This window comes from Oncorhynchus kisutch, linkage group LG6 (genome assembly GCF_002021735.2).
Source record: "Oncorhynchus kisutch isolate 150728-3 linkage group LG6, Okis_V2, whole genome shotgun sequence".
Classification (NCBI taxonomy): Eukaryota; Metazoa; Chordata; class Actinopteri; order Salmoniformes; family Salmonidae; genus Oncorhynchus; species Oncorhynchus kisutch.
Window position 1 is genome coordinate 23,144,877 of NC_034179.2, and position 144,179 is coordinate 23,289,055.

General features: G+C 42.3%; 4 protein-coding genes and 1 pseudogene across 6 annotated transcripts; 2 read left to right on the plus strand and 3 right to left on the minus strand.

Moving 5' to 3' along the window:
* The first annotated feature begins 12,323 nt into the window (after positions 1–12,323).
* On the plus strand, positions 12,324–62,659 carry LOC109892542 (bone morphogenetic protein 1). Of its 2 annotated transcripts, none has more exons than XM_020485144.2 (20): positions 12,324–12,562; positions 19,693–19,806; positions 20,018–20,173; positions 20,449–20,566; positions 23,003–23,181; positions 23,294–23,399; positions 27,033–27,157; positions 27,868–27,983; positions 40,527–40,629; positions 41,132–41,248; positions 43,549–43,694; positions 44,034–44,229; positions 44,600–44,725; positions 57,954–58,117; positions 58,364–58,544; positions 58,679–58,804; positions 59,012–59,139; positions 59,521–59,734; positions 61,375–61,625; positions 61,776–62,659. In XM_020485144.2, the coding sequence occupies exons 1-20, from the start codon at positions 12,424–12,426 to the stop codon at positions 61,908–61,910; spliced, it is 2,940 nt and encodes a 979-aa protein (XP_020340733.1). In that variant the 5' UTR covers positions 12,324–12,423; the 3' UTR covers positions 61,911–62,659. The 2 variants fall into 2 exon arrangements, with proteins under 2 accessions (XP_020340733.1, XP_020340734.1); XM_020485145.2 differs by having other exon boundaries at positions 57,957–58,117.
* A 3,585-nt stretch (positions 62,660–66,244) lies between these two features.
* LOC109892543 (zinc-binding protein A33-like) lies at positions 66,245–72,783 on the minus strand. 2 transcript variants are annotated; one of them, XM_031826424.1, is made up of 6 exons: positions 72,021–72,783; positions 71,442–71,537; positions 71,061–71,294; positions 70,392–70,414; positions 70,174–70,289; positions 66,245–67,288 (listed from the first exon to the last, which is right to left on the minus strand). In XM_031826424.1, the coding sequence occupies exons 1-6, from the start codon at positions 72,651–72,653 to the stop codon at positions 66,744–66,746; spliced, it is 1,647 nt and encodes a 548-aa protein (XP_031682284.1). In that variant the 5' UTR covers positions 72,654–72,783; the 3' UTR covers positions 66,245–66,743. The 2 variants fall into 2 exon arrangements, with proteins under 2 accessions (XP_031682284.1, XP_031682285.1); XM_031826425.1 differs by lacking the exon at positions 71,442–71,537 and having other exon boundaries at positions 72,021–72,762.
* A 2,319-nt stretch (positions 72,784–75,102) lies between these two features.
* On the minus strand, positions 75,103–75,531 carry LOC109891746 (profilin-2 pseudogene; annotated as a pseudogene).
* A 38,815-nt stretch (positions 75,532–114,346) lies between these two features.
* Positions 114,347–121,205, minus strand: LOC116374364 (mucin-17). Its single transcript, XM_031826426.1, has 4 exons — positions 120,387–121,205; positions 115,737–118,939; positions 115,494–115,568; positions 114,347–115,394 (listed from the first exon to the last, which is right to left on the minus strand). Exons 2-4 carry the CDS (start codon positions 118,871–118,873, stop codon positions 115,142–115,144), a joined length of 3,465 nt encoding a protein of 1,154 aa, XP_031682286.1. The 5' UTR covers positions 118,874–118,939; positions 120,387–121,205; the 3' UTR covers positions 114,347–115,141.
* A 12,901-nt stretch (positions 121,206–134,106) lies between these two features.
* On the plus strand, positions 134,107–135,796 carry cbln17 (cerebellin 17). The gene is made up of 5 exons (XM_020484505.2): positions 134,107–134,405; positions 134,506–134,568; positions 134,767–134,829; positions 134,977–135,105; positions 135,368–135,796. Exons 1-5 carry the CDS (start codon positions 134,156–134,158, stop codon positions 135,649–135,651), a joined length of 789 nt encoding a protein of 262 aa, XP_020340094.1. The 5' UTR covers positions 134,107–134,155; the 3' UTR covers positions 135,652–135,796.
* The last annotated feature ends 8,383 nt before the right edge of the window (positions 135,797–144,179 follow it).

Sequence of the window (144,179 nt, forward strand, 5' to 3'; positions counted from 1 at the left end):
CTGCTAGGCGACCTAAACTGGAACATGCTTAACACCCCAGCCATCCTACAATCTAAACTTGATGCCCTCAATCTCACACAAATAATCAATGAACCTACCAGGTACCTCCCCAAAACCTTAAACACGGGCACCCTCATAGATATCATCCTAACCAACTTCCCCTCTAAATACACCTCTGCTGTCTTCAACCAAGATCTCAGCGATCACTGCCTCATTGCCTGCATCCGTAATGGGTCAGCGGTCAAACGACCTCCACTCATCACTGTAAAACGCTCCCTGAAACACTTCTGCGAGCAGGCCTTTCTAATCGACCTGGCCGGGGTATCCTGGAAGGATATTGATCTCATCCCGTCAGTAGAGGATGCCTGGATATTTTTTTTAAATGCCTTCCTAACCATCTTAAATAAACATGCCCCATTTAAGAAATTTAGATCCAGGAACAGATATAGCCCTTAGTTCTCCCCAGACCTGACTGCCCTTAACCAACACAAAAACATCCTATGGCGTTCTGCATTAGCATCGAACAGCCCCCGTGATATGCAGCTGTTGAGGGAAGCTAGAAATCATTATACACAGGCAGTTAGAAAAGCCAAGGCTAGCTTTTTCAAGCAGAAATTTGCTTCCTGCAACACTAACTCAAAAAAGTTCTGGGACACTGTAAAGTCCATGGAGAATAAGAACACCTCCTCCCAGCTGCCCACTGCACTGAAGATAGGAAACACTGTCACCACTGATAAATCCACCATAATTGAGAATTTCAATAAGCATTTTTCTACGGCTGGCCATGCTTTCCACCTGGCTACTCCTACCCCGGACAACAGCACTGCACCCCCAACAGCAACTCGCCCAAGCCTTCCCCATTTCTCCTTCTCCCAAATCCATTCAGCTGATGTTCTGAAAGAGCTGCAAAATCTGGACCCCTACAAATCAGCCGGGCTAGACAATCTGGACCCTTTCTTTCTAAAATTATCTGCCGAAATTGTTGCCACCCCTATTACTAGCCTGTTCAACCTCTCTTTCGTGTCGTCTGAGATTCCAAAAGATTGGAAAGCAGCTGCGGTCATCCCCCTCTTCAAAGGGGGGGACACTCTTGACCCAAACTGCTACAGACCTATATCTATCCTACCGTGCCTTTCTAAGGTCTTCGAAAGCCAAGTCAACAAACAGATTACCGACCATTTCGAATCTCACCATACCTTCTCTGCTATGCAATCCGGTTTCAGAGCTGGTCATGGGTGCACCTCAGCCACGCTCAAGGTCCTAAACGATATCTTAACCGCCATCGATAAGAAACATTACTGTGCAGCCGTATTCATTGATCTGGCCAAGGCTTTCGACTCTGTCAATCACCATATCCTCATCGGCAGACTCGACAGCCTTGGTTTCTCAAATGATTGCCTCGCCTGGTTCACCAACTACTTCTCTGATAGAGTTCAGTGTGTCAAATCGGAGGGTCTGCTGTCCGGACCTCTGGCAGTCTCTATGGGGGTGCCACAGGGTTCAATTCTTGGACCGACTCTCTTCTCTGTATACATCAATGAGGTCGCTCTTGCTGCTGGTGAGTCCCTGATCCACCTCTACGCAGACGACACCATTCTGTATACTTCCGGCCCTTCTTTGGACACTGTGTTAACAACCCTCCAGGCAAGCTTCAATGCCATACAACTATCCTTCAGTGGCCTCCAATTGCTCTTAAATACAAGTAAAACTAAATGTATGCTCTTCAACCGATCGCTACCTGCACCTACCCGCCTGTCCAACATCACTACTCTGGACGGCTCTGACTTAGAATACGTGGACAACTACAAATACTTAGGTGTCTGGTTAGACTGTAAACTCTCCTTCCAGACCCATATCAAACATCTCCAATCCAAAGTTAAATCTAGAATTGGCTTCCTATTTCGCAACAAAGCATCCTTCACTCATGCTGCCAAACATACCCTTGTAAAACTGACCATCCTACCAATCCTCGACTTTGGCGATGTCATTTACAAAATAGCCTCCAATACCCTACTCAACAAATTGGATGCAGTCTATCACAGTGCAATCCGTTTTATCACCAAAGCCCCATATACTACCCACCATTGCGACCTGTACGCTCTCGTTGGCTGGCCCTCGCTTCATACTCGTCGCCAAACCCACTGGCTCCATGTCATCTACAAGACCCTGCTAGGTAAAGTCCCCCCTTATCTCAGCTCGCTGGTCACCATAGCATCTCCCACCTGTAGCACACGCTCCAGCAGGTATATCTCTCTAGTCACCCCCAAAACCAATTCCTTCTTTGGCCGCCTCTCCTTCCAGTTCTCTGCTGCCAATGACTGGAACGAACTACAAAAATCTCTGAAACTGGAAACACTTATCTCCCTCACTAGCTTTAAGCACCAACTGTCAGAGCAGCTCACAGATTACTGCACCTGTACATAGCCCACCTATAATTTAGCCCAAACAACTACCTCTTTCCCAACTGTATTTAATTTTAATTTATTTATTTATTTTGCTCCTTTGCACCCCATTATTTTTTTATTTCTACTTTGCACATTCTTCCATTGCAAACTACCATTCCAGTATTTTACTTGCTATATTGTATTTACTTTGCCATCATGGCCTTTTTTGCCTTTACCTCCCTTCTCACCTCATTTGCTCACATTGTATATAGACTTGTTTATACTGCATTATTGACTGTATGTTTGTTTTTACTCCATGTGTAACTCTGTGTCGTTTTATCTGTCGAACTGCTTTGCTTTATCTTGGCCAGGTCGCAATTGTAAATGAGAACTTGTTCTCAACTTGCCTACCTGGTTAAATAAAGGTAAAATAAAAAAATAAATAAAATCTCTGGCTGCTCCATGCAGACTGACAGCTCTGGCTGCTCCATGCAGGCTGGCAGCTCTGGCTGCGCTAAACAGGCAGGAGACTCCGGCAACGCTGTAGAGGCGGAAGGCTCTGGTAGCGCTAAACAGGCGGGAGACTGCGGCAGCGCAGGAGAGGAGGAAGGCTCTGGTAGCGCTGAACAGGCGGGAGACTCCAGCGCTGGAGAGGCGAGGCGCACTGTAGGCCTGATGCGGGGTGCTGGCACTGGTGGTACTGGACCGAGAACACGCACAGGAAGCCTGGTGCGGGGAGCTACTACCGGAGGGCTGGGGTGTGGAGGTGGTACTGGATAGACCGGACCGTGCAGGCGCACTGGAGCTCTTGAGCACCGAGCCTGCCCAACCTTACCTGGTTGAATGCTCTCAGTCACCCTGCCAGTGCGGCGAGGTGGAATAGCCCGCACTGGGCTATGCAGGCGAACCGGAGACACCGAGCGCAAGGCTGGTGCCATGTAAGCCGGCCCAAGGAGACGCACTGGGGACCAGATGCGTAGAGCCGGCTTCATGGCATTTGGCTCAACGCTCAATCCACCTGTGTGTAATCAAGTCTCCGTATAAATGTACCTGCACTGTGATAGTCTCAGAGGTCCGTTAAAAGCGCAGAGAGCATCATGAAGAACAAGGAACACACCAGGCAGGTCCGAGATACTGTTGTGAAGAAGTTTAAAGCCGGATTTGGATACAAAAAGATTTCACAAGCTTTAAACATCCCAAGGAGCACTGTGCAAGCGATAATATTGAAATGGAAGGAGTATCAGACCACTGCAAATCTACCAAGACCTGGCCATCCCTCTAAACTTTCAGCTCATACAAGGAGAAGACTGATCAGAGAAGCAGCCAAGAGGCCCATGATCACTCTGGATGAACTGCAGAGATCTACAGCTGAGGTGGGAGACTCTGTCCATAGGACAACAATCAGTCGTATATTGCACAAATCTGGCCTTTATGGAAGAGTGGCAAGAAGAAAGCCATTTCTTAAAGATATCCATAAAAAGTGTTGTTTAAAGTTTGCCACAAGCCACCTGGGAGACACACCAAACATGTGGAAGAAGGTGCTCTGGTCAGATGAAACTAAAATTGAACTTTTTGGCAACAATACAAAACGTTATGTTTGGCGTAAAAGCAACACAGCTCATCACCCTGAACACACCATCCCCACTGTCAAACATGGTGGTGGCAGCATCATGGTTTGGGCCTGATTTTCTTCAGCAGGGACAGGGAAGATGGTTAAAATTGATGGGAAGATGGATGGAGCCAAATACAGGACCATTCTGGAAGAAAACCTGATGGAGTCTGCAAAAGACCTGAGACTGGGACGGAGATTTGTCTTCCAACAAGACAATGATCCAAAACATAAAGCAAAATCTACAATGGAATGGTTCAAAAATAAACATATCCAGGTGTTAGAATGGCCAAGTCAAAGTCCAGACCTGAATCCAATCGAGAATATGTGGAAAGAACTGAAAACTGCTGTTCACAAATGCTCTCCATCCAACCTCACTGAGCTCGAGCTGTTTTGCAAGGAGGAATGGGAAAAAATGTCGGTCTCTCGATGTGCAAAACTGATAGAGACATACCCCAAGCGACTTACAGCTGTAATCGCAGCAAAAGGTGGCGCTACAAAGTATTAACTTAAGGGGGATGAATAATTTTGCACGCCCAATTTTTCAGTTTTTGATTTGTTAAAAAAGTTTGAAATATCCAATAAATGTCGTTCCACTTCATGATTGTGTCCCACTTGTTGTTGATTCTTCACAAAAAAATACAGTTTTAATATCTTTATGTTTGAAGCCTGAAATGTGGCAAAAGGTCGCAAAGTTCAAGGGGGCCGAATACTTTCGCAAGGCACTGTATATATTATAAGTCAGTTAAGAACAAATTCTTATTTTCAGTGATGGCCTAGGAACAGTGGGTTAACTGCCTTGTTCAGGGGCAGAACAACAGATTTTTACCTTGTCAGCTTGGGGATTCGATCTTGCAACCTTTCGGTTGTCCAACGCTCTAACCACTAGGCCACCTGCCGCCACGTTAGATGGTTTGGGATGAGTTAGACTGCAGAATGAAGGGAAAATAGCCAACAAGTGCTCAACATATGTGGGAAGTCCTTCAAGACAGTTGGAAAAGCATTCCAGGTGAAGCTGGTTGAGAGAATGCAAAGAGTGTGCAAAGCTGTCATCAAGGCTTGCTACTTTGAAGAATCTAAAAACTAAAATATATTTATTATGGTTACTTCATGATTCCATATGTGTTATTTCATAGTTGTTATGTCTTTGATGCCATGTAGTCCAATATAGAATTGTGATCAGGCATACAGTTTATCTGGGGAAGGGTATGAAGCCATTTCTAGAGTGTTGAATGGAACCAAGAGCATAGTGGTCTCCATCAGTGGGAAATTGAAAAAATATGGAGCTACCCAGACTCTGCCTAGATCTGGCCGTCCGACGAAACTGAGCAACCGGGTAAGAAGGACCTTGGTCAGGGAGGTGACCAAGAACCCAATGACCACTCTGACAGAACTACAGAGTTCCTTGTCTGAGATGGGAGAACCTTCAAGAAGGACAACAGTCTCTAAAGCACTTCAAAAATCTGAGCTTTATCACTGAAAAGCATCCCCATAGCATCCCCATAGCATGATGGGAAAAAGGCACATGGTAGCACACCTGAGAGCTTAAGGTATGAGACAAAAATTGGTACTCTTTCGCTTGAATGCAAAGCACCTGTCTAACACTATCCCTACCGTGAAGCATGTGATGGCAGCATCATGCTATGGGGATGCTTTTCAGTGATAAGGAGACTGGTAAGGATAGAGGGAACAATGAATGGAGCCAAATACAGGCAAATCCTTGATGAAAACCTGCTTCAGAGAGCAAATTACCTTTGACTGGGGCGAAGATTTATGTTACAACAGGACAATGACCCCAAGCATACAACCAAAGCAACGCTGGAATGGCTTCAGAACAAGAATGTGAAAGTCCTTGAGCGACCCAGCCAAAGCCCAGACTTGAATCCCATTGAAAATCTGTGGAATGACTTAAAGACTGCTGTTCACCACCGCTCCCCATCTAACGTAACAGAGCTTGTGAAAATCTGCAAAAAAGAATGGGAGAAAATCCCAATGTGCAAAGCTGATACAGAAATAACCAATACTACAAAGTATGGACTCGGGGGTGTGAATACTTATGTAAATTAGATATTTCTGTATTTTATTCTCAATAAATTTTGCCAACTTTTTCCCCCTTTTTTTAAAAAGTCAAGGGGTATGAATACTTTCTGAAGGCACTGTATGTGGGTATTATTGACTGTGGCTTCTGATAGCGGCTAATATTTAATATAATAGAAATGGTCAAAACATATATAATAGTCTGGGCACATAATTAAAACATTCTAGAGTGCATAAATCAACTCGATATGTTCGGCGCTACTGTCAGTGCGCATCGATTTCCATATAGCCTCGGCTTGTGTTTCCAAATTTCACCCCTGCAAATGATGAAGCCATAGGCATATAATAAAATTGTGGAATAAAGACAGCTATTTATACTTCACGGTGGAAAAGGGTCCTGTACAACACCCCTCCCACTCCCTTGCTGCCTGGAGGTGAGCCCTCCCCTCATTTGTCGCCACACACCTCCATCAAAGCTCATTAAGAACAATCACATGCACCTGAAAGAGGTGGGCCTACCCCTTTAAATGCCCCCCCCCACCTGCAGTTATTAGCCCCCTTTCAACCAAACTAGCATGTGACAGATGCGGTCATTGACAGTGAGTATCATACGAATGTGGTGTGTGGCGGCCAAGTTGGAGTTATTCCTTTTGTTAGGTTACTGTAAATACATATTATATTTCTCCCTACAGCATGGGTGCTAATTTGATTGTGCTTGTTTGTTGCCCATAGAGCACTAATATTGTACATCGATGCTAATGTGTATCTTTGAGCCTTCCAGTTTGGTGACATGAGTATAAGTGTTTGCCCTTTATTGCCCAAGTTTATGGCATAATGTAAAAACAATGTCTTGTTTCTATTCACCCTAGTGAAAAAATCTTCATCCCTTACCTACATCACCATCTATCACATCTGTTAACTGTAACACCGTCTGAAGCCTACAAAGACCAATGATACAAATCTATTCAATAAAAGATCCATTGGCTACCCTCTCTTTGTGTTCGTGCAGACCTACCTACTGCGTTACCTCCCACCCATCCTACCCAGTTTCTTTGAGCTATTTTACAGGGCTGAAATAGCTGTCATATTGAAATGCTTTTCAGTTTGCTGAAAGATTTAATCTGATTACAAAAAAAGGTAACTGTAATCAGTTATGTTACTAGCATAGTTGTAATCGGATTGCATTAGAAAAACTAGTTTAACTACTTGGATTACTTTTAAATGTCTTCTCAATTACATTTGAAGAAAGGCACAACTTTTACGTTTTTTCCACCTGAGTGAATCTGGGACCACTATAATAATGTTTTTGATGGCTCCTTTCGGTCTTCCAATGTCTGTTAAGGGGAAGTAATAAAACATGTAATTAGAAGTAATCTGATTACATTACAGAGTTCGGTTAATCCCAAAGTTACGCTACTGATTACTATTTTGGACTGGTAACTGATTACATTTAGTAAGTAACCTACCCAACCCTGGTCTTATCGATAGCGCTAATCAATTTATAAATTAGTTCATAGAGATTGGTGTTTTTCTACTCGGAACCAATGGGTTGCTCCACCATATTCAGAGTTTCCTCGCATGTAAAGGTAATGGAATTATGAGTGCATTAAGTCAAGGTCGGAATAAGGCGTTTCTGTAAACACACCTCTGCCACACCTCCATTTCTATGATCTCCACCCCAAACGAATAGCTGGCTGGCACATGCTTTACCTCATGCTTAAATTCAAGGTCAGAATAAAGTAAAATTTACACGTGGGTAACTCGGGTCTGATTCCTCCCCCCATCAGATTCCATCAGACTCGTTTTGCATTGATATCATGATCTATTCCTTGTTAGAGGTTCCCCTTTGAAGTAAAATCTTTTGTTGATTAATTTTAGGCTGATAAGATACAATCCCGTCACCACCAATATCAATACAAGAACATGCACGTGTGCATATACACACATCAAACAGCCCCGAAGCCATTATATGCAAATGCGTTTGGGTGTATGGGTCCTCTGGGCCTGTGAAATGACATTTAAACATGGGTATTTCTGGAAGACAGGAATACACATGCTGAGACATCAGTCATTGAATATTTATTCTTTGGGTGCAGTTAGAAGTACGAGATAGCCATCCCTGTGAGTGGTTATGGTAACACTTAAAGTTCATTCGGTCTGTACAGATTCATGTAAAACGGCTTTTAGTTTCTTTGCACTTCCCTTAGGGGTTGATTCAAATCTATGCCTTTTTTATGTGTGTTTTGATTTAAGCAATTGTCAGTAGTTAGTATTCAGACCTACCTTGTTCCTTTGTGTAACTGGCTTTGCAGGTGTGACTCCATTGCACGCGTTGAATACATTTAATTAAACTGCTGAAAACCCTCCCACTTGATGGCCAACACAATTTATTGTGGAGTATTCATTTAATATGGTTTTCAGTACATTTATCTAAAGCCATACATTTAAAAAAAAGATACATCTACCATAATCCTCACTAATCATGGAACGATAATGACAGCTGTCCAGTTGTGTGAACCGTGCGCCATGCTCCAGGCCAGGCTCCAGGTTTAAACAGCTATGTGGAGACTGCATTCCAAATTGATTAAAAAAGGCTACATATCCCAAATTATTACACAATATTAGCCAAATATCATCCACTATTGCTAGCAACCCACAGAAACAACCACAAAGACATTGTAGCAGTCCTATAGTGTAAGGAGTCAGGCGCAGGACAGCAGATATGAGTACTTAAAGTACTTTACTCAAAAATTCCAAATATACAAAGTAACAATGATAGCCCACAAACACAGACCAAATACAATAAACATTCACTCACAAACACAACATGGGGAACAGAGGGTTAAATAATAAACAAGTAATTGGTTGAGTGAACCTAGGTGTGATAAGACAAAGACAGAACAAATGGAAAATGAAAAGTGGATCGGCGGTGGCTAGAAAGCTGGTGACGTCGACTGCCGAATGTCGCCTGAACAAGGAGAGGGACCGACTTCGGCGGAAGTCGTGACAGCCATGACCTGAAAGAAAGGTAAATGGAATGGAATTATCCAAAATGTAGGCTACAAATTGAAGGAAATTAAACGAGTTTCCATGGCCGAGCAGCCGCACACAATCCTAAGATCACCATGCGCAATGCCAAGAGTCAGCTGGAGTGGTGTAAAGCTCGCCACCATTGGACTCTGGAGCAGTGGAAACATGTTCTCTTCATTATCTGACAGTCTGATGGACAATTCAAGGTTTGGCGGATGCCAGGAGAACGCTGCCTGCCCGAATGCATAGTGCCAACTGTAAAGTTTGGTGGAGGAGGAATAATGGTTTGGGGCTGTTTTTCATGGTTCAGGCTAGGCTCCTTACTTCCAGTGAAGGGAAATCTTCATGCTACAGCAAACAATGACATTATATACGATTCTATGCTTCCAAATTTGTGGAAACAGTTTGGGGAACGTCCTTTCCTGTTTCAGCATGACAATGCCCCCATGCACAGAGCTAGGTCCATACAGAAATTGTTTGTCGAGATCGGTGTGGAAGAACTTGACTGGCCTGCACAGAGCCCTCACCTCAACCCATTTGGAACGAATTGGAACGCCGACTGCAAGCCAGGCCTAATCGCCAGCTGTAGGCACCATCTAAATTATTGCCTCCTGTAACCTATCAAAACGAATTTCCCGTTAGAAACTATCACTTATTTGAAGAATATAAAATCCTCTGGCAGCAGGATTATTTTATTCCTGCAACAAAACTGGTCAAATTAAGGTCCCACACCTCTACTGTGGCTGTAATAGTATTTGCACATTGCAATAAAGAGATCATCCATGTTGTTAATATAATACATGTCATGTCAGCGTCATGAATCGTTAAAATGTCGACAAAGGTTTTTAATGACTGTCACGCCCTGACCTTAGTTATCTTTGTTTTCTTTATTATTTGTTTAGGTCAGGATGTGACGAGGGTGGTTTGTTTAGTTTTGTATTGTCTAGGGTTTTTTGTATGTCTCGGGGTTTCGCTAGTCTAGGTGTTTATATGTCTTTGGTTGCCTAGATTGGTTCTCAATCAGAGGCAACTGTTTATTCGTTGTCTCTGATTGGGAACCATATTTAGGTAGCCATATTCCATGGTTATTTTGTGGGTTGTTATTATATGTTTAGTTGCCTGTTCTGCACTAGCCATGTTGCTTCACATTTTGTTTAGTTCTGTTCAGTGTTCTCTCTTTATTAAAGAGTTATGTTTTCTCACCACGCTGCGCCTTGGTCTCCTCTTTATGACGACCATGACAATGATGTATAATATTAACATGAATTATATCTTTCTTGGATTGAGGAAGGAAATAGGTACACTGCTGTTCAAAAGTTTGGGATCACTTAGAATTGTCCTTGTTTTTGAAAGAAAAGCTAATTTTTTGTCCATTAAAATAACATCAAATTGATCAGAAATACAGTGTAGACATTGTTAATGTTGTAAATGACCATTGTAGCTGGAAACGGCTGATTTTTATGGAATATCTACATAGGCATACAGAGGCCCATTATCAGCAACCAGAACTCTTGTGTTCCACGTTTTGTTAACTAATCCAAGTTTATCATTTAAAAAAGTCTAATTGATCATTAGAAAACCATTTTGCAATTATGTTAGCACAGCTGAAAACTGTTGTGCTGATTAAAGAAGCAATAAAACTGGCCTTCTTTAGACTATTTGAGTATCTGGAGCGTCAGCATTTGTGGGTTCGATTACAGGCTCCAAATGACCAGAAACAAAGCACTTTCTTCTGAAACTCGTCAGTCTATTCTTGTTCTGCGAAATTCAGGCTATTCCATGTGAGAAATTGCCAAGAAACTGAAGATATGCTGGCTTTCTAAGCAGAGTTGGAAAAAAAAGCCATATCTCAGACTGGCCAATAAAAATAAATGATTAAGATGGGCAAAAGAACACTGACACTGGACAGAGGAAGATTGGAAAAAAGTGTTATGGACAGATAAATCTTAGTTTCAGTTGTTCGGATCACAAAGAAGAACATTCGGGAGACGCAGAAAAAATGAAAAGATGCTGGAGGAGTGCTTGACGCCATCTGTCAAGCATGGTGGAGGCAATGTGATGGGGTGCTTTGGTGGTGGAAAAGTGGGAGTACAGGGTAAAAAGGATCTTGAAGAATGAAGGCTATCACTCTATTTTGCAACGACATACCATACCCTGTGGACGGTGCTTAATTTGAGCTAATTTCCTCCTACAACAGGACCATGACCTAGAGCACAGCTCCAAACTATGCAATAACTATTTAGGGAAGAAGCAGTCAGCTGGTATTCTGTCTATAACGGAGTGGCCAGCACAGTCACCAGATTTCAACCCTATTGAGCTGTTGTGGGAAAAGCTTGACCGTGGTGCTTCAGGAAGCATGGGGTGAAATCTCTTCATATTACCTCAAGAAATTGACAACTAGAATGCCAAAGGTCTGCAAGGCTGTAATTGCTGCAAATGGAAGATTATTTGACGAAAGCAAAGTTTGAAGGACAAACTGATTATTCAAATGAAAAATCCTTATTTATAACCTTGCCAACGTCTTGACTATATTTCCTATTCATTTCGCAACTCAATTCATGTATGTTTTCATGGAAAACAAGGACATTTCTAGGTGTCCCCAAACTTTTCAACAGTATTGTATATGATGCTGTTAGGTGTGTCAACAGCAGTTTTGTTGGGGTTGGTTGTCCTATTAACTCTGGGGTTGAGGAGATCACAATGTCCAATATGTTGAACACACATTTAATCAACAAGGGCTCAGGCTATAGACATTGAATGAAAGTAATATAGGGCCCGCTGTCACCCAGGTCTAGGCTAACTGGGATAAACCAGTAAACCAACCATTCAGCTGGAAATGTTAGTGAAATGGGTCAGTTTACTCATTCAGTTCACCCAGAGCATTGGATAGTTTTTAAACCCTAAACTCCAATTTACCCCTAACACCCCATCTAAATCCTAACCCCATACATCCGGCCCCTAGGCTATAAACCCCTATGACGAAAATAACATCCTGTATGGGTTCATACATTAAAAAATGGGCATTTTACAAGTCTAGTTTAGAACAAGATTGCACTACAAAATTGTGTTGATTAAAAAAAAAACTGAATTGGCCTGTGTTGGTGACCAGGGTGCAGCTTTGTGTCACGACCTCCAGTGTGCTAAGTTTGTAAGCTTTTCTATGGGATGTTGGCCTGGCGCCCGGGTATGTTAGCGAATCACTGATCTAGAATAAAGACATTGTGGAGAGGCAGCACCGTGTGTATAAACCCGCCCTCAAAAAAAAAAAGATTGCGTTTCCCCAAACCCTCTCTGTCTACCCGCTTTTCCTTTCTTTTCTTTCCTTTTAATTTTCCAAAACTCTGCTTTTATTAACTTCAAAATATGACTTTTATGCCGAGCTATTTGTTACTGCTATCAGGTCTCCGCGTTTTACTTACGGTTGATTTGGATGTGGAAACAAGTAACTTCATTGACCTAAGCGCCCCAGAAGTAATCGACTACAAAGATCCCTGCAAAGCTGGTAATGTTACTATGTTTCATATTATATGGGATATTTAATTATAGTTAGCTTTATCTGGATTCCCTTTATAGATAAGACTGCACATTGGGCAAGACCGAAGTGATGGTTGATTTAAAGGGACAGGCAATGAGTTGAACTTGTTTTCACAAGCGCGCCGCTCGAAGGTGAAGCACATCACTTACGTAGTATAGCAACAGCGTGTAAAGTTACCGAAATCAATTATGGTATAAATGATAATAAACTCGAGGCCAAGGCCAACCATATCGTGTATGGTGCGCCGGGCATTGTTCCACAGTGGTGTGTTAGGGGTATTGTATGGAACACACAGACAGCTGTCAAATCCAGACTGGGCTGAAAAGCCTTTGTCCATTAATCAATCAAGCATCACTTTGAGCTTGCTTCAATACAATTCAATGTTCTCTGTTATGTGAAGATCATTTATCCTGTTTTACCTTCTGTAGTGTATGTAGGAGGCTGGAATAGAGCTATGGAAGACTTGAATAGAATGGCCATGGAACATGTCAAGTGGGGGCATGATGAAAAAGATTCAAAACAGAGGATATGGCCTTTTGATGAATCTAGGCGTGCTAAATAACATTGGGCACAAAATGTGGTCCTAAAACCTGTGTGTGTGTGTGTGTGTGTGTATATATATAAGACATAACATTGTACTTAAGCTACTGTAAATTGGAGGCTGGAATAGCTATGAAACAGATTTAATGAACAGACATGGAACATGTCAATTGGGTGCAAGAGATGATAGAGTCAAAACAAGGGACAAAGCCTTAAGGGATATTTCACCTATGACTCTGGGTTCGTTTTGATCGTGTCCAAGGCACCTCTAGGTCAGTGAGATCTGTTTCACACATATTGACCACCAAGAAGTCATGTCTGGGTTTCGCGCACCGGATTATACATCCGATGACCTCATGTGGATGAGATCTGAACATTAACGTAGTCCCGCTTTGTGGCATTTCACAAAGCCTCTATGTTATGACTATCGTTCTATACATCTGTGTTCGTGTATACTTTATATGGTTGTCCTTGTTCGATAGAGCCATTGGACATTTCCAGCGATGTTCCTATCGTACATCTAACAATGAATATGCCAAGGTGCCACATTTTCTCTCAGCCTCTGAAAGACTACAGCTCAGCGTGGGCCGGTGCTTCCTGCTCTGGCCCTGTCAGGCATCGTGCATTTGCTATGAATGCAGGACCTTGTGGTACACTATAAGCAGACTAATACATAGGAAGTCGAAACTTCCTGATCCTACCGGTGAAATTAAAATGTGCTCATTCTAGCTTGTGGTGAGCACTTTTTAAAAATGTTTATGACAAAGTCTTGATGTTTTTAATATAGAGCTAAGGTGAAATGTCCATTTAATTGAATCCATCAATTTAAACACACAGGACTCTAGGGTATGTAACAAGGTACTTCATTTTGTAAAAGGGTCTGCTCAGCCAGGAGACTGTTATCCACAATGCTATATGTATCTGTGACCACCTGGGTTTGAATTAGGGCTGAATATTTTCCCGGTATTTTACAAATGTTCCATCCCGAAAATAAATCACTAACACGGTATTTCCCGCCAAAACCGGAAGTGTCATTCAAAAGCATTTAAAGGATATAAATAACCCTGTGTCTGGATTTGAATAGAGTTTTAATCAAAAATTCAAGCACGAAAATAAAATAGAAAAAGCACAATGATGTGCTCTCTTGGGTAAATAAATTAAACAAGCTCCAGTAGGCTAATCTTTTTGAGTGTGAACTGTACTACTGTACTGTATTGTATTATACTGTATTATATGGGCTGGAATTAGGCCCCTCGTTCAAACCATGATAAAGCAGAGAGAACATTCTGGTGCAGCACCATGTGTCCTACAAAGTATAGCGAATTTGGTTATCATTTTTAAGAATATTTCCCCTAATGCTATTAGCCTGCCTACCTCTTTCTGTAAGAACCGATGCTGATGATGAGAAGCAGGAACGGAGAGTGAACATTTATTCAAGCACAGACAAGGAACAGGACAGGAACAGCGTCAGAACAGGGGGAACAAAACAACATGATGACAATAATGCTGAAGCGGGGGACAACCTCGGGAACAGACAGATATAGGGGAGGAAATAAACACAGGTGAGTGAGTCCAGGTAAGTGTAATGGATTGCTGATGCGTGTGACGAGGGGAGCAGGTGTACGTAATGATGGTGGCAGAAGTGCGTTAAGCAGGGCAGCCTGGCACCCTCGAGCACCAAGGAGGGAGAGCGGAAGCAGGCGTGACAGTACAGTACCCCCCCCCCCCCCCCCCCCCACTAGGGGCGCCACCCGGTGTCCCGTCCGGACGAGCCTGGCGGGCCGGCCGAGGCATGGGCACTGAAACAGCCAGTCGGGGGGAGACAGCTTGATGAGCCCGCTGGGACGTGGTAGCCTGATGAGCCGACTGAGGCATAAAAACCTGGCGATCCGGCTGAGGCCTGACGTGGGATGGGCGACTGCCGAGCCACAAATCTATGAGCCGGCTAGGGCATGGAGAGAAAAAGGCACAAAACACCAACATCAAAATCTCGTCCCCACTGTAAAGTATGGTGGAGAGAGCATCATGGTTTGGGGCTGCTTTGCTGCCTCAGGGCCTGGACAGCTTGCTATCATCAACGAAAAATGAATTCCCAAGTTTATCAAGACATTTTGCAGGATAATGTAAGACTATCTGTCCGCCAATTGAAGCTCAACAGAAGTTGGGTGATGCAACAGGGCAACGACCCAAGACACAAAGTAAATCAACAACAGAATGGCTTGAACAGAAGAAAGTACGACTTCCGGAGTGGCCCAATCAGAGTTCTGACCTTAACCCGATTTAAAATGCTGTAGCATGACCTTGAGAGCGGTTCACTCCAGACATCCTAAGAATATTGCTGAACTGAAACAGTTTTGTAAATATGAATGGTCCAAAATTCCTCCTGACCGTTGTGCAGGTCTGATCCGCAACTACAGAAAATGTTTGGTTGAGTTTATTGCTGCCAAAGGAAGGTCAACCAGTTATTAAATCCAAGAGTTCACATACTTTTCTCACCCTACACTGTGAATGTTTACATAGTGTGTTCAATAAAGACATGAAAACATATAATTGTTTGTGTGTCATTAGTTTAAGCAGACTGTGTTTGTCTATTGTTGTGACTTAGATGAAGATCAGATCAAATTGTATGACCAATTTATGCAGAAATCCAGGTATTTCCAAAGGGGTCACATACTTTTTCTTGCCACTGTATATATAGGGCTATAAATCAATCTTGAACAGGATGATCTATTTTGGAAGCAATTTGAATGGAATTGATGGAGAGAGAGAGACTGCAAGAGTATGCTCGCTCTTGCACTCTATGCAGCTGCAATAAACATTTAAAAAATTAGGTGACCCTGAAAGCCAGATAGAGATATGTAAATTAGACTTACATTCGGTCATTATACTACTGTAGCATAGGCTATGCTGCAGCAAATGTAGGTCCACCTGCCACAATAAAAAGTTACCATGATGAGATGATACTGATACATACTGAGATTGGCTGTCGGTCCCCACCCTGAGCATTGAACATGCAGTGACTAGAGAGAAGGCCGTAGAGAATCCAGATTTAGACATTGCATATAATTTAAAAGTTCCATTTCACGTCATGTTCATATAAATAATTTATAATATTTTATTACAATTTATCGGTTTCTCACAGTTATTTATCCTGGGAAAAGGGAGTGGTTTTAGGTGGTACATTTAGGTAAATCTCAGTAACCGCTAGCCTAGTTTGAACTCAGATCATCTGAGGTTGTATTAATCCACGGAGCTTCCTCAGAAAATGTACACTCAGACACGTGAGCGTGGTTCACTGAACCCCCTCCATCATACTTCAATGCCATTTGGCCTCTTCCTCCTCTTCACAATGACCCCATTAGCTAACAGACTAGACATCAATAGATCAAACTCGGGTCACAGCACCATTGTGATCCACTCCAATGCTTTTTATTTGTATTTAATAATACATTGACGGTGCACTGAATAGGCTCCCTCTTCTTGGAGACCCAGTTTACAATTGTGTTCAACTATCTGGTTCCCCACATCTCTCAACTCCCCTCTTTTCTTCCCTTTCCTCTACCTCTTTTATATCACGTTACTCTCATCTTCTCTCCACCCTCCCAACCTTCCCCATATTTACTTTTCCCTCTCCATTCTTTATTTCCTCCTTTGTCCTGTTCCCTTCTTCCCTCTCCCCCCTAATATCATCTCTGTCCTCTTCCTTCTATCCGTCTCTCCGTTGCCTGGAGACCCGAGGTCATTGAGGCCATGACAGAGTAGTCCTCGGTTGGAAGCCGGTGAAATCCCACTGGCTGCAAGGCATGTGCTGAGCACTGTAGGCCTAGGTCTGCAGTCATTTACAGTCACTCTTTGCATGAATGACTTTGCTTCAAAGGCAGGGACAACCAGGGCTTATTGCCAAAGTACTTAGTTAGGGTTACTTAGACCCAGGATTTGGTGGTTCCCTTCTCCATCATTTACTTTCCCTTGCCCCATGAAGTGGTGCATCATCACCCATGTACAGATGTAGGGTCTTAATTTGAGCCAGATTGTTACAGCAGGAAAATAATCCTGCAGCAACAGGAAATGTGAATTATTATGTGGATTATAATTAATGGACATTTTTGTAGGGGTTTATACACTTATACAAACCCTTAAAAATTGAAATCGCAAACTTCAAAAACCTTTTCAAACCTCAAATACACTGCACGTTTTACATTTCCAGCAACTCCCGTGTAGATTTGGCCTTGTATTTTAGGTTATTGTCCTGCTGAAAGGTGCATTTTCCCTCCCAGTTTTGTTGGAAAGCAGACTAAACCAGGTCTTACTCTAGGATTTTGCCTGTACTTATAGCTGTATTTTGTTTCTTTTTATTAATAAAACATCTCTCTAGTCGTTGCCCATGACAAGCATACCCATAACATGATGCAGCCACCACCATGCTTGAAAATATGAAGAGTGGTACTCAGTGATCTTTTTTTTCCGACAAACATAATGCTTTGTATTCAGGACAAAAGTTTATTTTTATCACATTTTTTGGCAGTATAATTTAAGTGCCTTGTTGCATGTTTTAGAATATTTTGATTCTGTACAGGCTTCCTTCTCTTCACTCTGTCATTTAGGTTAGTATTGTGGAGTGCTAATTTTCCATGGACCTTATTTGAACATGTCACAGTGTGAGGGTAGCCACAAGGGAAAAGGGGAAAAAAAGGCAGAGTGTAGATCAATCCCACTAGTAGACTCATTCCCTCTGGACAGAAGTCAGCAAATTCCCAAGAGGCATCTACTTTAACATATTGCTTTGACTACTTAATTATAAATTCTGAGTATCATATCTGAAATTTGCCAATCTTTACGTCATGCATCTCACACTTTGTGGCTCTAAAGGTTCGATTTGTCATGGCAGGTTGAATTGAACCTGTTTTCTGATCAATTTCTCTCAACTCACTGTGCTAATTAAGCCTTCCGATTGTTATGCTTTGACAGGTTACTCTAACTGACAAGTAGCAGCCTGTCTGGGTATTCAAAGAGTATGGCCTCTCAGCTCTACATCTGCACACTGCTGCACACCATCATGCCGATCTATGTGGTTGTATGGGTATTGGAACATGACCATAAGGTTTGTGTGGGGTTGATTAGATTACTGTATGTAATGGGGGAAAAGGGTCCAGATTCAGAAAGCACGTCTATTTCAACCTCTTTCTGTACACTGAACAAAAATATAAACACACTATGTAAAGTGTTTCATGAGCTGAAATGAAAAATCCCAGAAATGTTCCATACACACAAACAGCTTATTTCTCTCAGGTTTTGTACACAAATTTGTTCACATCCCCGTTAGTGAGCATTTCTCCTTTGCCAAGATAACCCATCCACCTGACAGGTGTGGCATATCAAGAAGCTGATTGAACAGCATGATTACAGGTGCACCTTGTGCTGGGGACAATAAAAGGCCGCTTTAAAATGTGCAGTTTGGTCACACAACACAATGCCACAGATGTCTCAAGTTTTGAGGGAGTGCAATTGACATTCTGACTGCAGGAATGTCAACCAGAGCTGTTGCCAGATAATTAAAATTGTATTTCTCTACCAATGCCATTTCAGAGAATTTGGCAGTACGTCCAATCTGCCTCATATTCGCAGGCCACGTGTAACCACGCAAGGACCACCACATTTGGCTTCTTCACCTGCGGGATCGCTGCTGAGCAGTATTTCTGTCTGTAATAAAGCAATTTTTTGGGTAAAACTCATTCTGATTGTCTCATTCTCCCCAGTGGGTGGGCCTCGCTGCCAAGTGGGTGGGCCTATGCCCTCCAAGGCCGCACCGCTGCTCCGAAGGCTGTACCGCTGGCTTTACCGCTGCCCAGTCATGTGAAATCCATAGATTAGGGTAACTTAATAAAATTGTTGAAATTGTTTCATGTTGCGTTTATATTTTTGTTCAGTATAATTGTGTTCTGTTGGGCATCTCTGTTTAAGTATGAATGCACTGTATGTGCTCATACACGTGACAGTTAGTGGGTATGTGAGGGTTATTTTGCAGTGCATACTGTATGCAGGAGCTGTGTGCGCTTGTCAAACAGTAGTCTAACAGAGCCCTGAGGGCCTCCCATTGGGGGAGAGGGAAGCACCAATCACACATCAGCTCACACACCATAGCCAGCAGGCAGGGTGTGGGCCTTACTGCATAGCTTCACACATGTCAAAAATGAGGGACCTAAGCATAACATACCCCAAAGCACTGCTTTACATGCTGTAGGTGATATACTGTCAGCTGAATTCAAATGCGTACCATGCCGAGTGGCTGTAGATACATTTATGTTTTAAATATACCAGATTCCCACCTTTATTTCCAGTTTCTTCCAACTACTGTGTAGCTATATATTCGGGTACAAATAAAGGTTTACCAAAAACAGTAGTTGTCTCCCTTTCACTTTTTCCATCTCTGTCTTCCTGCCTGTCTAAATAAGTATCTCTCTAGTTTTGCAAACTTTTTTTTTCCAACTGTGAATCGCATTCAAACAATGTTTCAGCTGCATGATGAATTCTTGGTTGTGTCTGTGTGTCTGCTCTAGCTGCCTTCCTGGGAGACATTGCTTTGGATGAGGAAGACCTGCGTATGTTTAAGGTGGACCGCATTCTGGATGTTATTCAGAGGTCCATCCAGACCTTCAACGACACAGATGCAGGTACATTACAGGAGCCATGCTGGACATGGAGGATTCACAATTGGGGTCAATTTAGGGTGTGTTCACATATGACTGCCATCTGAGTTGCTAAACCATGTATGAATTTTAAACGAGGGGTTACATTTGTTTTCCGAAGGGACTGAGTTCAAATTGACTGAATGACCTCAACCCTGTAATGGGTTACATATCTGTTTGCATGTGTTTGTTTCAGTGAATGGTTCGTTGTCCAGTGAGAGCAGTAGGAATGACATGTCTCCAGACAGCCATGGGCAGGGCTTTCGTCGCAGGAGGAGGGCTGCCACCTCCAGACCAGAGCGGGTGTGGCCAGATGGGGTCATTCCATATGTAATCAGTGGGAATTTCAGTGGTGAGTTCTGACTAGGAGATAGAGAAAGACCTTAAATTGACTTGATTTTCAGATGCTTCATTGATTGTTAACGTCTCTCCATCTGTCTGTACATATCTACAGTATAGCTACATACCATAACTTTGTAGCATTATAGAGAATAAATCATTATTTGTTTGCTTTTGATGTTCAATCATATAAGTTGTCTACTAATGTATGACATCAGTAATTCAATCCACTGAGACTCTCAGTGCAGTCCTTGATTAGGGCACTTGAAGGACCACCCTCCCTTTTAGGCAGCCAGCGAGCGATATTCCGTCAGGCCATGCGTCATTGGGAGAAGCACACGTGCGTGACCTTCATTGAGAGGACAACGGAGGAGAGCTACATAGTCTTCACCTACCGGCCGTGCGGGTGAGTGACAGGCCATTGTTGCAATAGGCTATAGATGGGTTAGCTGAGAAAGTCATCAATATGAAGCTCATTCTTCAATGCGGCAGAAGGTTGTGATTCTAGATGGTCAGATAGATAGCACCAATGACAAGAAACTGCGATGTGGGGAATTTTAAGTGACTCGTTTCAGATAGTTTTATCTTGTTATTTTCACTGATCTAACATCGATGCTAATATGGCCTAAATTCGCTAGCTAACTAACCAACAACTGTAGCGATGTATTGAGAACCAGTTGAGAACAAGTTCTCATTTACAACTGCGACCTGGCCAAGATAAAGCAAAGCAGTTTGACACATACAACAACACAGAGTTACACATGGAATAAACAAACATACAGTCAATAATACGTTAGAAAAAAAGGATATATACATTGTGTGCAAATGAGGTAAGATAAGGGAGGTGAGACAAGAAATAGGCCATGGTGGCGAAGTAATTACAATATAGCAATTAAACACTGGAATGGTAGATATACTGGGGTGCAAAGGAGCAAGAGAAATGAATAAATACAGTATGGGGATGAGGTAGTTGGATGGGCTATTTACAGATGAGCGATGTACAAGTGCAGTGATCTGTGAGCTGCTCTGACAGCTGGTGCTTATTAAAGCTAGTGAGGGAGATATATGTCTCCAGCTTCAGGGATTTTTGCAGTTCATTCCAGTCATTGGCAGCAGAGAACTGGAAGGAAAGGTGGCCTAAGGAGGAATTGGCTTTGGGGGTGACCAGTGAGATATAACTTCTGGAGCGCGTGCTACGGGTGGGTGCTGCTATGGTGACCAGTGAGCTGAGATAAGGCGGGGCTTTACCTAGCAAAGACTTGTAGATGACCTGTAGCCAGTGGGTTTGGCAACGAGTATGAAGCGAGGGCCAGCCAACGAGAGTGTACAGGTCACAGTGGTGGGTAGTATATGGGGCTTTGGTGACAAAACTGATGGCACTGTGGTAGACTGCATCCAAATATAGTGTACATGTTGTCAACAACCTATGCCAACTCTGTCTGTTTTGTCTCATAGTTGCGCCCCCGTCGGTTTTGTTGCTAAACAGCCAACCCGTCTATTAGGATACCAAATCTTCTCTTGTCTCTCCAGGAAAGCTCAATGCACGCACCTACTACTTAGAAGTCCTTTATGCCCACCTGCTGGTAAATTACAGCTCTCTCCTGATTTTCATCAGTACAGCTCCATCCCACAGAACATTGCCAGATGCTTCTGGGTTGTGGCCTTCTAAGCTGTCCTTGACACAAAATATATGTTTTCCTATGCAAAAGAATGCACTTCAGGCAGGAATGCTTCACTGTCATTTTAGCCTATACCTTCAGCTCCTGTGGTTTCAAACCTGGTGATTATCTCCATGAGCAGCAACTACATGCCTCCACATTGACCTTAAACCTTTTCACAATGTCTGCCATTCAGACAAGGTTCATACTTCACACTGCAGGACTAATTGCTCTTTCTTCTCTCATATTTTTTTGCTTAAGACCGATTAGGACTGGCTCCAAATGCATAGTCTAGCAGTAACACTCTCATCCTCGGAACCACATACAGATGCTGGTTCAAACCCTTCATCAGCCCTATGAATTTCTCATTCCGCTGCTCTTTCTCCCTGCTTCTCTGCTCCTGTCATTTCACAAATAAATACAAATATGTAAGGAGTTAGAAATTCTGTTCTCCTTTGAAAAAGAAAGAAAAGACTGGGAGCGAGGCTCTAAGATAGTTGTTCTACACAGGAGATTTGATTCTAGACCATGTGTAAGTACACCGTTTTTTTGGCCAGGGCTGACTTGTAAAAGAGTTGTAAATCTCAATGTGCCCGCTCGTCAAATAAAGGATAAAAAAAATTTAAAACAATGTGTGTGTTGCCTGCATGTGCTGTGCAATTATTTTCAACCTGTTACTGTATGTGTGTTTCAACCTGTTACTGTATGTGTGTTTTTTAGTGTTTTTGCGCCTCCTATAGCCACGTTTCCCCCCCTTGCTCCAAAACTAGCAGAGATCGTCACAAATTGCATGTGACAAAAAAAGAAAACCTGGAACATTGCCTCAGAGCAAAATCTTTGGTCAGTTTCTAAATCTGGGCTTGGTTTTCATGTGTGACTGACCATAGAGCTAGAGCTGTATTATATTTCTCCAGTTGCAGAGTTTGAACATACTGGGTTATTGAAGTGTGCGGGGTAAACGATCAAATCCATTTTCATTCAGGGGTCAAATTAGAGTCAAATAATGAACTGAAAGAAAATCAATGAGTACAAATCAATGGGTAGTTTTTCAATTCAATAAATGTAATAAGGTATTATATGTGCTGAATTGACTGAAGTAAATGTTAATCAAGCACAATCTGTGGGAAAAGGCCCACTGTCTCCCAAGCACATATCCCCCTGAAAGACTGTGTCTCCCTCTGCAGGTGTTGCTCCTACGTGGGCAGGAGGGGCGGGGGTCCCCAGGCCATCTCCATAGGAAAGAACTGTGACAAGTTTGGGATCGTTGTGCATGAACTGGGCCACGTGATCGGCTTCTGGCACGAGCATACACGGCCCGACCGCGATGAGCATGTCAGTATTATCAGAGATAACATCCAGGCAGGTAAGTCTCTCTCTTTCTCTCTGTCTGTCTGCCTGCCTGTTTAGTCAAATGATTGAATAATACCTGATTTTAGTCTGACAGGTCAAATCTTGATTCTTCCCATTTGTCCCAGGTCAAGAGTATAACTTCCTGAAGATGGAGCCAGGGGAGGTGGACTCTCTTGGGGAAGTGTACGACTTTGACAGCATCATGCATTACGCACGGAATACCTTTTCAAGGTTGGTACAAAGCAACTGATTAATTATAGGCTCTGTTTGGTTCATTAGATACTGTCTGGTTGGACATTCTACTCCTTAGGATCAATATGTAATGTATTCTGACCTTCAGTTGAGTATTATTCACACAAGTACTTTGCTTTTCCCCTGATATATTCTAGTCAGGTCAAATATACATTTTATGCAGTAAAGCATCTCCAAAGTATCTGCATATTAGTGGTCTGGTATACAATAAATTAATAGTGCCATTTAAATAAAAAAATCCCCCATATCCCCCCCCCCGTGCATGATAAATCCTCTTATTAGTATACGTGTTAGAATAACAATGTCACTGTCAGGAACTGGTTGTCTTCCAGCAAAACTAACACTTTGCACATAGTTCTCCTGCAAATAACCACTGGAAGCCATGGCGATTGGGTCCTGATTGGAATGATTTCACAGAAGACAGACGTCTTTTCATTTCAGTCTCGTGCATGTTGTTACCCTGTTGCTTTTTCTGTGTTTTACTTTTTTACCTCCACCAACACTTTGCAGGCCAGGGTCGTGGAGGCGGGCCAGGGTAAATATAGGGCTGCCAGTTGGGTCTTTGTATGTGACAATCTGGGCTGGAGTGGCCTTGTTCTCTTGCATTCAGGGCTGGGCTCCACAGAGCCCTTTGGCACAGCCTAAAGCCCTCATTCAGAACACTCTGTTTGCACATGCCTGCCATTCAAGGGTGCATCGCCATGGGAACCTGGTGATGGTGAGCTCCCTAACTGGCTACTGAGGGACAGAAAGGGAGTTCAATAAAGTAGTAAAGTGTCAAACAGGAACCCGTTGTGAAAATATCTTACTATGGCTTGCACCACAGCTGTCCCAACTCATGACTGCTTTTCCAGTGGAAATTTAGTTTATGAAAGTTCATTCAGGAAGGCTGGTCTGAATGATCATTTAACTTCATCCAGTAAGCACAACATAATTAACTTTGTTTCCTATTCTACGGGCGTAGTGGGAATGAATACAAACGTATCATCATCAGCATAGCGTCTTGTTTCTTCTCCTCTTTCCTAATAGCCATGTTCGGAATGTGATTCACCTATTTACCTTAGCCTACAGATGTAGGATATTAATTTAAGCCAGTTTGCTACAGCAGGAAATCCTGCAGCAACAGGAAATGTGAATTATTATGTGGATGTTAATCCACAGCATTGTTGAAAACTTGTTTCTGATTGGCTAGAAGGGCATTCTAGAATGGACATTAAAACCAAATAATGGGACAAGTTGGAAAATATATTGGGACAGTCGGAAAAGATATCGGGACTCCTCGTAATCATGATGTAATATGCGCTTACACATGCAGACTGTACTTACAGAATTCTAAATCAACAACCACAGAAACTGAAATAAGATACATTGTAAATGCAGGTCCAACGAGGATTTCTTTTTGCTAGGTAGCATTGATTTGCTTTTGCAGAGATATATTCTTTTTTGGAACATCTGATGACCTAACGAGGTGAGTGATGAACCTGCTGTCGCTATGCTGTCAAATCCTCACACGTTTCTAGTTTGCAATGCTGTCTCCTCGTTATTAACAGTCATTGTTGACAAGTATCCTGATGACAAGGCAAACTTTTCTAGCTAATCGGGCATCATCAGCTAATCGTTATGGATGTATCAAAATTAATGTTGATAGAAAACGGTTTAAACAAACACAAATGCAGCTACTTTGCTGTTACACTGGGTGAAGAGGTTGTGACCGTGTTAGCCATAGTTAGTTGGCTAGCTAGCAAGCAAGGGATAAGAACGTTGCCACCAGCATGGCAATGGAACATAATGAATGAACAACTGGGTCGCGTCAATTAATATCGAACTAATCGAATGAAAGATGAGAAAGCTTATAAAAATTAAAATATCAACAACAAAAAATTATGCCGGTAAATGTGTGCTTTAGTATTATTTTCTCTGGTATAAGCATGATAAATGCCTCCATTCTGTACATTACTTTGGAAAAGTGAACTCCACAAAGGATGCTGCATCGTTTATTATTTCCAAGGTATGTATAGAATGGAGGCGTTTATCCCGCGTATACCACAGTTGTCAGCAGATGTTACAAAGTGCTTATACAGAAACCCAGCCTGCAAGCAATGCAGATGTACTATAGAAGCACGGTGGCTAAGAAAAACTCCATAGAAAGGCAGGAACCTAGGAACAAACCAGGCTCTGAGGGGTGGATAGTCCTCATATAGCTGTGCCCAGTGGAGATTATGAGAGTACATGGCCACACGTTCATAGATGACAAGCAGGGTCAGATAATAAGTTATTTTAGAGGGTGCAACAGGTCACGTCAGGATTAATGGGCGAGCGGGCGGGAGAGAGGGAGAGAGAGGTGTGTGTGTGTGTGTGTGTCCGGGACAATGTAGCACGTCAGTGTACCATAGCCAAGTGGACTGAGGACGGCCAGGAAGTCCTGAGGCCTGGTCCTAGGACTCAGGTCCTCCGAGAGCGCAATGGGAGAATCAAAGAGAGTATACTTAAGATCACACAGGACACCAGATAAGACAGGAGAATTACACCAGATAGGACAGACTGACCGTAGCCCCCTGGCACATAGACTATTGCAGCATAGATACTGGAGACTGGGTCAGGGGACACTGTCCAACGATACCCTCGGATGGGGCCAACCAGGCGGGATATAACCCCGCCCACTGTCAAAGCACGTACAAATATAGATCAATAGGAGAAAGCCCTGCCTCCAGCTGTTTGCTTAGAAATTCTAGGCCTTATCCGGGTAGCTGGAGAGTAGAGCATTGCAGTAGTCTAATACTGAAGTTTAAAAAGCATGCCTTAGCTTTTCTGCATAATTTTTGGACAAAAAGGTTCAGATTTTTGCAATGTTACAAAGATGGAGAAAAGCTGCTCTTCAAATATTTTTTTCTTTGAGACGACTGTACAACCATCCAGATTAATTGTCAGATCAAACAGCAGATATCTTTGTTTATTTGGACGTAGAACTAGCATCTCTGTTTTGGCCGAGTTTAAAAGTAAAACATTTGCAGCCATTTTGGCAATTTTGGGCCTTCACCATGTTTTATCGAAAATATAAAGCTTGACCAGAGTGAAGTGTTTTTAAAACCTCAAGTTTGCATTCCCTGCTGTGCAGGAAATTATGTGAGCAACAAAGGAGTGATCAAATTAAGATCCTACATCTGTAGCACGGCACAATAATGCACATTCCTCACGCTTGTTGTTTAACCCATTGGTTCACTCTGGCAATGATCACCTTCCTCTCTCTCAACCAACCAAATCTTGGGATGTATTTGTATGTAAACTTACCCTCATTCTCGTACTTACTGTTTTTCAGCAACTGTTTTGGGGTTTGATGCCATCACATCATCTGGCGCTGAGGATTCCCCAAACTATTTAATAAAATATCATATTGCATTCCGTCTTTGCTGTTCATTCAGTTAAGCCTGTACTCGATTAAACTGTTGTTAATGGTGGTAATATCTAAGATGAATGGTTTTGAATTTTCGCAGTAAAACCAAAGTTTCCTCTTGTCCATTAATACAAATGAAAACTTCAGTTCTGCAACGAGAGAATAGGTGTTGGTCTCTCTTATTGACCCTGTTTGTGTTTGTGTTTGTGTCTGAACCACAGAGGCATTTTCTTAGACACCATTCTACCTCGCTATGATGTAAATGGAGTCAGGCCACCCATTGGCCAGAGGACAAGGCTGAGCAAAGGGGACATCACACAAGCCCGCAAACTCTACAAATGTACAAGTAAGACAAATCCGACTTGGCAGGCCTCCTGACTGCTGGTTCTTTGGCTGACCCCATAACAGTACCCTTTTTGGTTTCAGGTAGAACCCTTTTGGGTTCCATGTAGAACCCTTCAATTTTACCTGGAACCCAAAGGGGTTCTTCAAAGGTTTCAGCTATGGCTACAGCCAAAGAACCCTTTTAGGTTATAGATAGCTCTTTGTTTCTAAGAGTGTAGTATTCTCACCATGTGAAATGTCAGAGAGAACATGCTGATAAACCCTGCACAAGGTCTGACTACGACCACCCCTGCCTATTCAAAAGATGACGACTGATGATTACCGTGTTAATTTTTCTGAGTCTAAGACAAGACAGTGACGACAAATCTGTGACATTAGTAGATGAATGGACTTGCGTTGTCATCGTCGAAAGGAGGTTGATTGTTTTTTTGTTTCTTTGTTTCCAAAAATTGGAATTCAGTTTATTGTTGTAATCTGGAGAACTCAAGCCTCAGGAATAGCCAACGTTGTTAAAATTCAACAACCAATAAATCAGCAACCATTCAAGTGCTAGTAATTATTCCTCCTTTTTGAGGCTAAAGGAAATCTACAGCATGTTGAGACAGTATGTTGAGACAACTGCCTTCTTTCTCTATTGTAGCTTATGCCATTCCTGTGGTGTGTTTAGAGTCTGTTTCTTTGTTTTATTACCATGTGCTGTTTTGTGGGCAGGGTGTGGGGACAGCCTACAGGACAGTAGTGGAAACTTCTCCTCTCCTGGTTATCCCAATGGATATGCAGCCTATGTCCACTGTATCTGGAGGATCTCTGTCACACCTGGAGAGAAGGTGGGTTGAAAACATCCAAGGGCTAGCCGTCAAACTCTGTCTTGTGGAAATAGTTCACAACTGTGCAGCGAGTTTCTCCTTGAGTTAAATCAGTTCTAGGGTTGCAAACCTACCGGTAATTTACTAAAGTTACCAGAATCTTCAGTAATTTTGGTAATTGACAGAAAATCTATGGCAATTGATTGTAAGGTTGGTCATTTATATTTGAATAACTTAAAAAAAAAAAATAATAATATACAGTATTCATCTATTATGAACTCAGCAAAAAAAGAAACTTCACAGATCTTCACTGTAAAGGGTTTAAACACTGTTTCCCTTGCTTGTTCAATGAACCATAAACAATTCATGAACATGCACCTGTGAAACGGTCGTTAAGACACTAACAGCTTGCAGGCGGTAGGCAATTAAGGTCACAATTATGAAAACGTATGAAAAATTCTGAAAAACACCAAAAGAAAGATGCCCCGGGTCCCTACTCATCTGTGTGAATGTGCCTTAGGCATGCTGCAAAGAGGCATGAGGACTGCATATGTGGCCAGGGCAATAAATTGCAATGTCCGTACTGTGAGATGCCTAACACAGCGCTACAGGGAGACAGGATGGACAGCTGATCGTCCTCGCAGTGGCAGACCACGTGTAACAACACCTGCACAGGATCGGTACATCCGAACATCACACCTGCGGGACAGGTACAGGATGTCAACAACAACTGCCCGAGTTACACCAGGAACACACAATCCCTCCATCAGTGCTCAGACTGTCCGTAATAGGCTGAGAGAGGCTGGACTGAGGGCTTGTAGGCCTGTTGTAAGGCAGCTCCTCACCAGACATCACCGGCAACAATGTCGCCTATGGGCACAAACCCACCGTCGCTGAACCAGACAGGACTGGCAAAAAGTGCTTTTTTCTGACAAGTCACGGTTTTGTCTCACCAGGGGTGATGGTCGGATTCACTTTTATTGTCGAAGGAATGAGCGTTACACCGAGGCCTGTGCTCTGGAGCGATATCGATTTGGAGGTGGAGGGTCCATCATAGTCTGGGGCGGTGTGTCACAGCATAATCGGACTGAGCTTGTTGTCATTGCAGGTAATCTCAACGCTGTGAGTTACAGGGAAGACATCCTCCTCCCTCATGTGGTACCCTTCCTGCAGGCTCATCCTGACATGACCCTCCAGCATGACAATGCCACATACTGCTCGTTCTGTGTGTGATTTCCTGCAAGACAGGAATGTCAGTGTTCTGCCATGGCCAGCAAAGAGCCCGGATCCCATTGAGCACATCTGGGACCTGTTGGATCGGAGGGTGAAGGCTAGGGCCATTCCCCCCGGAAATGTCTGGGAACTTGCAGGTGCCTTGGTGTAAGAGTGGGGTAACATCTCACAGCAAGAACTGGCAAATCTGGTGCAGTCCATGAAGAGGAGATGCACTGCAGTACTTATTGCAGCTGGTGGCCACACCAGACACTGGCTGTTACTTTTGATTTTGACCCCCCCCCCCTTTGTTCAGGGACACATTATTCCATTTCTGTTAGTCACATGTCTGTGGAACTTGTCCAGTTGTTGAATCTTGTTTTGTTCATACAAATATTTACACATGTTAAGTTTGCTGAAAATAAATGCAGTTGACTGTGAGAGGACATTTATTCTTTTGCTGATTTTTTCTGTGTCCATATAATGCATTCGGAAAGTATTCAGACCCCTTGACTTTTTCCACATTTTGTTTACGTTACAGCCTTACTCGAAAATGTATTAAATTGTTCTATTTCCTCATCAATCTACACACAATACCCCATGATGACAAAGCAAAAACAGTTTTTTGGAAATGCTTTCATAATTTATTTGAAATAAAAAACATAGATATCACATTAACTTAAGTATTCAGACCCTTTACTCAGTACTTTGTTGAAGCACCTTTGGCAGCGATTACAGCCTCAAGTTTTCTTGGGTATGACGCTACAAGCTTGGTACACCTGTATTCTGGGAATTTCTCCCATTCTTCTCTGCAGATCCTCTCAAGCTCTGTCAGGTTGGATGGGGAGCGTCACTGCACAGCTATTTTCAGGTCTCTACAAAGATGTTCGATTGGGTTCTGGCTGGGTCACTCAAGGACAGTTAGAGTCTTGTCCTGAAACCACCCCTGCGTTGTCTTGGCTGTGTGCTTAGCGTTGTTGTTGTGTTGAAAGGCAAACCTTTGTCCCAGTCTGAGGTCCTGAGAGCTCGGGAGCAGGTTTTCATCAAGGATCTCGCTGTACTTTGCTCAGTTCATCTTTCCCTCAATACTGACTAATACTTTCCAGTCCCTGCCGCTGAAAAACATCTCCACAGCATGATGCTGCCACCACCATGCTTCACCATAGGGATGATGCCAGTTTTCCTCCAGATGTGACGCTTGGCGTTCAGGCCGAAGAGTTCATTCTTGGTTTCATCAGACAAGTGAATCTTGTTTCTCATGATCTGAGAGTATTTAGGTGCGTTTCGGCAAACTCTGAGCGAGCTGTCATGTGCCTTTTACTGAGGTGTGGCTTCCATCTGGCCACTCTACCATAAAGGCCTGATTGGTGGTGTGCTGCAGAGATGGTTGTCCTAGAAGTTAATCTCGTCTCCACAGAGGAACTCTGGAGCTCTTTTAGAGTGACCATCGGGTTCTTGGTCACCTCCCTGACTAAGGCCCTTCTCCCCCAATTGCTCTGGGAAGCCAGCTCTAGGAAGAGTCTTGGTGGTTCCATGCTGCATAAATATTTTGGTACCCTTCCCCAGATCTGTGCCTCAACACAATCCTGTCTCGGAGCTCTAAGGACAATTTCAACTGTGGGACCTCATATTGATTTTTTTAACTTGTATTTATTTTATTGACCTTTTAATTAACTAGGCAAGTCCATGAAGTACACATTTTTTTACAATGACGGCCTTCCAAAAGGCAAAAGGCCTCCTGCGGGGACGGGGGCCTGGGATTAAAAATAAATAATAAATACAATATACCTATAGGACAAATCATACATCACAACAAGAGAGACAACACAACAATACATAAAACGAGGCCTAGACATCAACATAGCCAGGCAGCAACACATGACAACACAGCATGGTATCAACACAACACAACAACAACATGGTAGCAACACAACATGGTAGCAGCACAAAACATGGTACAAACATTATTGGGCACCGTCAACAGCACACAAAGCAGCCACAACTGTCAGTAAGAGTGTCCATGATTGAGTCTTTGAATGAAGAGTTTGAGTGTTTGTTGCAGCTCGTTCCAGTCGCTAGCTGCAGCGAACTGAAAAGAGGAGCGTCCCAGGGATGTGTATGCTTTGGGGACCTTTAACAGAATGTGACTGTCAGAACGGGTGTTGTATGTGGAGGATGAGGGCTGCAGTAGATATCTCAGATAGGGCGGAGTAAGGCCTAAGAGGGTTTTTATAAATAATCATCAACCAGTGGGTCTTGTGACGGGTATACAGAGATGACCAGTTTACAGAGGAGTATAGAGTGCAGTGATGTGTCCTATAAGGAGTATTGGTGGCAAATCTGATGGCCGAATGGTAAAGAACATCTAGCCGCTCGGGAGCACCCTTACCTGCCGATCTATAAATTGTGTCGCCGTAGGATGGTCATCTGAATCAGGGTTAGTTTTTGTCAGCTGGGGTGAAAGAGGAGTGATTACGATAGAGGAAACCAAGTCTAGATTTAACTTCAGCTTTGATATGTGCTGAGAGAGGGACAGTGCACCGTCTAGCCATACTCCTAAGTACTTGTATGACGTAACTACCTCAAGCTCTAAACCCTCAGGAGGTAGTAATCGCACCTGTGGGGAGAAGAGCATTCTCCTTACCAAACCACATGACCTTGGTTAAGGGTAGGTTAAGGGTAGATAAACCTTTGTTGTAGAGCATTTAACATAAAATCCAGGGAGGGGCCAGCTGAGTATAAGACTGTATCATCTCCATATAAATGGATGAGAGAGATTCCTACTGCCTGAGGTATGTTGTTGATGTAAATTGAGAAGAGCGTGGGGACTAGGATCGAGCCTTGGGGTACTCCCTTGGTGACAGACAGTGGCTGAGACAGCAGCTATTCTGACTTTATACACTGCACTCTTTGAAAGAGGTAGTTAGCAAACCAGACCAAAGGCCCCTCAGAGACACCAATACTCCTTAGCCGGCCCACAAGAATGGAATGGTCTACCGTATCAAAAGCTTTGGCCAAGTCCCTAAAAATAGCAGCACAATATTGCTTAGAATCAAGGACATGGTGACATCATTGAGGACCTTTTAAGGTTGCAGTGACACATTCATCACCTGAGCAGAAACCAGACTGCATACATGAGAGAATACTATAGACATCAAGAAAGCCAGTCAGTTGATTATTGACAAGTTTTTCCAACACTTTTGATAAACAGGGCAAAAGAGAAATAGGCCCATCTGACCCAGATGTTTTTTGTGGTCAAGTTTAAGGAGCTCCTTTAGCACCTCGGACTCAGTCACTACCCACAGAGAGAAAGTTTGTAGCGGGGCAGGGGAGAAAGAGGGAGAAGCATCGGGGATAGTCACATTAGAAGGGGTGGGAGATTAGGAAATGTTGGACAGGCAAGGAGGCATCCTGACTTAATGAAGTGGTGATTAAAGAGCTCAGCCATGTGCTTCTTGTCAGTAACAACCCCACATCAACATTTAAGGGATATGGGCAGCCGTGAGGAGGATTTATTCTCCAGGTCTTTAACCGTTTTCTAGAACTTCTTGGGGTCAGACCCAGAGAGAGAGAACTGCTCCTTAAAGTAACTAACTTTGACCTTCCGGATAGCTTGAGTGCACTTACTTCTCATTTGCCTGAATGATAGCTAGTCAGACTGAGTATTCGTGTGCCGAGCCTTTCGTCAAATGCTATTCTTGAGGTGGAGTAACTCTGCAAGATCACGGTTGAACCAGGGGCTGAACCTGTTTTTAATTCTCATTTTCTTTATGTCGGCGTGTTTGTTAACAATACCACTGAAAATATTTAAAAAGAAGGTCCAAGCATCTTCAACAGATCAAGCTCATTCTGTACCAATTTACAGAGGCCAGGTCATGAAGGAAGGCTTGCTCATGAAAGTTTTTTAGCAAGCGTCAATGACAAATTAGGACAGGTCATTTTCACTGAGCAGCCATTACAAACACAGGCTGTAAAACAGTGATCACTAAGGTCATTACAGAAAATACCACAATAATACCTATCAGGATTATTTGTGAGGATAGCATCAAGGTGAGTAGCCTTTTCTGGGTGTTTGGAGTCATACCTTGTGGGATTGGTAATAATCTAAGAAAGATTTAAGGAGTCTCATTGCTTTAGGACTGGGTCAGGTGGTTTAAGCATGTCCCAGTTTAGGTCACCAAGCAGGACAAATTCAGACTTAGTGTAAAGGGGCCAGGAGAGAGCTTAGGGCAGGTAGGGTACAGGCCGGTGTTGATAGAGGACAATAGCACCCAGCGACAGTCAACAAAGAGCAATTTGAAAGTTTATTGTTTAAAACCAGCAAATCAAATTGTGTGGGTACAGACCTGGTGGCGACAACCGAGTACTGAAGGTGATCCTTGGTAAACATTACCACTCCCTCCACCTTTGGAAGATCTGTCTTGCCGAAAACACTCTTCCTTTACCACGTCTCAGTAATGACCAACGCATCTGGATTGGAGCTGTGAACCCACACTTTCAGTTAATCCATTTTAGGTAATAAGCTTCTTGTGTTAACGTGCAGAAAACCAAGGCTTTTATGAGAGCAGAAATCAGTGAAGCAGAAATCAGAACACAAGTCAGAATTGGGGCTAGCTACAGTAGATGGGCCAAGGTGTACATACACATTTCCAGATATCATCAACAGTAATACAATCAAGGCACGGCATAGTACAGGGAGAGCTCTGCAGTGCTGATGTATGACTTCTGAATGTGCATCAGATGGCAACAAGATCATATTGTACAGCAATTTCATCAGGTAACATGAATACAAAGCCGGTGAGAGGTGGTTAGAATAGGATGGGAAGCCAAAAGTCTGTGTAACCATTAGAGAGTCAAAGTCCCGAGTGTGGGAACAAACAGTCTGTCCCATGGTTGAGTAAAGAAAGTTTGTAGTCAACAAAGTATGCAGGAGTCATGAGGCAAAATGCACAAGAAAAAAACAAAATATATAACGATTTGGGACTAGCCATTGTAAGTTCAGAGTTACTCACCCCAACAGTGCGTGAGTGCTGGAGGCGAGCGAAAGCTCGGGAGAAAGGGATGAGTGTGGTGGGGGTACCTGTACCAGTTAGGGGGAGACAGGACAGGGCAGACGGTGAACAGATCCCCAGGTGGAATCCAAACAGCAGTGCAGCAGGCAACAGGAGTCACACCCACTTGGGATAAGCTTTTATTTCTGGAGGCAGATTTCTTGTAGAAAATGCCAGTGAATGGTCTTTGAACACCAGGAGGGGGCTTCAGGGGATGCTTCAAATAATCCTGCTACTTGTTGGGCCCAAAGGCCTCGACACCGTTTACTTCGCTCCTCAGTGCTAATTGAATTTGTATCTGATTTGTCCTTGCAACTCTGGGAGCCTTAACTCAGCATTAGTTCCCTGTAAAATAAATCATTGTAATGTACTTTTTTTCTAATTGTAAAATTTTTTCTTAGGTAGATAGGTGTGTGCCTTTCGAAATAATGTCAAATCAATTGAATATACCACAGGTGGACTCCAATCAAGCTGTAGAAACATCTCAAGGATGATCAATGGAAAGATGATGTGTGTATATTGAGGATTTTTATTTATTTAATACATTGTTGAATTAAGCTGTAACGTAACAAAAAGTGGAAAAAGTCAAGGGGACTGAATACTTTCCGAATGCACTGTATGTGACCGACCACCTCGATTCGGTCTTATGTAGCAAAATTAGAAATTGTGTTGGAAAGAAGTAGAGACTCAGTTGGAAAATAGTATACAGTGGGGCAAAAAAGTAGTTAGTCAGCCACCAATTGTGCAAGTTCTCCCACTTAAAAAGATGAGAGAGGCCTGTACTTTTAATCATGGGTACACTTCAACTATGACGGACAAAATGAGAAAAGAAAATCCAGGAAATCACATTGTAGGATTTTTAACGAATTTATTTGCAAATTATGGGTGGAAAATAAGTATTTGGTCAATAACAAAAGTTTATCTCAATACTTTGTTATATACCCTTTGTTGGCAATGACGGAGTAAAACGTTTTCTGTAAGTCTTCACAAGGTTTTCACACACTGTTGCTGGCATTTTGGCCCATTCCTCCATGCAGATCTCCTCTAGAGCAGTGATGTTTTGGGGCTGTTGCTGGGCAACACGGACTTTCAACTCCCTCCAAAGATGTTCTATGGGGTTGAGATCTGGAGACTGGATAGGCCACTCCAGGACCTTGAAATGCTTCTTACGAAGCCACTCCTTCGTTGCCCGGGCGGTGTGTTTGGGATCATTGTCATGCTGAAAGACCCAGCCAAGTTTCATCTTCAATGCCCTTGCTGATGGAAGGAGGTTTTCACTAAAAATCACACGATAGTTGGCCCCATGTATTCTTTCATTTACACGTATCAGTCATCCTGGTCCCTTTGCAGAAAAACAGCCCCAAAGCATGATGTTTCCACCCCCGTGCTTCACAGCAGGTATGGTGTTCTTTGGATGCAACTCAGCATTCTTTGTCCTCCAAACATGACGAGTTGAGTTTTTACCAAAAAGTTATATTTTGGTTTCATCTGACCATATGACATTCTCCCAATCTTCTTCTGGATCATCCAAATGCTCTCTAGCAAACTTCAGACGGGCCTGGACATGTACTGGCTTAAGCAGGGGGACACGTCTGGCACTGCAGGATTTGAGTCCCTGGCGGCGTAGTGTGTTACTGACGGTAGGCTTTGTTACTTTGGTCCCAGCTATCTGCAGGTCATTCACTTGGTCCCCCCGTGTGGTTCTGGGATTTTTGCTCACCGTTCTTGTGATCATTTTGACCCCATGGGGTGAGATCTTGCGTGGAGCCCTAGATCGAGGGAGATTATCAGTGGTCTTGTATGTCTTCCATTTCCTAATAATTGCTCCCACAGTTGATTTCTTCAAACCAAGCTGCTTACCTATTGCAGATTCAGTCATCCCAGCCTGGTGCAGGTCTACAATTTTGTTTCTAGTGTCCTTTGACAGCTCTTTGGTCTTGGCCATAGAGGAGTTTGGAGTGTGACTGTATCAGGTTGTGGACAGGTGTCTTTTATACTGATAACAAGTTCAAACAGGTGCCATTGATTCAGGTAACGAGTGGAGGACAGAGGAGCCTCTTAACCTCTAGCGTCGAGCAATCCCGTATCCGGGAGCGTAATCATAGCCTCAAGCTCATTACCATAACGCAACATTTTTACAAAAACAAGACAAGCATTCAAATAAAATAATTTACCTTTGAAGAACTTCGGATGTTTTCAATGACGAGACTCTTAGTTAGATAGCAAATGTTCATTTTTCCCCAAAATATTATTTGTGTAGACGAAATAGCTCCGTTTTGTTCATCACTTTTGGCTAAGAAAAATACCGGAAAATGCAGTCACTTACAACGCCGAACTTTTTTCAAAATTAGCTCCATAATATCGACAGAAACATGGCAAACGTCGTTTAGAATCAATCCTCAAGGTGTTTTTCACATATCTATTCGATAATCTATCAGTGGTGGCAGTTGGCTTGTCATCAGAAGCAAACGGAAAAATACTGCAGCGGGAGATTGCGCAATAATTGCAACGGAGGACACCAAGCGACCACCTGGTAGATGTAGTCTCTTATGGTCAATCTTCCAATGATATGCCTACAAATACGTCATAATGCTGCAGACACCTTGGGGGAAACGTGGAAAACGTAAGCTGACTCCTAGCTCCTCCACAGCCATATAAGGAGTCACTTGCGGCAAAAATGCGGCACTTCCTGATTGTATTTTTATCTGTTTTTTTTCTGTAACATCAGTTCTGTGGCACTCATAGACAATGTCTTTGCAGTTTTGGAAACGTCAGTGTTTTCTTTCCAAAGCTGTAATTATATGCATAGTCGAGCATCTTTTCGTTCCTTGTTTAAAACGGGAACGTTTTTCATCCAGAAATTAAAATAGCGCCCCCTATATCCAAGAAGTTAAAGAAGTTACAGGTCTGTGAGAGCCAGAAATCTTGCTTGTTTGTAGGTGACCAAATACTTATTTTCCACCATAATTTGCTAATAAATTCATAAGAAATCCTACAATGTGATTTTCTGGATTTTTTTCTCTCATTTTGTCTGTCATAGTTAAAGTGTACCTATGATGAAAATTACAGGCCTCTCATCTTTTTAAGTGGGAGAACTTGCACAATTGGTGGCTGACTAAATACTTTTTTGCCCCACTGTATCATACATTTCCATTGTTCCTCAACTGCAGTTTAATTCTGCTTTGAAAGTTGATCAACTTGTAACCCCACTTTTGAGAAAATGGCCTTGAATATTTTGGTACACCTACTGGAGAACTATTTTTGTCTACACCTATTCAACATCATTCATACCCTCTTAAGCCTTAACCCCACCCATCTTTTTAAGGGTTCACATCATATCGAAGTTTCTTTGTCACATGCACATGATACAGTACAGAAGGTGTAAATGGTACAGTGAAATGGGTACTTGCATAGCAGCAATATCAAAAACAGAAAGTGTCCAGATAAAAATCCCTGGCTAATTTGATGGGTCATGTAATAATCCGGCCGAAATGGAGTCTTTTGTTTAGACATGTAGCTAAACAATGAACTGGCATAATCCCAACGCATACTACTACCAATATAAACATTGTCATAGCTGTAGTATGAATCTGCATATTAGATAACTATTTCCATTGCTAGTTATAGCTTAATATTAGCTTTCTGATTTGAATAATATTACTACACAGATCATACATGTAACGTTAGCTATTTAGCCAGCAAGCTAATGTTTGCTAGCTAACTAACAGTATGCTTTATTGCTTTGCAATAAAAATGACTTATTGACAAAATTAGAAACTTATATATGAAAATGTAGCTAGACTCTTACGGCAGACTTGAATCATTTAACCATGTGGCATGTGTAGAAAGTAGCCCATCACATTTTCCAACTGAGCTGTCGATAACGCCTGCTAAATTCAGGGCTTCAATGTTGTTGACAAAAGTAGCAAAACATTTTTATTGCTCGATGGCAAATGTTATATCTTTCAAAAATGGTGTGGTAGAAAGGACTGTCAGCACATACTGAACAGCTCACATTATAGACGGAAGCATGCAAAATGGCAGACCAATCCAAACATCTCCCGGCATGTCCAGCCCATTCATTATCTCAGTCAATCTATGGCTAGCAATGAATGTTCCTGTCTTTTTCCGTGGCTAAACAATCTAAAGTCTTAATTTAACAATTTTATTTGAATTTATGGCAGGAATACAAGTTTGTTATTAAGGCACATGAAGTTCACATTTCAGAAGGTTTTTCTGGCAAAAAAAACACATTTTGATAAAAACAATGTATGGTTACGTTCAAATGCCGCCCCAAGTAGTGATGTGCGACATACACACAGTTTCCTGAAAGGAATCACATTTTGTCCATGAGTTTCTAGTAGATAGACCATATGGTTGAAAAGAAAATAGCCTAATTAATGAAAAAAGCATTTAATCAACAATGGCATTATTTTCAATTATCTCTGCAACTTTTCCAACTATTGACTTTTTTCACAACCGACACCAGTTTGACACCAACACATTGACAACAAATACATAATGACATAGTAAAATAAATTAAAATGTGTAAATTAAAATAAAAATGATATTTCATGCTGAAACCATCATATTAAACACCAATGATTTTCACAAAATTGCTGGTTTGTATTTAGGACAATGTTTTACAGCATTGTCATTCTCTTACATTTTTTACAATTATCTTATTTAATTATTTTATATATTTTACGTGATAAGGCCAGAGATGATTACAGACACCTCATCTGATATACCCAAAAGGGCCATTAGAGATATTGTGATAGATTACATAAACTCTTGAAAGATACCAAAATTCTGGTAGTTTACTGGTAAACTTTGCAACCCCTAATCAGTTCACTTGACAAAATATATACGGTATCCTATAACAAAGGGGAAGATAGTTCTGGTTTGATTCAAGTGAGGTGCATTGGCTACATTGCCTGACAACTCAACCTGAATTTAATTCTGCTGCTCTCTCGATTACTCAAGAAGAAATGCTTGATTTCCTCTTACCTTTGTGCTACCCTTAACAAACTCTACTCTTTCCTTTGTCGTGTCTTTGGCTATGCCGGATTAATTGATAAGACATGCTATTCTATAAAATATTTTCTCCGTAATTAATATCACCTGATTGAGCTAATCATGTAAATGTAATTAACTAGAGAGTCGGGGCACCACAAAATAATATTTATAGAGCTGTTATCTTCTGAATAAACTCTTAAAGACCTAGTAATGTTTTACATCAATAGCAGTCAATATCAATCGTCATCTCACTTCAGTCTCATAATTTGAAAGTTGTAAATTCTTGGTTATCTGCAAGAACCCTGGATAACAAGTTGAATCAGCAATACAAAATTGGGTTTAATAATTTATTTACTAAATACCTAACTAATCACATAATTAAATCATAACTTGATTACAAATTACGTCATAAAGGAAAACGTCACTAGCGGGTGGAACAGATATGACAGCTTGTTACATAAAGGAAAAGGGGCTGAGTTGAGTGAAAGAGCGGGAGACTGAGGAACAAAGGAAAAAAGCTGTGCTATCGTAAATACAGTATCTTATGCATTCTAAATTACCGCCCATTTGGAAAAGGAAAATGCAATAAATATTTACTCTGAGCTGCGCTTCAGTAGGTTGGTGGTAGATGGAAGACCGTGTTGCCAAACCAAGTCCTTTGAAGAATGTCTCTTGGCTTCGTTCTGTAGTTATTATCTGAACCATTCTGACATCGGACCGTCGTCCTCACATCCTCGGAACAGGAAGTTCTATTGTCGTCAAGGGCTTATATAGGAAGGGAGAAAAGGGGTGTGTTTCATAGTTTACAACCTCTGTCTCTTCAGGTGGGCAGGCCACTGAGTGAGCAGCCCTAACTTATGAAAACCCACATCTCACATTTTAGAAGCTAAAATCACATTCAAACATTTAAATTGAACAACAATTCCATGTGAATCCGATAACTCTGATGTGTAGACTTTCCACTGTAGAGTTTGTCATCTTATCATTGATGAGAATGTCTCAGATGACAACCGAACTGACATCATATTCAAGTACCACCGCATATTTCAATTGTTCGGATTACCAGAATATAGTTCATTTCCCCCCACCTACTGATGTTCCCAGAATCTCTATGTTAACCCATTTTTTGTTTAAACCTCAGGAGGGTAGAGAGAGGAAAAAGGTCATTATGATTGTCATAAACTTATCCCCCAGGCCAATGTCATGACACCTTTCTTTTATCTCTCCCTATCTTCATTTCTGTCTGTCTGCCTGCCTGTCTCTCTCTCTCGCTCACACACAGATAATTCTGAACATTACTGCCATGGACCTCTACAGGAGTCACTTGTGCTGGTATGACCATGTGGAGGTCCGAGACGGGTTCGGGAGAAAAGCCCCTCTGAAAGGTCTTTACTTGGAAAAAGATTTAGAGTCGAACCTATCCATAGAGAACTCTCCAGAGAGGTCTGCTATCTACATCTGCCAATAACTCTCAGAAAACATCCAATCAAGTTAATGTTCACCTGAAATTTTTAAATCCTAGAGCAGAAAAATTTTAGAATGTTTGGAATGTACAATATGTTCAGAATAATAGACTGATGCATAAAGATCAGACATCGCCAGCGGTCTGTGTAATAGTGATAAACTATGCCTCGGATTCAACCCAATCGCCCCTTTTCAGCTATGCACCTTTTAAAGACAGTGTTCCCTCATTCACAGAGACCGCATTCACAGTCAACTTTGCACATGTCGGCACAATCGCAAATTACCTTTAAATGTAAATCGCACAATAAGGTGGATCTAACTCAGATTGGAATGAATCTCAGCCCAGGAGCTGCCTATCTCAGTGTTGTTATTAGTCATTACCCTGGAGTTGTTGTGGTGTTTTTGTGTTATCTTTTGCATCAGGCCGTTACTGTGGGGACAGTCTACCTGGCCCTATCGTTTCCACGGATAGTCGGCTATGGATAGAGTTCAGGAGCAGCAGCAACTGGGTGGGCAAGGGCTTCTCAGCCGTGTATGAAGGTAACATCAGCCGTTTGACCATAGTCCATATTGTTTATATTTTGTTTATATACAGTACCAGTCAAAAGTTTGGTCACATCTACTCGTTCAAGGGTTTTTCTTTATTTTTACTATTTTCTACATTGTAGATTAATAGTGAAGACATCACAACTATGAAATAACACATATGGAATCAGTTAAGAACAAATTCTCATTTACAAGGACAGCCTACTCCTTCCTCCCCATCGGGGAATTGAATCCCAGTCTCCCGCGTGCCCTCATTCTCTAATACAGACATGGCCTGCTCTCCCTTATGTAAGGAATTAGGCACTTTCCCATGTTTACTACATTATGTATTGTAGGCTATGTTTACTTGTCAGACTGCACAGTTGCCTAATAAACAAATGCAGGTGGATTATATCTTCAAAATGCTTTAAAATGCTTTATTATCCAAATGTAAAAGCATGACAAATCACTATGGGAATAAATATCACTGATTTACAGAAATATTGGAACAAAGTTGTCTAATGAAGGCAAAACATGTAGAATCCTCTAATCCTCTTATGCTGTAGCCTACTCTTGACCTTCACATTGTTCAGCTCAATATTTTCCATGCCATTCCTGAGAGTTTTGTTTTTTTCGGAATAGAAACACCATAATATTAATAAAATGAATTAAGTCAAATTTCTTAAAATCAATCCCATATACTATGTTATTACAAAAAAGGTTTTAAATTATCTGGTAATGCCAATATGGAAGACTATCAAATGCTTCTCCAAGATGCCCTCTGGTGGTCAAACTAGCACTAAATTGCATTAACAGAAAAATGGCTGACAATTAAATAACGTGCCACAGACTGTAGCAGCAGCCCGCAAGGTGTGCTGCAGTATGACACAACTTTTAAAGGAGGAATCACTGTATACAGAATATATATATTATTATATTATGGCAAGAACAGCTCAAATAATCAAAGAGAAATGACAGTCCATCATTACTTTAAGACATGAAGGTCAGTCAATGTGGAACATTTCAAGAACTTTGAAAGTTTCTTCAAGTGCAGTTGCAAAAACCATCAAGCGCTATGATGAAACTGGCACTCATGAGGACCACCACAGGAAAGAAAGACTCAGATTTACCTCTGCTGCAGAGGATAAATTCATTAGAGTTACCAGCCTCAGAAATTGCAGCCCAAATAAATACTTCAGAGTTCAAGTAACAGACACATCTCAACATCAACTGGTAAGAGACGACTGTGTGAATCAGGCCTTCATGGTTGAATTGCTGCAAAAAAATAATACTAAAGGACACCAATAATAAGAAGAGCTTTTCTTGGGCCAAGAAACACGAGCAATGGACATAAGATCGGTGGAAATCTGTCCTTTGGTTCGATATGTCCAAATGTTAGATTTTTTGTTCTCTTTGTGAGACGAAGAGTGGGTGAACGGATGATCTCCGCATGTTTGGTTCCCACCTTTAAGCATGGAGGAGGTGTGATGGTGCTTTGCTAGTGACACTGTCAGTGATTTATTTAGAAATCAAGGCACACTTAACCAGCATGGCTACCACAGCATTCTGCAGCGATACACCTTCCCATCTGGTTTGAGCTTAGTGAGACTATTATTTGTTTTTCAACAGGAGAATGACCCAAAACACAACTCCAGGCTGTGTAAGGGCTATTTGACCAAGATGGAGAGTGATGGAGTGCGGCATCAGATGATCTGGCCTCCACTATCACCCGATCTCAACCCAAATGAGATGGTTTGGAAAAAGTTGGACCGCAAAGTGAAGAAAAAGCAGCCAACAAGTGCTCAGCATATGTGGGAACTCCTTCAAGACTGTTGGTAAAGCATTCCAGGTGAATCTGGTTGAGAGAATGCCAACAGTGTGCAAAGCTGTCAAGGCAAATTCTACTTTGTAGAATCTAAAATCTAAATTATATTCTGATTTATTTAACACTGTTTTGGTTACTACATGACTCCATATCTGTTATTTAATAGTTTTGATGCCTTCACTATTACTCTACAATTTAGAACATAGTAAAAAAAAAGACCCTTGAATGAGTAGGTGTGTCCAAGCTTTGACTGGTACTAATATATATATATATATAGATATCGAGAGAGATTATTTTCCCTTTTTTAGTGTCTGAAAAAAGCCTTTGTTTTCTGAAACATTCAAATTACGTAAGCTCTATGCACAGAAACTATTGCTTATCACTATATTCTCTTGATCTCAAAAGAAGGGGAAAAGGGTGAAGTTGATATTGTTGTTGGAAGAATTCATGGAAGTTATACCCCCCTCCTGCTGCTTCCCTCTCTCACCAGCCATCTGTGGGGGAGAGGTGAACAGGGACAATGGCCAGATCCAGTCACCCAACTACCCTGACGACTACCGACCCAACAAAGTGTGCGTGTGGAAGATCACAGTAGCACAGGATTTCCATGTGGGCCTCTCCTTCCAGTCATTTGAGGTAAAGACTGTGACGGAAAGGGAAGTGGAATGTAATTTTCACTCAATCCTGTACGAGATACCCAGACACTGCTGAGCAGGATGAATAATCGGCATTCAATCTGGGATGACAGCAGCCCATCCAGCACATCCTCTTACTGCCAATCGTATAGTCCAGACACTTGGAGATGTAGGACGTGCTGGATGGAGACTTCTTCTTTATCACTTACAGGATGATACTGTCAAAATAGTCAAAATTATCATATTTAAAACCGACATAGCAGAGATGTGAATTTGTAGGACAGTTGGGCATCCTGTGTCAACATCCTCCCCAATCTTCCTTGCCTTATCTCTACCATAGATTGAGAGGCATGACAGCTGTGCTTATGACTACCTGGAAGTGAGAGATGGGAACTCAGAGAGCAGTCCACTGCTGGGCCGCTTCTGTGGCCATGACAAACCAGATGACATCAAGACCAGCTCCAACCAGCTTTGGATGAAATTTGTGTCTGATGGATCAGTGAACAAGGCTGGATTTGCTGCCACCTTTTTCAAAGGTCAGATGCCAAGAATAGTGTCCTTCTGTGATTAGTGTTTATGATGACACAGGATCGGGTAATATTTTGGGATGCCATGACCTCTGGGTGAGATGGAGTATATAAATGGAGTATATGATGAACTCTTATTTCTATGGACTGAAAATACAAAGGGAAGGATGTAGAATTTATGGTTTCCTAGAATGCTTTTCTAAATGTTCTTGTTCTTCTTTCATCATGGCATATTACGACGATGTCTGTACTTGGAAGAGGTCGACTTTGATGAACATACAAAGGGGGGGAAGTGGAAGTCGTTATACAATGTGCAGTAGAACTGATGGTTCCTTTCTTCTTCTTAATTGCATATCACAACGACGTCTGTGGGTGGTAGAGATGGACGAGTGTTGTAAGCCTGATAATGGGCGCTGTGAGCAGCGCTGTGTGAATACCCTGGGCAGCTACCGATGTGCCTGTGACCCTGGCTTTGAGCTCGCCTCAGACAGACGCAGCTGTGAGGGTGAGTGCAGGGGGTTATTACTTATCCATCTCCTAAAAACACCAATGTAGAATGAATCACACAACTTCACCATCCCACTCACTGGACAGTCTCAAGGTAATAGACAACTCAATCCAGTCTCACATCACAAAATAATCATCTTTGCTATTGTCATAATTGATTAATGAGCTTCTCAGGAGAAAAATATCCCAATATTGACACTAATGTAGTTGAAAAGCACTCATCAGTCCCTGTCTAACTAAATGTTGATATTCTTTATCACTTAGACATTAATGTGCCAGATGCTTACTGTGGAGCATAAGTCATGGTTGGAGGATGGAGAAATGGTGCCCATTGTGTGCAGAATAGTGCTTAGTACTGTACGTCTTCATCCTCTGTAGGGTACATTTTTATTACACTGTTACATTACAGCCTTATTCTAAAATGGTTTAAGTTAAACATTTTCCACAGCAATCTACACACAATACCCAATAATGACAAAGTGAAAACAGGTTTTTATAATTTGCAAATGTGTTACAAATAAAAAAACATACCTTATTTACATAAGTATTCAGACCCTTTGCTATGAGACTTGAAATTGAGCTCAGGTGCATCCTGTTTCCATTGATCATCCTTGAGATGTTTCTACAACTTGATTGGAGTCCACCTGTGGTAAATTCAATTGATTGGACATGATCTGGAAAGGCACACACCTGTCTATATAAGATGTCAGACCAAAAACCAAGCCATGAGGTCGAAGGAATTGTCCATAGAGCGCCGAGGCACATATCTGGGGAAGGGTGCTAAAAAATGTCTGCAGCATTGAAGGTCTCCAAGAATACAGGGGCCTCCATCATTCTTAAAATGGAAGAAGTTTGGAACCACCAAGACTCATCCTAGAGCTGGCCTCCTGGCCAAACTGAGCAATCGGGGGAGAAGGGCCTTGGTCAGGGAGGTGATAAAGAGGACAGAACAGTTAAGTGTTGGGTTTGGGGTCATAGAATGAAATAAATGAAACATTTTAAAGGAAAAAAAACTAGGTGAAAAGCGTATCAGATTCAAATTAAATTTTTACATCAAAATTATTTATATAGCCGTTCTTACATCAGCTGATATATCAAAGTGCTGTACAGCAACCCAGCCTAAAACCCCAAACAGCAAGCAATGCAGGTGTAGAAGCACAGTGGCACAGCATATAGGTACACTTCAGGAAAAACTCCCTAGAAAGGCCAAAACCTAGGAAGAAACCTAGAGAGGAACCAGGCTCTGATGGGTGGCCTGTCCTCTTCTGGCTGTGCCGGGTGGAGATTATAACAGAACATGGCCAAGATGTTCAAATGTTCATAAGTGACCAGCATGGTCAAATAATAGTAATCACAGCGAACAGGTCAGGGTTCCATAGCCGCAGGCAGAACAGTTGAAACTGGAGCAGCAGCACGGCCAGGTGGACTGGGGACAGCGAGGAGTCATCATGGGGCGGCAGGGTAGCCTAGTGGTTAGAGCATTGGACTAGTAACCGGAAGGTTGCAAGTTCAAATCCCCGAGCTGACAAGGTACAAAATCTGTCGTTCTGCCCCTGAACAGGCAGTTAACCCACTGTTCCTAGGCCGTCATTGAAAATAAGAATTTGTTGTTAACTGACTTGCCTAGTAAAATAAAGGTTAAAAAAAATAAATAAAAAAGTCAGGTGGTCCTGAGGCATGGTCCTAGGGCTCAGGTCCTCCGAGAGAAAGAAAGAGAGAGCATACTTAAATTCACACAGGACACTGGATAAGACAGGAGAAATACTCCAGATATAACAGACTGACCCTAGCCCCCCGACCCAAACTATTGCAGCATAAATACTGGAGGCTGAGACAGGAGGGGTCAGGAGACACTGTGGCCCCATCCGATGATACCCCCGGACAGGGCCAAACAGGCAGGATATAACCCCACCCACTTTGCCAAAGCACAGCCCCCACAACACTAGAGGGATATCTTCAACCACCAACTTACCATCCTGCAACAAGTCAGAGTATAGCCCCAAAGATCTCCGCCACTGCACAACCCAGTGGGGGGGCAACCCAGACAGGAAGACCATGTCAGTGACTCAACCCACTCAAGTGACACACCCCTCCTAGGGTCAGCATGGAAGAGCACCAGTAAGCCAGTGACTCAGCCCCTGTAATAGGGTTAGAGGCAGAGAATCACGGTGGATAGAGGGGAACCGGCCAGGCAGAGACAGCAAGGGCGGTTCGTTGCTCCAGTGCCTTTCCGTTCACCTTCACACTCCTGGGCCAGACTACACTCAATCATAGGACCTACTGAGGAGATGAGTCTTCGATAAAGACTTAAAGGTTAAGACGGAGTCTACGTATCTCACATGGGTAGGCGGACCATTCCATAAAAATGGAGCTCTATAGGAGAAAGCCCTGCCTCCAGCTGTTTGCTTCGAAATTCTAGGGACATTTAGGAGGCCTGCATCTTGTGACCGTAGCGTACCTGTAGGTACAGTGGGGCAAAAAAGTATTTAGTCAGCCTTTGTTGGCAATGACAGAGGTCAAACGTTTTCTGTAAGTCTTCACAAGGTTTTCATACTGTTGCTGGTATTTCGGCCCATTCCTCCATGCAGATCTCCTCTAGACCAGTGATGTTTTGGGGCTGTTGCTGGGCAACACGGACTTTCAACTCCCTCCAAAGATTTTCTATGGGGTTGAAATCTGGAGACTGGCTAGGCCAGTCCAGGACCTTGAAATGCTTCTTACGAAGCCACTCCTTCGTTGTCCGGGCGGTGTGTTTGGGATCATTGTCATGGTGAAAGACCCAGCCACGTTTCATCTTCAATGCCCTTGCTGATAGGTTTTCACTCAAAATCTCACGATACATGGCCCCATTCATTCTTTCCTTTACACGGATCAGTCGTACTGGTCCCTTTGCAGAAAAACAGCCCCAAAGCATGATGTTTCCACCACCCGTGCTTCACAGTAGGTATGGTGTTCTTTGGATGCAACTCAGCATTCTTTGTCCTCCAAACATGACGAGTTGAGTTTCTACCAAAGAGTTATATTTTGGTTTTATCTGACCATATGACATTCTCCCAATCTTCTTCTGGATCATCCAAATGCTCTCTAGCAAACTTCAGACAGGCCTGGACATGTACTTGCTTAAGCAGGGGGACACGTCTGGCACTGCAGGATTTGAGTCCCTGGCGGCGTAGTGTGTTACTGATGGTAGGCTTTGTTACTTTGGTCCCAGCTCTCTGCAGGTCATTCACTAAGTATGGTTCTGGGATTTTTGCTCACCGTTCTTGTGATCATTTTGACCCCACGGGTGAGATCTTGCGTGGAGCCCCAGATCGAGGGAGATTATCAGTGGTCTTGTATGTCTTCCATTTCCTAATAATTGCTCCTACAGTTGATTTCTTCAAACCAAGCTGCTTGCCTATTTGCAGATTCAGTCTTCCCAGCCTGGTGCAGGTCTACAATTTTGTTTCTGGTGTCCTTTGATAACTCTTTGGTCTTGTCCATAGTAGAGTTTGGAGTGTGACTGTTTGAGGTTGTGGACAGCTGTCTTTTATACTGATAAGTTCAAACAGGTGCCATTAATACAGGTAACGAGTGGAGGACAGAGGAGCCTCTTAAAGAAGAAGTTACAGGTCTGTGAGAGCCAGAAATCTTGCTTGTTTGTAGGTGACCAAATACTTTTTCCCACCATAATTTACCAATAATTTCGGGCATGAATATTGAACTTTGTCGAATTCCCCCCATCTCCCACATATGTTTTTTGTTAGCCATCTCACTATAAGGTGTAAACAAGTGAACTATCCCTTTAATATCTTCAATTCATTCAGTTGAAGTTATGGGATATTCATTTTTAATGGAATACTGAGAGATTTCGGTTGTTTTTCTACTTATCAGAGTCAGATGAACTCATTAATACAATTTTTATGTTTCTGAAGTTAGCATGCTATGAGTCGTAGATATTTAAAAAAATATCATGACAATACCAGCACACTGTCAAATGCTCATTTGCAATCGATTAACAAAACTACTACTTACCAATTATTGCGGTCTCTTTTTCAGGATCCAATCAGTCTTTTTTCTCCCGATCTTCTCCCCTTTTAGCTTTGCCACCTAGAATTCTTCAAATAGTTAAATGTGTCATAAATAATTATCCAAAGACATAATGACGCAGCCAGATATTTAAATTTGAGTTAGGTCAGAATATAATGACTTATCTGTACAATGCTACAAATGACACATACATAGACGGTACCACAGCCATTGTCGCTTAAAATTAGAATGAGCATAACGGACATTCCCAACTGAAACGGTGTTTGTTTGGGTGAACAGCAAGTAGCCTATTTTCACAGGCGATGGATCTCCGACACAACACCTGTTATCCTTATGGGCATTCTGAGATGGAGATCCCCCAAAAATTACACATTGTGATTTGATCTTCAAACTTAGAGAAAAATGAATAAAAATAATCCATCTGCAAAACATGAATAATTCAGTCAGATGCTGTAAAGACTAGAAAGTTAAGTACAGTAACATAACCTCTGTATTTAATATAGTCATACTAGCTAATACATGAACCATACTCAATATTGAACCAGCTAAAGTTAGCCGCTTACTTAATAGCAACCCTATAGGCTTGACAGGCTAGGGTTAGTGCAGTTAGCGTGGTGTTCGCTTATACAGTTTTTCTAAAACAAAATACAGAAATGGTTAGTTGAAATGGTTAGTTGTCACAGCCGTCTTCTAGTGTTGTTGAGGGGAAGGGCCTAAAATAAGTGGATTACAACCACATAGTCATTGATTACAACAATATGTAAACCATGTTTTATAAATACAATGTGATTCCATAACCCTATAGGCAGCCAAAATTATAGGGTACGAAAATAAACATTCATAGGTTTTTGTGAAAACTTTTAAAACTTTTTTCTAGATGGTAGAATAATAGTGAAGACATCAAAACTATAAAATAACACATATGGAATCATGTAGTAACCAAAAAAGTGTTAACCCTTTGACCTGTACAATCTCGTATTTGTGATCATTATGTAATTGGAACAGTAGCAACACAGCGTATGAGGCAACAAATGCGTCTATACAGCATTGTTGTCTGAAAAGCATCTAAACAATGTTTTGTGCTGATGGGAAATAAAGGTCTTCACAACTTTATTCCTTAATTTCACCTTTTATTGTAAAAGATAAATGTGAAAGTCATCATCCAAACATCACATGGAACACATCCACAGCTAAACTCATTACATAAACCAGTCTAAATAACAGGTTGCACTGACAAAAAAACAAAACTTAAGTTAGACACCTAACACTAGACTTGTTTACAATGTACCACATCTCTGGTGAACACAAGGGAGAAATTTAATATTGTTTAGAAAGGAGATGCGTGTCAGCTAAGCTAACAGCGTCTATATTCTTTATGATGGCAGCCATGTTTGTTTGTTTGACTTGGTGAAAACTCCCTAATCCCAGAATGCCATTCACTATAAGACGCAAATAAACAACATAAAAAATGGCTGTGCCCATTGTCTGAAAAATATGAATTTAGTTTAGCCACATTTCAGCATATTACAAATCTTCTATGTTCTTGTTACAGTGTATACAAGAACCGGAGCACATGACTTGACAAGTCGTTTACTGTTTTTGACCAATCGCAACACAAGTAAAATGTTATCACCTCACAAATCATCACCCCAAATACAAGCCTACTGCCTAGCCTAATCATATCACAAAAGCTAAACAAGGATGAAACCATTTTAATGGGATTTGTGGGGGGGGGGGGGTTAATTTCATTTGTGTGTGTTTTTTCAAATCCATGGGGGTAGAAATGTATTGTGGGGGGATATGATGCAGGAAATATTACTATCATGGGGGATCAATCAATAAATTGGGGGCAAACACAGGATAAGTTTATACGCTAAATAAAAATAAACCCCTTAGGGGGGTCTGAACTGGCAACATTACAATCTGATGGTGTGTTCAAAACTACTGGGAACTCGTAAATCTCTGACTTCCAACATCACTGCTGGGAACTTTGAAAAAAACAAGCTCCGACTGGGATTGTCTCTCTGGATTCCAACTCGGGAACTTGGGCCTCTTTCTAGAGCGCCGAGCTTCCAACCTGTAGATCACTGATGTCATGGTAATCCAAGATGGCATAGCAGTTCAGACGTCTTTAGTCCTCGTCTTGTCGCGTCCCGTATGTATGTATGTATGTATGCATGTATGTATGTATGTATGTATGTATGTATGTATGTATGTATGCATGCATGTATGTATGTATGTATGTATGTATGTATGCATGTATGTATGTATGCGTGTATGTATGTATGTATGTATGTATGTATGTATGTATGTATGTATGTATGTATGTATGTATGTATGTATGTATGTATGTATGTATGTATGCATGTATGTATGTATGCATGTATGTATGTATGCATGTATGTATGTATGTATGTATGCATGTATGTGAAAAAAGTTTTTTATATATATTTATATTTATATATATAAAACTTTTTTCACATACATTTTTTTTATTTTCCATAAACTCATCTTCAAAACACTCTCCTGCAACCCACCTCACCAATTTATAAAAAGGTATCATTTACCTCAAATCTGTAATCCTCCAAGAAGCTAGCCAGAAACTAGCCAGGAGCTAGTTCAGAAGCTAGTTAGCTTCTTTACTGGCAAATCGTTAGTATTCAGCTAACCACGGTTTGTGGTCATCAGCTATCCTTTAGCTCGAAAATCTATCGCCAGTTTTGTACGGCGCAGCGCGGCTCGGAACGGAACATACCGGACCAATTTCTCTCTCCATGTCCCTGGATTTCAACCGCTAACTCTGGACATTCACACCTGGATCTCACAGCTAGCTAGCTGCTATCCGTGTGACTATCGGCTTTCGTCGATTCCGGAGCAAACATAAATTATTCCGGAGCTAGCCAGCTGAAGAGTTCCATCAATCACTCCTGGGCTGCAGTCACCTATCCGGACCCGTTTTACTGCCTACGCAGAGCCCCACCGGGCCTTCACAACTGGACTGCCGACGTTATCTACCCGAAGGAGTTATCCGGCTGGCTCCTCCGTCGCGATGTTACCTGAACGCCCATCTGCGGCCTGCTAACCGTTAGCTGTCTTATCGGCTGCTATCTGAATAGACAATCGGACAATTTATTTATTTATTATTATTATTTTAAAAAATCTTGGCCCTCTATAACTATATCTATTGTTTTTATTTTTGTTGTGTGATTTGGATTAATCCCCTCTACCACACGGAACCCCACTAATCTACTGACGGAACGCAAGAGGTGGCTAATAACAGACCTCCATCCTATGCTAGCTTGCTACCGATGGCCTGGCTAGCTGTCTAAATCGCCGTGACCCCCAACCAACCTTTCCACTCACCGGACCCTTTTGATCACTCGACTAAGCATGCCTCTCCTTAATGTCAATATGTCTTGTCCATTGCTGTTCTGGTTAGTGTTTATTGGCTTATTTCACTGTAGAGCCTCTAGTCCTGCTCACTATACCTTATCCAACCTATTAGTTCCACCACCCACACATGCAATGACATCTCCTGGTTTCAATTATGTTTCTAGAGACAATATCTCTCTCTTCATCACTCAATACCTAGGTTTACCTCCACTGTATTCACATCCTACCATACATTTGTCTGTACATTATACCTTGATGCTATTTTATCGCCCCCAGAAACCTCCTTTTCCTCTCTGTTCCAGACGTTCTAGACGACCAATTCTTATTGCTTTTAGCCGCACCCTTATTCTACTCCTCCTCTGTTCCTCTGGCGATGTAGAGGTGAATCCAGGCCCTGCAGTGCCTAGCTCCACTCCTATTCCCCAGGCGCTCTTTTTTGATGACTTCTGTAACCGTAATAGCCTTGGTTTCATGCATGTTAACATTAGAAGCCTCCTCCCTAAGTGTGTTCTATTCACTGCTTTAGCACACTCTGCCAACCCGGATGTTCTAGCTGTGTCTGAATCCTGGCTTAGGAAGACCACCAAAAATTCTGAAATTTTAATTCCAAACTACAACATTTTCAGACAAGATAGAACTGCCAAAGGGGGCGGTGTTGCAATCTACTGCAAAGATAGCCTGCAGAGTTCTGTCCTACTATCCAGGTCTGTACCCAAACAATTTGAACTTCTACTTTTAAAAATCCACCTCTCTAAAAACAAGTCACCGTTGCCGCCTGCTATAAACCACCCTCTGCCCCCAGCTGTGCTCTGGACACCATATGTGAACTGATTGCCCCCCATCTATCTTCAGAGCTCGTGCTGCTAGGCGACCTAAACTGGAACATGCTTAACACCCCAGCCATCCTACAATCTAAACTTGATGCCCTCAATCTCACACAAATTATCAATGAACCTACCAGGTACCTCCCCAAAGCCTTAAACACGGGCACCCTCATAGATATCATCCTAACCAACTTGCCCTCTAAATACACCTCTGCTGTCTTCAACCAAGATCTCAGTGATCACTGCCTCATTGCCTGCATCCGTAATGGGTCAGCGGTCAAACGACCTCCACTCATCACTGTAAAACGCTCCCTGAAACACTTCAGCGAGCAGGCCTTTCTAATCGACCTGCCCGGGGTATCCTGGAAGGATATTGATCTCATCCCGTCAGTAGAGGATGCCTGGATATTTTTTTTAAATGCCTTCCTAACCATCTTAAATAAACATGCCCCATTCAAGAAATTTAGAACCAGGAACAGATATAGCCCTTGGTTCTCCCCAGACCTGACTGCCCTTAACCAACACAAAAACATCCTATGGCATTCTGTATTAGCATCGAACAGCCCACGTTATATGCAGCTGTTCAGGGAAGCTAGAAACCATTATACACAGGCAGTTAGAAAAGCCAAGGCTAGCTTTTTCAAGCAGAAATTTGCTTCCTACAACACTAACTCAAAAAAGTTCTGGGACACTGTAAAGTCCATGGAGAATAAAAACACCTCCTCCCAGCTGCCCACTGCACTGAAGATAGGAAACACTGTCACCACTGATAAATCCACCATAATTGAGAATTTCAATAAGCATTTTTCTACGGCTGGCCATGCTTTCCACCTGGCTACTCCTACCCCGGTCAACAGCACTGCACCCCCCCACAGCAACTCGCCGAAGCCTTCACCCATTTCTCCTTCTCCCAAATCCGTTCAGCTGATGTTCTGAAAGAGCTGCAAAATCTGGACCCCTACAAATCAGCCGGGCTAGACAATCTGGACCCTTTCTTTCTAAAATTATCTGCTGAAATTGCTGCCACCCCTATTACTAGCCTGTTCAACCTCTCTTTCTTGTCGACTGAGATTCCCAAAGATTGGAAAGCAGCTGCGGTCATCCCCCTCTTCAAAGGGGGGGGACACTCTTGACCCAAACTGCTACAGACCTATATCTATCCTACCATGCCTTTCTAAGGTCTTCGAAAGCCAAGTCAACAAACAGATTACCGACCATTTCGAATCTCACCATACCTTCTCTGCTATGCAATCTGGTTTCAGAGCTGGTCATGGGTGCACCTCAGCCACGCTCAAGGTCCTAAACGATATCTTAACCGCCATCGATAAGAAACATTACTGTGCAGCCGTATTCATTGATCTGGCCAAGGCTTTCGACTCTGTCAATCACCACATCCTCATCGGCAGACTCGACAGCCTTGGTTTCTCAAATGATTGCCTCGCCTGGTTCACCAAGTACTTCTCTGATAGAGTTCAGTGTGTCAAATCGGAGGGTCTGCTGTCCGGACCTCTGGCAGTCTCTATGGGGGTGCCACAGGGTTCAATTCTTGGACTGACTCTCTTCTCTGTATACATCAATGAGGTCGCTCTTGCTGCTGGTGAGTCTCTGATCCACCTCTACGCAGACGACACCATTCTGTATACTTCTGGCCCTTCTTTGGACACTCCAGGCAAGCTTCAATGCCATACAACTCTCCTTCCGTGGCCGCCAATTGCTCTTAAATACAAGTAAAACTAAATGCATGCAGGTAGCGATCGGTTGAAGAGCACCTACCCTCCTGTCCAACATCACTACTCTGGACGGCTCTGACTTATGTGTCTGGTTAGACTGTAAACTCTCCTTCCAGACCCATATCAAACATCTCCAATCCAAAGTTAAATCTAGAATTGGCTTCCTATTTCGCAACAAAGCATCCTTCACTCATGCTTCCAAACATACCCTTGTAAAACTGACCATCCTACCAATCCTCGACTTTGGCGATGTCAAAATAGCCTCCAATACCCTACTCAACAAATTGGATGCAGTCTATCACAGTGCAATCCGTTTTGTCACCAAAGCCCCATATACTACCCACCATTGTGACCTGTACGCTCTCATTGGCTGGCCCTCGCTTCATACTCGTCGCCAAACCCACTGGCTCCAGATCATCTACAAGACCCTGCTAGGTAAAGTCCCCCCTTAGCTCAGCTCGCTGGTCACCATAGCATCTCCCACCTGTAGCACATGCTCCAGCAGGTATATCTCTCTAGTCACCCCCAAAACCAATTCTTTCTTTGGCCACCTCTCCTTCCAGTTCTCTGCTGCCAATGACTGGAACGAACTACAAAAATATCTGAAACTGGAAACACTTATCTCCCTCACTAGCTTTAAGCACCAACTGTCAGAGCAGCTCACAGATTACTGCACCTGTACATAGCCCACCTATAATTTAGCCCAAACAACTACCTCTTTCCCTACTGTATTTAATTAATTAATTTATTTTGCTCCTTTGCACCCCATTATTTTTATTTCTACTTTGCACATTCCATTGCAAATCTACCATTCCATTGTTTTACTTGCTATATTGTATTTACTTTGCCACCTTGGCCTTTTTTTGCCTTTACCTCCCTTATCTCACCTCATTTGCTCACATCATATATAGACTTGTTTATACTGTATGTTTGTTTTACTCCATGTGTAACTCTGTGTCGTTGTATGTGTCCAACTGCTTTGCTTTATCTTGGCCAGGTCGCAATTGTAAATGAGAACTTGTTCTCAACTTGCCTACCTGGTTAAATAAAGGTGAAATAAAATAAATAAAATGGTTTAACCTAGTAGTTTTTTTAGTTCCCAATTGTCTTGAAAGCACCATAAGTCAGTCGAGTGAACTATCCCTTGTTATAACATCTTTGGTCTGACAGACGCTTATGTGACAACCAGAATGCAGTGTATGATGTCAACAAAATGGCGCCACACATAGCCAGCAAATAGCTTAGCATATACATATGATCCAGACATACAAATGGTGTGCTACAGTAGAAACGACAACACGATATACAGAAAATAAGCCACTTACTTTGATAGGAACGCATACATGTCCAAAGTTTGTAAGGAAAACAATGAAGGCAATTCGGGTGCCAGCCAGATAATGTGCTGGGGGGAAAAAGTTTGTGCAAGGCCTGTTCTGATTAGAGATGCGTAATGTCTTCATACTTGATCGGGGGAAACACTGGGGAATTGATTGGGCTCTTGTTGAAGAGAGAAGTTTGTCCCCGGCTCAGTAAAGCCTCAATTGTGAATTAATGAGGAGGTGGAACAAACCTCAATTCAAACTGGTTGTTTGAAAGTAAAACTTAATTTGAAATTGACTAGTTTTAACAGAGCCTATAGATAATTAGCAGGCAACGTGCCTTGGTTTGAGGGCAGCGCGGGTTCACTGTCCTGTCGTGTAACAATCACATTTTGGAACGGTGAGTACATTCTGACATCACAAGCATAAAAAAAAAAAAAACTCTCAACCAGCTTCCTGAGGTAGTCACCTGGAATGCATTTCAATTAACAGGTGTGCCTTTTTAAATGTTAATTTGTGGAATTTCTTTCCTTCTTAATGCATTTGAGCCAAACAGTTCTGTTTTGACAAGGTAGGGGTGGTATACAGAAGATTGCCCTGTTTGGTAAAAGACCAAGTCCATATTATGGCAAGAACAGCTCAAATAAGCAAAGAGAAATGACAGTCCATCATTACTTTAAGACATGAAGGTCAGTCAATCTGGAACATTTCAAGAACTTTAAAAGTTTCTTCAAGTGCAGTTGCAAAAACTATCAAGTGTTATGATGAAACTGGCTCTCGTGAGAACTGCCACAGGAAAGGAAGACCCAGAGTTACCTCTGCTGCAGAGGATAAGTTCATTAGAGTTACCAACCTTAAGATATTGCAGCCCAAATAAATACTTCAGAGTTCAAGTAACAGACACATCTCAACATCAACTGTTCAGAGGAGACTGCGTGAATCAGGCCTTCATGGTTGAATTGCTGCAAAGAAACCACTAGTAATGGACACCAATAATAAGAAGAGACTTGCTTGGGCCAAGAAACATGAGCCATGGACATTAGACCGGTGGAAATCTGTCCTGTGGTCTGAGGAGTCGAAATTTGAGATTTTGAGTGTCTTTGTGAGATGCAGAGTAGGTGAACGGATGATCTTCGCATGTGTGGTTCCCATTGTGAAGTATGGGGGAGATGGTGTGGGGGTGCTTTGCTGGTGACACTGTCAGTGATTTATTTAGAATTCAAGGCACACTTAACCAGCATGGCTACCACAGCATTCTGCAGCGATACGCCTCCCCATCTGGTTTGTCCCACTATCATTTGTTTTTCAACAGGACAATCACCCAACACCTCCAGGATGTGTAAGGGCTATTTGACCAAGAAGGAGAGTGATGGGGTGCTGCATCAGATGACTTGGCCTCCACAATCACCCGACCTCAACCCAATTGAGATGGTTTGGGATGAGTTGGACCGCAGAGTGAAGGAAAAGCAGCCAACAAGTGCATATGTGGGAACTCCTTCAAGACTGTTGGAAAAGCATTCCAGGTGAAGCTGGTTGAGAAACTGCCAAGAGTGTGCCAAGAGTGTGTCCAAACGTTTGGCCATATATTACTTTTCCATATGGGAGGTTACATTAGTTGGTGTGTTTTACCCTATTTTGCATTAAGACGACATGATTTCACTTTGTGTGGTATAAACCTGTCACTTTCTTTTTTATTTCCTACTGCCACTCAAAATGTGGTTATTCTTAATTCTTAATTTGCTTAATTAATGTTGCAGTTTGAAACATAGGGAGTAGTATTTTGACATTGTGTCACATTCACGGGCTTCATACTTTATTGAACTGTGAACAAGTTCCACCTACCTCTCCACCATCCCTAAACTATAACTGTTATGTGGTTTGAGTTGTGTTGCCTCATGGCCGCCCCTAATGTCAGCTCTGTATCCCCCCAGCAGCTGCGTGTGGAGGCTTCATTACCAAGCTTAATGGCTCCATCAACACCCCCGGCTGGCCCAAAGAATACCCCCCCAACAAGAACTGTGTTTGGCAGCTGGTGGCCCCCACACATTACCACATCACCCTGCTGTTTGATGTCTTTGAGACCGAGGGCAACGATGTAAGCATTATAGCCTGAGAACACCCTATGACGCTTACAGATGTTGTGAGTGGGCAGGAATGGGCATTTACAATGACTTCACAGTGAAGGTGACCATGAAGAACTCTGCTCATGAGGGAAATTATTGTCTAGTCCTGTAAGCCGGTGTGTGTGCGCTGTGGTTTACTTGGAGTTATTCCATAGTATTTGTTCCAGTTCCTCTTGAGGTGTGTCTGACATGTCCTATGTGGTCTCTTCTTCCCTCAGGTGTGTAAATATGATTATGTGGAGGTGAGGAGTGGACTGACAGCTGACTCCAGGCTTCATGGGAAGTTTTGTGGAACTGAGAAACCAGAAACCGTCACCTCCCAATACAACAACATGCGCATTGAGTTCAAATCAGACAACACAGTGTCAAAGAAAGGCTTCAAAGCCCAATTCTTCTCTGGTAAGCCTTGAAACACCTTTTTTTGCATCAAACATACATTTCAAGTATATGGTCAATGGCTCGAACAGTCTAGTGTCAAAGGGTTTACTGTAGGTGGGTTTAGCAATTTCTGACAATGTTCTGTTCCCATGCAGACAAGGACGAGTGCTCTAAGGAGAACGGAGGCTGCCAACAAGAGTGTGTCAATACCTTCGGGAGCTACAGTTGTCAGTGTCGTAGTGGCTTTGTGCTGCATGACAATAAACATGACTGCAAGGAAGGTACAGAAAAACTCCTATTTTAATGGATTTATCCATACATTTACATAGAGCTATTTCTGTTCATACATGTACCTATCCATATTTATCCATCCAGTATTTACATACAGCCATTGACATCCTATTTTACATGGATTATGACATCAAAAAGTTGGGGATAGGATATGTCCTCTTAGATTACTGATTGAATCAGCAATGTTTATCTTTCAGCTGGCTGTGATCATGTGGTGAGCATTGTGTTAGGCACCATCACCAGCCCCAACTGGCCTGACAAATACCCCAGCAAGAAGGCCTGTACCTGGGCCCTCTCCACCACCCCAGGCCACCGCATCAAAATCGTATGTTTATTGCTGTGTCATGATCAAACCAAGTCAAATTTGATTTGTCACATGCTTCGTAAACAACAGGTGTTCCCAACAATGCAGAGAGAGAAATAATAGAAAAATAATAACACGAGGAATAAATGCTCAATGAGTAACGATAACTTGGCTATATACACAGGGTACCAGTACTGAGTTGATGTGCAGGAGTACAAGGTAATTGAGGTAGAAATGTAAATATATGTAGGGATTGGCATAGTTTTAAAGACACCTCTTATGTAATGCTTACAATTTACATTATAACGGTACATAGTCATTAGTGGAAGATGGGTCATGCAGATTATTACTGTTGTTAATAGCTCACCACCTACCTCACTGAATCTACATTCACTTTTAAAGGTTTTCAATGAGATCGACATGGAGGCTCACCTGGAGTGTGCCTACGACCACCTGGAGATCTACGATGGGCAGGATGGCCGGGCCCCCAGTCTGGGACGCTTCTGTGGCATCAAGAAACCCTCGCCAGTCATCTCCAGCGGCAACGAGATGTTTATGCGCTTCTTCTCTGATAACTCAGTCCAGAAGAGAGGCTTTGAGGCTTCACACAGTGCAGGTGGGTGACACATACACTGGCATTAGCATTTTGTGATACCAGAAAGAAAAGGATTGAAATGGATAATGCTCATTGGTGCACACAGGTATATGGTTGAACTGCTAACATGTTGTTTTGATTTCAGAGAGAAGAGAATAGGCAACTAATATTCATTGTATAATACATTATTCAACCTTTTTCCATGTAGGTCTGGTCAATCCACTGCCATAACCTATTTAAGATATTGATAATAAATGTTACGTACGCCTCTTGGAGGATGGAACGCATCAACCTTCTACATCTCAACTCCCAGTGAAGTGAAAAAGTATGTGATCGTAGGTGCTGGGAAGGACGACAGAGGCAGAGAAAAATACCGTTTACAGGGAAATTAATATTCCATAACACGGTAAAAATGGGGAAAAGGGTCTGGACGGAACCAAAGCAAAGAAAGTAAAATTAAGGAGTCCCCTCCTACCTTACCACTTCTTACCTAACCTTTAGCACCACTCGGCACGCTAACCAAAATACATGGGGTGGTCCGCCCAGGTCTTGCATAGTGTGCATAGACAGATTAAATACTATGGGTTATGTATGCCCGTATGCCTCTTGCCCAAATACTCCCAAGGTGCGTTCCTCTCCCACCTCCTGGAAACAAATGAAACTGAATAATTTACGTGAACAATTTCAATTAACCAAGTCCTTTTGGCATACACAAACCTCTGAAGGAGTGGCTACAAAATAATAACAAAACTTTCACTGACCAACAACCAACACAGGACATAAAAATAAGCTCTCCTCCCTGAGGGAGGAACACTGGCTTTTATCAAGCTGGAGAAGGCATTCTTAATTGAAGAGACAGCTGTTTCTCCTGATGAGGTGGAGGGGTTAGAGCTCCAATCAGCGATGGGGTCGACCAATCAGCTGCTTTAGGATTCCAGGAAGCCATTTCCTGAATTACACACACATACCAACCCACAACACAGAAACTGGGGAGCGTAACAATAATAATAATCCATTAACTCCAGCAGACCAGTTAAGTGGTATTCATTCATCTTACCAAGGCCTTTGATCCAGTTGGGACTAATTTTGTCCCTCAGATCATTCAAAAAGGCTTACTTTTTCCCAAAGACAACTCTAATTACTGGGAGGTTGAAAAGGATGTGCAACAAGGATTTGATCCTGGGACCATTGTTTACCTCCATCATTAATGATTATCTCTCTGTGTCTACTGATGCAAATGTATTCTTGTATGTTGATGTCAATGTCTCTGGTTTTTGATTCTCATCTTGTCTTGGTATTATATTATCCCTAACGTACAGTACATTATGTTTGTAATGTGTGATTCAGCAGGCAGCTTGACAACATCTAAATTTTTTGTCAGGACCCATAAATAATGAGATATGAATTCATTAGTATGATTGGGGGTGACAATGCCCATGTTGCCACCTGGGTTTGTGGTTTTTGGTCTCTTTCAACAAAGAAAACAAAGGGACAACAGGTCAGCTTTTTCAGATGGGTATAATGTTATAGAATCCCACATGGAATGTAGAGGAGAAACACTGCCTTTCAGAGAATTATTTGTTGATAAATTGGACATTCCATATCTCAATGAGTTCCTTCTCTGAGGCTCTGTCTCTTTTTTTGTGGCTGTGAGTTCTCAGAATGTGGAGGAAGCCTGAAAGCTGAGGTTAAGACCAAAGATCTTTATTCGCACGCCCAGTTTGGGGATAACAACTACCCAGGGGCGTCTGACTGCCAGTGGGTGGTATCCGCTGAGAAGGGCTATGGAGTAGAGCTCATCTTCCAAACCTTTGAGATTGAGGAAGAGGCAGACTGTGGCTATGACTACATTGAACTATTTGATGGTGCTGATGTCAAGGCCCCAAGGCTTGGTCGCTACTGTGGATCTGGGGTAAGGACAACAAAAGGTTTCAGTACACCTACTAGACTATAACAACTACTGTACATATATAGTGCATTCACAAAATGCCAGGGGTGTTTGCCTACTTAAATGTAGAGGTATAAGATAATCTTTCTCTCTCTCTTTGTATTTATCTTCCAGCCTCCTGAGGAAATCTACTCTGCTGGGGATGCCATTGTTATAAAGTTCCATTCGGATGATACCATCAATAAGAAGGGCTTCCATGTACGGTACATGAGCACAAAGTTCCAAGACACATTGCACACAAGCAAGTGAACCCCTCTTTACCAATACTTAAGAGGAGGAGACTGTGCACCCCAAAGTGTTGACACTCCCCCCCCCATACCCCACTCCGCCCAAAGCCAGCTGTAAGGAGTCAAGCCATGCAGCAGTAGAGAGCGTTTTCAAGTTTGTATCATTTAGATTAGGGAGGGTGGACGAGTGAGTGGATATGTGTGGGAGATCTGAAATGAATTCCCCAAAAGTTTGTCATTTCCTCAATATAACAAAAAGGATCCCACAGGCCTGTAAGGATCAGTGGGATGGTGGTATAACTGTATAGGATACAGGATTATCAGGGTTTTAGGGAATAGGTTCCCAAACAACCTCCCAAGTTCCCCAACCACCTCCTAACTTGAAATCCAGCGGAGCCCTAAATTCTTGGGAAGATAACCTTCCCACCTTGCCTTGGTTCCTAAATATGTCTATCTACTCTTGACTTAAATCTTGGCACTATACTGTGTATCATTGAGGGTTGCACACTGATGATTAGGAAAGACGGATAGAACCGGGGAAATTTGTTTTAAGCACACAGTTGTAATTAGTATGGTCTTGCAATGCAGAACAGGGATGATCCCCCCCCCCCCCCCCCCCCACAAACATGATTGATGTTAGCAGAAGAAGAAAAGTGAACGTGTTGTTATTCTTTTCAAGGGCTAGGCTAATAAATATAGATAACTGTAGATTAAGGTGGTGGTCTGTTCTTTTCCAATTGTTTTTATGATTTGTCCCAAATAAAGACTCCCTTACTTACAGTTGAAGTCGGAAGTTTACATACACTTAGGTTGGAGTCAATTAAACTCGTTTTTCAAGCACTCCACTAATTTCTTGTTAACAAACTATAGTTTTGGCAAGTCGGTTAGGACATCTACTTGGTGCATGACACAAGTCATTTTTCCAACAATTGTTTACCGACTGATTTTTTCACTTATAATTCACTGTATCACAATTCCAGTGGGTCAAAAGTTTACCTACACTAAGTTGACTGTACCTTTAAACAGCTTGAAAAATTCCAGAAAATGATGTCATGGCTTTAGAAGCTTCTGATAGGCTAATTTACATCAGTTGAGTCAATTGGAGGTGTACCTGTGGATGTATTTTAAGGCCTACCTTCAAACTCACTGTCTCTTTGCTTGACATCATGGGAAAATCTAAAGAAATCAGCCTAGACCTTTGGAAAAAAATGGTGGACATCCACAAGTCTGGTTCATCCTTGGGATACATGTCCAAACGCTGAAGGTAGCACGTTCATCTGTACGAAGAATAGTACGCAAGTATAAACACCATGGAACCATGCAGCCATCATACCGCTTAGGAAGGAGACTCGTTCTGTCTCCTAGAGATTAAAGTACTTTGGTGTGAAAAGTACAAATCAATCCCAGAACAACAGCAAAGGATCTTGTGAAGATGCTGGAGTAAACAGGTACAAAAGTATCTATATCCACAGTACAACGAGTCCTATATCGACATAACCTGAAAGGCCGCTCAGCAAGGAAGAAACGACTGCTCCAAAACCTCCATAAAAAAGCCCGACTACGGTTTGCAACTGCACATGGGGACAAAGATCGTACTTTTTGGAGAAATGTCCTCTGGTCTGATGAAACAAAAATAGAACTGTTTGGCCAAATTGATGTTAGGAGGACAACGGGGAGGCTTGCAAGCCAAAGAACACCAGCACGGGGGTGGCAGCATCATGTTGTGGGGATGCTTTGCTGCAGGAGGGACTGGTGCACTTCACAAAATAGATGGCATCCTGAGGTAGGGAAATTATTGAAGCAACATCTCAAGACATCAGCTTGGTCACAAATTGGTCTTCCAAATGGACAAGGAACCCAAGCATACTTCCAAAGATGTGGCAAAATAGCTTAAGGACAGCAAAGGTATTGGAGAGGCCATCACAAAGCCCTGACCTCAATCCTATAGAACATTTCTGGGTAGACCTGAAAAAGCGTGTGCGAGCAAGAAGGCCTACAAACCTGACTCAGTTACACCAGCTCTGTCAGGGGGAATGGGCCAAAATTCACCGAACTTATTGTGGGAAGCTTGTGGAAGGCTACCCAAAACATTTGACCGAAGTTTGTCACGATGTGCGCAACTGATTGAAGGTAAGTCAGGTGCAGGAGAGCAGAGATGGGTAATAACAGGCGCACATTATTCATGCCCCAGGAAAATAGCAATAACGCCCAAAGTCCACAAACAGTACAATAAACAAAACACACGGGTCAAACACATACCCGGCGCGAACCACACATAACAAAAAGACAATTCCACACACAGACATGGGGGCAACAGAGGGTAAAATACATTTAGTCAGATGAGGGAATGTGAACCAGGTGTGCGGAAAACCAAGACAAAACAAATGGAAAATGAAAAGTGGAGCGTCGATGGCTAGAAGACCGGTGACGTCAACCTCCAAACCCCGCCCGAACAAGGAGAGGGCCCGGCTTCGGCGGAAGTCATGACAAAGTTAAATCATTTTGAAGGCAATGAATAAAAGCTGAAATAAATCACTCTCTACTATTATTCTGACATTTCACATTCTTAAAATAAAGTGGTGATCCTAACTGACCTAAGATAGTGAGTTTTTACTTGGATTAAATGTCAGGAATTGTGAAAAACTGTTTTTGGCTGTCACGGCTGGCTGAAGGACTGGATCAAGGTGCAGCATGGTAAGCGTACATTTTCTTTTTATTAAAAATGACACCGACAAAACAAAGAACAAAACCGTGACGCTTTGGGCTATGTGCCCTGAACAAAGTCAAAGTTAACTTCCCAGAAAACAGGTGGGGGAAAAGGGTACCTAAGTATGGTTCTCAATCAGAGATAGCGATAGACAGCTGCATAAAAAGCCTCTCTATGGCCAGGGCGTGACATTGGCTAAGGTGTATGTGGTTTTTGGTTTACTTCCGACTTCAACTGTATTTATTTGGACAGTGAAGCTAAAACATTTCACTTGGCTCTACACTCCATTTTGGATTTAAGACCAAATGTCATATATGAGGTGACAGTTCAGAATGTCACCTTTTATTTGAGGGTATTTTCATAAATATCTCTTTTACCGTTTAAAAATTTAAGCACTTAATGTATCTAGTCCCCCCATTTGAAGGTGTCATAAGTATTTGGACAAATTCACTTATAACATATTAAAGTAGTCAAACATTGTATTATTTGGTCCCATATTCCTAGCGCACAATTACTACATCAAGCTTGTGACTCTACAAACTTGTTGGATGCATTTGTAGTTTGCTTTGGTTGTGTTTCAGATTATTTTGTGCCTAATAGAAATTAATGGTAAATAATGTATTGTGTCATTTTGGAGTCACTTTTATTGTGAATAAGAATAGAATATGTTTACAAGCACTTCTACATTAATGTCGATGCTATCATGATTATGGATTATCCTGAATCAATCCGAAATAATGAGTGTGAAAGTTACAGAGGCACAAAGATTATACCCCCAAAACATGCTACCTTCTCACTATTACCAATAACAGGGGAGGTTAACATTTTTTGGAGGGTTTGATATTTATCACTCTTTCATTTTCTCACTCATCATTATTCATGGTTATCAGTAATCATGGTAGCATCCACATTAATGTAGAAGTGTTATGAAACAAATTATGTTTTTATTTCCAATGAAAAGCACTTCAAAATGACACAATACGTTATTTACCATTCATTTCTATTGGGCACAAAATAATCTGAAACACAACTAAAATAAACTGCAAATGCATCACAAGCTTGATGCATTCATTGCGTGCTAGGAATATGGGACCAAAAAATACAACTTTAATTCACTGAAAAGTGAATTTGTCCAAATACTCAAGACACATTTTCATACTGATCCACTGTGAGAACCGAACCCACAACGCTGGTGTTGCTAGCGGCATGCTCTAACAACTGAGTCACACGGGACCACTCCTGATGTGTGTGGGTTGTATCAGCCTGCATGGTGGAATGAGAATGTTTTCCTCAAAGTGCTACTGCTAATGGTACACACACAAAAATCACTGTGCAGGTTTAAACTGCTCGCTGTCTCCCTCTCTTTCTTAATTAGTCAGGGATTTCTTGGAAATGGTTCATCAATTTTACTCCAATATTTTTGACGCATTACTCAGCTCGGTTCAATGTACTGTAGGCTAAGCCAAAGGATCACAGGAAGAAAGACTAACACAACCACACAGAAAACTCTTTTCAAATGACCTCTTAATGAGATTCCTCTTTCCTGTGCTCTGATATGCACAAATCCACCATGCAGAAGTGTGTTTATGCCTGTTACTGTTTGTGCTGAGACTATCCAGATCAAATATCAGGTTCTATTTCAACACAGAGACACAAAACAAATTCTTATTTATTTTGAATGGTACAGTATTGTGAGGTGAACGTTTGAAATACTGATGATATCCACAATTCACTAAAAGATTATTATTATGCATTGAAGATTACTTATTAAAATAGTTGGCCCATTTATGTCTCAAAATATTGAACTGCCTTTACATTGTACACGATAAGGCAATTTTGTATTCATCATTCTGTTTACGCCAGTCACGTACAATTTACACTGTAATATTGCAAAAGGTTATTGCGCATCCATTTAACAAACCTTGATGGTGAAGCTCTGGCCCACATCAAGATTACATTTGAAAAATGTATTATTTACAGTTGGCCTGCTTACTCTCTCTAACGTCTCAAACAATATAATAGCTATATATAATATAATATAATATATATAGCTTATAATCTAACAGTTAGATTCTGAGGGTATTTTAGCACCACACCAGTGTAAGGATGGCCTCAGGCTTTGTGGGGAATAGATAAGTGCTGCATCTGTCAGATTTTGGGAAGGAAAACTTTGAGGGGCTCATTCTCATGCACTTTATCCAGGAATCCCAGATTGAAGTAGGGGTACAACGTCTCTGTGAAGGTTTCACGGAACGTATAGAGATGTGTCATGCTCTCTGCATTGTAGAAAGACACCAGACCCCTCTTATAATCCAGATAAACCCCTATCCTAGCCAGAGGCTCCTCCAGTGAAAGCACAGTAGGGGGCGATGTACAGGCCATGTACTGTATTCCATAGGACAGGGACAGGGTCCAAAAGCCATTGGCCGGCAAGGCTTTGATTACTCCCTTCCTCGATACAGTTTCTCTAGCCACACCCACGGTCCACACAGTGCTGCTGTAGACCTCTATCTCCCAGTAGTGGCGGCCATAGGTGAAGCCCTGACTGCCCAACAGGGACAATGCAGCATTGAAGCGGTTGGGGTTGTCCTGGACAGAGTGGTTGAAGGTCTGGTAGCGGACACAGGTGAGGGAGGAGGTCAGGCTAAGCCAGGGGTTGGCCGTGCTCGAATTCAAGGTGATGGCGGCCGGAACTGAGAATAAGGGAAAATTAGTTGGTCAAGTTAGGTATTGCATGATTTGACATGCCATGACACAGATACAAAGCATTACAACCGTAAGGCTCTCCGCCCACAACCGTAAGGCTCTCCAGAGGGTAGTGAGGTCTGCACAACGCATCACCGGGGGCAAACTACCTGCCCTCCAGGACACCTACACCACCCGATGTCACAGGAAGGCCATAAAGATAATCAAGGACAACAACTACCCGAGCCACTGCCTGTTCACCCTGCTATCATCCAGAAGGCGAGGTCAGTACAGGTGTATCAAAGCAGGGACCGAGAGACTGAAAAACAGCTTCTATCTCAAGGCCATCAGACTGTTAAACAGCCACCACTAACATTGAGTGGCTGCTGCCAACATACTGACTCAACTCCAGCCACTTTAATAATGGAAATTGATGGGAATTGATGTAAAAAAAAATGTATCACTAGCCACTTTAAACAATGCCACTTAATATAATGTTTACATACCCTACATTACTCATCTCATATATACAGTGCCTTGCGAAAGTATTCGGCCCCCTTGAACTTTGCGACCTTTTGCCACATTTCAGGCTTCAAACATAAAGATATAAAACTGTATTTTTTTGTGAAGAATCAACAACAAGTGGGACACAATCATGAAGTGGAACAACATTTATTGGATATTTCAAACTTTTTTAACAAATCAAAAACTGAAAAATTGGCCATGCAAAATTATTCAGCCCCCTTAAGTTAATACTTTGTAGCGTCACCTTTTGCTGTGATTACAGCTGTAAGTCGCTTGGGGTATGTCTCTATCAGTTTTGCACATCGAGAGACTGACATTTTTTCCCATTCCTCCTTGCAAAACAGCTCGAGCTCAGTGAGGTTGGATGGAGAGCATTTGTGAACAGCAGTTTTCAGTTCTTTCCACAGATTCTCGATTGGATTCAGGTCTGGACTTTGACTTGGCCATTCTAACACCTGGATATGTTTATTTTTGAACCATTCCATTGTAGATTTTGCTTTATGTTTTGGATCATTGTCTTGTTGGAAGACAAATCTCCGTCCCAGTCTCAGGTCTTTTGCAGACTCCATCAGGTTTTCTTTCAGAATGGTCCTGTATTTGGCTCCATCCATCTTCCCATCAATTTTAACCATCTTCCCTGTCCCTGCTGAAGAAAAACAGACCCAAACCATGATGCTGCCACCACCATGTTTGACACTGGGGATGGTGTGTTGAGGGTGATGAGCTGTGTTGCTTTTTTGCCAAACATAACATTTTGCATTGTTGCCAAAAAGTTCAATTTTGGTTTCATCTGACCAGAGCACCTTCTTCCGCATGTTTGGTGTGTCTCCCAGGTGGCTTGTGGCAAACTTTAAACGACACTTTTTATGGATATCTTTAAGAAATGGCTTTCTTCTTGCCACTCTTCCATAAAGGCCAGATTTGTGCAATACACGACTGATTGTTGTCCTATGGACAGAGTCTCCCACCTCAGCTGTAGATCTCTGCAGTTCATCCAGAGTGATCATGGGCCTCTTGGCTGCATCTCTGATCAGTCTTCTCCTTGTATGAGCTGAAAGTTTAGCGGGACGGCCAGGTCTCGGTAGATTTGCAGTGGTCTGATACTCCTTCCATTTCAATATTATCGCTTGCACAGTGCTCCTTGCGATGTTTAAAGCTTGGGAAATCTTTTTGTATCCAAGTCCGGCTTTAAACTTCTTCACAACAGTATCTCGGGCCTGCCTGGTATGTTCCTTGTTCTTCATGAAGCTCTCTGCGCTTTTAACGGACCTCTGAGACTATCACAGTGCAGGTGCATTTATACGGAGACTTGATTACACACAGGTGGATTGTATTTATCATCATTAGTCATTTAGGTCAACATTGGATCATTCAGAGATCCTCACTGAACTTCTGGAGAGAGTTTGCTGCACTGAAAGTAAAGGGGCTGAATAATTTTGCACGCCCAATTTTTCAGTTTTTGATTTGTTAAAAAAGTTTGAAATATCCAATAAATGTCGTTCCACTTCATGATTGTGTCCCACTTGTTGTTGATTCTTCACAAAAAAATACAGTTTTATATCTTTATGTTTGAAGCCTGAAATGTGGCAAAAGGTTGCAAAGTTCAAGGGGGCCGAATACTTTCGCAAGGCACTGTATATGTATATACTGTACTCTATATCATGTACTGCATCTTGCCATCTTTATGTAATACATGTATCACTAGCCACTTTAAACTATGCCACTTTATGTTTATATACCCTACATTACTCATCTCATATGTATATACTGTACTCCATACCATCTACTGCATCTTGCCTATGCCGTTCTGTACCATCACTCATTCATATATCTTTATGTACATATTCTTTATCCCTTTACACTTGTGTGTATAAGGTAGTAGTTGTGGAATTGTTAGGTTAGATTACTCGTTGGTTATTACTGCATTGTCGGAACTAGAAGCACAAGCATTTCGCTACACTCGCATTAACATCTGCTAACCATGTGTATGTGACAAATAACATTTGATTTGATTTGACAATGTGAACACAGTATAATTCTCAGTAGCAGTTTCAACTTTCCATTTTAAATAACAAAACAACTGTCAAGTAGTCAATTCTGGGCAATTCATGTATGTTGCAGAGGAAAAATAGTTGCTGAAAGCTCCTGAATTATTGCTCCTGAGTGCTGTAATTGTCAGTCACTCTACTAAAGGTTCAGTGGAGGCAGCTGTGGGGAGGACAGCTCATAATAATAGCTGGAATGGAGTCATTGGAATGGTATCAAACGTGGCTTCCATGTGATTGATACCATTCCATTGACTCCATAACAACCATTATTATAAGCCTTCCTCCCCTCAGCAAGCCTCCACTCTAAAGGTTTACAGTACCTGGGTAGATGCTTCCTTTCAGTGATTTCCACACTCGGTACTGCAGGGGCCCTGCGAACCGACCCTCACACAGGCTGGGGGCCGTGAGAGTAGGCTTTTCAAACTTAGGAGTCGGCCTGCCAAAGGCAACACAAGCTTCAGACAATACATATCAGAAACATGAAAACTCCATTATGGAATAATAATCTAAAACGTCCCACGTCCCATCACGCACTCACCTCTGGACCAGGGTCTTGATATTCTGGGACGAGACAGGAAAAACAGAGGGGAGAGTGTGCTGATTAGTTTTGGCAGTGGGTAAAATGAGAGAAAGCTGTTTTCCACATGACATCAGTGTCTGAGCTCACGCTATCCCGGCCCTGTGGGATCTCCCAGTGGTTGGGGGAAAGTCCCTGGGTCTGAGCCTGCTTTCCCTATAATCTCCTTATCCTCACCATTGACCAGGAGTGAGGTCATGGGCCCACATCCTGCCTGTGCTCCACCCTGAAGGGTCCCTCCCTGCACTCTGGAGGGCCATTGTGTGTATTTTATGTGTTTGTCATTGATAAGGGTCTTATCCTTATCAAGGATAATGCTGAGTGAATTTCCCAAGTTGGGATCAATGAAGTACTACTCTACTCATTGCTATCAGAAAGACCTTCCTGTAGAATGCCTAGAATGGTTACTTACTAACTTATTACAGCAGATGTAAATGTCTAGAAGTGTGCAAGCTAGTTTTGTCCTCCCATCCAGTACATCATTTTCAAACAGCACAAGCAAAATAACATAAAATCGAACCTAAAACATTTCAGTGTGAAACACATATTTTTCACATTCCCCCGTCAAGGAGGCTCATTAAGTTACTTCCATGTGAAATTCCACCAGCCTAGAATTACCCTGTCTCTCACCCGCAGCAATGTAAAGGGGTCCTGTTCCCTCAGCTTGTCCTCGATCTCATTCAGGGCCCTCTGCAGACGGCAGACCTCCACACAGAGCAGGGCCTTGTGTTCGTCCAGCCTGATCAGCTCCCTGCGCTCCTCTGTCTTCAGCTTCACCTGCAGCAGCTTCTCTTCCTGGTACAGAAACTGGTGCAGGTCGCTGAACTGGGCCTCGATGCGCTGCTTCAGGTCTGCCGTGTGCTCCTGGGGGGACAGAAAGTGTGTGGGGTTTTAGGGGGGGGGGCTCATTAGCAATGGCAGTTAGTTCAAGAGGGTCAAGGTTTATGAGACACTCAAGGTTTATGTGCAATGTACAGATTGTTACAAGCTGTAGATACTTGAGCGTTTCACCTTGAGCTTCTTGACCTCGTCCTCAGTCTCTCTCTCACACTGCAGGGCTGTGTTCAGCTCCCCTTTCAGAGAGTCCATGGAACTGCTGAGAGACGCCTGCATGGCCAGAATAAAGTAGCAGCATGATTCAAAGTCTGCATCAGGCTTCTGTTCTCTACACCAGGCCTTACAGTAAATACAGTAATCTGCTGTTGGAGTGGGGCTGGAATATGAATGTTATGGGAAACAATCCGGATGCAACTCTTAACAAGAGAATGCGAGGAGAATAATGAGAAGTTTGTCTTACAGAAAAAAGTGACACGTAAAGTGATGTGACAAGTCATTGACATTGTAGTTGTTGATGTCAAGTCACTTTGTTTTTTTTGTGCAACATTTGATCAAATCAACTTTTTTTGCTTCAATTCCTCCCAAGCAAAATTCTACTGCTCAGTCCATAGCACCACCTGTCTTCAATTTCCCCTGCAACTGGAACCCTTGGTTTAGTTGTTTTTTAACTCTGAGCTAAGCCTTTTACTAGCATTCTTTGAAAAATGTAAGAGTGTAACAAGGCAACACAAGTCAAATAGAATTTGGACTTACCCTGTATCTCTGCTGTGCCTCATGGACACACACCATGTTGTGGTTCCGGTGCTCCTGAGAGAGTCCACACACCAGACACAACAGCTCTTGGTCCTCCTCACAGTAGAGCTTCAGCTCCTCTCGGTGCCGGTCACAGCACGGGGCAGGAGCAGGAGCAAGGCTCCTCTCTGGTACGCCCATGTCCCCCAGCAGCCCCTCTCTCTCCTCCAGGCCCTGGCAGTAGCTCTCCACTATGTTACCCACGATGCGGTTGGGCCGGTAGCTCTGGCCAGGGAAGACCTTCCTGCACTGGGGACAGGATCCGGACCCCCCCTGGACCTGGCCTCTGGGGCCCGTCCAGTAGCCAGCGATACATGCCTGGCAGAAGGTGTGGTCGCAGGGCAGGGAGACAGGCTGCTTGAAGAGGTCCAGGCAGATAGAACAGGTCAGGTCTCGGCTGAGTCGCTGTGCTGAGCTCTTGGATACTTGCCCAGCCATACTAGACGACCTCTGCTTTTCCTTTGTAGTTTGCATTGGAAGCTCCCCCTCCCTGTATTTGGAACTTTTCTTGTCTGATTTCTCCACCTCGACGTTGTGTGGAGACGTTAACTGGAGTTTCTCCACCTCTCTGTGATTCTTACTCCTTATGTTCATTCCTTCTTTCAGACTTATCGTTTTTTTTGTGCTGGATTGGAAGCTTTTGAGACGTCCTCCTTCTCCTGAGCGTTTGGGTCCTCTCTGTCTGGTCTCCGCTCTGACTCAGCTCAGTCTTCCTGTTGACTGTGGGAAAGGAAGGGGCTGGTGAGGAGGCGGCCTCTCTGTTGCTCCATCCCAGATAGGCAGGGGTGCTCTGTGGGCCCCCTTGTAAACTCCCCCTCTGACGCCAGAGCTACAGTCAGGAAAATAAGGCAGGCCAGCCATGGTCATTCTGTGCTCTGATTGTTTGTGTAGAGAAGTTATGGTGGTAACTGCAGTGCAGTCCTGCTTCTTGAGCAGAATAGCATTGTTAATAATCCACTTTACTATAATGCTTAGTTATGGGAATCAGTTAATCCCTAGCGTGTGTGTGTGTGTGTGTGTGTTTGTGTGTGTGTGTTTAGGCCTGCAGTACTGTATGTGAAAACTTTGAGTCAAAACAGATGTGCCCTATTTTTTCTTTAGCTGGCTGGAAAACAACCTACATTTTGCATGACACTAAACAATGGTATTCAATTATTTCAAAAAGCCATATACTATAACATCACTGACAAAATATATCATCAACTGGCAGAAAATGTATAAAAAATATATAAGTGAACAGTGATGGCTTGTCTCTATAAACTCCTAAGTGTGGGAGCCTACTGTGCTTAAATAGTACCTTGAAGTGTGTACTCGCACATCTGGAGCTCCAGTCAGCTATAGCCAACTACACCCATGTTCATGTGAGTACCCAAACAGGTTTTTCATAACTGAACTTTCCAATAGAAGTGTGTGAATTTATCAAATCTAATTTTATTATACACATACACAGATCACTGATGTGATCTTCCTGTCTGGGTTGGCGCCCCCCTTTGGGTTGTGCCGTGGCGGAGATCTTTGTGGGCTATACTCGGCCTTGTCTCAGAATGGCAAGTTGATGGTTGAAGATATCCCTCTAGTGGTGTGGGGGCTGTGCTTTGGTGAAGTGGGTGGGGTTATATCCTTCCTGTTTGGCCCTGTCCGGGGTATCATCGGATGTCTCCTGACCCCTCCTGTCTCAGCCTCCAGTATTTATGCTGCAGTAGTTTGGGTCGGGGGGCTAGGGTCAGTCTGTTATATCTGGATTATTTATCCTGTCTTATCCGGTGTCCTGTGTGAATTTAAGTATGCTCTCTCTAATTCTCTCTTTCTTTCTCTCTCAGAGGACCTGAGCCCTAGGACCATGCCTCAGGACCACCTGGCATGATGACTCCTTGCTGTCCCCAGTCCACCTGGCCGTGCTGCTGCTCCAGTTTCAATTGTTCTGCCTGTGGCTATGGAATCCTGACCTGTTCACCAGACGTGCTACCTGCCCCAGACCTACTATTTGACCATGCTGGTCATTTATGAACATTTGAACATCTTGGCCATGTTCTGTTATAATCTCCACCCGGCACAGCCAGAAGAGGACTGGCCACCCCTCATAGCCTGGTTCCTCTCTAGGTTCGGCCTTTCTAGGGAGCTTTTCCTAGCCAATGTGCTTCAAGACCTGCATTGCTTGCTATTTGGGGTTTTAGGCTGGATTTCTGTACAGCACTTTGAGATATCAGCTGATGTACGAAGGGCTATATAAATACATTTGATTTGATTTAGAATATATTATTTTGGGTGTAGCAAAATGCTTGTGTTCCTATTTCCAACAGCGCAGTAGTATCAGACAATGTGGGGAGGACAGTTCAACGCAATTAAGTTCAATAACCAGTACAGTGTCAGCCTGCGGTAGCTGGTTACTTTTAAGTGCACTCCAATGTAGACAAACACCTTGTCAAACACTATGGGCTGAAGTCATATTTTGAGCATATGCCCTTTTTTATTTCTTCTACCTGATGTTAATTTCAGGCACTGCATGCACGAGTCACATTTCTTCCTTAATTGTTCACGTCTCTAATACATTCTGTTCTGAAGGTATATTATAGACCTTAGACTCAGGTTATGCTATTATGCAAGTTATGAACGCAATGTGTGACCATTTCTCCAAGATTCTTGACAGGGTACGTATTTACTCTGCTATTGGTGTCTAGTATTCCAAGCAGCAGGCATACTTAGCCTACTACTTGTTAAACTGAGTGTCTGACACTTAACTTTTTAACTGTCTTTTTGTCAGTTATTGTCACATTGCCTGTTTATCCTGGTCTGTGGCTGACCATGTAATACTGTAATGACAATGTGGGACCTGGCCATACAGACTCGTGTGTACTTGTCTTGCATACTAGGTCACTGTATTCTAGGTCACTACACAATTAAAGAAGCACAAATATGTCACTAACTACAGGACACAGTGTAGACAGTTTTAAACAGTTTCAACTCAGTTTACTCCGTCAAATATCCCATACTGTCCATGACACAGGAATATCCTCCCAAGCAAGAGTTCAGGTAAGCAGTAAATTCAAGCAAGTTGTGATGATCCTGCCTTGCGAAGGCATGCAGCCATCTGATAGGCCTTGTGATTGAGGAATCCGCTGCTGATCCCCCTGTTGCCGAGGAGCACCAGGAGGAGATGGCGTGTCCGGCGCACGGCCACACCCCGGCTGGGCCTGTGCTTGGTGCGCAGGTCCATTGACCTCTCCCCTGGGGTGACCATGTTGTCCCTCACCAGGGCACAGCGCAGCCCCCCCAGGCTCACTCCCTGGGTCTGGATGGCCTCTCTCTTCCTGGCCAGTATCCTCCTAATCTCACGCCGGGTCAGATGTTCCAGTGATCCCCCTGGAGTGGCCGCCATCACCCTGCGGGTACTGACGTTCACCAACGCACAGTCTGCACACTGGCCCTCAAACATCAACCTGTCCACATAGTGCTGCAAGCTGGGCAATGCCATTCCTGGGGAGGGGGTGGAGGGATGTGTCCCTGAAAATATTAATTTATTTTTGCCTGAGATAATGAAAGCAGGAAGTGTGCAGAATGGTGATCAAGTATGGAGAGAATTGATTATCTACCAACATGGGTCCATATTGAGAATTACCTAAAAACCTACCTTGTTGGTTCGGGGAAAACATGTCAGTGAAATACTACCACTGTGTCAACTGAAGTGTCTCAGACTTCTGTGATGTCACAAAGGATAACTAATAATGTCATCCCCTTTTGTTGCACAAAGCCTACCACTGAATTAGAAGCAGAATACAGACATCTAGTGGCCAAAGTGCAAGTCTGCCATTACCTGTATTATAATTCACATACAGGATCTAGGAATGGCAGGAGATGGAATTGTATTACTCATGGACATACTCATCTGAAGTGGGGTGGAGAAAATGAGAAAATAAATAAAATCAGTAATTAAATTCAGCCAATAACTTTTGTGTTTAACTCCATTCATAATATCTGATCACCCCAAGCCTAACAAAATGTTAGTTTCCAACAAAATACCTGACTGTTGCTGAAAACAAATGTATCCAGTACCTTGCAAACCAGTGGCGGTCAGTGCTGTTTATGATGGGAGGACACATTTAGGAGGACACATTTATTTTTTTCATGAACATGGCCTTATTTCTATTACAGCATATTGGATGACTGTCATTCATATTCCATTCACCCAGTTCAATGTAACATCGATAGGTTTAGGCTACAACATGATACTCAAATGTGACTTAACACTTGGATTTGGTCTTATGTAGCAACATTTGAAATTGTGTTTTTATTATATTTTTTACATTGGATAAAAGTAGAGACTCAGGGCTACAAAATGGTATATCATTCTCTGCATTTGAGGAACAATGGGAAAGTAAATCTGCTTTGAAAGTTGATCAACTTTTAAACTCACTTCTGAGAAAATGGCCTTTGAATGTTTTGATATCTAGTGAAGAGCTCTTCTTTGTATACACCCATTCAGCATCGTTCACACACTCTTAAGCCATAGCCCCACCCATCTCATTTCGCTCTTGGAGCACACACTTGAAGCTCTGGCCGACGATTTGTTTACCTATGAATGACATGAAAACAGTCTAACCAGCTCTTTCTGGCAACAATTTCATTACGCTTTGTTGCAGACGTTTACTGACACCGGCCATATTCAATGGGTGTTGTACACACGTCACATAACGTTAGCTAACCAGCCACCCAGCTAAACAACAATGAACATAGCGCCAGTACACTAACAGTACAGTTTAGCTTAAGACATGTAGCTAGCTAGCTAGACACACAATGAAGCTAGCAAGGTAAACAAAGTGTAAGATCATACGTAACATAACATGGGGCGGCAGGGTAGCCTAGTGGTTAGAGTGTTGGACTAGTAACTGGAAGGTTGCAAGTTCAAACCCCTGAGCTGACAAGGTACAAATCTGTCGTTCTGCCCCTGAACAGGCAGTTAACCCACTGTTCCTAGGCCGTCATTGAAAATAAGAATTTCTTCTTAACTGACTTGCCTAGTTGAATAAAAGTTTAAAAAAATAGCCCGCCAGCTAACATTAGCTAGCTAAACAACAATGAACACAGTGCTAACAATGGCACAGAGTGCTGGGAGCTAACAAACTAGGTTCAATGTTAGAAAGCTAACATTAGGCTCTAACTAGAAAAGCAAACTGCTCTGGGATACGAATAACAATGTCAGCCAGGGAGCCAGCCAGCTAACGTTAGCTAGCTAACAGTACACTTTAGCTTAAGACATGTAGCTAGCTAGCTAGGTAAACAATAAACCTAATTAGGTAAACAAAGTGAGATCACACATTTTTTACATTCAAACAGTGTAGTCATGACTAGCCATCATGAGGTTGCTACAACCTAGCCTATGAATGAAAGTTTACAACTGATGGGTTCTGACTTCTAAACTTGAAATATTGTTAGTCATCAGGTATCCTATTGAAATGAGGAGTGCCACAATCTGGTTACAACACCAGAAGTTAATGGTTATCTGTAGGAGGAATGTACAGTTGAAGTCGGAAGTTTACATACACTTTAGCCAAATACAGTTAAACTGAGTTTTTCACAAATCCTGACATTTAATCAGAGTAAAAATCCCTGTCTTAGGTCAATCTCAGAATGTGAAATGTCAGAAAAATAGTAGAGAGAATGATCTATTTCAGCTTATATTTCTTTCAACACATTCCCAGTGGGTCAGAAGTGTATATACACTCAATTTGTATTTGGTAGCATTGCCTTTAAATTGTTTAACTTCGGTCAAACATTTTGGTTAGCCTTCCACAAGCTTCCCACAATAAGTTGGGTGAATTCTGGCCCATTCCTCCTGACAGAGTTGGTGTAACTGAGTCAGGTTTGTAGGCCTCCTTGCTTGCACACTCTTTTTCAGTTCTGCCCACAAATTTTCTATGGGATGGAGGTCAGGGCTTTGTGATGGCCACTCCAATACCTTGACTTTGTTGTCCTTAAGCCCTTTTGCCACAACTTTGGAAGCATACATTGTCCATTTGGAAGAGCCATCTGTGACCAAGCTTTAACTTCCTGACTGATGTCTTGAGATGTTGCTTCAATATATCCACACAATTTTCCATCCTTATGATGCCATCTATTTTGTGAAGTACACCAGTTCCTCCTACAGCAAAGCACCCCCAATACATGATGCTACCACCCCCGTGCTTCACAGTTGAGATAGTGCTCTTCGGCTTGCAACATCCCCCATTTCCTCCAAACATAATGATGGTCTTTATGGCCAAACAGTTCAATTTTTGTTTCATCAGACCAGAGGACATTTCTAGATACTTTTGTACCTGTTTCCTCCAGCATCTTCACAAGGTCCTTTGCTGTTGTTCTGAGATTGGTTTGCACTTTTCGCACCAAAGTACGTTCATCTCTAGGAGACAAAATGTGTCTCCTTCCTGAGCGGTATGACGGCTGTGTGTTCCCATGGTGTTTATACTTGTGTACTATTGTTTGTACAGATGAACGTGGTACCTTCAGGCATTTGGAAATTGCTCCCAAGGATGAACCAATTTTTCTTCTGAGGTCCTGGCTGATTTCTTTTGATTTTCCCATGATGTCAAGCAAAGAGGCACTGAGTTTGAAGGTAGGCCTTGAAATACATCCACAAGTACACCTTCAAATGACTCAAATGCTGTCAATTAGCCTATCAGAAGCTTATAAAGCCATGACATTTTCTGGAATTTTCCAATCTGTTTAAAGACACAGTCAACTTAGTGTATTTAAACTTCTGGAATGGTGATATAGTGAGCTATAAGTGAAATAATCTGTCTGTAAACAGTTGTTGGAAAAATGACTTGTGTCATGCACAAAGTAGATGTCCTAACTGATTTGCCAAAACTATAGTTTGTTAACAAGAAATGTGTGGAGTGCTTGAAAAACTAGTTTTAATGACTCCAACCTAATTGTATGTAAACTTCCGACTTCAACTGTACATGTTTCAAGCAGATCACCATAGTCCCTGTGTCCAAGGAAGCGAAGGTAACCTGCCGGTAGCACTCATGTTGGTAGCCATGAAGTGCTTTGAAAGGCTGGTCATGGCTCACATCAACAGCATCCTCCTGGATACCCTAGACCCCCTCAAATTCACATACCGCCCCAACAGATCCACAGATGACTCAATCTTGAACTACACAATGCCCTTTCCCACCTGGACAAAAGGAACACCTACATGAGAATGCTGTTCATGGTCTACAACTCAACGTTCAACATCACAGTGCCCACGAAGATCAACACTAAGCTAAGGACCCTGGGACTAAACACCTCCCTCTGCAACTGGATCCTGGACTTCCTGGGGTAGGCAACAACACATCTGCCACGTTGATCCTCAACACTGGGGACCCTCAGGTGTGTGTACTTAGTCCCCTCTTGTACTCCCTGTTCAACAAGGACTTCGTGGCCAAACACGACTCCAACACCATAATTAAGTTTGCTGATGACACAACAGTGATCACAGCAATGAGACAGCCTATAGGGAGGAGGTCAGAGAACTGACAGTGTGGTGCTAGGACAACAACCTTTCCCTCAATCAGTCATAGACTGTTTTATCTGCTTCCGCATGGCAAGCGGTACCGGAGCACCAAGTCTAGGACCAAAAGGCTCCTTTAAAACTAAATCTTGTTCGGGATAGGGTCTAGTTTCCTGAATTTCCACCTGACTGATGTGCCCAAACTAAACTGCCTGTTACTCAGGCCCAGAACCCAGGATATGCATATAATTGGTAGCATTGGATAGAAAACACTTAGAAGTTTCAAGAACTGTTAAAATAATGTCAGCGACAATAACAGAATTGATATGGCAGGCGTAAATCCGAAGAAAAAACAACCGGAATTATTTTGTTTTTTTGGTCCCAGGCTCTTACAATGGAAAGCTATGGGTCCTATGGAATTCCGTCTCCCAGATTGCAATTCCTATGGCTTCCACTAGATGTCAACAGTCTTTATTCAGGGTTTTTTGAAAAACAAGCAAGAATTTTGAACTTTGGTGAAGAGAGCACCGGAACAATATCAGTCTTTCGGCGTGCGAAGGAGAGGGTGCGCTTACAAATCTTGCTTTCCCATTGAACATACTACTTTCCGTATGAAATATTATAGTTTGTTTTTAAATTTTAGAGTACCCGAGGATTAAATATAAAGGTCGTTTGACTTGTTTGGTTGAAGATTAACGGTAGCTTTTTGGACTCCTTTGTCTGCATGTTGAACGAGTGGAATACTGAAATCAATGGCGCCAACTAAACAGAATTTTTGGCATATAAAGAAGGATTTTATCTAACAAAAAAAACATTCATGTTGTAGCTAGGACCCTTGGGATTTCTAACAGAGGAAGATCTTCAAAAATAAGTGATTTACTTAATTGCTATTTGTGATTTTATGAAGCCTTTGCTGGTTGAAAAATATGTTGATGTGGGGCGCCGTCCTCAGACAATTGCATGGTATGCTTTCACTGTAAAGCCTATTGTAAATTGCACGATGCAGTTAGATTAACAAGAATGTACGTTTTTAAATGATACAACTTTCTTATATATTCATGAATGTTTAATATTACGATTGTTTATTTGAAATACGCGCCCTCCAATTCCACCGGAAGTTGTCGGCTGGTGTCCCGCTACAGCTTCTACCCCCAAGACTGCTGAACAATTAATCAAAATGGCCCCTGGACTACTTACATTGACCTCCCCCTCCATTTGTTTTGTACACTGCTGCTACTCGCTGTTTATTATAACTTCACTTCACATGTAGGTTAAAGGCTTGTAAGTAAGTATTTCACGGTAAGGTCTACACTTATATTCGGTGCATGTATATCAACGCCGGCGGCAGGGTAGCCTAGTGGTCAGAGCGTTGGACTAGTAACCGGAAGGTTGCCAGTGCAAACCCGCAAGCTGACAAGGTACAGATCTGTCGTTCTGAACAGGCAGTTAACCCACTGTTCCTAGGCCATCATTGAAAAATAAGAATTTGTTCTTAATTGACTTGCCTAAAGGTCAAATGTGACAAAGAATGTTTGATTTGAACCACAAAGGCCAGGGAGGTTTTCCAATACCTCGCAAAGAAGGGCACTTATTGGTAGATAAAGCAGACCTTTCACTTTTTTGTTCAATAGACCCAGTCACCAAAGATTCCATCCTCTCCTAACTCAGTTGATGGAGTGGATGGAACAATGAGGCCAAACGTGACTTTAAAACATTTACGAAGTATAATGGCTGTGATAAGAGAAAACTGAGGATGGATCAACAGCATTGTAGTTACTCCACAAAGACAGATTGAAAAGAACAAAGCCTGTACGGAATCAAAATATTCTAAAACATGCATCCTATTAGCAATAAGGCACTAAAGTAATACTGCAAAAATTTTGGAAAATAAATTAACTTTATGTCCTAAATACAAAGTGTTATGTTTGGGGCAAATCCGACACAACACATCGCTGAGTACCACTCATGTTTTCAAGCATGGTGGTGGCTGCATCATGTTATGGGTATGCTTGTCATCTTCAAGGACTAGTTTTTTTTGGAGGGGGGGACTGAAAATAAACGGAATAGACCTAAGCACATGCAAACTCCTAGAGGAAAACTTGGTTCAGTCTGCTTTCCAACAGACACTGGGAGGCAAATTCACCTTTCAGCAGAACAACTACCTAAAACACAAGGCCAAATATACACTAGAGTTGCTTACCAAGACAACATTTAAAAAACATTTGAAAGTGTATGTCTAGCAATGATCAACAACAAGCTTGTTGGAGTTTTTTTAAGAAAAATGAGCAAATATTTGAATACTTTTTGAATGCACCGTATTTCAGTATCTTCCCACCCCTAAAGGGATAATTAATAACTAATAACTAATAATTAATAATTAATAATTAATAACTTCCCAACCCCTAAAGGGATAATATTTTCAAAGTAAGAAGAAGTTGACTGCTTGGTGCAACTCTCCACAAGACAAACAGTTCATTTCAAATCTGAGGATGGTAAGCAAATCACCACGGGTGAAGATTTTTCTCGTATAATTGTCATCTTAATTATCACATAATCGTCATTTTATAGACTACTAATAATTACATTTTATAGACTACTAATAATTAATAATTAATAACTTCCCAACCCCTAAAGGGATAATATTTTCAAAGTAAGAAGAAGTTGACTGCTTGGTGCAACTCTCCACAAGACAAACAGTTCATTTCAAATCTGAGGATGGTAAGCAAATCACCACGGGTGAAGATTTTTCTCGTATAATTGTCATCTTAATTATCACATAATCGTCATTTTATAGACTACTGTGGGCTGTCATCTATAGTGAAATATTATTAACTATACAAATAAAAACATGTAGGCCTACATGTGACTTCAAATAAAGTGATGTGTGTGAATTATGTCACATTTGTCTCTACATTCAGGGAAAGGATCCTACTGAGAAAAAAAAATGTCCTGAAGTATTGGTCAGTCACATATGCCAATGTATTGCGTCTCCCCTTTGTACCTTCCAGAACCACATCCTAGCACAAGGATGCTCAATTTCAGTCCTCTGGCCTGATTGGTGTCACACTTTTGCTCCAGCTAACACACCGGACTCCAATAATCAACTAATCATGAACTTCAATATAGAATGCAATTACTTTAAATCAGCTGTGTTTGCTAGGGATGGGGGGGGGGGGAGTAGCAGCACTCCGGCCCCCGAGGACTGGAGTTGCCCATCCCTGTTCTAGCACAACCTTACCAGCCTTAAAAGCCACTCCATACATCCCCATATCTTCCTGTGCCCTGGTGCTGTGCCTTTATTTGTTAGGTAATACATACCCTGAAATGGAAACGGTGTCTTCAATCATTCCTGTATCCTGACCGATGCACCATAGTGGCAACATCACTCCTCAACCTAGTCTAAGATGCAGGCCACCCTAGTCCTTTTCTTTAGTCACATCTGTTCTTGTGAATGTGATGATACATTTGGTCACTAGAGGGCAGGAACATGTAATTTACAGAAATCGTTGCAGACAAATTACAGAGTTTGCAAGTCTGAGTAAATGAGAGTATTTGGTTCTCTTGGGACGTCTTGAACATTTTCATTTATTTTATTCACTTTATGTACAATGAGGCCACATGGCCAGACAGAAATAAAGCGTTCTGCAAATCCAGTGGGCAAAAAGCCAACAGGAAATTACTACATTCTGATAAACCTTCAAGTGTAAATGTCATATGCTATAATATGGCATCACAGGTGAGTATCTTGCAAACAAGTGAACGTGGGGGTTGATGGGTTGATGTGAGCCAGTATTTGCCAAACAGTAGGTCAGTCATTTCTACTGGGTCACACAGCTGTCGGCTGTGGCAGGAAAACATTATTTTCATGAGGGCCAAAGGAAGATGTCACGACACAAAGGTTTGGGAAGCACTGTGGGGGAACCTATTCCCAGTGGAACGCTCTAGTCTGGCTGTTGATGCAGGGGTACATTATTTAAAGGTGGACAGTTATAAACGGGTTGGTTGTTTAGCAACAACCGCCATGTGCGCAACTTCGGGACAAAACAGATTGTTGACATGTAAACTGTTTTGTCTCCAATGTTTATTGAAAATAAATCTGCAAAATCAGCACTTGTATCTCAAATACACCGTTAGCTGTTGGTTAGCTAGCTAGTAAAGTTTTGCCATATTAGCATAGACATGACAGTCAAAACAAGACATGATATCAAGAACAAGATAAAACTGGTTGACACGAGCCACCTACAAATCCCGCATGGCAGCTTCTTAACATTTTTGCTAGTGATTTAGCCATCTAGACTCACAACACACAGACTTCTACAAAGTTGAATTGCGCGCATCGTTTTCGTGACGTTGTCAGCTAACCTGTCTATCCCATTTGGAGCCGGGATCCCTGGATGACACTTCCAGATGTCCTTCTTTCCCCTCTGCTTTCGGAAAGTATTCAGACACCTTGACTTTTTCCACATTTTGCTACGTTACAGCCTAATTCCAAAATTATATTACATTATTTATTTTTCTCATCGATCTACACACAATAGCCCATAATGACAGTGAAAACAGGTTTAGACATTTTTGCCAATTTATTAAACAAATTTAAAAAACGTATTTACAGCGGGGCAAAAAAGTATTTAGTCAGCCACCAATTGTGCAAGTTCTCCCACTTAAAAAGATGAGAGAGGCCTGTCATTTTCATCATAGGTACACTTCAACTATGACAGACAAAATGAGGGGAAAAAAATCCAGAAAATCACATTGTAGGATTTTTAATGAATTTATTTACACGACTGATCCGTGTAAAGGAAAGAATGAATGGGGCCATGTATTGTGAGATTTTGAGTGAAAACCTCCTTCCATCAGCAAGGGCATTGAAGATGAAACGTGGCTGGGTCTTTCAGCATGACAATGATCCCAAACACACTGCCCGGGCAACAAAGGAGTGGCTTCGTAAGAAGCATTTCAAGGTCCTGGAGTGGCCTACCTATGATGAAAATTCTCATCTTCTCTCATCTTTTTAAGTGGGAGAACTTGCACAATTGGTGGCTGACTAAATACTTTTTTGCCCCACTGTACATAAGTATTCAGACCGTTTGCTCTGAGACTTGAAATTGAGCTCAGATGCATCCTGTTTCCATTGATCATTCTTGAGATGTTTCTACAACTTGATTGCAGTTCACCTGTGGTAAGTTCAATTGATTGGAAATTATTTTGGAAAAGCTCACACCTGTTCATATAACGTTCCACAGTTGACAGTGCATGTCAGAGAAAAAAAAACATGAGGTCAAAGAAATTGTCCATTGAGCTCTGAGACAGGAGTCATGGCACAAATCTAGGGAACGGTACAAAAAAATGTCTGCAGTATTAAATGTCCCCAAGAACACAGTGGCCTCCAACGTTCTTAAATGGTGGAAGTTTGGAACCACAAGACTCTTCCTAGAGCTGGCTGCCCAGCCAAAACAGAACAATTGGGGGGGAAGGGCCTTGGTCAGGGAGGTGACCAAGAACCCGATGGTTGCATTGACAGAGCGCCAGAGTTCGACTGTGGAGATGGTTGTCCTTCTGGAATGTTCTCCCATCTCTGCAGCACTCCATCAATCAGGCCTTTATGGCAGAGTGGCCAGACGGAAGCGACTCCTCAGTAAAAGGCAACTAAAGACTCAGACCATGAGAAACAAGATTCTCTGGTCTAAGGAAACTAAGATTGAACACTTTGGGCTAAATGCCAAGCGTCACGTATGGAGGAAACCTGGCACCATCCCTACGTTGAAGTATGGTGGTGGCAGCATCATGTTGTGGGAATGCTTTTCAGTGGCAGGGACTAGGAGACTAGCCAGGATCGAGGGCAAGATGAACAGAGCAAAGTACAGAGAGCTCCTTGATGAAAACCTGTTCCAGAGCTTTCAGGATCTCAGACTGGGGCCAAGGTTCACTTTCCAACAGTACAAATACCCTAACCACACAGTAATGACAACGCAGGAGTGCCTTCAATACTGACAATACCCCCGGACAGGGCAATCCAGGAAGGATATAACTCCGCCCACTTTGCCAAAGCACGCCCTCCACACCACTAAAGGGATATCAACAGACCACCAACTTACTATCCTGAGAAAAGGCTGAGTATAGCCTACAACGATCTCCCACACAACACGAGCCCGAGGGTGTGGAAGACCGGACAGGAAGACAACCTCAGTGACTCAACCCACTCAAGCCAAGTATAGCGAAAAAGCCTGGCAAGACATGATGCACCCCACCTAGGGACAGCATGGGAGATTACTAGCAATCCAGTGACTCATCCCCTGTAATAGTGTCAGAGGCAGAAAATCCCAGTAGAGAGAGGGGCGCCGGCCAGGCAAAGACAGGAAGGTTGATTCATCACTCCAGTGCCTTGCCATTCACCTTCGAACGCCTGGGCCAAACTACACTCAATCATAGGACCTACTGAATAGATGAGTCTACAGAAAGGACTTAAAGGTTGAGACCGAGTCTGCGTCTTTCACATGGATTGGCAGATCATTCCATAAAAATGGAGCTCTATAGGAGAACGCCCTGCCTCTAGCTGTTTGCTTAGAAATTCTAGGAACAATAAGCAGGCCTGCGTCTTGTAACCATAGCATATGTGTAGGTACAGTTTGTCCGGTGGGACCAAATCGGAGAGATACACTACATGACCAAAAGTATGGGGACATCTGCTCATCAAACATCTCATTGCAAAATCATGAGCAATAATATGTAGTTGGTCCCACCCCTCCTGCTGTTATATAAGCCTCATAGATACAATGTTCCCCTAACTAATGGAAAACTGGAAGAACATTACGGGTAACATTGCAAAAACATCCTCTCTCCCTAGAATTGTTAGCTGGGTGAATGGTCACTTCATACTTAGTAATGGTGAAGCGGACATGGACAAACAAGCAGACACTTGCCCCAACTACTGTAGCACCGCACAGCAATGAGACCTGATGGAGAGGAGGGGAATGTGACAGGTATGCACTGAAACATCTCTCATGCAGCCCAAATCATCCAATTGTGGTTATTGATCTTATCATGGGAGGACAGGTCAAAACACTGCTTATGTTCCTATCTGGAGCCGGAGGGACGAATGGTAAACAGGCAGAGTCTGAGGACCAATGGGCTTATGTAAACTAGGCATATCAAATCACTGATGCCTTAGCTCACCTCCATAATCCAAAGATAATTCTTCATAGACGGAGGGGCACACACACACAAATGTACAGTAAATGTGTGAGCTAAATTGTGCCATTCCATTTTCTTTCTTGCATAATATTCTCCGTATGAGTTTTTGTATGTTTGACTGCAGTGGTATCAAAAAAATAGAATTCAGTTAAAAGGCCAAAAATGGCAAGTCCATAAACTTTGATTTTACAATAACAATCTACCATAGTCTGGACATGGCATTACCACCCTACAGAATGTAAGCAAACATTTACATTTACAGTAGGCTTTGACAAAAGACATGTCTGTACGGTAAGTGGCAATTAAGCTATTTCTTAATATAAATAGAGAGAGGGGAGAGAGAGAAAGAGAAACGGGGAAAGATTGAAAGGGAGATGGGGGAGATTTGTGAGAGACCAAGAGAACGAGAGCAATAATGTATAATCTGCAATATAGACATTGATTTACACAAACAACAGTGGAAAAGTGATATTGATTATCGGAATGCATTGCACTTTTGTAAAGTATCAAAGCCTGACAAGCATTTGAAATGATTAGGATTTAAAATGAGGAGTCCATGGCCTCTCACTGTATTAGAACATTGTAAATGTCTCACCTGCATTGTGCCCTTTAGAAAAACCAAGTGAAACCTTCAAGTCAATATAGATTCCTCTGTGGAGTGAACTCTTGTCTGTTTCCATGGTGACTTGGTCTCCCAGTCCCTGGTAATTCCAACCTCCAACGTTGTCTTGATGCCACATGAGTAGGGTTCTAGGTACTGTCAGGGAAGGGACAGAGTTCTGAGAACAGAAGTGAAAATTTTGCCTGTTCTGGGAACATTTGTTTTTACGTTTCAGGGAGGTTCTGAGAACGTTTTACTCTGGTTCTTTGAAGGTTTTCCTGGGAGGTTTTATTAATGCTCTGAAAAATAGAAATGGTAGGTTATTTGGGAGTTTTTGAATAACTTCCTTAAAACTTTCACTGAATGTTTCAATAAGACTTTAACTCTGCTAGGTTATTTTGGGTTACAGATAGGACACATATAAATACATGTCCTTACTGAACTGCTGCACTATAGCCATCGGTCATCCAGCATTGCCATCAGCCATTGAGGAAATGCTTCCTTTGAAATCAATGAAAGCTGCTAAACCGCCCGTGTTGCGCTAACGTTGCATCACGTCCAACGGCAGCGTCCAAGCTCAAGAATCATGGAGATTTAATTCTCAATGGCTGACGTGCACGTTCATTCTATCGTATTAATTGAAATATTGAGACATAATGTAGATTTTTGTTGAATGTACTCTCGATTATACAGCATTGGATGTGGTACTAATATTTATAATGTCAAGAAGCTACTAGCTAACAGAAACTATAGCTAGCTAGCTACATTGACTGTTCACAATATTTTTATAACATTTTTTTATTTCACCTTTATTTAACCAGGTAGGCTAGTTGAGAACAAGTTCTCATTTGCAACTGCGACCTGGCCAAGATAAAGCATAGCAGTGTGAACAGACAACACAGAGTTACACATGGAGTAAACAATTAACAAGTCAATAACACAGTAGAAAAAAAAGGGGGAGTCTATATACAATGTGTGCAAAAGGCATGAGGAGGTAGGCGAATGATTACAATTTTGCAGATTAACACTGGAGTGATAAATGATCAGATGGTCATGTACAGGTAGAGATATTGGTGTGCAAAAGAGCAGAAAAGTAAATAAATAAAAGCAGTATTGGGATGAGGTAGGTGAAAATGGGTGGGCTATTTACCAATAGACTATGTACAGCTGCAGCGATCGGTTAGCTGCTCAGATAGCTGATGTTTGAAGTTGGTGAGGGAGATAAAAGTCTCCAACTTCAGCGATTTTTGCAATTCGTTCCAGTCACAGGCAGCAGAGTACTGGAACGAAAGGCGGCCAAATGAGGTGTTGGCTTTAGGGATGATCAGTGAGATACACCTGCTGGAGCGCGTGCTACGGATGGGTGTTGCCATCATGACCAGTGAACTGAGATAAGGCGGAGCTTTACCTAGCATGGACTTGTAGATGACCTGGAGCCAGTGGGTCTGGCGACGAATATGTAGCGAGGGCCAGCCGACTAGAGCATACAAGTCGCAGTGGTGGGTGGTATAAGGTGCTTTAGTGACAAAACGGATGGCACTGTGATAGACTGGATCCAGTTTGCTGAGTAGAGTGTTGGAAGCCATTTTGTAGATGACATCGCCGAAGTCGAGGATCGGTAGATATAAACAAACGATAAACGATATAAACAAAAGCAACTTGTGTAATTAAGAGTACAGCCACTAGTAACAATTTAATGAGTACTTGCGAAAAACTGGACCAACGCTATTGTACTTACGCATAATCAATAAATATGGTACAGTACATTAGGGGAAAATAGAATAAAGACTCTCTTCTCCTCTACTCTCCACTTTCAAAACAATGCGCTCTGTGTAGCAGGTAGAACGTCACATTGACAGGAAGCTGATGGCTACGCAACTCGAATAGTGGAGCTGAAGTGTTACAGGCTGACTACACCGCTCGCGTTGCAAAATACATTTAGAAATTTGTATTATTCAATTATTGCACCCACACTGCTCGGGTGCGCCAACGAACGTCTGCTTTGCCAAGGGCTAAAATAGAAGTCAGTTCTATTTGTGACGCAGATAATGCAGCAAGTCTTGTCTCTCCCATCTCCTCATTGGTTATACCCACGTGGGTGACTGAAAGACGAACGAGGTCAGTGGCGGTAATGCACCTAATTTATGAAAGTTGCCAATCACAATATAAAGTCAAGAGAAGAAAAAGCCTAGGAGAGATGACTAGAAACGATTCGGTTGACCGTTTTATGTGTGGATTATTGTCGGGGTAGAGGATCTTGTGCATTTCAGGTAAAATAACAACTCAATGTTTATATCCCAGGACAAATTAGCTATCAAGAGCAAGCTAGCTAAATAGGACAAATCAGCTAGCAAGTCCAAGCTAGAGGAAATTGCCATAAATGTTTAATGCTTTTCGACCTGTCCCCAAATTAATGTAATTGGTTCAGAGTTTGTTTTGATATTTAACCTGCGTGTCGTGATCGCGTTTGGTGTAGGGGGACAAAATAAATGTAGGCACCATGGCGCACACCCAGCCGGTTTGGGTTCCGTGTTAGGCATTACTCATGCAAACACATAAAAACAATTATTGTGACACAGCTTCAGTGAAATTCTAACCTATAATCTCCTGTTCTCCAGCTATGGAATTTGTCCACTGCACCACCAGGATGGAGCTAGCATGCCATGTCTTTTTACTCATACAAAGCTGTTCATTTTAGTATGTTCAAACAGACCCTATTTCAAAGGAAACAAGCACTCATTGAGATTCGTTGTGGCCAATTAGTGGGTGCAGCCAACACGCCTGAACACACTTAACAAGATAGACGCTAGAGTGTTTTGTTGATGCTGAGGATGAAATGTATATGTTTTAAAAAAAAAACATTCTTAGACCGTTTTAACGGGTTCCCACTACATAACATAGCTACAAAGTCTGTGAAGAGCATGAGGATGCTGCATGGCTGCATATGCTCCATCTGTTCCTTGTTTACATCACACTTCCTCACCAACACCTGGTCTGGAATGTAATTTCATGCTAACTTGTGGCTAACATGGTTTGCCTGAGCTAGCTACCGAGCTAGCATACGAACTCGGTAGCACAGAGTAAATTCTCCATATCATGTTGATAAATAGTGCATTGTAGGTAGTTTAGAAGAATTAGGGAAATCAATTAATAAATATGTAATAACCCCAAAACATAACTATGTTTGTAATTACAGGTAACCAAATCGTGACTATAACTAAGTTACTAAGTCTTTGACCACACTTTGGTGAGTAAAAACTCATGCTTCCTACGCCATAAAGTTCTCTGAATTATTTGAGAACATTCCCAATGTCAAACCAGTTCTACAACATTCCTGGAACATTACCAAAATTGAAAGAAATGTAACCATGTACAAACTTTTAGGAAACATTCTGTTAAATTAACGAAATACCAAGAAAATAAAGTATTTTTTGTCAAGTTCCTTAAAGGCATACTTCAGGACTTCCCCAGAGTCAGATTAACACGTGGGTACCATTTTTATGACTCTGCGTACAGTTTGAAGGAAGTTGCTAAATAGAGTTAGCACAATGACAGGCAGTCTATGGTAACTGCTAGCATGCTAGTAGATACCATAGACTTCCAGTCATTGCTCTAACAGTATTTAGTTTTGCTCACAAAATGACCTCTAACTTCCTTCATACTGGATGCAGAGACATAAAAATGGTATGAATTAGATTGGTAATCCCGAAGTATCCCTTTAAATGGGCTGAGAATGCTCCAAAGCTAAGTACCTATCCTGCACCATTCCCAGAGAAAGTTGAAGGTTGTAAGCAAAATAACCATAGAACAACCACACTCTCACCAAGCTCTAAGAAACACACGGTTCTAGCTGGGATAATTTAGATGCACCCTTAAACAGAACCAGCTCATGAGCTACCAGGCTACCAGGTGCTTCTACACCTGCATTGCTTGCTGTTTGGGGTTTTAGTCTGGGTTTCTGTACAGCACTTTGAGATATCAGCTGATGTACGAAGGGCTATATAAATAAATTTGATTTGATTTGATTTGATTTGGTCTACCTTTTAATTTCGCCCACGTTACTTGTGTGCCCCAGAACAAAGGGAATGGGTGAAATATGGCAAAGGTTTTTCTTGAGGCAAGTGTTCGGAAGCTGAAGTTTACACCCTTTGTAAGTGATTAGTCAACAGTAATATTGTCTTTTATTCTAGTTTTTCGAGAAAGTTATTTCGGGAACACAGACGGTTGCTAATTTTAGAAGCAAACCAAACGTATGTATGCGGACACCTTTACAGTAAATTATACTTAACAAAAATGTTCACGCAACATGCAAGAATTTCAAAGATTTTACTGAGTTGCAGTTAATTGAAATAAATTCATTAGGCCCTAATCTATCGATTTCGCATGACTGGGAATACAGATTTGCATCTGTTGGTCACAGATACCTAAAATAAATTGGCCTCACAATGGGCCTCAAGATCTCATCACGGTATTTCTGTGCATTCAAATTGCCATTGATAAAATAGATTTGTGTTCATTTTCCGTAGTGTGGCAGACCAGCGGGTTGTGTCAAAACGTTTACACAGATCAGACACGGTCAGAGTAAGATTAGCTCAGTTTCGAAGGTGTTTATTAAAATAATAGTTCAAAAGAAAACAATGGGTCTCCCCCATGAGACCCTCTCCGGGATACCGTCTTCTGGGCTCTGGGTCTTGCTGTATGCTGTGGGGATCAAGCACTGAACTCACTCCTGTTACCTCTGCAACCGTCCCCAACTATAGGGGTGTCCTTTGTTCCCCCAGTATCTTCCGTGTGTGCTGCCTTTATGGGACTTGTACAGCGGGTGAGCAATCAGCAATCTGCCCTTGATTACTCCCAAACTCCCAATCAGCCCCGGGAGAGCCCGTCGAGGCCTGGCACGTCCAGCAGATGGAGCCATCGCCTCATGATGTATACTCCGTCTGTCACCAGGCCTTGACGAGTCTCCCCCTGGTGGCTGACCTGCTGCACGGGGAGGGGACTGTCATCAGTGCGACGTATGTCTCCCTTCTGGATAGGGCATCCATGTTTCCATGCTTCGCCCCTGCCCTGTGAACAACAGAAAAAGAGAAGCGTTGAAGGGACAAGAACCACCTGGCCATCCAGACCAGGGGAGCATGGTCCGTGACCAGGGTGAAGTGGGTACCTAACAGGTGATACTTGAGTGTCCCACTTCACCGCTAGATGTTCTTTCTCAACAAAAGAGTATTTTTCTCTCTATGGGTATCAGCTTTCGGCTGATCATCGTTTACCTGGGACAGAACGGCCCCTTGTCCCGTGTAACATGTATCCGTCTGGACCAACATCGGCACTTGGAAATCGGGCATTACGAGAATTGGATGGGAGCACAGCGCTTCCTTCAGGCGTCTGAACACCGCTTCTGTCTCGTCCGTCCATTTCACTGTTTTCAGGAGGCGGGCCCTGGTTAGATCGGTGAGGGGAGAAGCTATAGCCGCAAAGTTGGGGATAAACCGGCTATATGACCTGTGTCTTGGTGCGTGGAACGGGCCAGTCACGTACCGCGTGAATCTTCCTCTCGTGGGGCTTGACGTTCCCCCGTCTGATCAAATACCCCAGGTACTCCACCTCCTCAAACCCTAGTTTGCATTCCTTGGGGTTCGTGGTCAACCTGGCTTATCTAAACGCGTCCAGCACCGCAAGTGTGCTGATGTACCGGGCCTTTCCCAATCGGTCGATGAGCTTGTCCACCCTCGGCATGGGGTAGGCGTCAAACAAGCTTATGTCGTTCACACCCTGGAAATCATTACAGAAGCGAAGGCTACCGTCTGGTTCGGGCACCAACACAATGGGGCTGCACCATGCACTGTGGGACTCTTCAATGACCCCCATCCTCAGCATAGCTTCCACTTCCTGTTTCACGGCCTTCCTTCGGGCCTCCAGATTCCAATATGGCCTCTTTCGTACCGTTTCCCCGGGCCGGGTACGGATGTGGTGTTTAATGAGGGTGGTGCGGCCTGGCTTCTCGGAGAAAACCTCCGTGTTTTCGATTGTCGAACTCCCTGAGCTCTTGCTTCTGGTCGAGGTCCTCATTGCTCGGGACCACCACTGGTACCGTTGGCATCCTGGGTCCCGACCATAACACGGCCAAGGCTGTCCTCTCGTGCCACTTCTTCAACAGGTTCACGTGGTAAATCTGTTGGGGTTTCCATCTCCCCGGTTGCCGTACGTGGTAATTGACCAGCCCCAGCTTCTCGATCACCTCGTATGGCCCGTGCCATGTTGCCAGGAACTTACTTTCGGCCATCGGGATTTAGACCAACACCCTGTCTCCCACCTGGAAGTCTCGGGCTGGGCTCCCCGATTGTTGACCTGGGCTTGGGCGCGTTGGGCCTTCTCCATATGTTCCCTCACGACTGACCACATGGCTGTCATCCACTCCCTCATCATCTCCACATGCTCTACCACGCTGCGTAAGGGGGTCGGTTGCGTTGGTTTCCCACACCTCCTTGGCGAGGTCCAGCAGCTTTATGGGACTTGTACAGCTGGTGAGCAATCAGCCCTTGATTACTCACCAACTCCCAATCAGCCCCAATTAGTCCAGAGAGCCTGCGAGATCTGGCACATCCAGCAGATGATGCATACTGATGTATACGTGATCTATACTCCGTCTGTCACCAGGCCTCGACGAGTCTCCCCCTGGTGGCTGACTTGCTGGACGCCACAGTAGTTTATGCCTGCTCATACCATAATCCCACTGACACCATGGGGCACTCTGTTTACAACATTGACATTAGCAACCTCTCGCCCACATGACACCATGCACATGGTCTGCGGTTGTGAGGCCAGTTGGACGTACTGCCAAATTCTCTAAAACGATGTTGGAGGCAGCTTATGGTAGAGAAATTAAGTTTGTCTGGCAACAGCTCTGGTGGACATTCCTGTATTCAGCATGCCAATTGTACACTCCCTCAAAACTTTAGACATCAGTGGCATTGTGTTGTGTGATAATACTGCACATTTTAGAGTGGCCTTTTATTGTCCCCAACACAACCCACTATATAATAATCATGCTGTATAATACGCTTCTTGATATGACACACCTGTCAGTTGGATGGATTATCTTGGCAAAGGAGAAATGCTTGTTTGTGCACATTTTAGAGAATTAAGATTTTTGTGTGTATGGAGATTTCTGGGATATTTCACCTCATGAAACATGGGACCAACTGTCACGTTCTGACCTTTATTTCCTTTGTTTTGTATTTATTTAGTATGGTCAGGGCGTGAGTTGGGTGGGCAGTCTATGTTTGTTTTTCTAGGTTTTGGGTATTTCTATGTTTCGGCCTAGTATGGTTCTCAATCAGAGGCAGGTGTCATTAGTTGTCTCTGATTGAGAATCATACTCCCAATTGTTCAGTTTTTGATTTGTTAAAAAAGTTTGAAATATCCAATAAATGTCGTTCCACTTCATGATTGTGTCCCACTTGTTGTTGATTCTTCACAAAAAAATACAGTTTTATATGTTTGAAGCCTGAAATGTGGCAAAAGGTCGAAAAGTTCAAGGGGGCCGAATACTTTCGCAAGGCACTGTACAATAATTTAATAACCACCAAGCTGTCTTCATCAGGGTATAATGACAAACACTGCGGGTCACTAATTTATATAGATTGGAAGGACACATACAGTGGGGAGAACAAGTATTTGATACACTGCCAATTTTTAAGTTATGCTTTTCTGATGTATCAAATACTTATGTCATGCAATAAAATGCAAATGAATTACTTAAATCATACAATGTGATTTTCTGGATTTTTGTTTTAGATTTTGTCTCTCACAGTTGAAGTGTACCTATGATAATTACAGACCTCTACATGCTTTGTAAGTAGGAAACCCTGCAACATCGGCAGTGTATCAAATACTTGTTCTCCCCACTGTAGGTTTCTGTAATCATGGCTGGGTGTGACTTGATGTCATTGGTTGATTTACAGATATAAATACAACATATAAAAAACGTGAATGGATAACATGTGATCATAGTCAGAACTGTAGGATAAATAAAGGGGGCATATAAGCAGACAATGAAAGCTCTTACAATATTCGACGAGAGAATAATGAAGAAAAATGATAGATAAAATGTATCGGTGCTCGTCGGCCATTGGACATAAACATTACACAACAAGTTGGAAAACGCAAATTCAACAATGAGTGGTCTGGAAGGAATTAGTGACAGTGGCTAACTGCAAGCATTGCAAAGCAATCACTAGCCTGCTATTCGGTGGAGTGGTTGTGTGGTCCCAAATCTGGCATTAAGGGGTTATTTTCCAAGTTTAAAATGATAAACATTGAACATTGGCCATGCTGTCAATGAAGCATGATTTGTGCTGCTTTCAAAACAACTGTTAACTCGAAACTGTGACAACTTGACTCAGGACAACTGGGAAGTCGGGAATAAATTAGCTCCGACTGGGAAAATACGTTTTAAATGGTCATCCGACTCGGAATTGTAAATCCGGCTTCTTCCTAGAGCTACGACCTGAAGATCAATGACGTCATCATGATTTGAGTTCACAGTTGTTTGAAAGTACCATAAATCCAGAGAATGCCAGACTTTAATGACAACATTTTCCCACGAAGGACAGCTGTGCCACCTTCCTGTTCAAGTGAGCACAGCAAAAATATATTGTATGCTGCTGCATAAATGATGTAATATGCCAGGCAGATAATACTATAGCTAAGAAAGTAATACTAAGTGTATGTTGTGTAGTAAGATGTTAGTAGCCCATGTGCCTCACCCTAATAATTTGGTCTATTTGCCCCTCTTAATTTCACCTACTGTTCTGACTTGGTGGTGCACTTGTAGCCTATAACCTGTTTTAGAGAAATGTAATCATCGAATATTGTAAGAGCTTTCATTGTCTTCTTATATGCCACCTTTATTTATTCTACAGTTCTGACTTGGAGTACAGGGAGAATATTGTAAGAAATGGCCATGTTCTGAATTCTGTCGCTGTAGATTTCAAAAGTGCTAAACAAATAGTTATATTGACCACGTCTGTCCTAGCTTGCTCATTAATGTCTTAATCAAAATTACGGATTGCCTCTTATCTGCTTACCATAGTTTGTAAATCTCAATTGTCATTAGAAACCACATTTGTTTAAGCAAGTTAGCCATATCAGCTATGTTTTTTTAAAGGCAGTAAATGAGGCTGAATGAACTGTTTCGCTGCCAGACAAGGCTCCGCTGATAGCCAGGTGTAACAGTGGTAAGATGTGGGGGCTGCTGTTGGGACATCTTTATGTAGGCTGTTTGTAGGCACCGTTTGTCACCGTTATAGTGCAAATAATGTATAGTTTAGTGTTGTGTTGTGTAGTGGCTTTGCTGGCATGCACCCAACTATTTTTATTTTTTGCCCCACCAAGATTTACATGCTAAAACCGCCACTGACCAGCAGTATGAGCTCTATCATTGAATCTCTTGATCCTCTCCCTGAGAATACTTTGTTAGTTACTTTTGGTACTTTTGGTGAATATTAAACACAAGGGCCGTATTGAAGTCATGGAACATTTTCTTCTGCAACTTGACCCCAATGAACTACATTCCAGTGAATGCATTACAACATTGGCTGAAATAGTACTCACACATAATTATTTCATGTTTCTAAACAATGTCTTTATCCAGACGAAGGGTACTGCTAAGGGATCCCCTATGGCTCCTAACTATTCTAATTTGTATGTGGGTTACATGGAGAAATTCTCAATTCTCTCAAATTCATTTTTTGTCTACCATTATTTGGAAACAGTATATTGATTCTACTTTTGTTTTGTGGAGGGGTGACGTTAAACAGCTCCATCTGTTCCATGCTTTTCTTAACTCTTGTTCTGAGCACCTGAGATTTATTATGCAATCTGGCACACGTCAAATCAGTTTCCTTGACCTTTTGATTTTGTGTGAGGATAATGTTCTATACGCTGATCTTTACAGGAAACCTACTAATCGTAACAGTTTGTTTTGGGCTGATAGCTGTCACCCACTTTCCTACAGCCAATTCTGTTCAATCATATTTTTTGGGCAAAAAAACGATCAGATTTCAACAGAAATATGGCTGAGATGCAAAGACATTTCAAGGAGAGGGGGTACAAAAATGGTCAGATTAAATCTGCTACTGAGAAAATGAAACAAATTGAGACATGATCTCTTTCAAGGACAGTCTGGCAAAAATAAGCATTCTTGTGTTACACGCTATTCAAAGTGCTCTGAACAAATTAAGCGATTCCACGCTCCTAGACTGCTTCCATCACGTGGACTGGGATATGTTTCGTATTGCGTCAAATAACAACATTGAAGAATACGCTGATTCGGTGAGCGAGTTCATTAGAACGTGCGTTGAATATGTCGTTCCCATAGCAACGATTAAAACATTCCCAAACCAGAAACCGTGGATTGATGGCAGCATTCCAGTGAAACTGAAAGCAGGAACCAGTGCTTTTAATCAGGGCAAGGTGACCGGAAACATGACCGAATACAAACAGTGTAGCTATTCCCTCCACAAGGCAATCAAACAAGCTAAGCGTCAGTATAGAGACAAAGTAGAATCGCAATTCAACGGCTTAGACACAAGAGGTATGTGGCAGGGTCTACAGTCAATCACGGATTACAAAAAGAAAACCAGCCCAGTCACGGACCAGGATGTCTTGCTCCCAGGCAGACTAAATCACTTTTTTGCCCGCTTTGAGGACAATACAGTGCCACTGACACGGCCTGCAACCAACACATGCGGACTCTCCTTCACTGCAGCCAAGGTGAGTAAAACATTTAAACGTGTTAACCCTCGCAAGGCTGCAGGCTCAGACGGCATCCCCAGCCGCGCCCTCAGAGCATGCGCAGACCAGCTGGCCGGTGTGTTTACGGACATATTCAATCAATCCTTATCCCAGTCTGCTGTTCCCACATGCTTCAAGAGGGCCACCATTGTTCCTGTTCCCAAGAAAGCTAAGGTAACTGAGCTAAACGACTACCGCCCCGTAGCACTCACTTCTGTCATCATGAAGTGCTTTGAGAGACGAGTCAAGGACCATATCACCTCCAACCTACCTGACACCCTAGAACCACTCCAATTTGCTTACCACCCAAATAGGTCCACAGACGATGCAATCTCAACCACACTGCACACTGGCCTAACCCATCTGGACAAGAGGATTACCTATGTGAGAATGCTGTTCATCGACTACAGCTCAGCATTTAACACCATAGTACCCTCCAAACTCGTCATCAAGCTCGAGACCCTGGGTCTCGACCCCGCCCTGTGCAACTTGGTACTGGACTTCCTGACGGGCATCCCCCAGGTGGTGAGGGTAGGTAACAACATCTCCACCCCGCTGATCCTCAATACTGGGGCCCCACAAGGGTGCATTCTGAACCCTCTCCTGTACTCCCTGTTCACCCACGACTGCGTGGCCACGCACGCCTCCAACTCAATCATCAAGTTTGCGGACAACACAACAGTGGTAGGCTTGATTACCAACAACAACAAGATGGCCTACAGGGAGGAGGTGAGGGCCCTCGGAGTGTGGTGTCAGGAAAATAACCTCACACTCAACGTCAACAAAACTAAGGAGATGATTGTGGACTTCAGGAAACAGCAGAGGGAACACCCCCCTATCCACATCGGTGGGACAGTAGTGGAGAGGGTAGTAAGTTTTAAGTTCCTCAGTGTACACATCACAGACAAACTGAATTGGTCCACCCACACAGACAGCATTGTGAAGAAGGCGCAGCAGCGCCTCTTCAACCTCAGGAGGCTGAAGAAATTCGGCTTGTCACCAAAAGCACTCACAAACTTCTACAGATGCACAATGCTCCGCCCACAACCATAAGGCTCTCCAGAGGGTGGTGAGGTCTGCACATCACCGGTGGCAAACTATCTGCCCTCCAGGACACCTACACCCCCAGATGTCACAGGAAGGCCATAAAGATCATCAAGGACAACAACCACCCGAGCCACTGCCTGTTCACCTCGCTATCATCCAGAAGGCGAGGTCAGTACAGGTGCATCAAAGCAGGGACCGAGAGACTGAAAAACAGCTTCTATCTCAAGGCCATCAGACTGTTAAACAGCCACCACTAACATTGAGTGGCTGCTGCCAACACACTGACTCAACTCCAGCCACTTTGATAATGGGAATTGATGGGAATTTATGTAAAATATATCACTAGCCACTTTAAACAATGCTACTTAATATAATGTTTACATACCCTACATTATTCATCTCATATGTATACGTATATACTGTACTCTATATCATCTACTGCATCTTTATGTAATACATGTATCACTAGCCACTTTAAACTATGCCATTTTGTTTACATACTCATCTCATATGTGTATATTGTACTCAATACCATCTACTGCATCTTGCCTATGCCGCTCTGTACCATCACTCATTCATATATCTTTATGTACATATTTTTTATCCCTTTACACTTGTGTGTATAAGGTATTCGTTTTGGAATTGTTAGGTTAGATTACTCGTTGGTTATTACTGCATTGTCGGAACTAGAAGCACAAGCATTTCGCTACAATCGCATTAACATCTGCTAACCATGTGTATGTGACAAATAAATTTGATCTGATTTGAATCGTTCACAAATATTGGCACATTCTAAGATCCAATGACAGTATCGGTAATGTGTTTTGGGACCCTCACTATTCTCGCAGGGCAGAAATCTCAGATAAATTTCAGTGGCGAACTGTCATTCAGGGCAGGTGGGGCATAACATAGAGTGTCCAGGTGAATCCAGGTGAAGCTATGATCTTATTTATGTCTCCTGATAAATCCACTTCAATCAGTGTAGATGAAGGTGAGGAAAAAGGTTCAATAACGATTTTTAAGCCTTGAGACAATTGTGACATGGATTGTGTATGTGTGCCATTCAGAGGGTGAATGGCCAAGACAAAATATTGAAGTGCCTTTGAACAGTGTATGGTAGTAGGTGCCAGGTGGTTTGAGTGTGCCATTGTAGCCGGTACAGTATGCTGTAACTCTGCGTTGTGTGTGGTTGAAAGAGACTATAAACGTGGACTTTGGAGATCAGGTAGTTTTAATCAAGCAGAACTGACTCTCTGCATCTTGCATCTGCATCCAAAAGGAAATTAAACATTTGTAGAGCACATCTGTTCTGAGAATCGTCGCCTCTTTCTCTCTCAGTGCATCAAAATGATTTTTGGAATACAAAAATGTATACACTCTCTCCTTATTATACATAACATATTTTACATTGATAAAACCACATACCTGCATCCAAAAGGAAATAAAACATTTGTAGAGCACATCTGTTCTGAGAATCGTCACCTCTTTCTACAACAGATGCACAATAGGAGGGACTGGGATCATTCGAGGAGCTAGCCATCGTTCACACATACAATAGCCTGCTAATACCTTAGCTAGCTATTAACCACATGTTGAATTCAGAATGTTGATATCATCCTAAAAAGTACAATTACAAGTGCATCTTAACAATACCATCCACTTATGAGTAACCTCTATATATACATCATTATTCATGAACAAAACACTGTGTGTATGACTTTGTACTTAAAAGAATCAAACTTTTCTGAAGACAGAAAAAGCGTACCTACCTCTCTCAGTGCATCAAAATGATTTGAGCATGAGCACGCTGGGCAAAACGTAAGTACACACTCCCCTTCTCCCAGGATGCAGGCATGCATAACAAATCAACACAACATATTGATATATGAACCTGGTGAAATTCACATAGTACTTTAACAACTGTTACACCATGAACTGCTACGCTGCTGGGTTTTTCACACTCAACAGTTTCCCATCTGTATCAAGAATGGTCCACCACCCAAAGGACATCCAGCCAACTTGACACAACTTTGGGAAGCATTGGAGTTAACACTGGCCAGCATCTCTGTGGAACGCTTTCAACACCTTGTAGAGTGAAACCCCTTACGAATTGAAGCTGTTCGAAGGGCAAAAGGAGGTGCAACTCATTATTTTTATTTCTACTTTGCACATTCTTCCACTGCAAATCTACCATTCCAGTGTTTTACTTGCTATATTGTATTTAGTTTGCCACCATGGCCTTTTTTTGCCTTTACCTCCCTTATCTCACCACATTTGCTCACATCGTATATAGACTTGTTTATACTGTATTATTGACTATGTTTGTTTTACTCCATGTGTAACTCTGTGTCGTTGTATGTGTCGAACTGCTTTGCTTTATCTTGGCCAGGTCGGAATTGTAAATGAGAACTTGTTCTCAACTTGCCTACCTGGTTAAATAAAGGTGAAATAAAAAATAAATAAAAATTAGGAGGGTGTTCCTAATGTTTGTAAACTCATGGATTAAGTCTTTATTTAGTTTTGAAAGCCCCCATTTGCAAGGAGGAATGGGCAAAACTGATAGAGACATACCCCAAGCGACTTACAGCTGTAATCGCAGCAAAAGGTGGCGCTACAAAGTATTAACTTAAGGGGGCTGAATAATTTTGCACGCCCAATTTTGCAGTTTTTGATTTGTTAAAAAAGTTTGAAATATCCAATAAATGTCGTTCCACTTCATGATTGTGTCCCACTTGTTGTTGATTCTTCACAAAAAAATACAGTTTTATATCTTTATGTTTGAAGCCTGAAATATGGCAAAAGGTCGCAAAGTTCAAGGGGGCCGAATACTTTCGCAAGGCACTGTATATTTATAGATCACACACATTATCAACAGAAAAGTATTTCCAATACAAGTATTAAATAGAGCGTGGAATGCAATACAATTACACACAGCACTAATTAAATTATGTTTTGTGCAATTGGAAAAGTGCTATTGAGAAAATGTATGTCTGGCTCCCAGAGCCAGTACTAGTAACAAAAACATATGTTTGTACATGAACGTGCTCACTGCAAAAATGTTGTTCACAGTGTGAAAATATTCATCTTTGAACTGTGTATGCATAAGTGGGTAAGTTTATGTATGTGAAAAGGTGTTCAGAATGTAAATACTGTAGAGGCGTCATGCACATTGGGGGCAGAGGGGCATGTGACCCCTCATATTTGTCCTGTAGGGGGGAAAAAACATTACATTTTTTGTTGCTGGGTGTTCCTCTGTAATACTACTAGCCACCTCGACATTTGCCTTTAGCTAGCCCAGATAGGTCCACAATCTCCCAACCTCTTAACTGGCTACCAAGAAGCCATTTCAGGCTATCAAGTTAGAGTAGCTAGCTTGCCTAACTATCTTAGCTGGCATTCCTGCTGGACAGTTGGTAGACGTTGGAAAAGCAAGCAACTACTAAATGTACTGAATAAGACTCACATTCCTTTCAATCTTTTAGCAAGTCAGCAGGATACAGAAAGCTCAAGAGGTATGCTTAGATATACAGATAAAGAAACATATATTTGACATAGAATTAAGCTTAATGATTACAGTATGGCTCTAGGAAAAAGTCATTTCAGGTGTGAAAAATGCAAAATTCTCCAACTGCTGGACGGGGTGGTCTAGAGAGGTGCACCCCCCAACCATCCACACGTACTTTGTCCCCCCTCAGATTTTTGGGATGCATGGGCCTCCTCTGATACTGTATGTACTTGTTTATTTGTATCCTGCCCAGTGTGTTTACATAGCATGGTGAGTGTGTATGTGTGCGTGTGTGTGAGTATGCTATGTGTTACTCAGGAGGACATGTCGTGTCACTAAGATTATCTAGGTTGTATGACTCTTTTGGGCCAATTAACAGGGATTAAACAGGTCTCCTAGCGCTAAATTCCTGTCTCTGTCCATCATGCTCATCCTCTGCTGTGTGCTAACAAGCTGTTAGTGGACTGCCTCCCACATCGTTCTCCTGACTAAACAGCTCTTTCAGTCCTGTGTAACTCACTGCTGTTTGATTCTCTACATGGTGGTACTGGACCCAAGCATTATTGTCACTGAGCACATTTGTCATTACTGTAATTACTGTATAGTGTCAGAGTACATCCTAAGCCTGACCAATACTTACCAATCAGGATCGACTGGGATCTAGAAACCACACCTCTCTGGAGCTCAAGACCACCCTCCCCCACCCCCCAAAAGCGCAGCTAAGAGACACCCAATCAGAAGAGGGAACTGGGCTGTTTTGGGATTAAAACAGAATTCACTAATACAATGTGTTTTAGAGCCAACCCAATTTGAAAATAAATCAAAGTGTAACCTAGACCTAAGCCTTTTTGGATAGCCACAACAGTCTGCAAGCTAGTTAACTACCGGTTAATATCTTTTTGGTTGCAAGCCCACTCACAATTTTTTTTAATAATTTTGGTAATACAGCTAGCTAGCTAAATTAGCTAACAATTTAATTCAAATTGTAGTTATCTGAATAGCTAGCTTGCAATATTTTAGCGATTTCGATAATTTGTGCTAATTGGAACATTTTGTGAGTTTTGTAGGGTATGGTTAACAAAAACGAATAACTGGCAACTGTTGGTTTAATAATATTTTGTTGTTAATTAAAGCTTTAAAAAAGAATCTGTTTGTTCATCAAATCTGCTCAATAGGATAACATTTTAATGGCCTCCATGCACTTCTTGGAAATGCTAGTTTGAGCATGACACACTTCCTGTGTAAGCCCAGGGCTTGCGGATTTGGCCCTGAGGGTTTGAGGGTGCTTTTAGACGGCCCAAGTTCTTGGATAAGTCAGTACATCATTATGTTTGGATGAACCCTGTTTTGGAGGTGAGGGATTTTTTTATGAATACACAAGTTGAATATTGTTACGAAGTTTAGACTTACATTTTTATCTATTGTGATGTATATTTCTCAGCCACCGTTTGTCATTTTTTTCCCCGTGTTAGGTTGTTACATAAGTCAGGCCTGAACTTCAGCCAATTCTTGTATCTAAATCCTGAGCTACAGTACCTGATGATTCCCCCTCCTTCCCCATCAGGCCACCTCCTACTATCTGCAGCATCATCCCTGGCCACTGATTCATGGCCCCTATCAATCCTATCTATCCCCTGTGCATTGTTGTGCGCCAGCAGCATTGAATATCACAGTGCTAACCTAATGATTTTTTTCTTTTTGTGCCTTCCTCTCTTTCTTCTCCTCTGCTGTGCTCTGTCACATCGCATCATCGTCACAGGACACACCGACCTCGCATCTCTCCGGACAGAAGCTCCACTCAAACCCCCCTGGAGAACACCCAGCCCAGAGAATACAGAGGGGGGAGTAATCCTCCGCCTGTCCCCCTACACCCCCCTGTCCCCCCCTCGCTGTCCCCAGGGGCCGCCAATAGATCTCCACGTCAGAGTGAGTCACTAGTCCTTTCCAACTGAATCAAACCGGCAGCACTGTTTACATTTTTAGGGAAGAATGAGTGGAAGAGTCTGTTCTGTTTATAAGATTATGCTGGGAGATTTTTATAGGGACAAGGCAGAGGAGAGAGAGGGTGGGGTGGGTCTGCAGGAGTTGGGGCGGGCACATTTTATTTTATTTTATTGCGCCGAATAGAACAAGTGTAGACTTTACTGTGAAATGCTTACTTACAAGCGTCTTCCCAACAATGCAGTTGAATAAGGTTTCTCTATTGGACCAAAAAGCTCTGACGAAGGCCTTGAGAACGATACATAAAGCTTATTAAAGAGCAGTGATACCTGCAAGAGCAGTGTGCAGGTTTCTTCTTTTTTCTCATCTTATTCAACTGTTACCGTGCACCTGCAACAAAGATATCTCAGATGTGCGAGTGCCTTTTGAATTTTGAACCAACAATGCAGTTAAAAGGAAGAAAATGAACAACATAATAAAAATAAAATAGTAACACAGTAAAATAACACAAAATAACAATAATGAGGCCATATACAGTTTACTGTATATACAAGGAGTACTGGTACTGAGTCAGTGTACTTGGTTACGAGGCAGTTGGGGTGATTGATTGAGGTAATATGTACATGTAGGTTTGATTAGGTGATTGTTTGAAGTACTATATACAGTACATGTTCCAAGATGGCGTCACAGTCGGACGTCTGTTTTTGTCTTGTCTTGTCCTGTCCTGTCCTGTGTATATATTGTTTTCATCGTATATATTTTAAATGTTTTTAATCTCAATTTCCATCTACGGACTGAACGTACTCTCCTGCAACCCGCCTCACCCAATGTGGTATGGATCTGCTATTTTTTATACTTTAGAACCGGAAACGCCATCAGAAGCTAGCCAGCGAACTAGCTACTAGCTAGTAGTTGGTTAGCCATTGCTAGCGGTCATCACCGTTAACTCGGACATCAGCCAATCTCAGCCCGGTCAATTCCTGCCAGTCTGCAAGGTGCAACATCAACCCAGATCATCGAACTGCTTTTCTCTACCACTTCTCCGGATTCCTACTGCAAGCTATGAACCTTTACACCGGATCATTACAGCTAGCTAGCTATTATCTGAGTGGCTACTCCTGGCTAACGCCTCTGTCCCAAAGAAACCACCAGTTAGCCTGGACCTAGGCCCATCTCCCGGCTAGCCGAAGAGATTCCATCAGCCAATTCCTGGGCTACAATACCACTTTTGCCAATTGGCCTGAACCCTTTTACTACCATCACGGAGCCCCGCCCTTCCATCACGACTGGTCTGCCGACGTAACCGTCCGAGGGGGTTTCTACAGGCTCTTCCATTGCGTTGACCCCCGCAGGCCCATCTGCTAGTCCGGTTGCCCCGGCCTGCTAGCTGTCTGAATCAATACTGCTCAATATGCCTTAGCTAGTCCTTTTGTTCCACCCCCCACACATGTGGTGACCTCACCTGGCTTAAATGGTGCCTCTAGAGACAGAGTTCTGTCATACTATCTAGGTCTGTGCCCAAACAATTCAAGCTTCTTCTTTTAAAAATCCACCTTTCCAGAAACAAGTCTCTCACCGTTGCCGCTTGTTATAGACCCCCTTCAGCCCCCAGCAGTTCCCTGGACACCATATCTGAATTGATCGCCCCCATCTATCTTCAGAGTTTGTACTGTTAGGTGACCTAAACTGGGACATGCTTAAAACCTCTTAAGGATCTGCTTCTTTTTTTTTAAATTTCACCTAAAATGACATACCCAAATCTAACTGCCTGTAACTAAAGCTCTGAAGCAAGGATATTCATATTCTTGATACCATTTGAAAGGAAACACTTTGACGTTTGTGTAAATGTGAAAGGAATGTAGGAGAATATATCACAATAGATCTGGTAAAAGATAATACCAAGAAAAATCCAACCATTCTCTTTTTTGTACAATCATCTTTGAAATGCAAGAAAAAGCCATCATGTATTATTCCAGCCCAGCTGCAATTTAGATTTTGGCCACTTGATGACAGCAGTGAATGTGCAAAGTTTTATACTGATCCGATGAACCATTGCATTTCTGTTAAAACTTTTGTATGAAGACTGCCCAAATGTGCCAAATTTTTTATTAATAACTTTTCATGTTCAAACTGTGCACTCTCCTCAAACAATAGCATTGTATTCTTTCACTGTAATAGCTACTGTAAATTGGACAGTGCAGTTAGATTAACAATAATTTAAGTTTTCTGCCAATATATGTCTATGTCCTGGAAAATGTTGTTGTTACTTACAACGTCATGCTAATCGCATTAGCATTCTTTTTTATTTTTTTTATTTTTTAACCTTTATTTAACCAGGCAAGTCAGTTAAGAACACATTCTTATTTTCAATGACGGCCTGGGAACAGTGGGTTAACTGCCTGTTCAGGGGCAGAACGACAGATTTGTACCTTGTCAGCTCAGGGGTTTGAACTCGCAACCTTCCAGGTACTAGTCCAACACTCTAACCACTAGGCTACGCTGCCGCCCCCATTAGCCTACATTAGCTCAACTGTCCCGTGGATGGAACACCGATGTCAAAGAAGTCTTTAACCTCTAGCGTCGAGCAATTCCATATCCGGGAGCGTAATCATAGCCTCAAGCTCATTACCATAACGCAACGTTTCCTATTCATGAAAATCGCAAATGAAATTAAATAAATATATTGAAACACAAGCTTAGCCTTTTGTTAACAACACTGTCATCTCAGATTTTCTAAATATGCTTTAACCAAAGCTACACAAGCATTTGTGTAAGAGTATTGATAGCCTAGCATAGCATTAAGCCTAGCATTCAGCAGGCAACATTTTCACAAAAACAAGAAAAGCATTCAAATAAAATAATTTACCTTTGAAGAACTTCGGATGTTTTCAATGACGAGACTCTCAGTTAGATAGCAAATGTTCATTTTTCCCCAAAATATTATTTGTGTAAGAGAAATAGCTCCGTTTTGTCCATCACGTTTGGCTAAGAAAAAAAAACGAAAATGCAGTCACTTATACAACGCCAAACTTTTTTCCAAATTAGCTCCAAAATATTGACAGAAACATGGCAAACGTTGTTTAGAATCAATCCTCAAGGTGTTTTTCACATATTTATTCGATAATCTATCAGTGGTGGCAGCTGGCTTCTCATCAGAAGAAAACTGAAAAATACTGCAGCTGGAGATTACGCAATAATTGTGACGGAGGACACCAAGTGACCACCTGGTAAATGTAGTCTCTTATGGTCAATCTTCCAATGATATGCCTACAAATACGTCACAATGCTGCAGACACCTTGGGGAAAACGTGGAAACGGTAAGCTGACTCCTAGCTCCTCCACAGCCATATAAGGATTCATTGCCATGAGGCGGTTTCAAAAAATGCGGCACTTCCTGATTGTATTTTTATCTGTTTTTTTCTGTAACATCAGTTCTGTGGCACACACAGACAATATCATTGCAGTTTTGGAAACGTCAGATGCCCTCAATTTCACACAAATTATCAAGGAACCTACCAGATACAACCCTATCCGTAACCATGGGCACCTTTTTAGATATCATCCTGACCAACTTCCCCTCTAAATACACCTCTGCTTTCTTCAACCAGGATCTCAGCGATCATTGTCTCATTGCCTGCGTGCGTAATGGGTACACGGTCAAATGACCACCCCTCATCACTGTCAAATGCTCCCTAAAATAGTAGAAGACGCCTGGTTGCTCTTCAAAAGTGCCATCCTCACCATCTTAAATAAGAGTGCCCCATTAAAAAAATGTAGAACTAAGAGCAGATATAGCCCTTGGTTCACCCCAGACTTGACTGCCCTTGACCAGCACAAAAACATCCTGTGGCATTCTGCAATTGCATCGTATAGCCCCCGTGATATGCAACTTTTCAGGGATGTCAGGAACCAATATACTCAGTCAGTTAGGAAAGCTGAGGCTAGCTTTTTCAAACAGATATTTGCATCCTGTAGAACTAATTCGAAAAAGTTATGGGACACTGTAAAGTCCATGGAGAATAAAAGCATCTCTTCCCAGCTGCCCACTGCACTAAGCATAGGAAACACTGTCACCACCGATAAATCTACCATAATCGATAGTTTCAATAAGCATTTTTCTACGGCTGGCCATGCTTTCCACCTGGCTACCCCTACCCCAGCCAACATCTCACACACCCTGCAGCAACTTGCCCAAGCCCACCCCCGCTTCTCCTTCACCCAAATCCAGAAGACAGATGTTCTGAAAGAGCTGCAAAATCTGGATCCCTACAAATCAGCTGGGCTAGACAATCTGAACCCTCTCTTTCTAAAATTAACTGCAGAACCAGCATATTCAACCAATCTTTTGTATCATCTGAGATCCCTAAAAATTGGAAAGCTGCCACAGTCATCCCCTCTTCAAAGGGGGAGACACTCTAGACCCAAACTGTTATAGACCTAAATCCATCCTGCCCTGCCTTTCTAAAATCTTCAAAAGGCAAAATAACAAACAGATCACCGACCATTTTGAATCCCACCGTACCTTCTCCACCATGCAATCTGGTTTTCGAGCTGGTCATGGGTGCACCTCAGCCACGCTCAATGTCCTAAACGATATAACCGCCATCGATAAAAGAAAGTACTGTGCAGCCGTCTTCATCGACCTGGACAAGGCTTTCAACTCTGTCAATCATCGCATTCTTATTGGCAGACTCAATAGCCTTGGCTTCTCAAATGACTGCCTCGCCGAGGAAAATCCAGCCAAGAATTGTTGTTTTTCCTGAAAGCTCTCTGTTCCATTGCATGCCTTCCCTCCGTTTAAAGGTAAATCAACCAGATTCCTTTTCCTATGGCTTCCACATTGTGTGAACAGTCTTTAGATATAGTTTCAGGCTTTTATTCTGAAAAATGAGTGAGAAAGATCACATCGCGTCATTGGATGGCTGGGTGCCAGCAGCATTTTGCATGCGCCAACAGAGTGGAGCAGACATTTTCTCTCTCTCTCCTATTGAAGAAGCTACAGTCCGGTTGAAATATTATCGATTACATATTGTAAAAACAACCTGATTGATTGATTGATTATAAAAAACTTTTGACATGTTTCTAAGAACTTTACGGATACTATTTGGAATTTTCGTCTGCCCCGTCGTGACCGCTTGAGCCTGTGGATTTCTGAACATATTGCGCCAACCAAGTGGAGGTATTTTGGATATAAAAATAATCTTTATGGAACAAAAGGAACATTTATTGTGTAACTGGGAGTCTCGTGAGTGCAAACATCCAAAGATCATCAAAGGTAAGCGATTCATTTTATTGCTTTTCTGACTTTCGTGACCAATCTACTTTGCTGCTAGCTGTTTGTAATGTTTTGTATGCTGAGAGAGATGTCCTTACATAAACGCTTGGTATGCTTTCGCCAAAAGGCTTTTTGAAATCTGACATTCCAGGTGGATTAACAACAAGCTAAACTGTGTTTTGCTATATTAGACTTGTGATTTCATGAAAATTAAATATTTGTAGTAATTTAATTTGAATTTGGTGCTCTGCAATTCAGCGGATGTTGATGAAAAGGATCCCGCTAACGGGATGGATGCGCCATGAAGTTGCATCTCCAATCCAAAATTAAATCTAGAATCAGCTTCCTATTTCGCAACAAAGCCTCCTTCACTCATGCTGCCAAACATACCCTCGTAAAACTGACTATCCTACCAATCCTTGACTTTGTCGATGTCATTTATAAAATAGCCTCCAACACTCTACTCAGCAAACTGGATGTTTTCTATCACAGTGCCATCAGTTTTGTCACCAAAGCCCCATATACTACCCGACCTGTGTGCTCTCGTTGGCTGGCCCTCACTACATATTTGTCGCCAAACCCACTGGCTCCAAGTCATCTATAAGTCTTTGCTAGGTAAATCCCCGCCTTATCTCAGCTCACTGGTCACCATAGCAACACACACCCATAGCACGTGCTCCAGCAGGTATATTTCACTGGTCATCCCCTTAGCCAACACTTCCTTTGGCCGCATTTCCTTCCAGTTCTCTGCTACCAATGACTGGAACAACTTGCAAAAATCTCTGAAGCTTATATCTCCCTCTCTAACTTTAAGCATCAGATGTCAGAGCAGCTTACAGAGCACTGTACCTGTACACAGCCAATCTGTAAACAGCACACCAAACTACCTCATCCCCATATTGTTACTTATCCTCTTGCTCTTTTGCACCCCAGTATCTCTACTTGCACATCATCATCTGCACATATATCACTCCAGTGTTAATGCTAAATTGTAATTATTTCACCTCTATGGCCTATTTATTGCCTTACCTCCCTACTCTTCTACATTTGCACACACTGTACATAGAGGTTTCTATTCTTATTGACTGTACGTTTGTTTGTGTAACTCTGTGTTGTTGTTTTTGTCACACTGTTTTGCTTTATCTTGGCCAGGTCACAGTTGTAAATGAGAATTTGTTCTCAACTGGCCTACCTGGTTAAATAAAGGTGAAATAATTCTTTAAAAATGTAATAAAAATGTAGGTAAGGAGTGAGAAGAAAGTATGGGTAGCCGTTTAATTAACTTCTCAGCAGTCACATCCAGTGAGATTGCAGAGCGCCAAATTCAAATACAGAAATAATCATTATAAAAATGCAGAAAACAAAACATATTTTACATAGGTTTAAAGATTAACTTGTGAATCCAACCACGGTGTCAGATTTTTAAAATGCTTTACGGCGAAAGCATACCTTAAGATTATTTGAGAACATAGCCCAGTAGACAAATCATTACAAACAGTAACCAGCCAAGCAGAAGAGTTACAAAACTCATAAAATAGATAAAATTAATCCCTTACCTTTGATCTTCATATGGTTGCACTCAGAAGACATTAATTTACTCAATAAATGTTCCTTTTGTTCGATAAAGTCTATTTATATCCAAAAACCTCCATTTTGTTTGTGCGTTCTCTTCAGTAATCCACAGGCTCAAACGCAGTCAAAACAGGCAGACATAAAAATACAAATTGTATCCGTAAAGTTCATAGAAACATGTCAAACGATGTTTATATTCAATCCTCAGGTTGTTTTTAGCCTAAATTATATATAATATTTCAACCGGACAATAACGTCATCAATATAAACGGTAAACAAGAAATGCACTCTCTCGGGATTGCGTATGAAAAAGCTCTGTGACACGTCAGGGTCCACTCATTCAGACTGGTCTTACTTCCTCATTTATCAGAATTAAAGCCTGAAACAATTTCTAAAGACTGTTGACATCTAGTGGAAGTCATAGGAACTGCAATTTGAGTCCTAAGTCAATGGATACTGTAATGGCATTGAATAGAAAACTACAAAACCAAAATAAAAACTACTTCCTGAATGGATTTTTCTCAGGTTTTCCCCTGCCAAATCAGTTCAGTTATACTCACATACACTATTTTAACAGTTTTGGAAACTTTAGAGTGTTTTCCATCAAAATCTACCAGTTATATGCATATCATATATTCTGGCTCCGAGTAGTAGGCCATTTAATTTGGGCATGCTTTTCATCCAAAATTCCAAATGCTGCCCCCTACCCTAGAGAAGTTAATGAAGCCGGTGACCGATGTGGTAAACTCCTTAATTGCATCGCATGAATCCCGGAACATATTCGGAACATATTCCAGTTGCACAGGAGACATGCTGATAGAAATGAGGTAAAAGGGATTTCAATTTCCCCGCATTCAAATCCCCGGCCACTAGGAGCGCCACATCTGGTTGAACATGTATTTGTTTTCTTATGGCCTTATACAGCTCATTGCGTGCAGTCTTAGTTCCAGCATCGGTTTATGGTGGTAAATAGACAGCTACGAAAAATAGCTACAGCTTATCATCAGGTATTCTAACTCAGGCAAGCAGAACCTCGAGACTTCCTTAATATTAGAGATCCCACACCAACTGTTGTTGGCATAGAGACACCCCCCCACCCCTCAGCTTAACGAATGCAGATGTTTTTTCCTGCAGATGTATAGAAAACCAACTATATTTATATTTTCCATGTCCTTGCTCAGGCACGACTGGGTGAAACACAGGATATACAGTTCTTCAGATCACATTTATAGGATGGTCTCGAACTGAGCTCATCCAGTTTTTCCTAGCCACCATGCTTCTACATTGCATTGCTTGCTGTTTGGGGTTTTAGGCTGGGTTTCTGTATAGCACTTTGTGACGTAAATACATTTGATTGATATTTTTCAATGATTGCACGTTCGCCAATAGAAAGGAGGGTAATGGCGACTTATCCAGTCGCGGTCACAGTGTCGTTAGATATCCTGCACGTCAACCTCTATAGCGCCTCCTCCTCCAAGTGATGAGCATAGAAGGTATTTAGCTCGCAGGACAAGGATGAGCTTCCTCACAGTTCTCTGCTTTGACATCTGACAGGACATGAACACTTAAAACTTCAACAGAGTTGTATTACGTCACATCTGTTTAACTGCACCAGCCTAAAGCACACACAACAACATTGTATTTTCCTCTCTACCCTTGCATGCAATTTGAGTCTCCATCTCTCTCTCTCTCGCTCTCTCTCTAGCATCAGACACAGTAAAAGGTGAATAGTCTGCCGTTTGTGTTGACATTTAAGAGATGAGGCTTGTTCTGGAGAAACAACATGAGGGAAAGCAACATGGAAGAATACACACCATTTTCTCCAGTGCTAGCAACATGGAAGAATACACACAATTTTCTCCAGTGCTAGCAACATGGAAGAAAACACACCATTTTCTCCAGTGCTAGCAACATGAAAGAATACACACCATTTTCTCCAGTGCTAGCAGTGCTCTGAAGCCAAAGGGAGTGTATGAGAGGGGTAAGAGGGTACTACTTTGTCCTCGTCATGCAGCAAGGCTGGCATAGCTGCCAGGGCTGCCAACAAATAGTTCACAACAATACATGTCTGACAGGACTTCTCTAACAGCATGTCTCTCTATGTTTTTCATGATCTCTGGCTCAAGATTAATCTTTTCCAAATGGCATGTACCCCTTGGCAGCTGCTTATTTGTAAGAGACATTCACTAGCAGCATGAGCTAAAGTTATTAATGCTTACTTGAAGCCTGCCATTTGGTGCTTTTGGTGTAGGAGGTTGTGTGTATGAACACAGTAAGCGTGTATGTGCTGTGGTGCACACATGTGTATCTGCATGTGCCCATGGGACATTTTATTGTGGGATTTCCATGCGTCATTTTTATTTTACCTTTATTTAACTAGGCAAGTCAGTTAAGAACAAATTCTTATTTTCAATGACGGCCTAGGAACACAGAACGGCAGATTTGTACCTTGTCAGCTCAGGGGTTTGAACTTGCAACCTTCCGGTTACTAGTCCAACTCTCTAACCACTAGGCTACCCTGCCGCCGGGTTCCATCCTGCCTTTGTTTAACTCCGTGGAATTTTAAGAAACCCTGTTAGGCTTTAGATTGTTTGGGGATTTGGAGACCTTCTGCACGAGCTTCATCCCCTCTGGGAAAAAGAGAATGAAAGTTTCTCCACTTCCAGGACGAGCTGGCTGCTGAGAACTGTTTAACAGTGTCAGGTCAGAGAACAGAGGGGACCTGGATGACTACAGTATGCATGAGTTTGATGGGTGGATTCCTGTGTAGCACCATGCGTGAGTGCTTGTATATGTCCCAGTACCTTATGTGTGTTTTATGTAAGAAATTATATTACAAACAAGGAAGGATAGACATTGATGTCAGCGATAAGATATTTAATCAAACATGAAAAGAAAATGTTTACAGTATTGTACTGTGGGCTTTGGTTTATTTTTCAAAAATATGATGTATATACATTGACCCAGGGATAAGCTGGTAGAGGACTGCAACACTTCACTTGATGCTTAGCTACAATAAAATACTATAGAATATGGACTATCATCTACAATAGGCTCTGAAAATAGTGATTGCAATCTAGCAAACTTTTGGATGTTGTATCTAGTTCAACAACTAGTGCATGTGCTTTGGATGAAAGTTCATGATTTTAACCTGAGGGATGAAGTTTTCTCCATATGATAGACTGTTGCTAGACTGGGCAAAGGTCTGTAGTTACTAAGGGCAATTCCTGTTCATGCTATGTCGTGATTGGACAATAGGGTGTCAATCAATCATTAAGGAGCAAATCAGATTTCAGAACACCCATCATGTGGACAGGAAGGGATGTAGGTGTCTTCTACAATGACAAGTGCTACTTGCTGTGATAGGGACATCATGCCGAGTTCAAAACAGCTGGGAACTTGGAAATCTCTGACTTCCGACTTCAGTGTGCTCAAGAAAATTGGGAACTCTCAGAAAAACTTACTCCGACAGGGAAAAATCATTTGGAACGTTCATCTAACTCAGAATTCCGACTCAGGAATTCGGCCTCTTTCAAGAGCTCTGATTTTCCGACCTGGAGATTACTGACATCTTGATTTGACCTTGTATTTTAGACCCAGTTGTCTTGAACACACCATCAGATCTTATATTACAGGGATACCTCAATACCTCATGAATAACATGCTAGGAATTCAAATTATCTGGAGAGAGTTGGTGAAAGGAGGACTTTGTTCGCTGAATTGTCCTAGGCAGCCATTGGAAAAGCATCTTGCACAACTTCTTGCTTTTAACCTTGGACTTGGTCATGGTCTTAGTGATGGCGTTCGTCAGCAGGGTGCTGTTGTGGGGCAGGGAGGGAGGAGTGTTGTTGTCAGCCCTCTGGGGATACAAAACCTCCAAGAAACGTCTCTCTTGCTGCCTGAAGTCATACTCCACACTGCAGGGACAGAGAGATAGAGCAAGAGACGGTGAAAAGGAGGAAAGCAAAAAGAGGAGGAAAGAGTCCGCCGATCTGACCATGCGTCCTGTGTCTCACCTATATACGATACAAGCAGTCTTCTGACAGGTGGAGCACTCCCGGAGGTCTTGGCCTGTCCTGTAGCATCGCCGCCTGAAACAAAGAGCAGGAGATGTTAACTAGAACAAAATAGGCTTCTCTCTAATTCCTTCTCTCTTCTCTGTAATGTCATCCCGTTCACTTTCTCTACTCACTCCTTCTACTTCCCTTTCTATTTCTTCCCTTTCTCACGTTCGCTTTCTCTTCCCCTCTATCTCTTACCCCTTGTTGAGAGCATGGCTCATCTCAAGGTCTTGGATGATGTTGAGAAGTGTAGTGATCCTGTCCTGGTTGGCTGCCAGGCTGGCCTCCACACACTGCAGCCTCCTATGGAAACGGGGTGGCCTGCTGCACTGTGGGGAGGGGGGCAGCAGCAGCAGGTCTGTATCAGCCGGGTGGGAGTGAGCCAGCCTAGGGTCGTCTCGGGAGGGTTGTGGGATGGTACTTGACAACAAAAATACTGGATGGATCATCTGGTGTGTCTGATTGGAATGGGTGAGGGTGTAGGATTCTAGGTGTGCCATGCGTGATGGCGGCAAAAGGGGGTTGTACTTGGGGTTTATTGCTTTGTGTGTGAGGAGTTCAGTGATTGTGTATGGACGGACCTGTGGTATGAGTCGGTGTGTGGGGCTTGTGTGTTTGTGTGGGGATGGTGTGGAACGGAAGTCTTTGTTTGTGTGGTTTGGTGTTTCGGTGATGGGTTTGACATGTGCAGTAATGTTTGTCTGTGATGCAATGAGGGGCTTAGGATCTGTTTGTGTCTGTGGTGTGCTGGAAGTTGGAGCATAATTTGTGTATATCTGCCTGTCAAGGCTGAATCTAAATGTGGTATTTGCATGTGCATGTAACACGCTGGAGGGAATGTGCTCTTTGTGAGAATGTATCTGACACTCAGATCCAGGTTTTAGGTTTGTGAAAAGGTCTCCCTGATGTTGTGTGACAATGTGTCCCTGCTGTTCCCATTCTTTGTTTATCATTATTTCAGTGATGTGTTTTGGAAGGTTAGTGACCTGTGATGCATTGAATATTCCAGAGTGTCTTTCCTGATGTGTCTGTGATACGATGGTGTGAAGGGCAGCGGTTTGTTCAATATGTGTATTTATAAATGTGCTGTTATTCTGCGTGTTAGTGGTTGATCTGTTTGATGGGTCAGGTGGTTTATTGTTGTGTATCTGTGTCATGATCAGTGGTCTACAGATCGGCAGTGACGTGGATGAGGACTGATGCTGCGTAGCTGTGTATAAGGCATTTGAACAGAGAGAGGATATAGTTGTATGTGATGCGTTATCAACGTTAGGGGGTGTTATGGGGGATGCATTAGCTGAGTCAGGGGAACTAGGAGTGTGTGATGTGTTTGACAGGTTAAGGGTATGGAACAAAGGTTTTGTAGGTGTATTTGTGTGTGATGGGTTATAATAGCTTGTGGGAGTAGTTGTGTGTGATGGGTTATAATAGCTTGTGGGTGTATTTGTGTATGATAGGTTATAATAGCTTGTGGGTGTAGTTGTGTGTGATGGGTTATAATAGCTTGTGAGAATAGTTGTGTGTGATGGGTTGTAAGGGTAAGAGAGAGTGGCTTTGCATGGTGTGTTTGCTGGTTTTAGAGTTGTAGCTATATGTAATGTGTTAGCGAGGGTAGAGAGTGTTGTTCTATGTCTCGTTTTAGTACCACTGTTTAGGAGTTTTGTGGTTGTCGTCAGTGTGCTTTCAGGGGTGGGAGGTGTAGCTGTATGTGAGTTTGCAGAGTTAGGGGGTTTAGTTGCGTGTGTGTTAGCAGGGTAAGGGGGTGCACTTATATGTAATGTTGTAGCAGTGTTAGACCGTGGTGTTGTGTTTTCAGGCTTAGGGGCTCTAATAACATGGGATGGGTTAACATGGTTTGGAGGAAAGGTTCTGTATGGTGTGTTTGGACAGTAAGGGTGAGTAGATGTACATGATGTATTTGATGGGTTGGGCTGTGTATTTGGGTGTTTGGGTGTCTTTGGATGTTTACGGTGTGCGCGTGGCGTGTTTGCCCTGGTGGCTATTGCGATCTGAGGATACATTTTGAGTATTTTCGGTCGAGGAATTTTACTCCAGTGAGATGGGGTCTCAAGGGTGTTGGCATCTGCATGCCTGGGTTCAATAGTTGCCTTAGTGACTGTAATAGATTTTGTGTGCAAGATGGTTCTTTGGCGGGTTGGCTTGTCTGAGTGTGTATGTGCAGGTGTAACTAGGGTTTCTACTGGGTCTCTGATAGAGGTATGCAGGGGGTATGTATAATGTGAGGTATAACCATTAGTCTGTTTCAGATCTTTGGTTTTCCATGCAGGCGCTGGGTTTGCAGGCAGGTTGGGCTTCCTGTCTTTGTTGTTGTAAATAGGGGGTTTACAGTGGGGGTGGGTGGATTGAGATTCTGTTTGTGTCGGCTGTCTTTGCATCAGATCCCTGTCTGCAAGCCTCGGAGTGGAGCATGTAGAGTTCCTCTCTTTCTCAGTATGTGAAGGGAGAAGGTGGTTTCTGTCTATGAGTGAAATAGGTGTTTTCATGGCTGTTGTTCCTTCAGGGCATGCAGAGGAAGGGCTCTTAACTTCCAGACTGGCATCTTCATCTCCAGCTCCAGGGACCACAGTCTGTCTCCCTCCACAGTGTCTGCACATTTCCTGGAGCATCCAGAGAGGTGGGGGAGCAGGTGGTCGTTTTGCATTCCCACAATATGAATGTGCCACAGAATGTTCTTTAGGTTTTGATTGGTCCCTTCCTCGAGAGGACATGGTCGAGACAGGCTCCGCCTCATCACTGCCATCAATACAAATCCCTCCTATAGCCTCTGAGTCAACTACGCTGCCATTTGTGTAGCGCAAGTCCCGCCTCTCTTTAATCTGGCTGTTCCCCACGCCCCCTAATAGGTGTGGGTTAGTCTTGATTGCCCGGGCAAAGCAATAAGTCCCACTTTTCCATTTGTTGAAGACCACATTCTCTGTAAGTTCACTGGAAATCTCTTCAAATGTCACACCTTTTTTGGTCTTGGAATCTAAACTCCTCTGTTTTGAAAGAACACCTCTTTGTCTGACACTCTTAGTCTGTCTGATTCCCTCCTCTTCCTTTGCCTCTTTTGGGATGTAGCCATTGCATGTAGGAGTAATGCTTCTTTCTGATTGACTGGGGAATGTGCCTGTTAGTTTTGTCCCGTGCAAGATGGGTGGAGCTCTCATGTCGGGTGAAGTCTGCACTCCGATACTGCACTGGGGACCCCATGTCAGTGGCAGCACTCCCCCAGCCCTCTCCCCCCCTGCTGTACTCCAACCACGCACCCCCACCAGGGCAGGAACTCCCAGTACTGGCACAGGAGTGGTCAGGTCAGCTGCCCGTCTCCCCATCACCTGGCCGACTGACTCAGTGGCCTGAAAACCCAGGAGAGCTTGTGTCCACCATCACCATCACATCTATGGGAAAGTCAAGGTTAGTTTATTGTAAAGAGCACATTATGATGTCTCATTTTGATAAGGCACTGTGAAAGGAATCCGTACCAGGGCAGAACAATTGGATTCCAACAAAGTACAAATCAAGGACATTGCCAGAGCTGCCCATATGCATCAGAAATAGAGGACAAACAAAGGTCTAAAGCCTTGACAGCAAATTGGAGATAGTCATGAATAATGGACCTTTTCTCATCTACCACAAGTTAGAACAAACATGAAAGAATTTAGAAGGACAAACCCTACACTGACAATGTGAGAGATAAACCCTACACTGACAATGTGAGACAATATTATATCAGATAATGTAGAAGAGGTTGTTTTAGTATTGTGAGCTGGATTACAGTACCCTCATAACACCAAGGTGTCACAGAGCAGGACATGGGGGTGCATGACAGTCAAGAAACAGTCTTTGGAGTCCTGACCCTTGCTTACTTTTAGTCAAAGGAAACCCTTACTGGATTCAGCACATTATATTCAGAACATAAAAGCATGGTCTGCCCAGGTTCTGTTTCCTTCAGAGGTCATATTTCACAGAGATCATCTAGTCACAGCACAGACTCCTGTGGTGATCTCTCTCTCTGTTTCCCTCATGGGCATCCTCTCACACTGTCCTGTCCCAACCTTGGGCGGGGGGATAATGTATGAATTTATGCTAACGACTTAATTAAAGCCTGACAAGGGGAAATGAATCAGTGACTCTGTGTGCATTTAACTGACGCAGTAAATGCCAGAGTAGCCGAGTGTGTATGTGTGTCTTTATTTGACTGATGCATGCAACTATAGTTTTTGGCCAAAGCAAGGACAATTGTGTGTGTGTGTGTGTGTGTGTGTGTGTGTGTGTGTGTGTGTGTGTGTGTGTGTGTGTGTGTGTGTGTGTGTGTGTGTGTGTGTCTGTGTGTGTGTGTCTGTGTGTGTGTGTGTGAGAGAGGCAGTGGGTGTGCCTAAAACATTATGTGTGAGTTTGCATTTGCTGATACAGTAAAATACTTCAAGATAGCTGTGTGTGTGTGTGACTGAGTGTGTGCATGCAAAAAATAATTTTGTCCCACAGCCCACCCTCGCCCCCCAGGCTTCATGCAGCGCTGTCAGAATTGCAGGCAGATCATCTAATCAGTTGTGCCTGCAGGCACCACTCTTTGACTGTCACATTGTAGATGTCAGTTGGTTGTAGTCCCAACTGACCCCATCTGATGTCACTACGGAACATTCCGTGACAAGTGCCTTAGCCCCTCCTCATACACAGTTGATCAATCTGCCAATAATTCCCTTTCTGACACTGTAAAAGAGGTGTAAACAGTGTCCTCTCATCATCACTATATAGATTTATATCCAGGACAGAGCAATGAGGAACCTGTCCCCTGCCTTCACAGTCAATCTTGACCAGGTCACTAAGCATGTTCAGGTGACTTACCATTGTCAGCATTTGTCAAACCTTGGGTTGAGCTGTGGCACGTTTCACTTTGTCCTTTAGGTGTTCTGCTTCCAGGCGTGGGGGCCCACCTCTCCACCTGGCCTCCTCTCCACCTTGCCCCCCTCCTCTGTACTCCTCTGCTCTAAGTCTTTGAGGAGGGGGGCACTGAGTGACTCCTTTTTGATGAGGTTGAACTCCTTCTCCCTTTCAGTCCCTCCGTGGCACCCACAAACTCACATGAGCATACACTATGCAGTCTAACAGCGGTGCAAAGCCATATTCCCTTCTGGTAAGTATTCCAAAAGCTCTGAGTCACCACTAATCTGGCTCCCTCAGACTAGACATGTAGTCCAGCTGCGTTCTCAGTTAATTCCCTCTCTCCTCCTCTTACTTTGGTCCCTCTCCTCCTTCCTGCCTCCCTGCTCACATCATAACACAATGATGAACTGCCCTACGTTCAGCACTCTGTCCAACTATCCCTCTCCCTTCCTCTCTTCCTCCCTCCCTCTCTCTCTCTCTCTCTCTCGCTTCCTCTCTCACTATTCCCTTTCTCATGCGCACACACAGATCTATGGCTGGGTGACTGGCATCCGAAATTCATCTGAGGGGAAGGAGAGAGAAAGAGAGTGAGACAGAAGGAAGTGACTAAAATCACAAGGGAAGGGACTGGGTGAAAAGTACCACCAGACTTGAAAAACAAGATAAGGCAAATTGCTGCAGGGTATCACACCAGCAGAGAAGACATGATATTTTACCCTGTGTCTCTCAACACATAATGTGGGTGATAGGGTGACAGCAGTTTCTGCATTGTACACTTTTTAGTTCGATCAGAACGTTTTGTGATACAAGAAAGAAAAATATATTTTGCTGTGTTTTTTCTCTAATATTCTGGCAACATATCCTGCTTATGATGATATTGTAGCGATCCTTGCTGTATGAACCACTTTACAATTTCCACCATGGGGTTAATCCTGGTGGCGCAATACGTATGGTTTTTGCCTTTTCATGCCAGCGACCCGGATTCACTTCCCTGCCCCACCATTCGCTACAATAGTCCGGAGCTAATATTTCTGCCATGGACTGTGTATGTCCATAGTACGTTGTGATAAAATCTAACTACAGTACCCCCTACACATATTTAATACTCTCTCAGAATATAACATATTTGACAGAATTATTAACAATACAATTCATATAAAGCAACAGTGAAATCCAATATTCAACTTCACAAATAATTGTTCTCACTAGGTGGGGAATCAGGATTATACTGTATAACTGAAATAGTATTTGACAATCAGATTTTTTTTTTACAGCGCAATCACCATGATCAATGTACAGTGTAATGGCACATTGTTTAACTCTGAGGTAATTACAGCTTTATATCGATATCTTATCATTGTTATTACCCCTATTCTGAGTTGTTAGTGCAGGCAGTGATTGTTTTATTGGGTATTGCTGCCATCTACTGTTTCAAAATATACGGTACCATCCCTCTGAACAACTCCACAAACACATGCTCATGATACAAAGTTATTTCAATATGTTTACGTTTTATATATCCAGGAAACCCCAGATATTGACCAAAATAATATTGAATCATAAAGGTATTATGTTGTATAGTGCAATCGTGCATAGTGCAATCGTGCATTCAATCGTGCATTTGTTAGTGAGAGTAAATTACACTGGTTGATTCGAGCGGTATCCCCAGCATCAATACACTTTAGTGAAGCTTCTCATCACAACATGGTGTTCATTTCCCATTGGGAAGAGAAGGAAGCCATTGAAGATAGTACGGTTATTTGAATCATCAGAAGCCCTCTCACTGGTTTTCATGTATACCACATCACTCTCCTCCAGATGTAGTACAGCTGCATTAGACAAACTTTTTATGCCCACCGCTATTGATTTCATCAACATACAATACTAATACTTTTTTATACTGACATTTTTATAAAGTAAAGCACCCATCCATTTGTACCAATACCACAAAGGGTCAATCTGAAGTAGTAGACCCCTCTCACTGGTGCAGTGAAGATATCTGTATCAGAGGAAATTAAAGGAGAGAGATCATTCCTAACATAGAGATGAGCTTCAGTTTAGTGTTTTATTAGTCAGATAACTGTGTGCTTCAGTACACATTCTTGTGAGGACATTACCATACCTGTAATTGGGTTGTAGTGGTTGCTGATATTTGTGAATACAGTGCCTTGCAAAAGTATTCATCTCCCTAGGCGTTTTTCATATTTTTTTGCATTACAACCTGTAATTTAAATTTATTTTTATTTGGATTTCATGTAATGGACAAACACAAAATAGTCCAAATTGATGAAGTGATTTTTATTTTTTTTAAATAACATGTTTTTAAAAAATAAAATAATATAGAAAAATGGAAAAGTGGTGTGTGCAAATGTATTCACCCCTTTTGCTATGAAGCCCCTAAATAAGATCTGGTGCAACCAATGACCTTCAGAAGTCACATAATTAGTTAGATTGCACACAGGTGGACTTTATTTAAGTGTCACATGATCTCAGTATATGTACACCTGTTCTGAAAGGCCCCAAAGTCTGCAACACCACGGAGCAAGGGGCACCACCAAACAAGCGACACCATGAAGACCAAGGAGCTCTCCACATGTCAAAGTTGTGGAGAAGTACAGATCAGAGTTGGGTTATAAAAAAAATATCCGAAACTGAACATCCCACGGAGCACCGTTAAATCCATTATCAAAAATTGGAAAGACTATGGCACCATAACAAACCATTGATTAAAGAAAAAAAGAAGAAAACACGTTTGGTGTTCGCCAAAATGGCAGCATCATGCTGTGGGGATGTTTTTCTTTGGCAGGGACTGGGACATTTGTCAGAATTGAAGGAATGATTGATGGTGCTGCCTGTTTCAGTCTTCCAGAGATTTGAGACTGGGACAGAGGTTCACCTTCCAGCAGGACAATGACCCCAGCATACTGCTAAAGCAACACTTGAATGGTTTAAGGGGAACATTTAAATGTCTTGGAATGGACTATTCAAAGCCCAGACCTCAATCCAATTGAGAATCTGTGTTAAGATTTAAAGATTGATGGGGGGGGGTAATTTAATCTGTTTGATGGGTTCCGCTGGTGTACAGCAATCTACACACAATACCCCATAATGACAAAGCAAACACAGGTTTTGAGAAATGTTTGCAAATTTATAAAGATTAAAAAGCTGAAATAGCACATTTACATAAGTATTCAGACTCTTTGCTCAGTACTTTTTTATTTATTTTTTATTTCACCTTTATTTAACCAGGTAGGCAAGTTGAGAACAAGTTCTCATTTACAATTGCGACCTGGCCAAGATAAAGCAAAGCAGTTTGACAGATACAACGACACAGAGTTACACATGGAGTAAAACAAACATACAGTCAATAATACAGTATAAACAAGTCTATATACAATGTGAGCAAATGAGGTGAGAAGGGAGGTAAAGGCAAAAAAGGCCATGGTGGCAAAGTAAATACAATATAGCAAGTAAAACACTGGAATGGTAGTTTTGCAATGGAAGAATGTGCAAGGTAGAAATAAAAATAATGGGGTGCAAAGGAGCAAAATAAATAAATAAATTAAATACAGTTGGGAAAGAGGTAGTTGTTTGTAGAAGAACCAATGGCAGCGATTACAGCCTTGAGTCTTGGGTATGATGCTACAAGCTTGGTACACCTGTATTTGGGGAGTTTCTCCCATTCCTCTCTGCAGATCCTCACAAGCTCTGTCAGGTTGGTTGGGGAGCGTCGCTGCACAGCTATTTTCAGATCTCTCCAGAGATGTTTGATCGGGTTCAAGTCCGGGCTCTGGCTGGGCCACTCAAGAACATTCAGAGACTTGTCCCAAAGCCACTCCTGCATCGTTTTGGCGGTGTGCTTAGGGTCATTGTCCTGTTGGAAGGTGAACCTTCACCCCAGTCTAAGGTCCTGAGAGCACTGGAGCTGGTTTTCATCAAGGATCTCTCTGTACTTTGCTCCGTTCATCTTTCCCTGGATCCTGACTAGTCTCCCAGTCCCTGCCGCTGAAAAATATCCCCAAAGCATGATGCTGCCACCACCATGCTTCACCATAGGGATGGGCCCAGGTTTCCTCCAGATGTGATGCTCTGGCCAAAGAGTTCAATCTTAATCTCAATCTTAGTTTCATCAGACCAGAGAATCTTGTTTCTTGTGGTCTGAGAGTCCTTTAGATGCCTTTTGGCAAACTCCAAGCGGACTGTCATGTGCCTTTAATCGAGTGGCTTCCGTCTGGCCACTCTACCATAAAACCTGATTGTTGGAGTGCTGCAGAGATGGTTGTCCTTCTGAAAGGTTATCCAATCTCCACAGAGAAACTCTGGGGCTCAATTTGGCCAGACGGCGGTACCCTTCCCCCGATCTGTGCCTCGACACAATCCTGTCTCAGAGCTTTATGGACAATTCCTTTGACCTCATGGCTTGGTTTCTGCTCTGGTATGCAAATTCAACTGTGGGACCTTATATCACAGGTGGACTCCAATCAAGTTGTAGAAACATCTCAAGGATGATCAATGGAAACAGGATGCATCTGAGCTCAATTTCGAGTCTCATAACAAAGGGTCTGAACATTTCTAAAGACCCGTTTTCGATCTGTCATTGTGGGGTATTTTGTGTAGATTGATGAGGAATTTTTTTTCATCCATTTTAGTTAGAATAAGGCTGTAACAAAATGTGAAAAGGTCAAGGGGTCTGAAGACTTTCCGAATGCACTGTATATCTGTTATTACAATGCACATTCCCTGTTTTGAATTTCATGATGATTTTGTGGTAATAGCTTCCACCAGGGTAGAGTAAGACTTTCATTAAGTTTCACTTTAGCACAGACCTATTCAGTTATAACCGTGAAGGACTGTGACCTGTCATGGAACACCATCTCCAAAAAGGCAGTGGTAGTCTTGTGGAAGCCTTAAGTTCCACATATGAATAAAGAGGACTAAGTTAGTCAATAGGTTTTCAGCTAATACAGTACCAGTCAAAAGTTTGGACACACCTACTCATTCAAGGGTTTTTCTTTTATTTTGACAATTTTCTACATTGTAGAATATTAGTGAAGACATCAAAACTATGAAATAACACATAAGGAATCATGTAGTAACAAAAAAAGTGTTTAACAAATCTAAATATGTTTTATATTTGAGAGTCTTCAAAGTAGCCACCATTTGCCATGATGACAGCTTTGCGCACTCTCAACCGGATTCACCTGGAATATTTTTCCAACAGTCTTGAAGGATTTGTTTTGGTTACAACATGATTCCATATGTGTTATTTTATAGTTTTGATGTCTTCACTATTATTCTACAATGTAAAAAAAATTTAAAAGAAAGAAAAACCCTGGACCCTGGATGCTTTCCAAAGTCCTAGTTGCTTGTTATACAGGTGTGTAATCGCACTGACACGCAGATAATGCGTTTTAGAAATCATCCTAACATTTTAAAAAATCTTATATTTGTGACAAGAAATGGACTTAACCTTCTTAGTATCCCAAATGATGCAAATAACTGTTGATAATGTTCTGAATGTATTGTGGTTTTGGGGGAGGAGCCACATCCTTTTAAATTTTTTACATGAGTTGTCCCTTTTCAAAGAGTCCACTTCCTTCTCAAGAGCTATCAACCTGGCCTCCACCGCAGATATATACGTTGATTGTGCTGAAATGAATGACATTGCTGTCTGAGTATAGAAAATTGCCCAAGGGAGAGGCTAAGAAGAATAGTCATCAGTAGCCTATTTCAACTTCTTTCTTTCTCTTTTGATCTGCCACCTGGCTCTCACTGCTTCTCAGCCTAGCCTCCATGGCTGAGAATAAACATACGTTGCAATGCAAACATACATTGCATATCTTGAGGTTATGTTGACAAAGAAAAGCATGGTCCCAAAATCATAATAAAAGCATCATCTCAAAATCATACACGTCTGGAACGCTTCTCTAAGTAACCCTCCGTGGCTCTTATTTTGGTCTCGATCACTATAAGATACATAAATGAAAACGAATAATAAAACAACAACACCAACTTCATAAATAGAATACAAATCAAATGTGAGGTTGGGTTGAATATTCATGCAAGAGCACCTGACAATAATTTTTCACGATGCAGTTCCTCTAATTTACCATCACTGGCACTGAGTCTGGTCTTCAGGGCTAAGGCAACAGATATGGTATTGTTGTGAATTCATGTGATCATTGATTTAGAAGTTGTTCATCAAAGTGATCTTTATATTTTACCTGCATTGCTAGTCCTCAGTTCTACCACTCAGCTCTCACTGTTTTTCAGTCTGGCCTCTGTATCTAAATCAACAGTTAAATTATAGCAAAATATGCATAAATTCTCCATAAAAATAAATCACATTGGCTACAATAATTAATATTGGCAACAGTAATTCATAATACTTCATAATTCATATGCCAAATAGGGGTGTTTATATTTGTCCAAAAGTGTGTTACCTGTACAAGTGTGAAATGGAAATACAGTTGAAGTCGCAAGTTTACAAACATTTATGTTTTTCAACCACTCCACAAATTTCTTGTTAACAAACTATAGTTTGGCAAGTCGGTTAGGACATCTACTTTGGACAACAGATTGGAAAATTCCAGAAAATGTCATGGCTTTATAAGCTTCTGATAGGCTAATTGACATCATTTGAGTCATTTGGAGGTGTACCTGTGGATACTTTTCAAGGCCTACCTTCAAACTCAGTGCCTCTTTGTTTGACATCATGGGAAATCAGAAGGAATCAGCCAACACCTCAGAAGAGAAATTGTAGACCTCCACAAGTCTGGTTAATCATTGGGAGCAATTTCCAAATGCCTGAAGGTCCTGGCTTACTGGGGCTCTCTCATGCCGTCCCTGGAAGGGGTGCGTCACCTGAGTGGGTTGATTCACTGATGTGGTCATCCTGTCTGGGTTGGCGCCCCCCCCCCCCCCTTGGGTTGTGCCGTGGCGGAGATCTTTGTGGGCTATACTCAGCCTTGTCTCAGGATGGTAAGTTGGTGGTTGAAGATATCCCTCTAGTGGTGTGGGGGCTGTGCTTTGGCAAAGTGGGTGGGGTTATATCCTTCCTGTTTGGCCCTGTCCGGGGGTGTCCTCGGATGGGGCCACAGTGTCTCCTGACCCCTCCTGTCTCAGCCTCCAGTATTTATGCTGCATTAGTTTATGTGTCGGGGGGCTAGGGTCAGTTTGTTATATCTGGAGTACTTATCCTGTCCTATTCGGTGTCCTGTGTGAATCTAAGTGTGCATTCTCTAATTCTCTCCTTCTCTCTTTCTTTCTCTCTCTCGGAGGACCTGAGCCCTAGGACCATGCCCCAGGACTACCTGACATGATGACTCCTTGCTGTCCCCAGTCCACCTGGCCGTGCTGCTGCTCCAGTTAACTGACCTGAGCCCTAGGACCGTGCCCCAGGACTACCTGACATGATGACTCCTTGCTGTCCCCAGTCCACCTGACCGTGCTGCTGCTCCAGTTTCAACTGTTCTGCCTTATTATTATTCGACCATGCTAGTCATTTATGAACATTTGAACATCTTGGCCATGTTCTGCTATAATCTCCACCCGGCACAGCCAGAAGAGGACTGGCCACCCCACATAGCCTGGTTCCGCTCTAGGTTTCTTACTAGGTTTTGGCCTTTCTAGGGAGTTTTTCCTAGCCACCGTGCTTCTACACCTGCATTGCTTACTGTTTGGGGTTTTAGGCTGGGTTTCTGTACAGCACTTTGAGATATCAGCTGATGTACATAGGGCTATATAAATAAATTTGATTTGATGGTACCACGTTCATCTGTACAAACAATAATACGCAAGTATAAACACCATGGGAACTCACAGCCGTCATACCGCTCAGGAAGGAGACGAGTTCTGTCTCCTAGAGATGAAAGTACTTTGGTGCAAGAAGTGCAAATCAATCCCAGAACAACAGCAAAGGACCTTGTGAAGATGCTGGGTGAAACAGGTACAAAAGTATCTATATCCACAGTAAAACGAGTCCTATATCGACATAACCTTAAAGGCCCTCAGCAAGGAAGAAGCCACTGCTCCAAAACCGCAATAAAAAAGCCAGACTACGGTTTGCAACTGCACATGGGGACAAAGATCATACTTTTTGGAGAAATGTCCTCTGGTCTGTTGAAACAAAAATAGAACTGTTTGGCCATAATGACCATCGTTATCTTTGGAGGAAAAAGGGGTAGGCTTGCAAGCCGAAGAACACCATCCCAACCGTGAAGCACGGGGGCACCAGCATCATGTTGTGGGGGTGCTTTGCTGCAGGAGGGACTGGTGCACTTCACAAAATAGATGGCATCATGTGGATATATTGAAGCAAAATCTCAAGACATCAGTCAGGAAGTTAAAGCTTGGTTCCAAAGTTGTGGCAAAATGGCTAAGGACAACAAAGTCAAGGTATTGGAGTGGCCATCACAAAGTCCTGACCTTAATCCCATAGAAAATTTGTGGGCAGAACTGGAAAAGTGTGTGCGAGCAAGGAGGCCTACAATCCTGACTCAATTACACCAGCTCTGTCAGGAGGAATGGGCCAAAATTCACCCAGCTTATTGTGGGAAGCTTGTGGAAGGCTACCTGAAATGTTTGACCCAAATCAAACAATTTAAAGGCAATGCTACCAAATAGTAATTGAGCGTATGTAAACTTCTGACCCACTGGGAATGTGATGAAAGAAATCAAAGCTGAAATAAGTAATTCTCTCTACTATTATTCTGACATTTCACATTCTTAAAATAAAGTGGTGAGCTCCACTCTCTGATCCATCACAATGTCTCTCAGTTCTTTCAGCTCATTCCAGATCTTAAGCTGGTTGGTTGTCTGTTTTTCAGTAGAGGTATCAACTTCATATCTTCCAATCTGACCACTCTCAACTGGACTCTGTCCCTCTTCATTGATACCCAGCTGAGGGATATCATTCTCCCTGACCTCCTCACTGTCTTTCTGTCCCTGTGTCCCACACAAACAAACAAGTAACACCAGAGATACTAAAACAGCCCTCATCATCATTACACTGTATTATACAACCCGGTAGTGAAGTGTATTTTCGGAACATGAACACCCTCTTTATACATGTCTAGATTAGTTGACATTATGTAACCATCATCTTTGTTCTCTAGTACACAACAAGGTCAAAACCTAATGATTAAATATGGACTCCATCTGATTATCTTCAAATAGTTTACACACTGATGTCTGGAAATGTTTGAAACTTTCCCAAAGTGTTGTGGGAGAGAATCAACCTTTGGAATATATCAAGGTCTGGTGTTTTTGCCACGTGTCTCTGCCATGAGTAGCTGCTTGTAGAGTATCTACAGGGCCTCTGTCTGTCTGTCAGGCACATACTGTAACACAAAGAGAAGAGTGACTTTTGAAAAATAACGGTTTTACCTCTTTCTACAAAACAAATGTCCCTATTCTCATTACTCTGTAGCTCTCTTATTCTCATGTTTTCCCTGTATTTCCCTCTGCAAACCTGTTCCACAACTGTACAATAGAAGGAAGTATTGCCCCACAAATGTAACTGATTCTGTCATTTAAAAAAATAAAAATGTTTAACGAGGCATGTCAGTTAAGAACAAATTCTTATTTACAATTACTGCCTACCCCAGCCAAACCCGGACGACTCTGGGCCAATTGTGCACCGTCCTATGGGACTCCCAATCACAGCCGGATGTGGTACAGTCTGGAATTGAACCAGGTACTATACTGACACCTTTTGCACTGAGATGCAGTGCCTTAGACCACATTGCCACTCTGAAAGCCCAAGCATTGAGACTGAATGTAATATGATGATGATAGTTCTATATGAATATACATTAGGTCCATTTCCAATAATAGGTATTGGAATGTCTCTTTATGAAAAATGTACAGTCAATGACCAGAAATTTATGGGTCAATTCCTATGAAAAGGTTATTTGGCTAAACACCAAATAGGATTGTCATTCATGTTTATTTCACATGTATTTAATGTTTTGAGATTACATGCATCCTTAAGTATTTAAAAAAGGACAAAATAGAAAGCCTGTATGTGTCCAACTGCATGATAATGAGCATTCAAAATCATAATGCATGGTTCATTATAGTTTAAAATGCCATCTATCCCCTATGGCCCATGATGCAACATAAAGCCAAATGTCATTGTTGATTTGTATATGGGGCCGATGATGTGGAGGTGACAACTGTGAAGAAGGGGGGTGTGAAGGGTTCAGTTAATTTTGCAGTAGCTTGTTAATTAAAGTACTTTTCTGTGTTTGATGTGGACTGAAGTCCTTTTTTTTTTGTTTACTGCATGTATTTACATCCCCATTTCCTGAAATTTGGGTGGCCAATAAAAGTTCATTTTAATAAACAGTTAGCAAGTGGGACTATGGGGAGAGTCTTCTCTCCAGAACATGGTGTTCACGTTTACATATTTTGATGGGTTTTAACCAGACAGGAATTGAGTGAGAGAGAGGGAATCAATAAAACATGACCCCTTGGGGTCCAGGTGACTTCTGCATGGCTTCTCTCACTCCTGGCTAATTGAAGTTATATTTCCAGAAACCCTTAACCTCCTTGTCTCTTTGTATGAGTACATGTGAGCCTGCTAGTGCAGTATAAATCTTTATTTGTCCATGAAGGGCAATTTGTCTGCAGCAGAAAAACAAACACTTGGCCATGTGAATAACAAAAACAATTACTTGGGAAATAGGAAGGTAAAGAAATTATTAAATTATTAAAAATGATTTTTTAAATTACTACAGTTTGTTCAGCTGCTTAAAATACAAGTATAATACAAATTCAACCATTCATGCAACATCATTGTTTTTTGATTGTATGGAGACACAAACACAAGTTGAGTGTGTCAGAAAAACTAACAGAAAGGACGGTACAATACCACATGCAAACATCTTCCTTTACGCTGAGTATGCTGACAAGCCTTGACAGGGGCCATGTGTGTGGGAGAGGACACTGCCATGTCATCTGTCTGTTTGTGTTACTGTTAATGATTCTGTATAGTGTGAGCAGGGCCACTTTGCTTAGCCCTGTGCCATACCTTTAGAATCTGCTCAACTCTTTTAGTTGGGCCAGCTGCACTTATATTAATTTGTCCTCTTGGCATAAACATTGCAGTGGCTGCGCCTCATCAAAGTCCTCACAGCCAGCAGCTACAGCCACTCTAACAGCCTGTTTGTTTACGACAAAGCCCTTACAGCCATGGCTTCCAGAAACATGTTTCATTCATGACAGGAAACTTGGGGGATGCTAATCAGGGTGCAGGTGCTTCTCAACTGGTTACAGACACAGACAGGAAACTTGGGGGATGCTAATCAGGGTGCATGTGCTTCTCAACTGGTTACAGACACAGACAGGAAACTTGGAGATGTTCTGGTGCTATCTAAACTCACTGTATGTCTGTGTGTGTGTGAATGTTAACCTACAGTTTATCTACAGTACCACAATGTCCTAAGAATTCACTAGAATGTCCTGAAAAGGTAAGAAAGCAAGAACTTTGTGGAGTTTTGGGGGTTCAGATTAAGTTTAAGTTTAGGATTAGCAAAAACAGGTTTTTAGAAGGTTGTCAGGTTGGATGGGGAGCGTTGCTGCACAGCTATTTTCAGGTTTCTCCAGAGATGTTCGATGAGATTCAAGTCTGAGGTCCTGAGTGCTCTAGAGCAGGTTTTCATTAAGGAACTCTCTGTACTTTGCTCCGTTCATCTTTGCCTTGATCCTGACTAGTCTCCCAATCCCTGCCACTGAAAAACATCCCCACAGCATGCTGCTGCCTCCACCATGCTTCACCATAGGGATGGTGCCACGTTTCCTCCAGACGTGATGTTTGGCATTTAGGACAAAGAGTTCAGTCTTGGTTTCATCAGACCAGAGAATCTTGTTTCTCATGGTCTGAGAGTCCTTTAGGTGCCTTTAGGCAAACTCCAAGCAGACTGTCATGTGCATTTTACTGAGCAGTGGTTTCTGTCTGGCCACTCTACTATAAAGGCCTGGTTATTGGAGTGCTGCAGAGATGGTTGTCCTTCTGGTAGGTTCTCCCATCTCCACAGGGAAATTCTAGAGCTTTGTCAGAGTGACCACTGGTTCTTGGTCACCTACCTGACCAAGGCCCTTCTCCCCCATTGCTGACTTTGGCCAAGCGGCCAGCTCTAAGAAGAGTCTTGGTGGTTCCAAACTTCTTCCATTTAAGAATGATGGAGGCCACTGTGTTCTTGGGGACATTCAATGCTGCAGAAATGTTTTGGTACCCATCCCTCGATCTGTGCCTTGACACATTCCTGTCTCGGAGCTCTACGGACAATTTCTTCACACTCATGGCTTCGTGTTTGCTCTGACATGCACTGTCAACTGTGGGACCTTATATAGACAGGTGTGTGCCTTTCCAAATCATGTCGAATCAATTGAATTTAACCCAGGTGGACTCCAATCAAGTTGTAGAAACATCTGAAGGATGATTAATTGAAACAAAATGCACCTGAGCTCAATTTTGAGTCTCATAGCAAAGGGGCTGAATACTTATGCAAATAAAGTATTTATTTTTATTTCTAAAAAATTGTTTCTACTTTGTCATTATAGGGTATTGTGAGTAGATTGTTGAGGGTTTTATTCTATCCAGTTTTGAATAAGGCTGTGATGTAACAAAATGTGTAAAAAGTGAAGGGGTCTGAATACTTTCCGAAGGCACTGTACATATTGTTAATTATTATTATTATTTTTTGACACCGTGTATATGTCCGTCCAGACTCACAGCTCTGATTATTTTACTAGCTGGGGATTAAAAATGAATCAGGGGCTCTAGTGAAACACTCATCAACTCAGATGTGTACAGTAGAGAGGGTTCCGTGACCTCCCTTGTTCCCCTCGCCACTATACACAAAACACTTCTCCTTCACGTCGTTCAGCTCTGCTCATGCACGCTGGGCATCACCAAACAACGTGCGCACACACACACACAGCCTTGTATAACTAACCTTGTGGGAACACAACATTTTGTCCCATTCAAAACTCCTAACCCTAACCTTAACCCTAAAGCCCCTAGAAGTAGCATTTGGTCCAATATTTATTAGTTTACTATTGTTGTGGGGACCTCTTTTACAGAATAAAAGCAGGTGGACAAAGGGTTAATGACCTAGTTTAAATCTTACAGAAAAATAACAGGTGGACAAAGGGTTAATGACCTAGTTTAAACCTTACAGAAAAATAACAGGTGGACAAAGGGTTAATGACCTAGTTTAAACCTTACAGAAAAATAACAGGTGGACAAAGGGTTAATGACCTAGTTTAAACCTTACAGAAAAATAACAGGTGGACAAAGGGTTAATGACCTAGTTTAAACCTTACAGAAAAATAACAGGTGGACAAAGGGTTAATGACCTAGTTTAAACCTTACAGAAAAATAACAGGTGGACAAAGGGTTAATGACCTAGTTTAAACCTTACAGAAAAATAACAGGTGGACAAAGGGTTAATGACCTAGTTTAAACCTTACAGAAAAATAACAGGTGGACAAAGGGTTAATGACCTAGTTTAAACCTTACAGAAAAATAACAGGTGGACAAAGGGTTAATGACCTAGTTTAAACCTTACAGAAAAATAACAGGTGGACAAAGTGCTTATGGCCCAGTTTAAACCTTTTATGGGTGTACCAGAAGACCGCTAAATTCTCCAAGTTAATGGTTAACCACAAGGTGTTTTTAAAGAGACTGATGTTTGGAGTATATTGCATACTGAACTACCTCCATGCATATTTTCCCAATGAGAGCTTTTCTAACTCCACTGGTGTTGCTGATCTGTCATTTGGGAGTAGCTAAGGACATTCCAAGTGAAGATGAATACTCTCACTTACAGACAGCCCTTCACTTTGACATCAAGTCTGAGCTGAGAGATCTGAGAGACATTGTGGTGCTGCATAGAGCAGAGCTGAGCCGCACCATGACTGAACTACGAGACACTAAGACTCAGGTGGAGGTGCTGAAAACAGAGAACTCAGGTCATAGCAGAATACTAAGCCCCACTATCAGTTGACTGAGTCATGTTATACTCTGGTTAATTTCCATTGTTGACATGAAAATTATTTAATTTTGTTTTAGTAATGGGGTCCAGGCTGATGAGTTCTGAAGGACAACTTGAGGCATTGAAGACAGAGAATGCAGGTAAAAATGTACAGTTAAATATCAGTTTGTTTAGTTAGTTTGGACATCAAATTAACTATTGTTAATGTAGCCATAGAAACCAGGCAGAATGTAGGTACCTAATTATCTTGTCATTATGCTTGCTAATGATCAAGACACTAATTTCGTGTTCTCCGGGGTATTTTCCTGCAAATGTTTGTGTAATTTTTGTAACTCCAGCCATACTAAGCAGGGTAACATCCACTGAGAGCGAGGTTGCAAAACTGCAGAGGGAGAATGCAGGTAACACATAAATGGAATTATGGTACTTTTAAATAACATGTAATGTGATTTGGGAATAATAACATCCCCTTCCATTTCTGAGTGTGAAAAAGGTCAAATGTTTGTCATTATCATCAAATCATTCTCTTTATTCTCCTGCATTCACAGAGAGACCCAAGGTGGCATTTTCAACCTCTTTAGGAAAAACTGGACACCAAGGACCATTCAACACTGCCACCACCGTAATCTACAAGAACATCTTCACAAACACCGGTGAACACTATAACCAAGCTACAGGTACTGTACTGTCTTCATCAACATCAGTCAACGGTTAGTGTAGACTATTGCCTACCTCGTCAAAAACAAGTGCATCTGAGGTTTTTTAAAAACCCAGCACAACTAGTAAAAACTGCTTGATGTTGGTGGCAGGTTGCATTTGATGCCCCATTATTTTGTTGAGTGCAATCAAGATCATACTTTTATGTCAATGTGCTACAGGTACGGTCATGTAGTGTGCAACACAAGTCTTGATGATCTCTATGATTTCCCTGACATCCAGGTATCTTCACAGCACCTGTGAGAGGGGTCTACCACTTCAGCTTCACAATGGGTGATTTTCTCCAGTCAACAGTTATGGGCCTAACCCTGTTCAAGAATGAACAGCAAATAATTCATTCAGGGGAAGTAGGTGACCATCAGCAGTTTAGGTATGCATCCAATGCAGTCATACTACAGCTGGAAGTGGGAGATGTCGTTTTTATGCAACTCCCTGCAAACTACAGGATATATGATGATTCAAATCACCGTAACACTTTTATTGGCATTCTACTCTTCCCTGTTTGAGAAAAGTTTTAAATGTGTTGTGATGATGAACATCAATGAAGTGCTTTTGACCAATGAAGTGCTTTTGACCAATGAAGTGCTTTTGACCAATGAAGTGCTTTTGACCAATGAAGTGCTTTTGACCAATGAAGTGCTTTTGACCAATCTTGTTCATTTCATTATTGCTGCACAGAGACATTATACACAAGCACCTGCGCGCTCACTTGCACACAAACGCACACTTCTGATCCACAACACATGCTGCATTATTCACTTAGACCAGTAGGGGGTAGTAAATGCCTATATTTGGTTGTGTGGTCTTTCAAGTGAGATGGAGACAGACAACACAGACCTGTAATGTGAATGGATTGATGGATGGAAATTATTCAACCTCACCATGGCAACACATATATTTGCTATGTATGGAGGTCAGTAAGGATATCTTATTGTAAGGTGTAAGTTTATATACAATGTGCAAGTTTATATACAATGTGCAATATGAGTTAGGAAGTTAGGAACCAATATACTCAGGCAGTAATGGAAAGCAAAAGCTTGCTTTTTCAAACAGAAATTTGCATCCTGTAGCACTAATTCCAAAGAGTTTTGGGACACTAATGTCCATGGAGAATAAGAGCACCTCCTCCCAGCTGCCCACTACACTGAAGCTAGGAAACACTGTCACCACCGATAAATCAACGATAACCGAGAATTTCAATATGCATTTTTCTACGGCTGGCCATGCTTTCCACCTGGCTACACCTACCCCAGTCAACAGCTCTGCACTCCCCACAGCAACTTGCCCAAGCCTCCCCCATTTCTCCTTCATCCAAATCCAGATAGCTGATGTTCTGAAAGAGCTATAAAATCTGGACCCCTACAAATCAGCCAGGCTATACAATCTGGACCCTCTCTTTCTAAGATTATCCGCCGCAATTGTTGCAACCCCGATTACTAGCCTGTTCAACCTCTCATATCATCTGAGATCCCCAAAGATTGGAAAGCTGCTGCGGTCATCCCCCTCTTCAAAGGAGGAGACAATCTAGACCCAAACTATTAAAGACCTATATCCATCCTACCCTGCCTTTCAAAAGTCTTCGAAAGCCAAGTTAACAAACAGATCACCGACCATTTCGAATCCCACCGTACCTTCTCCGCTATGCAATCTGGTTTCTGAGTTGGTCATGGGTGTACCTCAGCCACACTCAAGGTCCTAAACCATATCATAAAGACATCGATAAAAGACAATACTGTGCAGCCATCTTCATCGACCTGGCCAATGCTTTCAACTCTGTCAAATCACCACATTCTTATCGGCAGACTCAACAGCCTTGCTTTCTCAAATGACTGCCTTGCCTGGTTCACCAACTACTTCTCAGATAGAGTTAAGTGTGTTAAATCGAAGGGCCTGTTGTCCGGACATCTGGCAGTCTCTATGGGGGTGCCACAGCCTGCAATTCTCGGGCCGACTTTTTTCTCTGTATATATCAATGATGTCGCTCTTGCTGCTGGTGATTCTCTGATCCACCTCTACGCAGACGACACACTTCTGTATACATCTGGACACAGTGTTAACAAACCTCCAGACGAGCTTTAATCCAATACAACACTCCTTCCATGGCCTCCAACTGCTCTTAAATGCAAGTAAACCTAATGCATGCTCTTCAACCGATCGCTGCCCGCACCCGCCCTCCCGTCTAGCATCACTACACTGGACGGTTCTGACTTAGAATATGTGGACAACTACAAATACCTAGGTGTCTGGTTAGACTGTAAACTCTCCTTCCAGACTCACATTAAGCATCTCCAATCCAAAATTAAATCTTGAATCGGCTTCCTATTTCGCATCAAAGCATCCTCCACTCATGCTGCCAACAAAACTGACTATCCTACCGATCCTTGACTTCGTCGATGTCATTTACAAAATAGCCTCCAACACAGCAAATTGGATGTAGTCTATCACAGTTTTGTCACCAAAACGGATACTACCCACCACTGCGACCTGTATGCTCTTGTTGGCTGGCCCTCGCTTCATATTCGTCACCAAACCCACTGGCTCCAGGTCATTTAGAAGTCTTTGCTAGGTAAAGCCCCGCCTTATCTCAGCTCACTGGTCACCATAGCAGCACCCACCCGTAGCACGCGCTCCAGCAGGTATATTTCACTGGTCACCATAGCAACACCCACCCGTAGCACGCGCTCCAGCAGGTATATTTCACTGGTCATCCCCAAAGCCAACTCCTATTTGGCCGCCAGTTCTCCAGTTCTCTGCTGCCAATGATTGGAACAAATTGCAAAAAAAAAAATGTGGGGTTTTAAAAAAAATTGCTGAAGCTGGAGTCTTATATCTCCCTCACTAACTTTAAGCATCAGATGTCGGAGGAGCTTACCGATTGTTGCACCTGTACATAGCCCATCTGTAAATAGCCCACCCAACTACCTCATCCGAATATTTTTATTTATTTTTTGCACCCCAGTATCTCTACTTGCACATTCATCTTCTGCACATCTATCACTCCAGTGTTTAATTGCTAAATTGTAATTATTTTGCCTCTATGGCCTATTTTTTTGCCTTACCTCCCTAATCTTACTACATTTGTACACACTGTATATAGATTTTTCTATTGCGTTATTGACTGTACATTTGTTTATCCAATGTGTAACTATGTGTTGTTTGTGTCGCACTGGTATGCTTTATCTTGGCCAGGTCGCAGTTGTAAATGAGAACTTGTTCTCAACTATCCTACCTGGTTAAATAAAAGGTTAAATAAAATAAAAAATTGGTATGATATAGCCTCTCACAACAAAATAACATCACTCAGTTTCACAGTTTCACTTGCACACTAAAACCACAATTTCTAAATGTATAGGCTTATACCTTATTCAAAATGTTCCTATGTCCAAACTAGAAGTCTACAAACAAATTAAAGACATGCATTTTTTGCATCCAAACCAGATCTATTTTTAGAGAAGAATTACATTTTTTAAATGTGTATCTTAACATGAATATATCTGACTTTAAAGTTTAAAAATATAATTTTGAAGGAATCCATCCTGCAGTTGCGTCGAACAGACACCAGATGTGCGCAAGTGAGCAGCTCCTAAATCCCGCCCCTAACCTCTCCCCTCCCACTTGGCCCTCCCATTTCCTGTCAGAACCCGCCCATGCTGCTAGACCCCCTCTCCCTGGCCTCACCCAGCCATCTGCCAGTGAGTCAGACAATTCCTGCTTCCCAGCTGCCTCCATTTTATTCCTGCCTTTCTCTAGAAAACAGAGACAAGAGGCCATTCAGTGACTCAGCCCCAAACCCTTATTTTCCTTTGTGCCTCTAGTAATCAGCACCATCGTACCCTGTAAACATGACAACCTCCAGCTCAAAAAGTAAAAATAAAAAAAACACAGACCCCCAAATACACCAAGCCCCCGCATGCAGTTTGTTATTGTGAGGGGTTTTAAAGTTTAAAGAGACAGGGCGGCACAGATTTAGAGATGAACAGGTTAAACTTAGAATATGAACAATAAGAATTCACATCTGCTATCTCACACAAGAATTCATAGTCACTCACACACAGTGGATAAGAATAACAACTTCAGTTCAATATCTTCATTATATTATTGAAGTAAAAAAAGGCATCTGTGCTGTTTTACATTTGTTTAACTCTTGTCTAATTGTTCATAGTTAAACTTCTGTAGAGTATAATTTGATGTGAGGGGCAGCCCTGCAGTTCTTCTTTGTGGCCAATAGAGAACACTCTTGAGTCATGCTTGGCTGCTGTGGGAACAATGGAGGGAGCACACGTGGTGTCCCTCTACTCAGAGATACATCTAACCACATGAGAGGAGAGCAGTGGTAGGATTCAGAGAGAGATGAGAATACCCTTAAGAGTTATCTCTGTGTGTGTAATCAGAGAACATGTGGAGATGAGGTTAAACATAGCAGCATTGCAAAAACATTCATTTGGTCAGAAAATGCAAGTAAGTCCAGGACAACTCCCCTTCACTCCGTCGATCTCTCCCTCCCTCTCCTCCCTCTCCACCCTTGGCTCACTGCTTCAGGCCTTTTAAGGAAAGAACCAAGGACGGAGGGTATCAAGGGAGGAGCGAGGGAGGAGGGATCGGTCTAACATTGTCTGAATGTGGAATGTGTAAGTGTTCAGCATATGAGTTATTGTGTGACTCTTTTATATCATAGCACAGCTGTGTTGTGCGTACAAGTGTGTGTGTGTGTCTGTGTGTGCGTATGTGTATGTGTGTCCATCCATGTTTGTTTGTTTGTGTGTTAAATGTTTTTTTTTAACTTTGTTACAGTGATTATGTTGACTAAACTAGAATACAAGACTAATCCTGGTTAGGAACTAGTCCTGGTCAGAGGCAGATTTACACTAACACACAGAGAATCAGACAAAGGATTCTCACATTCCTGATCCATTGGATTCATTAGCAGAAGTTTTACCATATACCTTGTTTCTATCCTTCTGTCTGAGATCTGAGCCAGTCACACAGAGGCCCATTCAGTGAGTGCATCCAGGAACAGAGAGCAGAGTATCAGCTTTGTGGTCATCACGAGGACCATCATGAGTCTCTGTCTGCCTCTAGCATGACTGAATATAACCTCTCTGTTTCTCTCTGGTCTATGTCAGTTCCAGAAGAATGCAGTAGGTGGACATGTTGAACCATAAATGAGAGAGTCTACCACTGAGAGAGTGGCCATTTTACCACCCCCATACCAAACCCATTTTATGACTAATCATTTACGACAGTTTGTTTTTAAGCATCTACACGTGCCAGTATCTACTACATCTATAGAGGAATTAATGCACATACTCACACAATCGCTCTCTCTCGCTCTCTCAATTCAATTTAAGGGCTTTATTGGCATGGGAAACATATGTTAACATTGCCAAAGCAAGTGAAGTAGAAATGAAACAAAAGTTAAATACAATAATATGACCAGTAAACATTACACTCACAAAAGTTTCAAAGTAATAAAGACATTTCAAATGTCATATAAATGTCAATTACAAAAGGGAAAATAAATAAATATGGGTTGTATTTACGATGGTGTTTGTTCTTCACCGGTTGCTCATTTCTTGTGGCAACAGGTCACAAACAGATGTCTCTCACACACACACACACACACACACACACACACACACACACACACACACACACACACACACACACACACACACACACACACACACAGAGAGAGAGATTGAGGTCAGGCGAGGAGGGGGGGATGGGAATATTTAAAGGGCCGGCCCTGGGGAGAGCAACTCTGGATCAGTGAAATCTCCCACCTGTCTCACCTCTCCCTGTGTGAGCTCTCTCCACTTCCTTCTATTGCAGGGCAAAGAAATATGCACCAAAGTTAGCCCTATCATTTTAAAAATATATATATTTCACCTTTATTTAACCAGGTAGGCTAGTTGAGAACAAGTTCTCATATACAACTGTGACCTGACCAAGATAAAGCAAAGCAGTTCAACACATACAACAACACAGAGTTACACATGGAGTAAACAAACAAATCAAACTTACAGTATCATCAATCCACAGGCAAATGATGCTCCTGACTTTTTCTGTCCTGAGGATGTCATACCATCACGCAACACAAATATAGACATGTTCACAGTGTGTGTAACACTGTAACCACAATATATAATACTTTTTGGCTTACTTTTTTCGCTATTTAAACAGACACTGCTTGCACCATTGCAAACACTGCTCACATGTATACACACATGCAAGCCCCCCCATGCACATACAGTACACACACCAAAACACACACACACATAAATAATAGACAGTCTCATCCAAGGCCAGCAGGGAACTGCATCAGTCACATGGTTTCATGAGGGAGCACAGGCCTGAGGTTTTGACCTTGATTCTCATAAAAGATGCTGTCATACACAGCCACTTATTTTTAGCCTTCACTATGCTAATATAAAGAACACAGCTCTTAACAGGGTCCTGTAGTCTGAGCAACAGCTGCCCCCTCCATTCAGGGCATTCCAATGCTCTCAGAGTATTGAGTGCTCTCTGTGTCTGTCTGTGGACCCCTTAAAGAGTCCCTGCTGCTGGTGTCACCCCTGCTCACCAATGTGATAAAACCCTGGCCAGCTGCCAGTGTTTATGTATAAGAAACTGAGAAGACATATTGTGCTGAGATGAGGAGTTTAAACTTAATAGTGTAGTTGCAACGAGTGCACAAATATTAGGAACATGTCAAAAGCATTCCATAAGGATGCTGGCCCAGGTTGACTCCAATGCTTCCCACACTTGTGGAAAGTTGGCTGGATGTCCTTTGGGTGGTTGCAGATCTTGACACAAACTAGGTGCGCCTGGCAGCAGCTAATCTTCCTAGGGTCCAGAAAAAATTAAGGCAGTTATACATTTTTATTGTGTGTTTGTATGCATGTGTCTGTGCCCATATTTATGTTTCTGTACCATAAGGTGTATTTTTCTCTGTTTTTTTTAATCAAATTTTACTGCTTGCTAGAGTTACTTGATGTAGATAGAGTTCCATGTAGTCATGGCTCTATGTAGTACCCTGCACCTCTCATAGTCTGGACTTGGGGACTGTGACCCCTGGGCTGTGTGCCAGTAGTTCAAACAGACAGCTCGGTGCATTCAACAGGTCAATACCTCTCACAAATACAAGGAGTGATGAAGTCAATCTCTCCTCCACTTTGAGCCAGGAGAGATTGACATATTAATAACATTACTGCTCTGTGTACATCCAAGGGCCAGCTGTGCTGCCCTGTTTTGAGCCAATTGCAAGTCCCTCTTTGTGGCACCTGACCACACGACTGAACAGTAGTCCAGGTGTTACAAAACTAGGGCCTGTAGGACCTGCCTTGTTGATGGTGCTGTTAAGAATGCAGAGCAGCACTTTATTATGGACAGACTTCTCCCCCATGACAGTTTACAATACATGGTTACTCCAAGCAGTTTAGTCTCCTCAACTTGCTCAATTACCACATTATTCATTACAAGATTTCGTTTTTAGTGAATGATTTGTCCCAAATACAATGCGTTTAGTTTTTTTATATATATTTAAGACTTTTTAGTCCTTGCTGCCTATTCTGAAACTAACTGCAGCTCTTGATTAAGTGTTGCAGTCATTTCGGTCGCTGTGGTAGCTGACTTGTATAGTGTTGAGTCCACATACATAGACACACTGGCTTTACTCAAAGCCGGTGGCATGTCGTTAGTAAGGTTTGAAAAAAGTAAGAGGCCTAGACAGCTGCCCTGGGGAATTCCTGATTTGACCTGGATTTTCATTCAAAGGCACTTACATTTTTTGTCTTGCCCATTCACCCTCTGAATGGCACACACACACAATTCATGCCTCAATTATCTCAAGGCTTAGAAATCATTTTTTAACCTGTCTCCTCCCCTTCATCTACACTATTTGAAGTAACATCAATAAGGGATCATAGCTTTCAGCTGGATTCACCTGATCAGTCTTTGTCATGGAAACATTGACTCTGTACCGGTACCCCTGTATTTTGTTTTTTTGTTTTTATTGTTATTTTACTGCTGCTCTTTAACTACTTGTTACTTTTATTTCTTATTCTTATTCATATTTTTTAAACTGCATTGTTGGATAGGGTTTTGTAAGTAAGCATTTCACTGTAAGGACATGCTGTACACATGCTGTATTCGGCACATGTGACTAATACAATTGGATTTGATTTGTGATGTTCATAATGTTTTGTGCACTCAGTGTATAGTGTTATCTGAAGACAAATTGAAGGGGTTATTTGGACAGAAAATAGCTCAATGGCCCAGAATCATGTTTCTATGGAGATGGATGACTGGGGCTCCATTAAAGCGGAAGTGAGTAATTTGATTATGAAAATACTTGACAATTTCCCGGTGCAATTTTGCAATTTGTAGACCCACGAGTGTATCAGACCTGGATTAAAATACAAGTGCCTGTATATGGAAAAAGTATTTATATGTGTGTGTTCCTGTCTACTCTGCCACTGTTGGTAACAACACTGAGTCACCAAGCTATGACTATTCATGGAGTTCTCCCTGCATGCTCTCTCTCCCACTGTTCACCAGACATAACCTAACAATAGGGTTTCCTCTCTTTCCTCTCTCACTCCCCAACCAGGGATACTGTAGCTGTCAGTCCTGTCCCTGCATTCTTACACCCTCCGCTGTCTCCCCCCTCCCCTTCTCCCACACTCCGTGTTCTGAACCTGATGGAGTGATTACTTCACATACAAACCAGCATGTGTATGGCAGCTGATAAACAAATGTTGAGGTGGCTTCACACAACTGCATAGCTCACTCATTACTTCACTTCAAACACATCCTACTCTTATTCTACTCCACTTAACCTTGAAAATATGGTAACTCTCGTTTGAGATTAGAAGGGACATACTCTTTGTAAACTTCAGGTCTAATTATCTGTCCACTGTACTCAGTGTTTGACTCGCATGCTCAGTGATCATAGGAAAGTCACTGGGGGACAATCAGGGACATACACTCTGTTGACTTCATTGACAAATGTCAAAGACAAGGTCACTCTTGT

Excerpts from the sequence above, each read along its gene's own strand:
- LOC109892542 (XM_020485144.2), top strand. The coding sequence starts at position 12,424 with ATGACTTTTATGCCGAGCTATTTGTTACTGCTATCAGGTCTCCGCGTT. Across the intron at positions 43,695-44,033 it reads TCTCCTTCCAGTCATTTGAG|ATTGAGAGGCATGACAGCTG; the intron begins GTAAAGACTGTG and ends TCTCTACCATAG. Across the intron at positions 58,545-58,678 it reads CAAAGCCCAATTCTTCTCTG|ACAAGGACGAGTGCTCTAAG; the intron begins GTAAGCCTTGAA and ends GTTCCCATGCAG.
- LOC109892543 (XM_031826424.1), bottom strand. The coding sequence starts at position 72,653 with ATGAACATAAGGAGTAAGAATCACAGAGAGGTGGAGAAACTCCAGTTA. Across the intron at positions 71,538-72,020 it reads AGGCACAGCAGAGATACAGG|GCGTCTCTCAGCAGTTCCAT; the intron begins GTAAGTCCAAAT and ends CTGGCCATGCAG. Across the intron at positions 70,290-70,391 it reads ATCAAGACCCTGGTCCAGAG|GCCGACTCCTAAGTTTGAAA; the intron begins GTGAGTGCGTGA and ends TGCCTTTGGCAG.
- LOC116374364 (XM_031826426.1), bottom strand. The coding sequence starts at position 118,873 with ATGGGGAGACGGGCAGCTGACCTGACCACTCCTGTGCCAGTACTGGGA. Across the intron at positions 115,569-115,736 it reads AGCCATGCTCTCAACAAGGG|GCGGCGATGCTACAGGACAG; the intron begins GTAAGAGATAGA and ends TCTTTGTTTCAG. Across the intron at positions 115,395-115,493 it reads ACTGCTTGTATCGTATATAG|TGTGGAGTATGACTTCAGGC; the intron begins GTGAGACACAGG and ends CTGTCCCTGCAG.
- cbln17 (XM_020484505.2), top strand. The coding sequence starts at position 134,156 with ATGCATATTTTCCCAATGAGAGCTTTTCTAACTCCACTGGTGTTGCTG. Across the intron at positions 134,569-134,766 it reads ATTGAAGACAGAGAATGCAG|CCATACTAAGCAGGGTAACA; the intron begins GTAAAAATGTAC and ends TTGTAACTCCAG. Across the intron at positions 135,106-135,367 it reads ACACTATAACCAAGCTACAG|GTATCTTCACAGCACCTGTG; the intron begins GTACTGTACTGT and ends CCTGACATCCAG.